The sequence below is a fragment of the Mirounga angustirostris genome, unplaced genomic scaffold (assembly GCF_029215605.1).
Source record: "Mirounga angustirostris isolate CCGP_5_RB_7025 unplaced genomic scaffold, mMirAng1.0.hap1 SCAF_5, whole genome shotgun sequence".
NCBI classification, from domain to species: Eukaryota; Metazoa; Chordata; class Mammalia; order Carnivora; family Phocidae; genus Mirounga; species Mirounga angustirostris.
In genome coordinates, this window is record NW_026991713.1 from 131,606,201 (window position 1) to 131,750,379 (window position 144,179).

At 37.8% G+C, this 144,179-nt stretch overlaps 1 pseudogene; it reads left to right on the top strand.

The window, feature by feature from the left end:
- Positions 1–13,775: 13,775 nt before the first annotated feature.
- Positions 13,776–86,623, top strand: LOC123840507 (large ribosomal subunit protein uL6-like; annotated as a pseudogene).
- The last annotated feature ends 57,556 nt before the right edge of the window (positions 86,624–144,179 follow it).

Sequence of the window (144,179 nt, forward strand, 5' to 3'; positions counted from 1 at the left end):
TGTCCCTTACAATGACGCTGTTGAGTGCATAGATACATTTCCCACTTTATGAATGTTTTGCAGTTAGCTAACTAGATTTAGTTCATTTACAGACCTACAGGAGATCCCAATGTTTCTCAGTACTTCCACACTCTGCCACACGGCTTTGCCACGGGCTCATTAGTCTGTGGGGAATTCATATGTTGAGTCTAGTTCTCTGAAACTAGAGGGAGACAGAATTTATTTATTATTTATATTTATTTATTATTTATATTTAGGTAATTTATTATCTATATATAAAGAGATGAAAAGTATATTGTATATTTATATTATATATATATACATGTCTATATATTTAAAGTCACTTGAGCCGAAATAGACTTACTTTTTTTCTCACATCAAAGGCAAGAGTAGGGCGCCTGGGTGGCTCAGTCGTTAAGCATCCGCCTTCAGCTCAGGTCATGATCTCAGGGTCCTGGGATCAAGTCCCGCATTGGGCTCTCTGCTCAGCGGGAAGCCTGCTTCTCCCTCTCCCACTCCCCCTGCTTGTGTTCCCTCTGTCGCTGTGTCTGTCTCTGTCAAGTAAATAAATAAAATCTTAAAAAAAAAAAAAAAGACAAGAGTAGATGTGCAAATGCTGATGTTCTTTCTGTGGTCTACTATATAAGACAAAATTGTTTTTTATACTCTACCACAGCCAGCATTATAAATAGAAAGATAGATACCGTCAGGAAATATTTTGAAGGACTCCAGGAACACCCTTGTTTTTGATGGGTTCTATATATTTACAACAGAGACACACATATGTAGATCACCATGGGTTGGAGACTGTCCTTCAGATCAGGTGGCCCAAAAGTCCTTGGAGCATGCAGGAAAGTACACGAAACATACAGAGCAGTTTGCAGAACCAGGCCTCAAGAAGGTCTGGAACACTGGTCAGGATATAACCATCATTTTAGCAGTCTGGCTGGATGGCTCCATTCTTCATTATACCTTTTCTCTCTGCCTGCTTCAAAAACCTAATTGCTGTTACATCTGGAAGTACTGCCTTCCCATCAGAGCTCTCATGCCAGGCACCTCAGAGGCTGATAGCTAGATTAAAGAAGGTAACTTTGGGGTCAGAGGCCAAACCCTGGACTGTTAAGGGCTGCCTGGTCACTGGACCCATGTGCACATCCAACCACTCCAGCCAGTTTGTTCTTCAGGGGACTATGTGGGTGACAAGACCTGAGAGCTTCTAGTTTTGCTCTCTAGTTAGAATTAGGTTCACTGACACAACACAGAAAACCCAAAAGAAAGATTGCTCAAAGGTCTGAATTTCCTAATCCCTTTGTTCCCAGCAATAGGGTAAAGGAAGGGGTGTTCTTCAAATACATGCCCCCACTCCTGTCCCTTTGACGGAGATATCCCTGGGTATCTTGCACACTTCTGCTTATATCCCATAAGCGGCATGGAGTCATCTTGTTGCAAAGGAGACCGAGAAACGTAGTCTTTTGCCAAGCCAAAAATGAGGATTCACCACCAAGGAAAAATGTTTAGTTCTGCAGAGAACTAGCCAATTCTGATATATTGGTATAGCCCCTTCTCTCCCCTAATTCACTTCCAGTTGGCTATTATGTTTTTCATATAATCCAGAATAAAATATTGAAGAGAACAAATTTGAAAACTCAAATTTTACTTTTCAGAGGCATTGAACTAAGCAAAATTCAAAGACATAAACCTTAACTCAATGCATCTGATTAGTTAGCCATTCTTTTAGGTATCTTCTGAAACAATAGACCCCAAGATAGATTAAAAAGTAAGGGACCTCCAGCAATTGACAATCAAGTGGAGGCTCAAAAAAGCAGGTTAACAACATCAGGGTGTCCAACAGTAGGCAACCCCCAATTGGTCTCTGAACCCTAAAATGAGGATAATTATGTCAATACCATTGTTTTTTTTTTGAAAATCAAAGTAGATAATACCTAATGTAGTATAGCACAAAGCACATTCTTATATCTGAATCTGAAACAATGCCTAAGACCAACTCTAGGCAAATTGCGGATGAAACCAATTTTGTCATCAGAATTCTAATTGCTCATGCACCATTCTCTAGTTATGCCCCTTCCTTTATCTCTTTCTTAGGTAATAGATTCCAGTGTCTCTGGCTGACCAGAAGCCCCTCCCCGATATGTGTTGCTAGGGCAGAACCCTAACTCTGGGCTTCCAATTTTCCATTCTCTCATTTCTGTACAAACAATTTTAGATCTCATGTTTTAGGGAATTTTAGCATGTTATCAAGATAAAGGAGGGATGGATAAATTACCTTATGGTAAAATTGCCATTGCAAATAAGACTTTTTTTTTCTGTAGTAGGTGTATTTATATTTTAACTTAAAAGTTATTTGAGACAAAAAAAAGTATATTTTAGGGTATAATTTCAGGCATCAATCTTTTCTGTTTTTTTTTAAAGATTTTATTTATTTATTTGATAAAGAGAGTGAGAGAGAGCACAAGCAGTGGGGAGGGGCAGAGGCAGAGGTAGAAGCAGAGTCCCTACTGAGTAAGGATCCCAACTTGGGGCTGGATTCCAGGACCCTAGGGTCATGACCTGAGCTGAAGGCAGATGTTTAACCACCTGAGCCACCCAGGTACCCCATGGGGGAGTATTTTCAATATGAAACATTTTCAACACCTTTTAAATTTCCCCATGTAGGTATAAGTTTTCTTTCAACTTTATTAAGATATATACTTAATATATAAAAAGTTGCAAATGTTTAACGTATACATTTTGATGAGTTTGGACATATGCATGCATCTATGATTCTGTGATGCCATTAGCACACACAAAGTAGACATATCCATCACCTGCAAAACATGTCTTGTGTCCCTTTGCTTCTTTTGAACTTTTATTTATTTATTATTATTATTATTTTTTATTTTAAATGTTACTATTTGCTTTCCTTTTCCTGCCCTCAATTGACTATTTAGGTATTCTTAAAAAAAAAAAAAAAATCTTTTGGAAAGGATACCAAGAGAAGGAAAAGATAAAGACTCTGTTTGACTACTTTTACTTTCTAGTTTTTACATTTCCAGACATATGTAGAAATAATTTTGGCAAACTGCCAAATCATGCCAAAGGAAGACTATTATGCTTTGTAATTTAAAAAAAAATATTGCTCATATTCAAAGTTCCATTACCTCAGTTATATCATACTCTGATTCCTCCCATCACTCCCAATCCTAGGATCACTTAGGTTCATTTAACAACTCAAGCTGCAAAAAATTAAAACTGTAAGAACATAATCTCAGGTAGAGATGTAAGGTATTTTTGGACTCAGCATTAGAGTACCAAGGAAGATCCACACCTGCACTTCTTCCTTTGGATGAAGTCTCCTAGATTTCATTACTATTTTAACAGTCATTTTACCATGACTTTTTATAAAATTAGATGAAAGTATGTTAGAAGTATAATTTCACAGGCATTTAGGTTTGTTGCAAAAATGCTAAGAATGAGGCTTACAGAACAATGTTCCTTCTAAAGTGAACTTCTCATGTGCTTCGGTGGGAAACCAGGAGCCCCCTTGCCTTTCTCCTCCACTTCCATCACTACACCCCTTTAACCTCTGTGTGGGAAACTCACACCATCTAGTCAGGCGTCAGGAGGCACCGAGGACCCGGGAAAATCACTCATAAGTTGCTAAAAGGGAATGTTTATCACATTTTTGTTCAATTCATGATATATTTATGAAAACCAATGAGTTTTACTATATTGAAACACAAAGTGCAGAGAAAACAGCATACTAGCTACTTTATAAAACATGGATTCTATTTCTTGTCCAATCATAAACTGAGGACAAAAAACAAAAAGCATAGATTTTTTTTTTCTATCTGTTGAAGTGAAATCAAAGGGAATTTTTGAAGGCAAGTTCTCATTGCTGTTTACTGGGAACCAGACTCTCGTTATACTTAATGGATGTTCTATGCCAAGTTCCCCAGCCCCTGGGGGTGAAAATTTCCCCTAAAAAACCTGGAAGGAATTCAAGGCTGCTAAAGCCTTGAATAAAACTTTACTTAATGTGTATTGTACATTTTTATTACCCTGAGATGATATGTTATAATTACCTTCTTAAATCATGTGAGAAAAACTTAAACACATTATTAACAAATGATAATATTCCCAAACAAAACCAGTTTGGTGCTGGCCTCTCCAGAGAAGAGAATAGTGGATAGAAAACAGGCCAACAAAGTGGTAAACATGATAAAAAATGGGGACAAATATCAGGTGCCCTGATTCTACCAAATACCACAAGACTTAAGTTAGGAAACAAATTAGCATCTGTTGGAGCTCTACAGTGCAAAGACAGAAATCCTTTTGAACGCTGCAAGAAATTATACCATATGATTTTTGGATGTACCATAAGTAATTAGCCAAAACAGAAATATATGTTTCCTGGAATAAAGTAAATAGAGGAAATTCTTCTGGGAAGAATACTTACATCAGCTTCTTAGAAAACAAGCACAACCACTAACATAGTTGAAATGGGCAGAATCAATTTCTTGAGATGTTTGGAAATGAAAGAAATGCAAGTTCATTTGCATCCTTTCCTTCACCTTACCTGAGTTCAACTACACTTACATATTAGAAATCACTCGAAGAAGGAACTGCCTAAAGAATTCTTATGTTCAGATACGCATTATGAGGTCTTTCAAAGTGAGGCAACTTTTGAAAATCGTGGAGCTAGAAATCAAGCTAAGTAGCCAGAAATGCGTTGTTGCTATCCGTTTTGGAGGGCAGGAATGACGACTACTGTCTTCTTTCCTGGCATCCTGAAGGCTAGTAGGTACCCACGGTGCATGAGCAGGCCGAGGCAGGTTTTCCCCAGGAGCCTTCACGGGGAGTTCTGGAAAGGGCTGGCATCCACCTGGATGTGAGGGAACTGTAGGTGGAGGCTGGCTCCTCCATTGCTTGATTGAAGATCAAAACAGATTTTGTTTTGGCCAATGTCTTTTAAAAATCAAAACCTCAGAGCATTTAAAAATTATCCTTTAGCAGCATATCAGGGGAAACGGACTGGACATTCTTTTGCAGGAACTTGCAGTATTAAATTTTGGTGGGAAGAGACTGGCATGGGTGATAATACTAATTGGTTACCCAGGAACCTAGAGTGTAGGGGGAGATTTACATGAAGGCAGAAGAGAAAAAAAAGGGCTTGTACATTTCTGCCCTTGTTAAAGCTACATTGACTGTGTCTACACAAGTCTAAAGGCTGTTATGCATAGCTGAATATTAGAAATATGAATAAAATATAGCAGTCATCTCCACTTTTTTTGAGTGTCCTGTTTATCCCAACTTTTAAAGTCTGGCACAATGAAAGAGACACTGGAGCTAGGAATAATGGCTGTTGAATGGGAATGACATATCCCCAATGAGAAAGTATATTTTTATTTTAAGTACAGTATAAATACTATATGTTTCCTAATGGTTTACATATAAAAGAGGTTGATATGCAATTTATGAATCCCTTGAAAAAACATAAGTGAGAAAATTGTGTTTATAAATATTTCTGCACTATTTCAGGAGATAATAGAAAATATTCCCTCTTCCTAATCTTTTCCTTTATTCTTTGAAACTTGTGATCAATTCAAGTTGGTCAGAATTAGCCCCTAAGGTCATCAAAAGAGATAATATCTGATGCATATCTCTTCAGGAAAGTCAGTACTTTAATCTCTCAGAAATAGGCAATAAAATATGCTATTATCATAAACTCACATCTAAACTGTCAATAATTCAGAGGCTTGGGCAATCATCTGGACAGCCTAGAAAGTCAATTTAGACAATTCTACAATCACATTTTGTACTGAATTTATTAGATGGCTCTGCTTTGCCAATGTAGACATGATCCAAGTTCATCTAAAAGTTCTCGAGGGAGAATTAAATACCTAAAGCCAGCTCCAAACTGTGACCATCAGGAACTTGCATAAATTTACTGAAAACAAATTATAAAAAATTTCATTTTTAGGTGACAGTACTAGAAGAGTTCATCAGGGAAATGGCATTACCTTCTCAAACTTAAGGTTTGTCAAAATTTTAGTCAGTGTCTTTCAAAGTCATGAGGCAATCGGACATAGTAAAAGTGGAAATAAGTGAACAGGATTCTAGTTTGAGTTCTTCCTCAGATAAGATATGTAGATGCAAAAATCAGGTCACCAGGTCTTAGATAGAGTGATAAATCAAACACATGTGGGAACATTTCCCGCTATTCCAATCACATGAAAATGCATGCAGTTTTATGAATTCATACTAATATGAATAAATATAAAATTATATGCACTCATATTTAAAACAAATACTTTGGTTTGGAAGCAGGAAAGGAAATATATCATTAAATAGGGGCTCAAGTTTTGTGGCCCCACAGGGTGGCTGAGACAATGGGGTGGAAATTTTTGAAACTATAGCCATAGATTCAAGATGAGATATGGTACTGAACAACATGAGTCTAGGATCCAGCAACTCACTGTTATTGTTTACAAACTGAAATTCAGAATATCCCAAGCAGTGTTCCTAGATCACAGCCAATGCAAAGAACCCACCACTGACCATGAGTAGAAATCATGCCCAAACCACTTCAAAGCCAAGAATATGTGTCATTATAGTGTGAAGGACTGAGATCCATTCTATTCAATTCATCAAATTCTTGTTGTAGTATCATGACTCTATGTTGAAATATAACATTAAAACCTAGTTTGAGGCCTGTGAATTTTGCAGGTCTTCAACGGAGATAACTATGAAACTACTCCCAAAGCAAGTCTATATAAATTGTGTCCAGTGGAAAATAGTTACCATGGAAGTTGAGCTCACAAAGAGCCATTAGAAAACATGGGAGCTTTTGGGTTCCTGGACCCAAGTTTGATGTGTGTGGAGGGAAAGTGATTCCCCAACCAACAAGCAATGCTTTGGACACCTACTGGGTGTCCTGCAGTTCAACTTAACCCTGATACTACCTACCTGAAGACAGCATCAGATCCCACAGATTAAAGGGCTCAGTCCCACAGTACTTCCCCTCCCCAGCTTCAGACGCCAACCAGCCACAAGCTTGGGTTACCTGAACTTCCTACTGACTATAAATCAGTTTCCCACAACCTCCTTCCTTGGGTTCACTTAATTTGCTAGAGCATCTCACAGAACTCCGAGAAACATTTTACATACTACATTACCAGTTTATTATGAAAAGATATAAGTCAGGAACAGCCAGATGGAAGAAATGCATAGGGCCAGGTATGGAGAAAGGGCATGGAGGTTCCATTTCCTCTCCAGGCCCACTACTCTCTCCAAATCCCCAGGTGTTCCAACAATCCTGAAGCTCTCCAAACCTTCCTTTTGGGTTTTTATAGGGACATTCTTACAGAGGCATTATTGATTAAATCATTGGCCATTGGTGATTGAACTCCATCTACCAGCCCCTCTCCCCCGACCAGAGGTGGGAATGGGGAAGGGAGTAAGGACTGAAAGTTCTAACCTTCTAGTCACAGCATTGGTTCTCCTGACAACCAGCCCCAGCCTTAGGCAGGGCCCAAAAATCACCTCATTAACATAACAATAAACACATTTCTTGCTCTCTTCATTTGGGAAATTCCTAGGGTTTTAGGAGTTCCCTGCCAGGAACAATGACAAAGACAAGTATGTATTTGTTATAAGTCACAATATCACAGGAAGCTTCTGGCATTTTTGGTTTGCTTAAGGTATCAGTCTCTGAGAAAAATCTATAAAAATATCTTACTGTGACTGTTTTTTTTAAATTTCTCCTTTTAATTCTTCCCATTTTTACTTCATGTATATTGATACTTTGTTACTAGATTCATGAAACTGTTGGATTATTTTGTTATTAAAAAGGTATTCCTTTGCTAATTAATAATTACTTCATCTTACTCAAATTATGCTTTTAACAAAAAATACTTCATTCATTGTTACAAGTGCATCACTTTTCTGTGGGTTATATCTTTATTAATCTCTTTACCTTCACCTGTTCAATGCCCCTTTATTAGGATAGTATTTATACAGATCATTCAACCAAACTTTGCTTTTTAATCCAGTATTATAATCTTTGTCTCTCCACTGGAGAATTTATCTTATGTTTATGTGCATGTCTATTACTAACATATATTATTAATTCTACCATAATTTGTATTTTCAACCAGTCTGGTTATTTTTTACTCCAACTTCCCATTTGTTGAATTAATATTTTTTTCTTCATTTTATTTTCCTTCTTTTTTAGAAATACTTGAGCTGTGTCATTTTGTTTGTTTCCTGTTGATGATTATTCTTTGTACTCTACTATGAAAATATCTCAAAGATCTAATTAATTCACCCATCTCTGATGATTAATTTTATTGCATCTACCTAGCCAGCTAAGGTAAGGAGATACCCAAATAACTGATAAAACATTTGTAGCAGTGCTTGTGTGGTGTTTCTGGAAAAGATTAGCATTTGAATCAATAGACTAAGGAAAGAAGATCCACCCTCACCAACATGGGTGGGCATCATCCAATCCATTGAGAGCCCTAATAGAAAAAAAATGGAGGGAGGGAAATTTCCTTTCTCTTTGAGCTGAGAATCCATCTTCTCCTGTCTTGGGGTATCAAAGCTCCTGGTTCTCAGGACTTCAGACTATCAGCTTTTCTGGATCTCCAGCTTGTAGAAGGCATAAGTGGGGCTTCTTGGCTCCATAATCATGATGAGACAACTCCCATAATAAATTTCCTCTTATCTATCTATCTATGTCCTATTGGTGCTGTTTCTCTAGAGAACCCTGACTCATTCATTATCTGTCACTTTTCTCGTATTTGAAATTAGAAGTTCTAAAATCCCCTTCATCTATAGATCTCCTCTTTTTCAATGAATGGGAGAGAAATAGGCTAGATCAGTGGTGTTAAAATAGCTTTATCCAGAGTTTTTTGAGTTTCATAATCTCCTTGAGCACTTCAGGAGATAGAGGAGAGCCCAGAGAATGGACAGTGGTCCTCCCTCGCTTTTAGAGCAGTTCCACATTCAGTCTTCATTAGTGGGGTTCTGTGTTAGAGTTCACTTAGAGAGGTTCTTCAAAAACTAAAAAAGTAAACAAAAGAAATAAAATGAAATTTGAAATCCGTTAAAAAGATTAATTAGAGGGGCACTGGGTGGCTCAGTCAGTTAAGCATCTGCCTTTGGCTCAGGTCATGATCCCAGGGTCTTGGAATCGAGCCTGGTGTCAGGCTCCCTGCTCAGCCAGGAGCCTGCTTCTCCCTCTCCTCTGCTGCTGCCCCTGCTTATGTGCTCTTTCTCTCTCTCTCTGTCAAATAAATAAAATCTTAAAAAAAAAAAGATTAATTAGAAAAAAAATCCTTTAGGAAAATTAAGATAATTCACTGATTGTTGACTAACTGTACTCAAGATGGTCCAACAGTAAGATCTATAGTATTCTACAGACCTTTGCAGGTATCTCTGATTTTTCATCATTTTTATTATTTTACTCAGTGGAAGTATATAAATGGTGCTTTGGTGTTTTGTTTGTTAGGGCTGGATAAAATATTGAATAAAAAACTAAAAAAAATAAATAAATAAAAAGAGGGGGGAAGCCAGTATCTTCAACAACAATTTTCATGAATATGCAGTATTATAGGACATTTTCTTATAGAACTACTAAGAAAGAATGGGATTAATTGAAATAAAAAAACTCAGGAAATATGTGATAGATGTTTCCAAAAATCTGAAAAGTTATCATATTTATAAGGAATTAATTAGTGTGGCTTCAGAAAATAATACTAAAACAAATGAATAACCTACTCTAGGTTATGAGTAGGAGGAACTTTCTAGCAATCACCACTGTTCAAAAATGTAATAGGTTCTCATTTATAGTAGTTTTATTTCTCACTAGAATCATTGAGCATCAGAACTGCTGGGCTCCTCTGGACAGGATGCCCATCATCAGGGATAGACTAGAATAGATGGAGTGAAAAATCACCTCTAGTTCTGCAATGCTAGATATTGAAATTAAACATCTGGAGACCATATGTATTGTATTAATTCAGTTCACAAATTTAAGTCATTTTAAGAATGAGGCACAAACCTGATAAACTCTCCTCCCCAAGATTCACACATAACTTTGCCCACTACAAAGGAGCTCTTATAGCTCCAGAGCAGCTAAAACCAAATTTTATTAAGTTTTCTTCTGGAAGTCTTTATCTGAAAAAGTTAATACTATCTTTTCTTTATAAAGCTAGGTTTCTCATGTTTCTCTCTCTTTTTTCCCCCAATTTAACATATTATTGTTTCACTATATTATAAATAGATGGTAAAATTTTAAAGAAGAGCAGGGGAATTCAGAAGAACAAATTAGTGATCTACAAACCAATTGATAGAAAAGAAGGAAAAAGAGGAGGCCAGGGAGAAACAACTCAAAATCCATGAAAACAGAATCAGAAATAAGTGACACCATGAAATGTTCCAATGTCAGAATTATTGGGATCCCTGAGGAAGTGGAGAGAGGACTAGAAGATATATTTGAGCAAATCATAGCTGAGAACTTCCCTAATCTGGGGAATGAAACAAACATTAGTGTCCTAGAGGCAAAAAGGAGCCCTCCCAAAATCAAGGAAAACAGACCAACACCACAGCATGTAACAGTAAAACTTGCAAATCTTAAAACCAAGGAAACCATCTTAAGGGCAGTTAGGGGGAAGAGATTCCTTACATACAGAGGGAGGAACATCAGAATAACGTCAGACCTATCCACAGAGACCTGGCAAGCCAGAAAGGGCTGGCAAGAAATATTCAGGGTACAAAACGAGAAGAACATGCAGCCAAGAATACTTTATCCGGGAAGGCTGTCATTTAGAATGGATGGAGAGATGCAGAGCTTCCAAGACCAGCAGAAACTGAAAGAATATGTGATCACTAAGCCGGCCCTGCAAGAAATTTTTTTTTTTTAAGATTTTATTTATTTATTTGGGACAGAGAGAATGAGAGACAGAGAGCATGAGAGGGAGGAGGGTCAGAAGGAGAAGCAGACTCCCCGCCGAGCAGGGGGAGCCCGATGCAGGACTCGATCCCGGGACTCCAGGATCATGACCTGAGCCGAAGGCAGTCGCTCAACCAACTGAGCTACCCAGGCACCCGCCTGCAAGAAATATTAAGGGGGCTTCTATAAAAGGAGAAAGCCCCCAAGAGTGATATAGAACAGACATTTACAGAGACAATCTATAGAAACAAAGACTTCACAGGCAACATGATAACAATAAATTCATATCTTTCAATAATCACTCTCAACGTGAATGGCCTAAAAGCTCCCATAAAATGGCACAGGGTTGCAGATTGGATAAAAAGACAGGACCCATCCATATACTGTCTACAAGAGACTCTACAAGAGAACTTAAAGATACATCCAGACTGAAAGTGAAGGGATGGAGATCTATCGTCGATGCCAGCGGACCTCAAAAGAAAGCTGGGGTAGCAATTCTTAACTAAAGACTGTAGTTACAGACACAGAAGGACACTATATCATTCTTAAAGGGTCTATCCAATAAGAAGATCTAACAATTGTAAATATCTACACCCCCAACATGGGAGCAGCCATCTACATAAGCCAACTGTTAACCAAAATAAAGATTCATATTGATAATAATACGTTAATTATAGGAGACCTCAGTTCTCCACTCCCAGCAATAGACAGCTCATCTAAGTGAAAAACAACAAAGAAACAAGAGTCTTTAATGACACACTGGACCAGATAGACCTCATAGATATATACAGAACATTCCACCCTAAAACAACAGAATACTCATTCTTCTCGTATGCACATGGAACTTTCTCCAGAATAGACAACATACTGGGTCACAGATCAGGTCACAATCGATACCAAAAGATTGAGATTATTCCCTGCATATTCTCAAACCATACTGCTTTAAAACTGGAACCAATCACAAGAAAAAATATGGAAGAAATATGAACACTTGGAAGCTAAAGACCACTTTGCTCAATAATGTTTGGGTCAACCAAGAAATCAAAGAAGAACTTAAAAAATGCATGGAAACCAATGAGAATGAAAACACATTGGTCCAAAATCTCTGGGATACTGGAAAAGCAGTCCTAAGGGGGGAATACATAGCTATCCAAGCCTCACTCAAAAAAATAGAAAAATCCCAAATTCACCAACTAAATTTATGCCTTAAAGAACTAGAGAAAAAGCAATCAAATGATGACTAACCCACGCATCAGAAGAGAAATAATTAAGATTAGAGCAGAGATAAATGAATTAGAAACCAGAAACACAGTAGATCAGATCAATGAAACTAGAAGTTGGTTCTTTGAAAGAATTAATAAGATTAATAAACCACTGTCCAGACTTATCCAGAAGAAAAGAGAAAGGACCCAAATTAATAAAATTATGAATGAAAGGGGAGAGATCACGACTAATACCAAGGAAATAGAAACAATTATTAGAAATTATTATCAACAACTATATGCCAATAAATTAAGTAACCTGGAAGAAATGGATGCCTTCCTGGAAACCTATAAACTACCAAGACGAAACAGGAAGAAACTGACAATCTGAATAGGCCAATAACCAGTAACGAGATTGAAGCAGTTATCAAAAACCTCCCAGAAAACAAGAGTCCAGGGCCTGATGGATTCCCTGGGGAATTCTACCAAACATTCAAAGAAGAAATAATACCTATTCTCCTGAATCTGTTTCAAAAAATAGAAAAAGAAGGAAAGCTTCCAGACTCATTCTATGAGGCCAGCGTTACCTTGATCCCCAAACCAGGCAAAGACCCCCTCAAAAAGGAGAAAGTCAGACCAATATCCCTGATGAATATGGATGCCAAAATTCTAAACAAGCTCCTAGCTAATAGGATCCAACAACACATTAAAAGGATCATCCATTAAAAGGATCATCCACCACGACCAAGTGGGATTTATCCCTGGGATGCAAGGGTGGTTCAACATTCGCAAATCAATCAATGTGATCGAACACATTAATAAGAGGAGAGAGAAGAACCATATGGTCCTCTCAAATGATGTAGAAAAAGCATTTGACAAAATACAGCATCCTTTCCTGATTAAAATTCTTCAGAGTATAGGGATAGAGGGAACAACATTCCTCAAGTTCATAAAATCCATCTATGAAAAACCCACAGCAAATATCCTCCTCAAAGCTGAGAGCCTTTCCCTTAAGATCAAGAACACGTCAAGGATGCCTACTCTCACCACTATTGTTCAACATAGTACTAAGAGTCCTAGCAACAGCAATCAGACAACAAAAAGAAATAAAAGGTATTCAAATTTGCAAAGAAGAAGTCAAACTCTCTCTCTTCACAGATGAGATGATACTTTATGTGGAAAATCGAAAAGACTCCACCCCCAAATTACTAGAACTCATATAGCAATTCAGTGATGTGGCAGGATACAAAATCAATGCACAGAAATCAGTTGCTTTTTTATACATTAACAATGCAACTGTAGAAAGAGAAATTAGAGAAACGATTCCATTTACAATAGCACCAAAAACCATAAGATACCTCAGAATAAACCTAACCAAAGAGATGAATGATCTATACTCTAGGAAGTACAGAACACTCATGAAAGAAATTGAAGAAGACACAAAAAGATGGAAAAACATTCCCTGCTCATGGATTGGAAGAATAAACATTGTTAAAATGTCTATGCTACCCAGAGCAATCTATACCTTCAACGCCATCCCAATCAAAATTCCAATGACATTTTTCAAAGTGCTGGAACAAACAATTCTAAAATTTGTATGGAATCAGAAAAGATCCCGAATGGCCAAGGAAATGTTGAAAAAGAAAAACAAAGCTGGGGTCATCATGTTGCCCAATTTCAAGCGATATTACAAAGCATTGATCACCAAGACAGCATGGTACTGGCACAAAAACAGACATAGACCAATGGAACAGAATAGAGCCCAGATATGGACCCTCAACTCTATGGTCAAATAATCTTTGACAAAGCAGGAAAAAAAATATGCAATGGAAAAAAGACAGTCTCTTCAATAAATCGTACTGGGAAAATTGGACAGCTATATACAGAAGAATGAAACTCAACCATTCTCTAACACCCTACACAAAGATAAACTCAAAATGGATGAAAGATATCAGTGTGAGACAGGAATCCATCAAAATCCTAGAGGAGAACATAGGCAGTAACCTCTTTGACATCGGCCACAGCAACTTCTTTCAAGATACATCTCCAAAGGCAAGTGAAACAAAAGCAAAAATGAACTTTTGGGACTTCATCAAAATAAAAAGCTTCTGCACAGCAAAGGAAACAGTCAACAAAACAAAGAGGCAACCCACAGAATGGGAGAAGATATTTGCAAATGACACTACAGATAAAGGGCTGGTATCCAAAATCTATAAAGAACTTCTCAAACTCAATACCCAAAAAACAAATAATCAAGTCAAAAAATGGGCAGAAGACATGAACAGACACTTCTCTGAAGAAGACATACAAATGGCTAACAGACACATGAAAAAATGTTCATCATCATTAGCCATCAGGGAAATCCAAATCAAAACCACACTGAGATACCACCTTACACCAGTTAGAATGGCAAAAATAGACAAGGAAAGAAACAACAAATGTTGGAGAGGTTGTGGAGGAAGGGGAACCCTCTTACACTTTGTGGGAATGCAAGTTGGTACAGCCACTTTGGAAAACAGTGTGGAGGTTCCTCAAAAAATTAAAAATAGAGCTACCCTATGACCCAGCAATTGCCATTTGGTATTTAAATTTGTTATTTACCCCCAAAGACACAGATGTAGTGAAAGGAAGGGCCATATGCAGCCCAATGTTCATAGCAGCAATGTTCCCAATAGCCAAACTGTGGAAAGAGCCGAGATGCCCTTCAAGAAATGAATGGATAAAGAAGATGTGGTCCATATATACAATGGAATATTACTCAGCCATCAGAAAGGATGAACACCCAACTTTTACATCAACATGGATGGGACTGGAGGAGATTATGCTGAGTGAAATAAGTCAGGCATCGAAAGTCATTTATCATATGGTTTCACTTATTTGTGGAACATAAGGAATAGCATGGAGGACATTAGGAGAAGGAAGAGAAAAATGAAGGTGGGGAAATCGGAGGGGGAGACGAACCATGAGAGACTATGGACTCGGAGAAACAAACTGAGGGTTTTATGTGGGGGGATGGGTTAGCCTGGTGATGGATATTAAAGAGGGCACGTATGGCATGGAGCACTGGGTGTTATAAGAAAACAATGAATCAGGGAACACTACATCAAAAACTAATGATGTATGGTATGGTGACTCACGTATGATAACATAATTAAATTAAATAGAAAAAAAAAAAAAAAAAAAGAAGAGCCAGGGAATAATAAGCACACCATGCAAGCCAGTGGTACTCTTGACATTGGAAGCAGCACATACTGTGGAGAAGCGGAGAGATTCCTAAGGTGCTGGCAATGTTCTAATTCTCAATCTGGACAGTATATACATAACTTTGCTTTATAATTTTTTTAAACTCTACACATAAAAGTTATATGCTTTTATATATTATCCTACATCTCCTAATTTTTTAAAAAGTGATTCAAGTAAGATGGTCAAAAGGCCAGATCCCCTCAGCAAAGCAAACTGGGAAAATCTCTACAATCCCAAATGTTTAGACAGTTTCCAAGAATCGCAGGTCACACAAAATTAGGTTACTTCACATACTCAAATTTAATTCTTACCTCTTGATTCGTGCCACCTTAGTGTTGTTAAAATGTTGACCAATTTATTTTTTAGTAACCAGCTGTATTGATGATACACTAATATGCAATATGGAAAGTTCAATTTGGTCACTAAAATCCTTTTGATTTAACTGCATGGAATATGGTGGAGAACTTAAATTTGGAGAATAAAGTAATTATTATTTATGGCTTATGTGTTGGAATCAGCCTATAGCTATAGACAGGATTAACTAATTAAGTTTTGGAAAGGCAGCTGCAAAGATATTTTAAATATTCATAATTCAAGAATCCTTACATTATAATTGAAGGTTTGGTATAACAATCTGAAATTATTTTCATGTCTGGGTAAAGAACATGCAATCAAAAGTTTAATTAGCAAAAATGCTGTGGATAAGAAGATAACAGAAACAAACTTTGGGAAAATATAATCATGTCTTCTAAATGCATATTTAAGACACCATGAAGAATAGTAATTAAATTAAGAATAATCAAAGCACATTGTTATAGAAATATATTAATATGATAATAATTTAATTTCAGTTATTTTAAAACATTATATCCAAGGATCTTAATGTATTTTTCTATTACCAATTAGCTCATAATAAAACATTTCCTTTTATTTCTGTTATAAACCTGCTAAACTGAGTCAAAGAGGAGAAAATTGTCATATATTTCACAGAACAGTGGTTAAAATTGGAACAGTTTATGTAACTACACTAGCATGTGGCATGAAGTATATATGTAGATAGTTTTGATGAGTCCCCAAAATACCAAATGCAATAATGCATAAAAAAACAGAAAGCTATATTGAGGTGCTGATATTGGGTATTTCCCAATGCAAGTTCAATAAATTATCTAAGTGATTCACTCTTGCTTTGTCGGGTAACTGGTACATTCCAACTCACAGCTATGCAAAATTACAAATAAAAATAAAAATTTATAATTTCAAATGCCAAGGGTTTACTGCATTTTTCTCAGGTGTAAATTTTAAGCTTAAAACTGTTTTCCAAACTAGTCTAATCGTACTATTGCTATGGATGCTCCTTGGGAAGGCTAAATGTATCAAATTGAATTATTAATCTTTATTGAAAGTTTACTATAGTCAAGAACTCTACTTAGAGCTTTATGGTATCACCTTTGTTTAATGTGGAAAATAATTCAGTAGGTTAGGTTCTCTTGCTCTCCCTGCATCCAGAAGGTTGTAATTCTTAGTAACTAGTCCAACTTTATCCAGTGGGTGAGTATTAAGCAGTCAATGGCTTGAGAGGAACAAAAGGACATTTTTAAATTCCAAAAGTTTGCTTTTCATTTGAAATGTTAAATATTGAAAGACTCAGATTATAAAGTTTATATCATAAACCAAAATGTGAGGAGAATGCACAAGGGGAAAAGAGTATCTTTCCCACCCAGAGAGGATGTAACATTATCTGGCCTGTGGGAAGGAAACTAGAGAAATCTCAAATTGGAGAAAAGAGGGTCAAGGGCTAATAGAGGACATCTCTCCTCTGCTGTGAATGAACATCTGAAAATTTCACATGTGTGCCCAGGAGGTGGCCAAGAGCACCATCCAACTGAAAGAGGCTTCAAGATTATAACAAAGGAATCTAAATAGTGTACACAGTATGAAGCACACAGTGTGGAGAACACATTGCAACTGGAGACATCAGAGGTGGGTGCAGTCAGAGGATGTGACATTCAATCCAAGGCCTGGACATCAAACAGAACCATCACCAACTCCTGATGCCAGGAAAATAGCATCCTCTCTTCCCTCCCAGAGGTAACCAAGAAGAGTCAGAAATTAGGGAACTTAACGGGGGAAGGGATGCATCCTCATGTGATTAGTTACTCATAAGATAAATATTTAAATACAAGGTGACTGAATCACTACCATGAAGATTGTATGTTTCTGTTTCTGAGTGGAAATGAAGTTCTGTAATAGGAAACATCTGTGGCCTAAAACTATGTTTACTCATTAAAAAAAAAAAAGACCTAAGTTTATCTCTTTCCTTCTTATCAAAATTCTTACTATTTTCTATTATATTTTCCGTGTATACAATTTTATTTGCAATAACGGATCTCCTTACTCCTGCTATTGGGTCTTCTACATTCTCTCTCATCCACTATAAATTAGCATTTACAAGGACAGAAAATTATCTACTTACTATTTTCTCTGGAGCTTTGTCACAGACAATATGAGCAGAGGCCCCACATTCCCCTTATAAATGGGAGATTTAGAATTTCTGCAACGTTATTCAGTATCTTCTTTCTTATGTATAAAAGGAAGTAAAATAATATTTTTGAAGTCTCTTATTATTAAAAAAGGATCAGAAAATGCCAGAATCTATTTATGGAATGGATACAGATCTATAAACAATGACCTCTAAAACATGTCCAGTCAGACCAGGGATAGGGCCCAGTATTAAAATAAGCTTAATAAAATAGTCTTTTCAAAGACCAGGAATACATAGGACTCATATAGGCATCTTAATGTCTAAGAATAAACTGCAACTGATCATCTCTGGGTGGACATGGTTTATGAGATTGGAAATCACACAAATACTGCCTGTTTGATTAAGAGGATTTAAGCCAAAAAGACTGAAAAGGAAAAAAAAAAAAAAGATGAGAACCAATACTATTAAGAATATCAGCTAGAAGATAGAAAAAGACAACCAAATTGGAGAAATTCCCTAGTAATCGAAAGGAGAAATACCTAGGGAAAAGTATGGAAAGAATACCTGGTCCAGTGCTGAATAAGTGGTCCAGGGCTCAGAGGTCTAGCTATTTAATGCAGAGACTATGAATATAAAAGAACTAAGCTTGAGCTTTTATCTTGTGAGCCATACAGGACTGAAACTGTGATGTTAGACAGTAGACACCATCAGTATCCTGTAGGGTAGTTAGAAGGAAGTTCTCCAAAGGCAATAGAAAATGATGGGAAGGGCATAAAGAAAGTCAGACCTGGACCCCAGCCCTAATGTCCTTTGGAAATGGGAGGGGAGTTAAGGAAAGACCAAGTGTGAGCTTAGGGAGAGAAGAAGAATATTAAAACCATGTGAGGAGTCTAAAGGATGAACCCAAGAGCAGATACGACAGGATTCTAGAATCAGATATATGGCTAGCGAACAATGCCTAGGCCCAGTCTCCATTCACCATTTATCCCAGAATCTTACAGAGATAATTTTCCTAGAGTTAAAAATGATATCGGGGGGGGGCGGAACAAGATGGCGGAGGAGTAGGAGACCTGGATTTCGTCTCCTCTCAGGAATTCAGCTGGATAGGGATCAAACCATTCTGAACACCTACAAACTCAACAGGAAATCGAAGAAAAGAAGAGCAACAACTCTCTCATCAGAAAAGCGACCACTTTCTGGAAGGTAGGACGTGTGCGGTGAAGTGAATCCGAGGCGATATTCGGGAGGATAGACGGCGGGGGAGGGGCCTCCGTCGGCCGCTTCTGGCAAGTGATAGAGCCGCGGAGCACAAAATCGGAACTTTTAGAAGTCTGCTCCGCTGAGGGACGTCACTCCGGTGGCTAAGCGGGGGGTGGAACCCTCCGGGACAGTGTGGTCTCAGGACCCTCGGGGTCACAGAAAGACCGGGGGTGCCTGAGTGTGGCAGAGCTCCCAGGTAACGGAGCAGGGAAGCCGGCTGCAGAGGCGGAGCCCAGGCGCGGGCTCTCAGCTCGGGGTGGCCATAGACCGTGATCCGCCGCACAGTCGGGCCCCTGCTCCTCCAGCAGGGACCCAACAAGCGGCAGATCCGGGGAGACTCACCTTCCTCCCCCAGGAGGAGCCGCGCGGGAGGGCACCGCAGGGATCTGCTGGGTTTGGAGACTCCGCCCAGGGTCGGGTGCCAGAGATAGAAACGTGCGGTCACAGGCCGGGTGAGCACGGAGTGCGGCCGGAGACCGGGGAGACGGGAGTGACTGACGGCTTTTCTCTGGGGGCGCACTGAGGAGCGGGGCCCCAAGTTCTCGACTCCTCCGGAGCGGAGATTGGGAGGCCGCCATTTTCACTCTCCGCCTCCAAAACTGTACGGAAAGCTCGCAGGGAACAAAAGCCCAGAGAGCAAACCCGAGCAGATTACTTAGCCGGGAGGGGGCAAGGGCAGGGCAAGTCCGCCTCCGGCAGAGACGTTTGGAAACCACGGCAACAGGCCCCTCCCCAGAAGACCAGCGAGAACAGCCAGCCAAGACCAAGTTTACCGATCAATGAGAACGGCAGAACTCCAGTGCTAGGGGAATACTGCACATAGAATTCACGGCTTTTTTACCATGATTCCTTAGTCTTTTAAACTTAATTTTTTTTAACTGTCTTTTTTGTCTTTTTATTTCTTTTTGAATTTTTCTTTTTCCCTTTTTCAACCAACATCTTATCAATCTCTTTTTTAAAAAAAAACATTTTTATTTTTCATTTTTAGAGTCATATTCTATCCCTTCATAGTAGTTACCCATATTTTTGGCTTATATATATAAGTTGTTCTCTCTTTAAAATTTTGAGATAGTTTCTTCTAACAGATTAAAAAATACCCTAAATCTCTAGTATATGGTGTTTTCTATTCCCCTGCCTGATCACATCCTCTCCCTTTTTTTTTCTTTTTCTTTTTTCTTTTTTTAAATCCTCCTCTTTCTTTTTTCAAACAACTTCTTATCAATTCCTTTTATAAAATTTTTTATAATTTCCATTTTTACAGTCATATTCCATCCCTTCATCATATCAACCCTTATTTTTGTACATATATAAGTTTTTCTTTCTTTAAAATTTTGGGAGGCACTTTCTTCTAAAGACCAAAATACACCACAAATCTAGTGTGTGGCACTGATCTATATACCATATAGATCATATTTGATCACATTCTGGTTTTTCTTTTGTTGTTGTTGTTTTGTTTTGTTTGTTTTTGATTTTATCTTTATCTTTTTCTTTTTCTTTTTCTTTTTTTCTTTTTTCTCTCTTTCCCTTTCTTATCCCACTGCTTCAGGTCTTTTCTGATTTGTTTAAAGTATATTTTCTGGGGAGGTGGTTACTCTGCTAGCATTTTGTTCTCTCATTAATCTATTCTCCTCTGCACAAAATGACAAGACGGAAAAAAATCACCTCAACAAAAAGAACAAGAGGTAGTACCGACTGCCAGGGACCTACTCAATACGGACATTAGTACGATGTCAGATCTAGAATTCAGAATCATCACCTTAAAGATACTAGCTGGGCTTCAAAAAAATATGGAAGTTATTAGAGAAACCCTTTCTGGAGAAGTAAAAGAGCTAAAATCCAACCAAGTAGAAATCAAAAAGGCTGTTAATGAGATGCAATCAAAAATGGGGGCGCTAAGTGCTAGAATAAATGAGGCAGAAGAGAGAATCAGTAATATAGAAGATGAAATGATGGAAAATAAAGAAGCTGAGAAAAAGAGAGATAAACAACTACTGGATCAGGAGGGCAGAATTCGAGAGATAAGCGATACCATAAGACGAAACAACATTAGAATAATTGGGATCCCAGAAGAAGAAGAAAGAGAGAGAGGGCCAGAAGGTATAATGGAGCAAATTATAGCAGAGAACCTCCCTAATTTGGGGAAAGAAACAGGCATCAAAATCCAGGAAGCACAGAGAACCCCTCTCAAAATAAATAAAAATAGGTCAACTCCCCGACATCTAATAGTAAAACTTACGAGTCTCATAGACAAAGAGAAAATCCTGAAAGCAGCTCGGGAGAAGAGATATGTAACCTACAAGGGTAGAAACATTAGATTGGCAACAGACCTATCCACAGAGACCTGGCAGGCCAGAAAGGACTGGCAGGATATATTCAGAGCACTAAATGAGAAAAATATGCAGCCAAGAATACTCTATCCAGCTAGGCTGTCATTGAAAATTGAAGGAGAGATAAAAAGCTTCCAGGACAAACAAAAACTAAAGGAATTTGCAAACACAAAATCAGCCCTACAGGAAATCTTGAAAGGGGTCCTCTAAGCAAAGAGAGAGCCTAAAAGCAACATAGACCAGAAAGGAACACAGACAATATACGGTAACAGTCACCTCACAGGCAATACAATGGCACTAAATTCCTATCTTTCAATAGTTACCCTGAATGTAAATGGGCTAAATGCCCCAATCAAAAGACACAGGCTATCAGACTGGATTAAAAAACAAGACCCATTGATATGCTGTCTGCAAGAGACTCATTTTAGAACCAAAGACACCCCCAGATTGAAAGTGAGGGCGTGGAAAACCATTTACCATGCTAATGGACACCAAAAGAAAGCTGGGGTGGCAATCCTTATATCAGACAAATTAGATTTTAAACCAAAGACTGTAATAAGAGATGAGGAAGGACACTATATCATACTTAAAGGATCTATCCAACAAGAAGATTTAACAATTGTAAATATCTATGCCCCTAACATGGGAGCAGCCAATTATATAAGGCAATTAATAACAAAAGCAAAGAAACACATCGACAACAATACAATAATAGTGGGGGACTTTAACATCCCCCTCACTGAAATGGACAGATCGTCTAAGCAAAAGATCAACAAGGAAATAAAGACTTTAAATGACACACTGGATCAAATGGACTTCACAGACATATTCAGAACATTCCACCCCAAAGCAACGGAATACACATTCTTCTCTAGTGCCCATGGAACATTCTCCAGAATAGATCACATCCTAGGTCACAAATCAGGTCTCAACCGGTACCAAAAGATTGGAATCATTCCCTGCCTATTTTCAGACCACAATGCTTTGAAACTAGAACTCAATCACAAGAGGAAAGTCAGAAAGAACTCAAATACATGCAGGCTAAAGAGCATCCTACTGAAGAATGAATGGGTCAACCAGGAAATTAAAGAAGAATTAAAAAAATACATGGAAACCAATGAAAATGAAAACACAACTCTTCAAAATCTTTGGGATGCAGCAAAGGCAGTCCTAAGAGGAAAGTATATAGCAATACAAGCCTTTCTCAAGAAACAAGAAAGGTCTCAAGTACACAACCTAACCCTCCACCTAAAGGAGCTGGAGAAAGAACAGCAAATAAAGCCTAAACCCAGCAGGAGAAGAGAAATCATAAAGATCAGAGCAGAAATCAATGAAATAGAAACTAAAAGAACAGTAGAACAGATCAACGAAACTAGGAGCTGGTTCTTTGAAAGAATTAACAAGAATGATAAACCCCTGGCCAGACTTATCAAAAAGAGAAGAGAAATGACCCAAATCAACAAAATCATGAATGAAAGAGGAGAGATCACAACCAACACCAAAGAAATACAAACAATTATAAGAACATATTATGAGCAACTCTATGGCAGCAAATTAGATAACCTGGAAGAGATGGATGCATTCCTAGAGATGTATCAACTACCAAAACTGAACCAGGATGAAATAGAAAACCTGAACAGACCTATAACCACTAAGGAAATTGAAGCAGTCATCAAAAATCTCCCAAAAAACAAAAGCCCAGGGCCAGATGGCTTCCCAGGGGAATTCTACCAAACATTTCAGGAAGAATTAATACCTATTCTTCTGAAAGTGTTCCAAAAAATAGAAACGGAAGGAAAACTTCCAAACTCATTTTATGAGGCCAGCATTACCTTGATCCCCAAACCAGACAAAGACCCCATCAAAAAGGAGAATTACAGACCAATATCCCTGATGAACATGGATGCAAAAATTCTCACCAAAATACTAGCCAATAGGATCCAACAGTCCATTAAAAGGATTATTCACCACGACCAAGTGGGATTTATCCCTGGGCTGCAAGGTAGGTTCAACATCCGCATATCAATCAATGTGATACAATACATTAACAAAAGAAAGAACAAGAATCATATGATCCTCTCAATAGATGCAGAAAAAGCTTTTGACAAAGTACAGCATCCTTTCTTGATCAAAACTCTTCAGAGTATAGGGATCGAGGGTACATACCTCAATATCATAAAAGCCATCTATGAAAAACCTACAGCAAATATTATTCTCAATGGAGAAAAACTGAGAGCTTTCCCCCTAAGGTCAGGAACGCGGCAGGGATATCCACTATCACCACTGCTATTCAACATAGTATTGGAAGTCCTAGCCACAGCAATCAGACAACAAAAAGAAATCAAAGGCATCCAAATTGGCAAGGAAGAAGTCAAACTCTCACTCTTTGCAGATGATATGATACTTTATGTGGAAAACCCAAAAGACTCCACCCCAAAACTGCTAGAACTCATACAAGAATTCAGTCAAGTGGCAGGATATAAAATCAATGCACAGAAGTCAGTGGCATTCCTATACACCAACAACAAGACAGAAGAAAGAGAAATTAAGGAGTCGATCCCATTTACAATTGCACCCAAAACCATAAGATACCTAGGAATAAATCTAACCAAAGAGACAAAGGATCGGTACTCAGAAAAGTATAAAATACTCATGAAAGAATTTGAGGAAGACACAAAGAAATGGAAAAACGTTCCATGCTCATGGATTGGAAGAACAAATATTGTGAAGATGTCAATGCTACCTAGAGCAATCTACATATTCAATGCAATCCGCATCAAAATACCATCCACTTTTTTCAAAGAAATGGAACAAATAATCCTAAAATTTGTATGGAACCAGAAAAGACCCCTCATAGCCAGAGAATATTGAAAAAGAAAAGCAAAGCCGGCGGCATCACAATTCCGGACTTCAAGCTCTATTACAAAGCTGTCATCATCAAGACAGCATGGTACTGGCACAAAAACAGACACATAGATCAATGGAACAGAATAGGGAGCCCAGAAATGGACCCTCAACTCTATGGTCAACTCATCTTCGACAAAGCAGGAAAGAATGTCCAATGGAACAAAGACAGTCTCTTCAACAAATGGTGTTGGGAAAATTGGATAGCCACATGCAGAAGATTGAAACTGGACCATTTCCTTACACCACACACAAAAATAGACTCCAAATGGTTGAAAGACCTCAATGTGAGACAGGAGTCCATCAAAATCCTAAAGGAGAACATAGGCAGCAACCTCTTTGACCTCAGCCGAAGCAACTTCTTCCTAGAAACATCGCCAAAGGCAAGGGAAGCAAGGGCCAAAATGAACTATTGGGACTTCATCAAGATAAAAAGCTTTTGCAAAGCAAAGGAAACAGTCAACAAAACCAAAAGACAACCGACAGAATGGGAGAAGATATTTGCAAAGGACATATCAGATAAAGGGCTAGTATCCAAAATCTATAAAGAACTCATCAAACTCAACACCCAAAGAACAAAGAATCCAATCAAGAAATGGGCAGAAGACATGAACAGACATTTTTCCAAAGAAGACATCCAAATGGCCAACAGACACATGAAAAAGTGCTCAATATCGCTCGGCATCAGGGAAATCCAAATCAAAACCTCAATGAGATACCACCTCACACCAGTCAGAATGGGTAAAATTAACAAGTCAGGAAACAACAGATGTTGGCGGGGATGCGGAGAAAGGGGAACCCTCCTACACTGTTGGTGGGAATGCAAGCTGGTGCAGCCACTCTGTAAAACTGTATGGAGGTTCCTCAAAAAGTTGAAATTAGAGCTCCCATATGATCCAGCAATTGCACTACTGGCTATTTACTCCAAAGATACAAAAGTAGGGATCCGAAGGGCTACGTGCACCCCGGTGTTTATAGCAGCAATGTGCACAATAGCCAAACTGTGGAAAGAGCCAAGATGTCCATCGACAGATGAATGGATAAAGAAGAAGTGGTATATATATACAATGGAATATTATGCAGCCATCAAAAGGAATGAGATCTTGCCATTTGCAACGACGTGGATGGAACTGGAGGGTATCATGTTGAGTGAAATAAGTCAAACAGAGAAGACATGTATAATATGATCTCACTGATATGAGGAATTCTTAATCATAGGAAACAAACTGAGTGTTGTTGGAGTGGGGGGTGGGGTGGGAGGGATGGGGTGACTGGGTGATGGACACTGGGGAGGGTGTGTGCTCTGGTAAGCGCTGTGAATTGTGCAAGACTGTTGAATCTCAGATCTGTACCTCTGAAACAAATAATGCAATATATGTTAAGAAAAAAAAACAAAGAAGAAGAAGGTAGTGGGAGGGGAAGAATGAAGCGGGGGAAATCAGAGGGGTAGACGAACCATGAGAGACGATAGACTCTGAAAAACAAACTGAGGGTTCTAGAGGGGAGGGGGGTTGGAGGATGGGTTAGCCTGGTGGTGGGTATTGAGGAGGGCACATTCTGCATGGAGCACTGGGTGTTGTGCACAAACAATGAATCATTGAACACTTCATCTAAAACTAATGATGTAATGTATGGGGATTAACATAAGAATACAATTTAAAAAAATGATATCATGTCATAGCTTGTTTCTTACTTGGAAATACACTGATGTTTCTAGGAAGGAGATGCCATGAAAAATAGAGAAGAATTAGAGGTAATATTTCAAAATATTACCCCACTTTATCTGCTAATCCTAAATCTAATTTAGCCTGAAATTCCATAATTAGATATTTTTAAAAAACCTTCTAAATACATGTGTATGAGATGATACTATTTTCTGTTTCTGAGTATCTTTAGCTCTTACTAAACGCTTATACATGCATCATCTCATTTTCACCAATGGTTTACAAATTAAATAAGATAGTATTAAAAGCTCTAGTGCATAGTTAGGAATGCTAAGACCAGGCAGTTTAAGTTATTATCTCAAGGTTGCACAGCTAGAAATAGAGCTGAGACCATACACCATTTCCGTACTTTAAATCTATTTTTTCATACTACATCTCACTGATGAGAGTTTATTACTAGAAGTAGGTTGTTGCTATTCTGGAGGCAGGGAGGTATCTGGGTATAGAATTTGAGTCCTCATATTGCTCCATAAGAGAGAGAGAGAGACCTTTCGATGGTCAACTAAAGGAACTCAATGGATGACACCAACATCTCTATTTATCCAACTGTGGGTCTGTATCTCCTTAGATACTTGGATTACTACCCACAGAAACTACAGATTACCACCCATAGAAAATAAATCTAAGGTGACTTCCAAGGATGAAGACAAAGCCCTGAATGAGTGGGTTCTGCCACTTTAAGATTAACAGGGTCTACTTTGAGAGTAGTGTAGATCTTGTGAATCTAAACAAACTTCAGATGAAATAGCCTGTTTAACTTTGGCCAAAGCCACTAGTTTATTTTGGAGCTATCCAAGGTGCTCATCTCAGATCACAGCGGTCAGCTGACCAAGCCTACCTAGGAACTTTCCTGGTCCTACCTATTCTACTGAAGCAAATGGATTTTTATTTTTCTTCTTGGTAGAATCATGATATATTATTTCACATTTGGTTGAATTACTGAAGGTCTAACTTTCCTTAAGAATATAGCATCCTTGGGCACCTGGGTGGTTCAGTCGGTTAAGCATCCTACTCTTGATTTCAGCTCAGGTAGTGAATGGAGCCCTGCATGGGGCTCCATGGTCAGTGCAGAATCTGCTTGTCCCTTTATCTCTGCTCCTCCCCCCACCCCTGCTCTAGCACTCTCTCTCTCCAAATAAATAAATAAATAAATAAATAAATAAAATATTTTTAAAAAAGAATATAGCATCCCTACTTTCAGAAGCAGTCACTGGGAACATTAATAAGACCCCATAAGAAACCTTTGAACAAATATTATTGAGTGATTGACTGTGGTTTATACAAACTCAATATTTGAACACATCGAGAGTCATACTTCAGCCAAAATGTTGTTTCATACTCCTGTGCCTTTAAGACCTGGCATTATGAAGAGTAATGAAACTAAGAATGTTCTCAATATTTTTATTTATTTATTTTACAACACTCTGTGGTAACTGAAATAATAAACACACACATAACTAGAATGAAAAATCAACCCCATGATATTTTCTGTTCTCTTTCCTTTACTGGAAAGAACAAGTTCTGGTTATAACCAACTAATTTGATTTCATGATCCACAGTGTGGGGGAAAAAAAAAAAGAAACTGGAAAGGACTATTAATGACCAAAATCCTAGGCTGTATTTCTCCACATCTTACTCATCATACCTTTCTCCAATGTCCTGTCCTGTTCATGTGTTCAGTTCTGCTTCACTTGTCACATCATTTGAAACCATGCTCACTCTGATTTGGCCTCACTCCTCCACTAACCTAACCATTGCTTCTTTCCATCCAAAGACTGATAATGAGGTTAGAGCACTGGCAGGAGAAAAGAACTGAGATCGGAATTAGGGGTGCTCCTCCAAAAAAGAAAACCTGATGAAGGAAAACCAAAGGCACCAAACCCAGCTAACTACTTGCATCATTTTGCTCTTTTTCTCCTTTATGTTTTCCTTCACCTTTAGCAACATGCGAGCAAACTTTTATTGTAAACTACTCTGTTGCCTATGACTAACTTTTATCTACTGAGAATTTTACAAATGCCCCCTACTTAATTTAAACTTCACAATAACTATAAGGTCTGTCTCATCATCCTCATTTCTGTAGATGTGGATACTTGGCATCTGGGAGGTTAAATAACTTTTCATTGATGAAATAGACAGGATGTTATGGAAGCTATTAACCTGGATATTAATGGACAAACAAGGATTGTTTAGAAGTTCATTACATAACGCGCAGTTCAAGAACATGAGCAGTACAGAAAGAACATTATAAACTAGCAAGTAAACAATAATGAAGCATCCATCGTTACTTTAAAAAGCTATTAGACCCTTAATCCTTGTGCTATTGCACAGTTTAATCACTGCGTGACGTTATTTTAACAACCCAAGGTACAAGATAAATAATCTTAAATAATCTCCTAATGAGCACATGTCTATTTTAACTATGGTACAAGGATTTGAAGTAATGACTGTTTATTTCAAGCATAGCAATGACCAACTTAAACTTAATTTTAGTCATTCTTAATAAGATGAACTGATAAGGAGGGGAGAAATACCCAGTTTTACCCCTGGCCTCTTGTTCTTCCTTTGAGCTTTCAGAAATGCTAATGGATATTTAAACAATTGATAATATGGGCAGCAAAAACATCAAGAACTAGAAAAGAATCCAAGGTGATGTAAAGACTATGAAGGAACCTAAGGAATATTAAAGCAAGGCAGGAGGATGTATTCTTATGTGGATCTGTAAATGAGATATTTTTTAAAATAATCAAACAATAAAATATAGAATTAACAGTAATTATGAGAGCTGCTCAGTCAAAGTCATGCACTCAGCCCTTTTTCAAGGGGAAGCACTTTCTAGATGTAGTGACATTTGAGGAAACCTAACAGATCCCTCCAGTGACAAATGAGAGTATAGAAACAGGGACCATGAGAAGAGGATCATAAGTAGAGCTGTTTGGGCAAATGAAATGAAAGCAAATGGTTGCTGAGAAAGTCTCCAAATCAATTCGTGTGTATTGTCAGGAGGAGGCTGGCGAGTTTTCATTTGCACTTTTAAAAATACCTTAATTGCCTTAAGATAATTTTCATTTGACCTATGTAAAGAACGTCATGCAGTAGCCTGAGCATTAGCAATGACCACACGAAGAGAAAAAGCTCTTGAGCCCTGAAATTCCCAATTAGTATATAAATGTAAATAGAACTAAAGGGAAGTAGGTGTTATAACTGATTTTCTTGGTGAAGTTTTCTTCTGGTGACAGTGGGCGAAACAGTGCAATTCCCTTTATTTTCTAGCATTTGAGATTTCTAGAATTATATTTCCACATGATTGAAATTCCCCACACTGTTGTGATTATGACTTATAATTTCTTATGGAGTTTGTCTTTAGCTATATATGTTTCATGCCTGATACAGTGACCTAAGGTGGGTAGAATATCCTCGGGAAAATAGACATTCATCTGAATTTCAGAAACGTGGTTTTAGAACTGCCAAAGTACTGAAGGCTGTGCCTTGAAACTGTTCCCACAGAAAAATTCAGTTACCTACCTTTGTGTATGTGTTTCACTGAGACAAACAAAAACACTCAAAAATCAAACCAAAACATTACAGAGGGGCTGAAGAAAGGATATATTGAGACTATGGATAAACCTACCCCCTGAAATAATGATCATTAAAGAAATTATATAAGTGATTCATTTTTCAAACTCTCTAACATTATTTTCACACACCAAAAAAGATAATGAGGGCAAACTGGTTTTCTGACCATGCCATTTAATACATTTTCTAGTTCAGATATTTTCTGGCTCTGCTTCAAAGGAACGTCTGTGTTTAACCCGTTGGACTGAGACAATCTGCCCAGAGTGACAGCACCTTCTAATTATTGTTAAAAAAAAAAAAAAAAAGGAAGGAAGGAAGAAAAGAAAGAAAGAAAGAAAGAAAGAAAGAAAGAAAGAAAGAAAGAAAGAAAGAAAGAAAGAAAGAAAGAAAAGAAAAGAAAAGAAAAGAAAAGAAAAGAAAAGAAAAGAAAGAATAAGATCATGATATGATTTTCCAATTTTCAGATTATTTTTTTCTCACAGGTTTATCTTCAACCTTTGGCAGTACGTATACACCAGACTCTAGTATGTGACTCTGTCTTAATGCAAGTTATACATTTAGTTATTTTAAATTAATTGTGTCAATATTTCAATCTCCTCTCCCCAAAGCACGAGGGTCTAGATAACACACTTTGGGTGAGAGGTAGAGCAGGCAGTAAAATCACCAAATTCAGCTCTTTCCATAGCCTTTTATCCTTCAAGTCTAAATGCCTTAGTAAAATTTTTGAGACACTAAGAAGAAAGTATTTCACAGTATTTCTAAGATTATCAATGAAAAAATGCATAGATCGAAACAGAAATTAGATTAAATAAGGCTTTTTACCATCCAAAATACTGAAAATCTTAGGTTGGAATTCTTTTTTAAGGTTCTGAAGTTAATCACACAAAATAAAAGACAAAATGAGTGAAACAGTCAACAAAGATTCTCCCAAAAAAGGGTTTTTATTGAAGTCCTTATCTCGATTAAGTTTACGAAGTTTATTATTTAGGCAGAAAACCAGAGAGGGGCTAATATAGCAAGGGAAATCAAGCCACCTAGGAGTTTAGAATGAACTTTCATTTCCACAGATTAATAATTCTTAAGGAGTGATTATTTCTCTACCTATTTTCTTTTAAATAAACTTTTTTTAACCTAGAAATTTACCTTCTGTGAGTCCTTAGCCTATAATTTCCCATCACTTTCATATGAAGACAAAAATTGAAAAATCCTAATATTTAAGGCAAATCATAAGACAGCTTGTGGCAGGATATGGTCATCCAGGGCTCCTGATGCCTCCATCTATGTATGGAGGAGGATAAATGGATCAACACCAGGGCATACCTGCAAACAGGTGAGTCATGGCACATAGCTGGAAAGACTCTCCCCTTAGACCATCTTAGTAAAGAAAATCATTCTCTTATTGATACTAACGATTGCTGGAATAATTGTGTTTAGTACCTGCCTTATGTGCATGACTTCAACCCATCCTTTAACCAAACTTGTGAGATGAGTTGTATTATTAAACCAATTTTTCGGCTAGCAAAATGACAAAACTAGAATTCTACCACAGGTCTCTTACATTAGCTTCTAAAACACTGTGCTTTGCTACATCTCTTTTGAGACAGAAATCTAAACAAACATTTAAAAATAATATAAATAGTGCAAGGTAAATAATTTGATAAACCAATCTTTAAACCCTGGGAAATATATTAGGACTAATGAAAGTTCATGGATTTAAAAAAAAAAAAAAAGAGGCCAGTGAAAATCTATGAGTATTTTATCAGAGGAGGAAATGTAATAAGTATTTCTCACCTCACATTCTCTAATACTAGAATAGTTATTTAAATGTCTTTCTGGAAAAGGGCCCTTACATTTTCAATTGGTACAGTTATCCAAGTAGTATTTTCTAGGAATGTCAACCCAAATAGAAGAGAACATAAGCATCCTGACTCCTTAGCATAACTTTGAAATAAAATAAGTATAAAATATATTTTAAAGGCCTGGGTTACATATGATTTTATAAGAAACTCTATGTCATCAGTGTTTCTAAATACATTACCAAATATGCAAGAGATTTTAGATAATTTTCGGTTCACAGTACAATTCTTTGAAATTAACCCACAAATTGGTTGTACCTCTTATTTATATTTTATCAAACCCATCTTTCTGACGTAGGCATTTCTTTTCTTGGGATTCTTACAAAGATAGTTATCATGCACAGAGTGTGCTCTAGCCTTTGGTGGTTTTAATCTCAGTGTAACATCTTTGTGTTTAGTACATTTCTTCTCTTTCATCTGATCATGTACATGCTAAGATGTCAAAACTGAAGTCTTCTGACACATCAGTCTTAGGTTCTAGCCAGTGTGTCAAATCCTTCAAGGTTTAGCATTCAGTTTTAACAAGAAAATTTTAAAATGATAAAATAACGTATCAAATCTCAATGAGTGAAACTTATAGTCGGGTCCACGGCAAAATACACTTTCTAAAAATTATAGTTGAAATTGAATGTATTGTCTACTGAGAAGCAGGAAAGAGACAGGAGTTTTATTACAGATTGTCCTGTAAATTTAAAGTACAATTCATACTTCATTTTAAATGCCATCCAAGTACGACATTTCTCGGTTATTGGGCTCTCTCAAGAAGGATTTTGGATTAACATCTCTGTAAGCAATGAAATTTACTTAGAGTACGGTCTTCTGGAAAATGGTCTAGTTCATTTATTTTTGAGTGAGGCTAACTCTCGTCTTATATTTGCTCTCTTCACAACGCATTTCTCTTGAGAACTGGCAAAGTTTTCCATATTGATGAGAATTTCACTTAGCTTAAAAACACCAGTCAAGGCAGCAAATTTACAGAGCTAAAACTTCTGAGGTGCTTAAAGACAGCAACTGTGTAATTCATGGGAGATTCACCTCTTTGAAGAAACTATAACAGAGTTCCAGACCTTCTTAACAGGCAGCTCATTACTACAGACTGTCTACGCAAATTGTAAACTTACTATAGGCCCTCAGGGGAGGGTTTTTCTGTTTTCTGTCTCTGGTACTAACCTAGTCTAACTTGCCATATAACTGCCCTCTTGCCAGTAATGTTAATGATGGTGATTATTAGTAATAACTCTGAGTAATGAGGTTTTCTTCCTTGTACTCAAAATAATTGCTCCATGTAAATCCACAGCAATTTTTACGGTACGTTAAAGATTAGTAACATTAGAAACTTGGCAAATCTTACTTTATAGAGGCATTTTACCTAATGATCTAATCCATCAGTTCCCAGGGTTTAACAGTCTTGAGACTCACTTAGTACTGAAGGATCTCCCTTCTTTTCACGGGGGCACTAAGAAATAATGTAGTCACTACACTACATTTTTAGGAGCTTCGCAAGAGTACCTTGAAAAACTTTAGCTCTGGTTTATGCAAAGAAGGCTGTGAGTGCAAGGATATATACAATTTGCTGGAGATTTGTCCCATAGGCTGAGGGATAACTTAATTAATCATTAATTAAACATTGGTTTCAGAAAGAAGTTTCTTATTGTTTGATTTTTAAAGCAACACAAGAATAATTTTTAGCCATGAGGAACTTGCAGTCAGTTTATCGATCATGTGAACTAGAGTAAGAGAGTGTCAACAGGAGTTAGAAATACTAGCTATGCTCTTGCTTTTCTCAATCTCATCACTTCTATGACTCAGAACCTCCAAAAGGAAGAACACACATAGGGAGAAAGTTACTCGCTCATTATGATACTGGTCTTTATATCAAATTTTTCTCATTTGACAGTCAGTTCATCCTGAGGAAGATATAGGACCACTGATTTCAATGAAGAGGGAAAAGAAGAGGGTGGTTATACAATTGGGTTCACTTGTCTTTCTTTTACATTATGCTATTTACAAATAAGGACCAGGCTGACCGGAGATAAGAAGTCAAGTTTACATCCTTCTAGGTTTCTTCTTTGTTCAAAGGGAAGTTTCCATCACTGTCATTCTCTCTAGAGCCTTAGGTCAATCAGAACTTTTTAAAACATGGGAAGGTAGAGTGGGTAGTCGTGCATGAGTTTTCCTACCTCATTAAGGCATCCTCAGAACAAACAAGAGTATAAAGAGAGATCAGTAATCCACTGCTAATTCTAATCTGTTGCATATGGATTTTCCACACATACTGAGTCTTATTTCTAGGTGTTTATACTTGTTTGTCTATTCTTATTACAACATTATCTCATTTTGTTCATTTTAGTATTATAGCAAGTCTTGATATTTAGGAGAGAAAGTCATCCTTAATTTTTATTCTTCTCCTTGAAGGGTGTCCTAGCCATTTACCATATGCATTCAGTCACCTCATTAAATGTCATGGAACCTTCTGGTTGGTGGTTTTACTTATCTTATAGATTAATTTGTTTGGACTATCCTTCTTTGTGATTGGAGTTTTCTCATTAGTGAACATGGTATGTATTTATTTATTTCCAGTATATATTTAATGCAAAAAAAAGTTTGATTTGCTTGAAATATTCTAATATTATTTTGTTGTCTACTTTATGCATTTCTAGTCTTATTTTTTTAATTCCCTATACTCTACGTTCTTTATATTCAATTAGGTGAATTTCTCTGATTGAACATACTCATTTTCAATCTTTTAGATCTATTTAAAGTTATATAACTACCTTTAAAAGGACAGGTAACTTTAACTGCATGCAGTGAGTTCTGTTAAGTAGTGCTTCCTTAGTCATTTAAGAAAAGCTATTTTATAAATTCTATTAAAATGTTCCTTTGAGCTCGTGGGTTATGCAGGAATGCATTATTTGGCTCCAAAATATCCAAGGTTATCTTCTCTTTTTGTTGTTAATTTCACATTTATTTTCATTATAATCAGGTAGATTCAGTGTCTTGATGTAAGAATATATGTGTTCCTCTCTCTTTCTAGACCAACAACCTCACATACTCTGCATATGGGGGCAGCAGTGTTTTTCAACTTTCATTAAGCAAGGAAAGCTACCCCAGCACCTCACTTTAAACCTAGAAACTGGCTTCTGTCCTCTTTCTTCTACAGAGACCTCTTAGTTTTTATCATAGAGATCTCTTAGTTTTTATCATCCCATGGGAGTGGTGCTTAAAAGTAGCACAGTACACTGGAACGATAAAAACCAATTTGGTAAGCCTTGGCCTCAGCCCCACTCATCATTTTGTATTTTAGTTCCACTTATGGTCTGGGGAAATAATTAACTTTTTAGTCATCTGGTTATGACATTTATAATTTCTTTCTTTTAAAAAATACTTTAGCTATAATCACTAGGTATTTGGAGTATAAATAGGTACATCAAATTATGAATGTAGCATGTTGCCTGGCAATCCTAGGTATTAGTCCTTGCTGCACCAACCATCTGAGGTAGAGGCTGTTATTCCTTTGAGTAGAGAAACAATCCCACAGAAGTTAAGAAACCTGCCATTCAGACTTAATTAAACCCATTAAAGAGAAGATGCACTCACTCACAAAAACATTTTCACGTAAATGTTTGAAAAAATGTTTGATTTTGACAGTTAAAAAAATCTTTTTTTTTTTTTTTTTAGATTTTATTTATTTATTTGACAGAGAGAGAGACAGCCAGAGAGGAAACACAAGCAGGGGGAGTGGGAGAGGGAGAAGCAGGCTTCCTGCTGAGCAAGGAGCCTGATGCGGGGTTCGATCCCAGGACCCTGGGATTATGACCTGAGCTGAAGGCAGCCGCTTAACCGACTGAGCCACCCAGGCGCCCCTAAAAAATCTTTTTTTTTTAAACTACTTTTTGCAATTCTGAAACTCTTTAACTTGGCACAGCCAGTGAAACACCAAGATTAAAAGTCTGTTTCTAGCCTCTGAACCTTTCCTAGGCTTGAGTTAACATTTACAAACATACATATGTAGTGCTAATTTTTTTTTAATTTTTATTTTTTTAAAGATTGGTTTATTAATTTGAGAGAGAGAGAGAGCACAAATGGGAGGGGCAAAGGGAGAGAGAGAGAGAATTTGAGGCAGACTCCATGCTGAGTGTAGAGCCCAGAATCAGACATGGGGCTCAATCCCATGACCCTGAAATCATGACCTGAGCCAAAAACAAGACGCCCAACAACTGTGCCACCCAGGCGCCCCTGTAGTGCTCATTTTTGAAAAATGGATCTTAATTTATGTAATGTACTACAACCTGTTTTTCTTAAGATGTTATGAATATTCTTTGGGGCACATTGATCTAATGTACTTCTTTTCACTAGCTGCATGACATTCCATAGAATGGATCTGGAAAATGTCATAAATCATTTTGTTGATGGATATGTGGGATTTTATAAGGCTTTAGGAAATTATAGTTAATATTATTAAATTCTTCCAATAAAATCTATGTAGCCAACTCATTGCCTCCAACTTGATCTTCAGTTGCTTTCTTTACAATTTTATGCCATTTCTAGTCTTCATTATAGCACATATCTTCATGAGAGATCAAGGCAAATAATAAAAACATCACGCCTCAAAATAATTTATGATTTTTTTTCTCAAAATCTTTCAACCTAGAACTGAAGAAGCTTCCTGAATTCTAATTTCTGAAAGAATTGGTTTTTAGTTGTATTATGAATTGTATTTCAGTTCAGGGAAGTTTTCTAGGAATGATTATTTTTCATGACTTGTCAAATTTGACCATTGTAAATTTATTAGGAAATGCTGTAAGGTCTCTGGGTCATGCAGTCCAAATTTCCCATTTCATTTCACAAGGCAATATATGCTCTGGAGGCAGGGTAGCAGAAGATTCCAACTACTGATCTGAAGTGAGGGGAAGTTATCTCACATGAACATAAAATTAAAAACATCTTTCTGAAGGCTAAATGTGGTTAAAAACTGATTAACTGAAAAATAATGTCTTAGATATGAATTCCTTGTGCCTTTGACCTTCATTACTTAACGTTACCATTTTCTTGACTCCCTTTGTAAGATTCACCGAAATTATTGCTTCTAGAAGCCTGCACAGAAAATGATTTCAGATTCGAAAAATAATTTTTATACAACAAAGGCAATGTTTCATGAAGAGCCACCCTAAGTTTTGTATGTGACTTTTAGCTCACAAACACAATGTGAGCCCCAAAACAGAAGGGTGTCAGAATGAGAAAATAAATGCTAGATACCCAGCTTCACCAATGCAAGCAATAAGATACATCATTAATGCTGAACTTAAAAAAGCAATAATATAAAATCAGAGAAGGTATCAATCCTTTAATTTTGTTGAGCTATAATTATATAATGAGAACATTGGCTCTTTTGAAACAATTTGAAAACAGTGCTGGACTCTCTGTCGCTTAGACCAATGGATCTATTCATTCCAAGACTTGATTTCCTGTTCAGTTTAGCATACCATTTGTTGAAGGTAATTGTTGAGAGGATACTCTGTTACAAAAGCTACAGAACTCTCAATCATTTCAGTGCGGGATAGGTGCCCTGAATAAAGGATCCTATTTCCCTAGTGTCCCTCATTATGTTTGTCTCTTCACACAATTGTATGATTGTATACTGCAAAATAGTTATTTGGTGGTAATGGTGCATTTCAAATTGGTGACTCAAATAACAAGAATGGAGGAAAAAAGAGGAGAGAGTATGATCTTTGCCGAGCTATACACCTGCAAGTTTCAACTGAGTCAACCTGGGAACAGAATCCCATAGTAATAATTTCAAGACATTTTGCAATGACTGAGTGAAACAATTCTGTGAGGAAAATGTTTGAAAAAATACTTAGATTCTATAAAACCTAAACTCTATTTACCTAGAACGCAGCTGCTGTCTTCCTAGCTATGCCACCTTGTTTCTTATTCCTTTTCTACACTTTCAGTTCTTTGAAATTGTGAAAGCAAGCAAGAGCCCCATCAGCCTTTTCTTTTCAAAGAGGGAGTGTGATCTCCTGGATTGACATCCTTTAAATTGTGTCTTCCAGTTTAAATAGAAAGGAAAGGACGTTTTCCCACAATAATGTTCGATAGATGCAGAAATCTTTCCCCTTTCCGTATATGAACTCCAACACATTGCAGGGATGTAGCAGAAGGAAATGTATGCTTCTTACGTTTGCTCTTTTTTAAAAACTTACCCTGCATTTAATTATGTAGATTGTTCTATAATTAGCAGACATTATTCAATTTGGTAAATAGCATGAATTAAATATTGCCTTAAACAAGTGGGTCTTGAGTATTGAAATATTTTTCATATCCTTCGGTGAAATTTTATCTGAACTCTATATGAATGAATACCTATGAGGAAAGCAGCTAAAGTTAAAAGCATTAAGTATGTAGTTTATAGTTTACAGAGTCACCTAGCAACCAAAGGATTGAAAACAGAACATGTTTCCTTTAGCCCTCCAATATCTTGAAAATACCAATATGAATATGAGATCCAGGAAAGAAAAGGTGAAACTTTAAAAATTTTTCAGACGGGTTGTTGAATGACATGAATAAACATCCTGCTTGAGAATGGAAGGGTAACTCCAAAAAAAACACCTCTTCCTTTATAGAAAGCAAGACATGGATGTAATTTCATCAAATAGAGTTGATTGATTCATTATCTTTGACCAGCATCATGATAAATGTGTCTGTCAATCAAATCTCAAACCTCCCAAGCCTCAGTTCAACTTAATAGCACTCACCTGTCTGACAGATAAGTAGCATTGACTTCACTAGCTTTGACGTTAGGAACCATTTTGTAAAGTATCAAATAGTCTATACCTGTTAATATGTGAACATGGCACTCCAATTATTCATTTGATTTAACCTATTCCCATTTAAATCGAAGGTTGAAATGACTTTCTGTGTATTAACAAGCTGCTCTGCAAGAAAAGAATTACCAAAATGCAGAGTTTTTATTTCCTCTCCTCGGTCTGTCTGCAAAGATATGACAGTGAGTCATGCATAGGAAGCTTATTTATACTTGCGTGTTACACAGAGTTTCCCAAAATGTACTCATCTGCAAATGTTTTTCCCAGCATTGCAAACAATTACCTTGGCCAGAACAATGGTGCATCTGTGTCCTAAAGTTCAGTCACCTGAAGAAGTAATAATGTTATAAATTGCCCAGTGATGAACTTATTGACTGAAAATTAAGAAACTTAATAAAAAATATCACGGTGTTTCAAGAGCAGTTAGAAGAGAGAAAATTTATATGAAATCCAGACTGAAGTCAGATTTTTCTACCTGAACATATATTTTTTTCACCAGCAAAATCAATAATTCAAACTAAAATAGTAAAAGGGTAGAGAAGTTTATGCAAAACATGGCAGAGAGTCAGCCTGCCATCTCTCAGGTGAGCTGCTATGTGTCATAATTCTCTAGGGTCAAGCATCTGTGAATAAGAATTGCATCAAAATAGCTAAGTGATGAGCCGATGTTTAGTTAAGGAAGAGTAAAGGGAAAAAGATGTACTCTGAAGATGTGCTGTGTTAATTTTCAGGAATATAATAAAACTGTGGACATTCCTTAAGTATAAGAGTAGAACACACGAAGACAACCAGAAATTATAAATAGGATGTCGGGAGTGATGAGCCTCTACATCTACTCCTAGGTCACCTTGGGAAAAACAGCAACTTAGAGCCTTTCTACTTGAAACATAAGGGGCTGGGCTAGGTGGCCTCTAATACCCCTAAATCATTAAGATTATCATTCTGTAAAGCACCAGAGTAAGATACTAAAAAATACCAAATTATATGAATAGCAAAACTACCTTTTAAAAAAGTACAGAATATAAGAAATTACTATTCATTAAATATTTTATCCATTTACCCTTTACAAAGAATGCAGCTAGTTGCTAATATTCTTTCCATTGGGGAAAAAAAAGCTGCAAATTACCTGATTTATTTTATGCTTGGACTTAATTTTATTTATAACCTGTGGTCTTTAAAATAAGAGACAGAGAAAGGGAGAGAGGGGAAAGAGACAGAGAGAGGGCCCAAAGAAGAGAAATCCAAGACACTGACCCTCTTTAGGTATCATTATGTCATGTAAGTTCTGGATGAATTTATAACATAGACCATAAGAAACACACACGAAGACTGATCATCTTTTCAGAAAAGGCAATTTTTAAGACTCATCTTCCTTACACAGAGAAATTGTCTACTGCAACTACCGGCTAAGACCATAGGGTTAAAACGAACAGAACTGATTTCAGTGCAATTTTTCAAATTGCTTTAAGGACATAGCAATATTTCATCAATTTGAAAGCACTTTTTTCCTGAATTAGGGGATGACAAAAATATAATTTTCTGTAAAAATGCTACATGCCATTCATGCTACTGAAAAGTGCGCAGGGTCACCATTACTCTGTATTACGAGTCAGGTCCCAAGTGAAACAGCTTCCAAGGTGGTCTCTGTGCTTCTACCAGGAGTCCATTTTAAAGGGAACCTTCAGACAAAAACACCTTTAGCTAATTGTGTTTAAATAAGAATCAAATTTGTTCCTAAGAGGGTGCTCTACCTTTGTCAGAATTCAAGGAAAGGCCAACTGTGGACCAGGTTTGAGATGCAGGATTAGAGAATCTTTCACTCGGTTCTGTGATCTGATGGTTCCAGGATTTGTCTCTTTCCCTTAACTGTGATCCATTCAGCAGAGCTGAGCTTGCACATAAACATCATTGTTCCCACCTTCACGCAACCTGCCATAACTATATCATTAGTGGAACTACCTTAAAGTGACAAAAGGCCTTTTCCATCTTTAAGCAGACAGCCCTAAAGGAAGAGGCTTTTTTTCCCCCAGCAATGCAATCTACATGCACAGAAAAGCATGGTATCTATTTAGGCCACTGGCCAAAGGGCTATCATGAGCTCTCATTTTACTTATTTTTTTTTAAGATTTTATTTATTTATTTGACAGAGATAGAGACAGCGAAAGCAGGAACACAAGCAGTGGGAGTGGGAGAGGGAGAGCAGGCTTCCCTCTGAGGAGGGAGCGCAATGTGGGACTCGATCCCAGGACCCTGTGATCATGACCTGAGAGCCAAAGGCAGACGCTTAAGGACTGAGCCAGGCGCCCTCATTTTACTTATTTTCAATGGGCCATTTAGAATTAATCGAAACAAACCCTGGAAAAGTTGTGGAAACATAAAAATTGTATTTCTGGCATTTTTGAAATCATATTTAAAAATATTATGCACAATACCCCACGATAATGAATCAGTATTCTCTCCCAAACTCCAGCAGAAACTAAATTAAAATGGTGAATATCTGTATCCAAAATAAATGGTAGCAACCCAGTACCTTTCAGAAATGTTTACAACTGACCTTCCTTTTGGACTCTTTAGTGATTGATTTGAGATTCAACAGTAGGTAAACACTGTGCTATTAACAGACCTGGTCTGCATTTAGACACGCACCAGCGTCTGCACAGTTACAGCTAGAGGGATATAGTGTCTTTAAAAGTTACCCGAGAACCTCATGAAGTTGAAGAGAAAACTCACTCAAAAGGATCTGATGGTGAGAGCCCGGGTCTACGAAATAGGTTCTTCCAAGGAGATGCCTCAACACTGTTGATAAACGAGAGGCACATTTCTAGACATTTGAAACACAACACAGTTGTGATAAGTTGACAGTAAGTTGCTAAATAGTCATTGCTATAACCAAAAAGATAGAAATTACAAGTATTTATGATTTCGTTGCTTTCCTGGTAGAACACTACGATCACCATGACCACGTGATGAGTTAAATGAGGTCTCTGCAATTTGATCTGTGCTGGATAGAATGCCCTTCCCCCAACTCCGCTGCAGAATTATCATCATCATAGTCCTCTTTACAGCAACATATAAACACATCATGTGTCTGTAGCATTTTATAGTTTATTTTATTTTATCCTCAGAATCGTCCTGGGAGCAAAACAGGCTAGGTGGAGTGGAAAAAAGAAACAAGGTTGGGGTGAAATGCATAAGGCCTGGATTTGAGTCCATTATTATCTTTGTAAATTTGGAGAAATTACCTAGCCTCTGTAAACATTCATATCCTAATATTTAAACTGTAATAAATACTATTCACCTTGGAGAGTTGCTATGGCCATTGGTGTGTAGGAAATGGAAATTTGTAATTGTTCACGTTTTGTGGATGACGAAGTTCAAATTGAGAAAAGTTACATGACTTGTGTAAGGTCACGTGACTGAATGACGGAACTAGACAAGAATGAAGAATCCAAGAATTCCACCTTTCATGTTCATGTCAATTCTCGTTAGAGCTCTCGGACCCAAATAACGTCTGCTCTGACACCTCTGAGAGTAAGAGTTAGTCTTCCAACCTCCAGCAGCTTCTCCTTTCTCCTAACTCCTAAAGTACAATCTGTGTACCTTTTGGGGACCTATTGCTTCATTTCTGATAAGTGATAGGTGAATTGATAAACATTCATATAGGTAGATATATGGATGGATATCTAGACAGTGTGAAAGAGATTTTCTTTCCTTCAATATACAGTAAATCCCTCAAAGACAAGGAACCGTACTTATATTTATAATGTATCTGCTCAATATTTTTGCGATGCTTTCCTTCGGAGGAATTTTTCTATCTATAGAGGGTAATTTAAAATTGGATTTTGACATATGTTTTTTTCCTTATTTTTAAGATGAGAATGATAGACATATGGCCAACAAGTGACATAAAATTGTCTATTCAGTATTGCCAAGGAAATAGAAATTAGAGTGCATTTCACTATGAATTGTGATGACTCAGACTCCCCAACATAGAGTCCCCCTCCCAGTGGCTGATGTATCTTTCCATATTAATGCACACCAACCAGGATGAATAATGGCTTCTGAAAAGAAAAGCACTCACACTCATGATAAACCTTTTACTGTCATGTCTTTGGATTGATTTAAATTCTTCAGGCCCAGAGACCAGTATTAACCCTAAGCATGATGTTGAGCCTGAACATCTTACTAAAATCTTCTTAATGTTTTAGATTTTTCAACAGCTCTTGGTTCCCATGAAGTTCAATAACTGGACTTGTCCTATTTTTTTTTTTTTTTGCATAAGTAAATATTGAAGAGTTTCATAGACATTTTGTCCATATGTAAATCATTCAGAGTAAATTTTACAGATGATTTACACATCATTATGTGATGCATATAATAGAGATATATAAATATAATAGAGATAAATACCTAAGTTCCTTTGCAGGGAACTTTTCAAATGGTAGAAGAATAACAACCCAGCCTCAACCAGGCTTTGCTGTCCTAGATCCAACATAAACCAACTCATTTAACCAGTTTATCAGAATTCAGTACATCTGAATATACCTTCAGTGCCCAGCAAAATGGCAGCATGTGAATAAATTATGGTGAAAAGAGGGAGTATAGGGATAGATGAACTGACAAAATATAGAGAAAGTTGTACGATTGTTATTTTACATTGTTGACGACTTTACACTCTAGAGAATGGCCATGCATGTGTACATGCAAGACAAATCAGAATCCCAGTCTTAATCAAGCAAAGCAAAATGTTTACAAGTTTTGGTGATTCTAGACAGTCTGGAGTTTAAGGCTCTTTTGCAACCTCTTATATCTGTAATACATTTTAAAACCTACATATAAAAGGCACACAATTTAGATAAAACTGAAAATTTCTTGAAGAGGCTAGGCTTCAATTTGGCATTTGATTAGTAATGCCAGGGTAAAACTACTTTGATACGTGAAAGGGTTTTAGTTTTCACTAAGAATGCTTATTTCCTGTGTTTTTCTCTCTTTTATTCTACCAATCCATAAAATGTTAAATAGCAGGGGTGCCTTGGGTGGCTCAGTCGGTTAAGCATCTGTCTTCAGCTCAGGTCATGATCTTGAGGTCCTGGGATCGAGCCCCACATCGGGCTCCCTGCTCAGAGGAGAGCCTGCTTCTCCCTCTCCCTCTGCCTCTTCCCTCTGCTTGTGCTCGCTCTCTCTCAAATAAATAAAATCATTTTTTAGAGATGCTAAATAGCTATCTTTTTCACATAGTGTAGGGTTTTTGCCTTGCCTTTAACTTTAAGTCTGCACCTCCCTTTTTCCAATATTTAGATTGGCTTCTGGGCTCTCATCATTGTTCCCACAGTATGTTGGTCTCACACTCCTTTCCATGTCTTTGCTCCTGGTGAAATCTATGCATAGAGCACAGTCTCCTTTTCACCAGGACCCCTGTGAAATCACCCTATTCCATCCCTTAGCACAACACAGAATTTATCATTCTATTCTTTTTTATGTCTTAGTCTTTAGTCTTTGTGATCGTTTCATGTGTTTTCCTGGTCCCTCCAACTATATCATAAGAATCTGCAAGTGAGAACCTTGATTTTATTTCATCTATGTCCCTCAGAGGGTCTAACACATGCTAAACATGTAATACATGTCTGATAAACAGAGTATTTCATGCCTCAGGGGAGGATTCAACAAGAACAATAGCAGGATTATTCACAACACCCTGTTTTACTTAGAAACAGTGCTGCGGAAAACCATGTAAATCCATAATGTGCCTGATTTTATATCTTACATATGTATTGACATGAAAACATTTTTACATATGTAAAAAGAGGGAAGAAATATTGGAGTTTGTTTACGTAAAAAATAGAAGTGTGGGAACAATATTTGCTATAATTTTCCAGACTGTTCACTTGTGCTTAAGGCCATTTCTACCAAGCTTTTAAAAACAAGGCATTCTATTTCTGTTAGTGACAACAGGTCCAAACACAGCAAGGAGAAGAAAAAAAAACTATGTAACTCATATTAATGAATCAATTAGTATGTGTATGATGGATGCAGTCTCAATTTTACAGGCAGCTACTTGTCCCGTCCAGAGTCCTATCGGTCTGGTACCATCCATCATGAGTCAACAGTAAAAACAGGGAAAGGAATATTCTAGACCATCAGTCAATTTTGACTACAGTGGTTTCACATCTGTCTGGTTTATTTTGTAGTAGTTGATACTCATGTCTTTTTGTTACTGTCTGACATTAGAACGGGTCTAGCTGGAGCAGAAATGTAGCAACATCCCTGCAAATCCCACACTCTAGTATGTGACTGGGTGTGAGCAGACGTGAAGGCTAACGTTAGTGCCTACCTCAATAAAAACACTTAGTAGGTAAGCTGATTTATTCACAACACTTTATAATCTGTTGGGTGTTTATTCTGTTTTCCAAAAATGTGTGTGGATATGTGTGGGACGTAAATTCACGTTGGCAGTAATAGTGATCCACAATGTAGCGACCTGTATCATGATTCCAATTCATTTTGGGAAGAATTTCTAACCACAAGGAAAACGTGTATCAGAAAGGACAAGTAGGAGGACTACATTTTAAAGCCTGTTTCTCAGCTCTCACGACATCCTACCACAATGTTCCTTATGTCACAACTGAACTATTCTTTTCTCTCACTCCCTCATGACCTCCCTATGTTGCCACAACTTCCCAACACAACCATCTTCCCATTTCAAGTCTCCTGAACATGATAAACTTCCTGTTGGTGAAACTTGTCCTCCTACAACTACCAAAACCCAGACATTTTTAGAAAATCCAGAAGACCCAATAGTTGTGACCTTTCCCTTGCACACTCAAATCCTCTGTTATGATTAAAGCCTCAACCTTGCGGTGGCCTGGCTGACTCAGTCGTTAAGTGTCTGCCTCTGGCTCAGGTCATGATCCCAGGGTCCCACAATCGAGTCCTGCATCGGGCTCCCTGCTCAGCGGGGAGTCTACTTCTCCCTCTCCCTCTGCCACTCCCCCCTGCATGTGCTCTCTCTCTCTCTCTCTTCATCTCTCTCTCACATAAATAAATAAAATATTTTTTTAAAAACCTCAGCCTTGCCCTCCCTCTTCACATCATAGTTGTTCCAGCAAATGTGAATGCACTGTGAATACCTGGCTTGATGTGGTAAAGCTGGTTCTCTGTCCATGGGGAAAAAGGCTATCTACCTTGCCCACACTGAAGCCAAGAGGCAGCATATGTATCCCTGTGTGCCCCAGAGCCCCCCACCCCACCCCACCACCACGTCCTGCTGGTACTTTCCCCTCTAGCTCATAGTGTCTTGGGGTACTTTTGGAGAGGAACAAGTCTGCAGAACAGGCTAGTGCACCTAATACAATGAGAAGACACGTTTCAGGCTGCAGGATCCAGTGTGCCCAGCACAGGGTATCTGGAAGAATGCAATAAATGTGAAGGGAAAATCTCTCAATAGCAGTATGCAGCCTCAACATAGTTAGGGGGAAAGACGAGTGTTATCTTACCACCAACTGAGTTGCACTTGATGGGAAAAATGTTAACTAACAGCTCCCAGAAGAGCGCCTGACACAAATGTGCAGGAAAATTGTTTTGACCAAATCGGCAGTCTGATAATGTTGATTAGCTGATGCCTGCCCAGGACTGGGGCTTTGCTTTACTGGAAGACATCAAGGGGGAATAGGAGAATATGCAGTTTGGAGTTCAGGCAGCATGAATCTAGCTCTTCTGATGGATAAATATGAGCTCTTGGACAATGTACTTATTGATGCTGGTCAAAACTTACTTTTTCCTGCAACTACAAAGGGGAAGTAAAAGAATGCTTGTATCACACAGTTGATGGGAGAATCAAACGAATATATGACTCTAAAAACTACCTAGCGTAGTGCCCAACTAGATATTGCTGTGGCTACTTCCCTACCACCTCCCCTTGAGACTGCCCTCCAAGGAAGCCATCCTGACCCAGACATTGAACTTCACTGCCTGCCTTCCTGGGTATAGCAGTAACCTCTTAACCATCCTCCATTTGTGTGTGTTATCTTACTGTCAGTCCACCTGCACTCATTTTTTTATTCCAAAACTATTTATGACATGCCTTCTATGCAAAGGAATGGACTGTCCTCATGGACTATTTCCTTTCAAGGTCCTGGAAACCCTGATATGAACTTCTGCTGGCTGGTCATTTCTTCAGGTTATGGTTCTGGCCACTACCTGAAGTTCCTGTCACCTGCCAGACCACATCCCACTCCACCCTATCTGTCCTACCCAGAGCCTGTCTGAGCCCGAGTGGTGTGTGTGTGGCTTACAGTGGTGTCCTTGTTCTCTCCTTGTGTGGTGCACGTGATGGGACTCCATAGCATCCATCCTTCAGGCACTCAGTACACTTTTTTCACCTAACAATCTCAACATATGCTTTATTTTTTGTAATTCTAAGATGGTTCTCCAAGATTTTTCTGCCTTAGTCTCCAGGACTGTGACTATAAGGAGATATATCATTCCCACGATCACATTACATGATATGGCAAAGGAATTTGCAGAAGCTTTGAGGCTACTAATCAGCTGACTTTGAGTTGAGCAAAAGGGAAATTATCTGGATGAGTCTAACGTAATCATAGGAACCATTTAAAAGTGGAATGTTCCCACCCCCAAAATAAATAAATAAATATATTTCTAAAATATTTTTATTCATTTATTTTAGAGAGAGATGAGAAAGAGTGCAAGCAGGGGGAGACACAGAAGGAGAGGAGAGAGAGAATCTCAAGAAGACTCCCCACTGAGCTCAGAGCCTGACACGGGGCTCCATCCCACAACCATGAGATCTTGACTTGAGCGGAAATCAAGAGTCAGATGCACATCTGACTGAGCCACCCAGGTGCCCCAGTAAATAAATAAATCTTTTAAAATAATGAAAAGCAAAAAGGGGTGCCTGTGTGGTTCAGTGGGTTAAGCATCAGACTCTTGATTTTGGCTCAAGTCATGATCTCATGGTCTTGGGATGAGCCTTGTGTCAGTCTCTGAGCTCAGTGGGGAGTCTGCTTGGGATTCTCTCTCTCCTCTCTCTCTCTCTCTACCCCTCCCCCCACTCAAGCTCGCAAGTGTGCACTCTCTCTCTCAAATAAATAAACAAATCTTACAAAAAAATTAAAAAAGAAAGAACAAGTGGGAAGTTTTTTTAAGCTGCTGATAGAAATCACAGATTTTAAGGATGAGAAGAAATGAAACTGACCCTAGGAGTAGAAAACAGGCCTGCTGGTAGCCAGCAAGAAAACAGGGACTTCAGTCCTACAACCACAAGGAATTAAATCCAACCAACAACCTGAATGAGCTTGAAAGAGGACCCTTCCCCAGAGCTTTCAGGTTAGAGATCAGGCTGCCATCTTGAATTTATCCTGTGAGACCCTAAGCAGAGATTCCCTCTGAGCCTGACTGGATTTCTGACCTACATAACCGTGAGACCATAAGTGGGTTTGTTTTAAGATACTGAGTTTGTGGTGATTTGTTACACAGCATTAGAAACCTAACAGAGAAGTGTCCCTTCCCCTCCTCATTTAAGATAGACTGTTTATCACTGGTTTTCAACAATTGGATGATTATGTCTCTTGGCACAATTTCTTCATTTTTTTTCTGTTTGTAGTTCACTGAGCTTCTTTTATCTCTGCATGTATAGTTTTTTTAATCAGATTTGAATTTTTTTTCCATCATTTCTTCAAATATTTTTTCTATCCCTTTATTTCTTTCTTCTTTTGAGACTCTAACTATACATGTATTTTGGCTACTTGATGCTACCCAAAACTCACTGATGTGTTATTTTTCAGTCCATTTTTTCTTCCTGTAGTGCATTTAGAATAAAACTTAAAATAAAACTGGATGGTATATATTACTATGTCATCAAGGTGACTGATTTCTTCTGTAGTGTCTATCCTGCTAGCAATCCCATCTAGTTTTATTTTCATTTCAGATATTTTATTTTTCATCTTAGGTATTAAATATGCATCCTTTTTATATCTTCTTGTCTCTTCATTATATTCTTTCCTTCCTCCACCTTCTGAACATGTGAGGTACATTTATAATTGCTGTTTTAGCAACCTGGTCTACTGTCTTTTATTTGTCTCTTATTTTTGGCTCTGTTTCTATTAACTGGCTTTTTTCTCTTGGTTATGGGTTATGTTTTCTACTTTTATGCAGGCTTGTTAATTTTTTATCGGATACTAGAAATTATGAGTCTTACATTGTTGGATGCTGGATATTTTTCAATTATTTTTGGCCTTCTTGCTGTGTGCAGTTATGTTACTTGGAATTAGTTTGATTCTTTGCAAGATCGCCTTTAAACTGTGCTAAGATTTGTCCAGTACAACCTTTAGTCTGGGGCTCATTTGGCTCCACTCCTAAGGCAGGACTTTTCTGAGGACCCTATGCAATCTTCCCATGTATTAGGAGACCTTCTTATCCTGTCTCGCAGGAATACAAAATACTAACAGCTCTGTCTCCAGTGATTGTCTCAACGATTTATTCCCAGTGATTCTTTCCCTATTCTATCTCCTTACACATGTGATTAGATGAACCCAGAGCCAAAGACCCAAGAGACACTCTCTGCAGTTTTCTGAAGCTTACTCTCCTTATTCAAGCATCAACCTTCTCTCGGTACTATGTCCTGCAAATTCTCCCCTTAACTCTGAGCTCTATCTCCTCAACTTAGTGAGACCGCCAGATGCTCTTTGGGTTTCCCCTCCCTGATCTGCATGCTGGAAACTCTCACCCTGCTGTGCGTTGAAGCACTTGTAGGGCTCATCTTGTTCATTCTCCTTCTTCTGAGAATCAGTATTCTGTGCTGCTTGTTTTCCAATAAATGAAACTCATCGTTCTGTCTGGTTTTCTGCTTATGTAATGCATAAGGGTAAATTCAAGTCCTGTTATCTGATTATAGAACCAAGTGGTAGTTGTAGGCACCCAGTATTCATAAATTCAAGGAACACATACTAAAAAACCTACAAAGGTCAGGCAAGTAATGCAAATGACTTAAGGGAAGTCAGCAGAAAAGAGCAGGGCTTTGGCCCATAATTTGTACTTAAAATACAAAGTACGGGGCAAAAAAATTATGTCTTGCAATGTAGTAGGCCACCATATTGTGCATTCAGTTCTGTACCCTCTCTTTCCATCCCTCCTTTGAGTGCAAATCAAAACTATCAGAAACTTCTCACTTGCAAACCTCTCATAGGATATGGATGTTTGTAGGGTGCATTTAATTCAGTACATTAACTTTTAAGGATGTTTGCATTTTCCACCTCAACTATAATTATGTAGTCTTTCTTTTCAGAAAAATTGAGAATTTCAGCCAAAATTTGAGGGAGGTCTTTATGGGAAATGGCTTATGAGAGTGTAATGGGGGATGAGAAGAAAGCAGAGTTGAAAATGGACAAAACTCCAATACAAACTCTGAAAATCACATTTATTTTATCCTGAACAATAGAATCAGAAGTACAATGACTCAATGCTAAACATTATAACATGAGCAGTGATAGTTATAATTATTTTTCAGAAGATCACTGCAGTCTTCCAGCTAACTGGTGCATCTAATCAAGTCTCAAGAACTAAAATAGAAATGTGCATTCACAGTTTCAAAGTACATGTTTATAGTTATTCATACCTTTGTTTAAATTCACTGCATACAAGATACTTTCAGTAATATGTCAAATGGTGATATAAAAACCCTGTATCTTGAAAAAAGTAGTAATTAAAAAAACACAAGGAAGTGGGTAGCTAATGTTCACAGGCATCCTTAAAATTTGGTCTAATATTTTTATCTCTACTTAACACGCATATAGTAACTAAACCACAAAATGATGATCTGGGTGCATATTATATAACTGCCTATTCCTGCCTAAGAATACAATAATAGCAACAACAAAGCCTGGACCAAATGTAGGACCTCATGCTTAGTGGAGTCTCCAACTCACTCAACTTCTGGAGGAATAAAAAGACACCCGGTAAAATCATCTGAGAAACATACCTAGAATGGTAGATTTGATCAATCAAATTCTGTGAACTGGAAAGGTATTTTTACATCTCAGGAATTTTGTGGGGGATTTTGAGGAAATAATACTGTCCAGTTTCCCCACCACCACCCTGGAAAATGAAAAACTTGATGTTTTGCATACTTCAACCTAAAAGAATAAATTGGTGAGAGAAATGCAGTTTTCAAATAAGAATACCTGAGGAGACATATAATCCAACAGATAAATGATCAGTAACCACTGAATTCTCACTATGAGAACCTATTTATCTAATAAGTGCTGTATGTCCCATTGTTTCCACATAAAGGTTGCTCGATGCAAATGGCAAAAAAAAATCATTCATTTCAATAACTCTATGCAAATTATTTTTTAAAACCACCAAGTGAAAATGAAGCCTAAGCCTTCTCAGACAAAAAACAAATTTAATTGTATACCAATAGTCATTATTTTAACCTAGTCAAGACCTTCCCCAGGGCTCATCTTAGGAAAAGTTGAGAGTACTTGGTATGACTTAAGAGCAATCAAATACCACCAACCATTCTAACAAATTCTTAACAAGCTAGTCATATAATTTCCTACAATCCACCAATTGGAAAATCATGTTAATTAGCTAGTGTGATGTTAATTTTAAAGATGAGGTATTTATTGATAGTGTTAAAGACTGGAGAATGATGCAGGGCTTACTATGAATTATTTTAATTAGATTTTAGGGATATCCCCATTTCCCTCATCTATTCAGTAATGAAGCTCTGTTGATCCCTTTGTGAATTCTTTCTTTTTTTTTTTTTTTCTTTTATGGCTCCATTCCCATCCCAGATGCTCTAGTTCAGAAATTCATCATTTCTCATCTCGATTACTACAACAATTTGCTAAAGCCTTACTGCACCCCAGTCCTGTTTTGTCCTAGCAGTGTATTATAATATGATGTTTCTTCACTTAAAATCTTTTAATGACTGCCTAATACAAATGGATAAATTGCAGATCTTTAATGAAGATTCTAAGACCCTTAATATCAGGTGACTGACTACCTTTCTCAACTCATCTCTCACCATTAGCCAAATGCTCCAGCCAAAACCCAACTAACTAGAATCCCAGGAATAGCTCCTGTGAGCAAAGCTCCTTAGTTATGTACATGCCATTTCCCTATGAAAAATTCCCCATCTAGCTCCCCACATACCACACTTGACCCTGGCCATTGAGTCCATTGACGGAGTAGTTAACTCCTACTTACCTTTCAGGACCCATTATGGATCTCACCTCTTTGAATCCTCCCCAGGAATGTCCCAGGGCACCCCAATGTTATGGGAAATTATCTTCTTACGCCCATAGTCTTTGGCACATAATCCCATAATAGTAAACATAGTAATCGTGTCTCACAACAGAACCCTTGAGTAGTATAAGCTTTTTGAGGGTGGGATTTGTGTATTTATCTTTGTCTTTCCTAGGGACTCATATTGTGCCTTCTGATTGATAAATTTTTTGACTGGATGAATGCAAATGTTGGAGTAATAATTTGACAATTTAAAAATGCAACACTTTTAGAGACTACTATGTGCCAAGTACTTTGGTAAATTATATTTGTTTTATCCTACCACAAGCTTTCCTACAGATCCATTCATTCATTCATTCATTCATTTTTCAAATAGTTACTGAGAACCTATCGTGTATCAGGCAAAATCTGGGGGTTCAGTAATGTATTCATCAGGATCTGGCAGGAAGTTGAAAGTAAATTCAATTCAATTCAATTGGGTTATCTGGAGAGAATTTAATATACGTAGTAATTTACCAAAGTGTGAGCAAAGTGAAGGTACAAAATAAGGGGTGGTAGAATGTCCCTATCCCTACAACTCTGTAAATGATCCCCTTGTTAATAGATTCTGCTTGAGTTATTCAGATTTGGGTGTACCATCTGTTTCTTACTGAGACTAACTGATGTAAGCATATATCCAGAATTCAATCACTTCCCACCATCTCCAAGACTAGCTCTCTCATCCAGGCCACTGTCATCCCTCACTTCAGCTATGGCCACTCTCTCCTCTCCCTGCTTCTTGTTTTTAAAGATTTATTTATTGAGGGGGGGGGAAGGGCAGAGAGAGAGAGTCTCAAGCAGACTGCGTGCTGAGCAGGAAGCCCATCATGGGGCTCAATCTCACCACCTGAGTTCATGACCTTAGTGGAAACCAAGAGCTGGAGGCTTAACGGACTGAACCACTGAGGCACCCCTATCATCTCCCTGTTTCTTTCCTTCTCCACTCAGTTACCCACAGAGTCACAGAGAGGCGTGTTTCAAATGCTGATCAGATCATGCCATTTTTTCTGATTAAAACTCCCTAAGGGATCACCATCCCTTTTGGAGCAAATTTCAAATGACTCCAGCGACCTGACAAGGCTGGGCCCACGCCTTTCTCTCTTCCTTTGTCTCTGTCACTCTCTATCCTAGCCTTCCTGATGTTGGTGTGAAGATGCTGAGCCCCCTGCAGCTCCCAGGCTTTTCACGGAAGGATTACCCCCAGTTTTTCACACAACTCATTACCTCCATCCCTTGGGGTCTCTGCTCTTGTGTCACCTCGGACAAGCCTTCCCCTACCACTCTCTGGAATAACTGCTCTGTCCATCCTTCTCTTTTTCCTTGACTTGTTGAGTTACTTATTTTATTTTATTATTTATTATCAGTTGTGGCACTTAACTACTCTCTTTTTTATGTATTTATTTACTTGGTTTGTATTGATTTCTAGTCTCTCTGATCAAAATGCCATTTCCCAGAGAGTAGGATCTGTACCAGAACTATTCACGGCTATAACCAAAGTAACAAAGCTCTTGGCACATAGTAGGCATCCTATTTGAAATACTGTTAGAGAAGAGCATTTGCAGGTATCATTAATAAGGTATATAGGATGCCAAGTATGAGACTTAACATAACAGGTTTTCAATAAATGATAACTTTTATTATGTACGAAACTAAAGATAAAGGCAAAATAACATCCTAGAACATGCTCTTTTTTAGTTCTTCCTTATATATAAGAATAAGACCTAATATAACTCTCAAATTTTTATTTTGAAACCCATACCTAAGATTTAAAATAAATTTTACCAACTGTAACTGAAAATCAACAGTATTTTTATTGATATATCTGTGTGTGTATGTACACGCACACACATATTCTCACAGCATTTGTAATTTAGTAGATACTCAATAAATTATAATCATTTCTCTAGTTAAACTTAGGGAATATTAGCATTATGACAGTAAATATAAATATTATCAGCGCAAATTTTATGAGTTAATGAAAAAGCTAAGTGCTACTATTAACTGAATATTTACTACATTTTTATTCCTAGGAATAATGAGATATTAACCATTTTAAAATGCTAATAATACTAGTTTTACTTTTTGTTATTTTTTTGCTAAAACACAAAGAATAGTGGCTTGGCATTCTTATTTAATTCTTATGGACTCAATGATAAGTTTTAAGGTTTAAACAACATATCTGAATTTTTTAACAGGCTCCATTTGCCAAATTTGGGATGATTTGACCTGCTTGTAATAAATAGGGTATCTTATTTATTGAAAAAAAATATATGTGTTGTGTTTAAAGACTATAGTTGGGCTTATACCTACTAGCATTAACAGTAAATAATAAAATACCCAATCAGGGGGGTGCCTGGATGGCTCAGTCAGTTGAGTGTCTGCCTTCGGCTCAGCTCATGATCGCAGGGTCCTGGGATCGAGCCCCAAGTTGGGCTCCCTGCTCAGTGAGAAGCCTGTTTCTCCCTCTCCCTCTGCCCCACCTTGTGCTCCCTCTCTCTCTCTCTCTTTCTCTGTCTAATAAATAAATTTAAAAAACATTTTTAAAAACCTAACCATATATTAAATAGGTTTATATTTTTAAGACTCTGTACAACTTATAAGAAATGTTTTCTCTCATGTGTTCCAGTTAAATATGATCATTCATTCATTCATAACCATAAGCACATCAAGTGATAAATCCACCCCTTTTAAAAAAGCATTTTCTTCTCGAAAATTTTGAAATGTAAAAAATGATCTTTTCTTTTTTCCAGACAATTTAAACAAGGCAATAAATTAAAAAATCAATATAAGTCAATTTGCTGCATATGTCCTAGGAAGAGGTAGGTAGGAATATAAATCAAATAAATATAAGTCAATTAAATTCAATATTATTAAAAGGGTACTACAAATATAACTGTTATACTCATCTGCTAAGGAAATCTCTCTAAGTGCATGGATATTTTTATAGCCAATAAAAATCCATTTTACCAAATAGAAAAGGGAACCCTTCTATCGCCGTGTACACTTTCACAATCCTATGCCCATATTTTCGTCAATGGTCATTTAATTTTATACTACTATTGTTGAAAAATTATGTGTAGTACACTGCAGATTCTCCCGTCTGCCTTTAGAAATGCTCCAGAGTATCTTTAAAAGATTGATAAATTATTCATTTCCTGAAGTTGTGCACCAGAGCTTTGCAGTCCGTAAGTCGTCTGTAATAAATTATGCAAGGTGCACCTTACAGACACGGGGTCTGTAAAGAGACCCTGCATGTGCTACATTCCTCATACAGAAGAGGTGGTTTCATTCACTGGCATGTTTTGATATCCTTCCAGGTGATTACAAACCTTTACACAATCTAGAAATTTACTTTGCATCCAAATCGCTGCAATTTCGTTATGCCAAAAACTGTCCTCCAGCAGCATTTAATCTTCCCTTTGGAAAAGGCCAGTATATAGGAATCATTTTGCTTTGCACCATTTTCTGATGAGGCCCCAGGTCCACCATTTATTTATCCATTTGATAGCAGAGGTTTACCCTTAGCTCTTCTGTTTTGTTTTTTTTTGTGTTTTTTTTTTTTCATGTAAATTGAAATTCTCTTTCCGAAATGACATTAGGGGTTGTTTTTAGATTTAATTTGACTATAACCATATCATGATTCTCCTGGAATATTTCAACAAAATTCAATATTCTTCTGGAATATTCCATCTGAGGGCCACCCTACCTCCTTTTCTGTCCCCAAAGCTGGGAAGGTTTTTCTAGAGACTCCTTGATCTGTCCTGGCTAACTTTCAACAGTGAAAATATATACATACTTGCAATGAGACTTCAACTATCAACTATCAAATTTAAGTCTATCAAAAGCTGTCTTCTGGCAACATTTCATTGCACTGTAGATAGTGATTTCAGGAACGCAACTGGTTTCTAGAATAGTGTGAGAAACACCAGGATATGATGGTGGGAACACCTGGGCTCCTTAATTTGACACCCATGTAAAGCATAAACTCACAAACCTGCTATAAAGCAAAACCTGACCTTCACTTTATATCCATGTTTAATTCCTGCATTTGAGTCAATGTGAGATGTACCTTTCATTCCTCTGGATTCCAAGGAGGAAAATCAGTGTCAATATTTCCTACAGCACATCATTCATTTAACCTATGTCCCAGAAATTCTGATCCTCAGGATGTGCCAAAACAAGATATATATATATATTCACCAAAAGACATGTAAAAAAATATTTGTAAGGGTACTATTAGTAACAGCCAAAAATAAGAAAAAAATCCAATGTCTTTCATTAGTAAAATGAATAAATAAACTGTGGTATGTTCATGCAATGGAATATTATCCAGCAGTGAGAATTAACACAATAATATGGATTACTCACAATTATATTAAGCAAAAGAAACCAGACACAAGATATATATACTATATAACTCATTTATATATGAAGTTCAGACACAAATATACAGTATCAGAAATCAGATCATGATTATCCTGTGAAGGGAACAGTGACTGGAAAGAAGCAGGAGGAGTCTTCCAGAATTCTAGTAAATTCCATTTCTTCATCTGGGTGCAGGTCACACAACTTGTTCATGTTATGAAAATTCATGGCGCTGTGCCCTTATGATTTGTCCACTTGTCTGTATGTATGTCACACCTCAATAACAGGTAGTAAAAACAAAACCTCAAAAAAGATCCAAATGCAAGCAAAACATATCAACTAGGAGAATGAATGTTTCCCCAAGTTATCAGCTCATTGGCAATGCAGGAACTAAAACTCCATGAATTCTTAGAAAAATAGCATGTCTACCTTTTACGTCACCAGTTTAAAACTGCCAGTAAAGATTGATTACATCTGAGGTTCCACGCATTTTATTCAAAACAGATTAGAGTTCTGATTTAGTCGTGTCAGTTCCTACGGTGCTTTGTCAGTGGGCTTGGGACACGGAATAATTGTGCAGACTGTCATCTCGAGATGGACCAAGATCGTTTGGAGGAAACTTCACCGACCCAACTTCTACATGCTGCTGCTGGCTGTTGCGCCCTCATAACTCAAACCAGAAAAAAAGAATCAAAGAGACTAGAATTCCACCCTACGCTTCCTTCACTAAAGGTCACTCTTCGATGTTGATGAGATCTGTACCGTGATGAGACGCACCACCACGGAGGGATTTCCCATTCCTGTGATCTTCACAGACCTCATCCCTCGTTTCCAGTGATGTTATCAGCCTGGGCTCCGTCAGCGTTATTCATACCAATCAGTAGCTGAGAAAATTGCACGGCCACCAAAATGCAGAGTCATTGTTCCGACGGGTCTGCTGGTGGCTTTTTGATCCCCCCCGAATGGTTTTGAAGGAGCAGACTCAGTGATGATTCTCCTTCTGATTGAATTAGTGCCCCATAGAAGTCTGATTCTTTCATCTTCCCTCCACTGTCTACCCTCCACTCACATGAGGATTTCAATTTAAAGGTGATCAAGAAAGCAACATCTAGTTTCAAGGAATAATTGTCTCTTTTGATGTGATCTGTTTGACATAAAAATGAATAAAGATGCACATTTATGGAGAAGCAATTGCCATTTGAAAGCGTTTTACAATCAGCAAGCAGTTTTGCTCTGAGCTTCTATGGAAGGAAAATTAGTCTTCCTCCACCACCACCTCCTTCATCCCCCTACCCCCGCTTTTTTTTTTTTTTTTTTTTTGTAGAAAAGACTAAATCCAAATGACCTAGACAAAACTTGAATAGTAAGTTGCTCATAGGGCTGTCTAGGACCAGGGGCCGGTTTTTTCGAGCTCTTTGAGTTGAGGGGGTTTTTGTCTTATGATATACTTAAAAAGACAACATAACACAGCACTGTGTGGTAATATATATGACTGCATCTTTATCTATCCCTCTCTCCTTATGATTTCTTTGGCATACTAAGTCTATTTGCATCAACCCATAACACTTTCACTCCAATTATTGTGGGGGCAGACACAAAATTTCATACAAAACTTAGTACATCTTTGTCCATCAAGCTGTATGTCCTGAACATTACCAAAAGACATACATTTATCTTTTCAACTTTTTTGCCATTTCCCCATACCAAGGAGATCGGGAGCAGGAAAAAGCTTGGTGTATCAAATAGAGAAATGCATTACACACTGAAAGGGCTCTACTTTAAATATCATACTTTATCAAATGGAAAATCTACACAGTACAAATAGAAGAAGATACATTTTGAAAGTTTATTAAATAGAACAAGGGGTGCCTGGGTGGCTCAGTCAGTTAAGGGTTAAACATCTGGCTCTTGATTTCAGCTCAGCTCATGATCTCAGTGTTATGAGATCCAGCCCCATCTCACCTCCGTGCTCAGTGGGGAATCTCTTCTCTCCCTTTCCCTCTACCCCATCCCCCATCTCTCTCATAAATAAATAAATAAATCCTTAAAAAAAAAAAAAGAAAAGAAAAGAACAAGCAATCCAGATCTTCTAATGCTGATATTTCTGCTCAATGCTTTCATCTTCTTTGACTTTTTTACATGATGTTGGATTCGAGATCAACATGCAGTGAGTTTTTATTATTTTTGAAAAGTAGAAAACAATGGTAGTCCCTCCTAGTTAACCCCGAACTTGAAAATAGATACATAGCAATTGAAGACAACAATAACAAACTCCTCCAACTTTCATTGGCACCTTTTCTACTAGGGTGGCAGCTGATGTTGAAAATGACATAAAAGGTGGAAACCCCCATCACACTCCCTGTCTATGCAGGCAGCTTTGCCTTCTGTTTCAGGTCTGTCTTTCAGTCCTTGAAAGTTACAATGTAAAGACTTGAAAACTAAAACTGAAAAAAAGAAAAGCAAGATGTGTAGAAATAAAAATGAATGACTTTTACACCCATAAACAGAAAATATTGTCATCCTTTAAATATTGGAAGTTGTCTACTAATTTAAATCATCTTCTAATTGGATTTTTTTTCCTAATTTGGGAAAGATAGCTGCCACATATTGGAATTATGTTCCTCTGAACACTAGACTCAACATGTGCTTCTCAGTCAATGGTTTCTGTGTTGAAATGAGTTTGGAAGACAAAGTCTATATAGTTGCCTCAGGTATTATGGGCACAATTGCATAATAAAGACCAAGACATCATGCTCTAAAAGTGCCTGTTTAACTTTTTTTAACCCAGCCTCTTTCCAATATGTCCAATTACAAAACCTATTTCTTGAGAAACACTTATATAAGAAGTATTCTTCAGAATACCCTTTGGAAACTCTGGTGTAAAACATGGTGAGTCAAATGAGTAAATTGTAATAAAAATAGACATAATTTAATCCTATTTTATATGTCTTTGAGTCAGTCATCTAACAATCCTGAATATAAAAATGATATAAATCCAGGGGCGCCTGGGTGGTTTAGTTGGTTAAGCATCTGACTCTTGGTTTCGGCTCAGGTCATGATCTCAGGGTTGTGGGATTGAGCCCCGCATTGGGCTCTGTGCTGGGCATGGAGCCTGCTTGGGATTCTCTCTCTCCCTCTCCCTCTCCCTCTGACCCTCCTACCCCTGCTCTCTCTCTCTTAAAAAAAAAAAAAAGAAAAGATACAAATCCTTTGAAAATAACAATCATGTCTTAAATCCCCACTGCCTGCCACAGGATTTGATATCTAATAGATTTTTAAATAAATGATTTGGGTGGATATGTATATAATTACTATGATAGACCCTGAACTTCTCACTGCCTAGAATACTCTGCTCCCCACCTCTCTCGGCCTATCTGAATATTAGTCAGAATTCAAATGTTGTACTAAGAATCATTTCTTTAGTGAAGCCTTTTGCACCCCCACTTTGGAGTAGATCTCACTCCCTGTGCTTCCACAGAACTCTGGGATATCCTCCATTTTGTACATACAATATTCTATTACCATGGCCCATTTACCTCTTTGTCTCCACCATTAGAAGTATAAGTTCTCCAAAGACTGATTGATGGTATGCCCTTTATTTTCCATGTGGTGCCCTCATGACCACCTTCCATTTCTTTTGGCCCCACTCTAAGCCCAAGAGGCTCACCTTCACAGACTGAATGCTGGGTCCTCGAGCTTGGAATTAGCACATGGGAAGCACAAACAGGAAGTAAGAAAGAGAGGAGAAGTTATAGCCAGTGTAGTTTTGCTCTATTGTCACTGTGCTTTGGGCCTTGGTTCTGGTAACTACAGTTCCTGCAGGGCAGCCTGTTCTCCACAGAGCTATTTTCAAGGAGCTCTGGTAACTGTTTCCTCCCCTTGTTCCTCTAAGCCTTGGGTGGTAATGCTTTTCCTTGTTACCAGTCACAGTGCCCTCAACATCCTCTCTTAAATCTGCTCACCAATATAAATAGTCCCTTAAGTCTCTGTGGTTGAACGATCCAAGTGGCGTTCTATTTCTTGTTGCAGACCAGTCTCATACACCTGTCTTATTCATCGGAACGCAGTTTCTAGAACAGTACCTAGCATATAATACATATGCTTCCAAACAACAGAAAAAAACTCTATGCTGAATTAAATGAGAATGAATTCTTTTACTGTTGTTATTAAATAAATTAAATCAAATAACAAAAATTAAAGTGCCAAATAACAAAGGTCAAAACATTGGGGGCATTTGAAATACACACACACACACACACACAGAGTATACATTATTCATGATTCTTTGTGTTTAGACATGAGATGTATTATAAATGATAGTTTTATTAAGCCTCCTGAAGCTGGTTAAACAATTACTATCACTGCTTTTATCTCCGAATTGTGCCAGGGATCAACATGTAAATTAATCAATACTTAAAACAGGAAAGAGGTTATAGTCACGAGCTAGAACCTAAAACAAGTTCCTTAAAGTTTCCTAGATTCATCAAGCACCTAGGAGAAATCAGTCTAGCGGATTTTAGCAAATTTAATATTGTCTTAGCATAGAGATGATTTTCTCTAGTGATTCTCAACACTATGACTTCAATACCCCTTTTTATAATAGATGCCTCACAATTCTTTCTTTACTAAATAGAATTTATATATGATATAATGTATCCACATGCCAATTCCAAAGATCTATATAATAAGCTGACTATAACATTAAAGTTACATAAAGAAAAATAATGTTTAATAAAATATATTTCAACATATAAATGCTAGAGAACACCACCATAGAGGACATACAGAATTCTTGGATCTTTATGTAGAATCATATGCAAGACTCATGCAGATGTGCTGTAATAGAACTCAAATACAGAAGCGGCATTGCCTTTGGTAATATGATTTTCTTATATGGGAAACAGTTCATCTTGTTAACAGCATTAGCTTTATTACTTTCCCTTTGTGTGCCTTGTCCTTCAAAACAGGAATTTGAAATGTTCACCTTAGTAGACTTAGTACCTGGTAAGAACCCACTGTTTCATTTTATCTGTTGCTGTCTAACAAATTACCCCCAATGGGTGAAAAAGAGTGGAAGATATGGATAAGTGATGGAATGGATAAGTCCTAGGAATAAAAGGCACAGAATAAGGAATATACTCAATGATACTGTAATAGTGATATATGGGGATAGATGGTAGCTACCCTTGTGGTGAGCACGGCATAATGTATAAACTAGTCAAATCACTATGTTGTACACCTGAAACTAATGTAACATTGTGTGTCAACTATACTCAAATTAAAAAAAAATAATAACCAAAAGATAAAAATGAAAATAAAAAAAGAATTACTCCCAAATCTAGTGGCTTAAAACAACAATCTTGACTTACAGAATGAGGGATCATACAATCTTCTCCACAAAAAGCAATGCTAAACTGGACAAAATTATCAAAAACAACCATACCAGTCCTTAGGAAATTAACCAGAGATATACAACAAATTGAGAAGTATTTATTCAAGAAAAATGACTCAATCTCAGGTAAAACTAGTGAGTATCTCTAAGACCAATTTTGTCTCTTCCCTCAGTTGGGTCAACATGTTAGATCTACTGGGGTGAGACAAGCCCTGGAAACCAGAAGCTTTGCTGCTGAAGGAGGCCAATTGGATTTGGAGCAGAATGTGTATAGATCCAGTGCCCCTGGCATTGTCAGAGTAATGATCTTGATGGCAGATGAATGAGGAATGTTTGTGTCACAGCAAGTGTGAGGTTGAGACCTGGCTGGGGAAACTGTCAGATTGACAGGATACCTAGGAATTTAACAGTGAAAGCTGGATAATAAAACAACAAAAGGCCTTGATAAGCTCCCACATATTCCTGGTGGTCTGGAAGCCTGCACACATGCATAAATGTGCATACACACTAAGGAGAGAATGGAGAGGATCCTAGACATCCACATGAATCAAGTAGAGAGAAGGAAATAATGAAGACTAAAGTGAAAAGAAATAAATGGGAAGGAGAACAATTGAGATAATCAATGAAACCAAAAGTTAATTTTTTTTTAAAGATGAGCAAAATTAACAAAGGTTCAGCTTGACAGGCCAAGCACAAAGGAAGAAGACTCACATGAACAAAATCAGGAATGAAAGAGAAGAAATCTAGACTAACATAACAGAAATTAAAAGCTTTATAATATAATACTATGAGCAACTGTGTGTCAACAAATGTATTATTTAGGTGAAATGACTAAATTCCTAGAAAGATAAAAATTAATAAAACTGACTCAAGAGGACAGCAAAGGAAACAGTCAACAAAACAAAGAGGCAACCCAGAGAATGGGAGAAGATATTTGCAAATGACACTACAGATAAAGGGTTGGTATTCAAAATCTATAAAGAACTTCTCAAACTCAACACCCAAAAAACAAATAATCAAGCCAAAAAGTGGGCAGAAGACATGAACAGACACTTCTCTGAAGAAGACATACAAATGGCTAACAGACACATGAAAAAATGTTCATCATCATTAGCCATCAGGGAAATCCAAATCAAAACCACACTGAGATACCACCTTACACCAGTTTGAATGGCCAAAATGGACAGGGAAAGAAACAACAAATGTTGGAGAGGTTGTGGAGAAAGGGGAACCCTCTTACACTCTTGGTGGGAATGCAAGTTGGTACAGCCACTTTGGAAAACAGTGTAGAGGTTCCTCAAAAATTTAAAAATAGAGCTACCCTATGACCCAGCAATTGCACTCCTGGGTATTTACCCCAAAGACACAGATGTAGTGAAAAGAAGGGCCATATGCACCCCAATGTTCACAGCAGCAATGTCCGCAATAGCCAAGCTGTGGAAAGAGCCGAGATGCCCTTCAAGAAATGAATGGATAAAGATGTGGTCCATATATACAATGGAATATTACTCAGCCATCAGAAAAGATGAATACCCAACTCTTACATCAACATGGATGGGACTGGAGGAGATTATGCTAAGTGAAATAAGTCAAGCAGAGAAAGTCAATTATCCTATGGTTTCACTTATTTGTGGAACATAAGGAATAACATGGAGGACATTAGGAGAAGGAAGGGAAAAATGGGTAGGGGGAATTGGAGGGAGAGATGAGCCATGAGAGACTATGGACCTGAGAAACAAATAGGGTTTTAGAGGGGAGGAGGGAGGGGGGATTAGTTAGCGCGGTGATGGGTATTAAGGAGGGCATGTACTGCATGGAGCCCTGGGTGTTATACGAAAACAATGGATCATGGATCACTACATCAAAAACTAATGATGTATTGTATGGTGACTAACATAACATAATAAAATTAAAAACTACAAAAAAAAAAAAAAAAACTGACTCAAGAGGAAATAGATAATCTGAATAAACCAACAAGGGGTAAAAAAAATAAATTAGAATGGAAAACCTACCCACAAGAAAAGCCCAGGCCTGGATGACTTCATTGGTGAATTCTACCAATTTAAAGAACAATCTTGATATTTCAGAAACCCTTTCAGAAAAGTAGAATATGTTAGATCACATCCCAACTCATTCTATGTGGCAAGTGTTACCCCTGATACTAAAACCAGATAGAGACACACAAAAAAATGAAGATTACAGAACAATAATCCATCATGAATACAGATGTAAAAACTCATCGACAAAATTTTAGCTAATGGAACATATAGAAAGCAATATATATAAAGCACTATAATCTATGGGCAGGTGGGATTTATCCCAGGAATGCAAGGCTGATTTAACATGCAAAAATTAAATTAGTGTAAGTTACAACTCATTGATAAAATAAAGAACAGATATCACAATCATCTCAACAGACAAAGAAAAATTCTTTGACAGATTCCAACACCAGTTCCTGGAAAAACAACCACAACCACAACCACCACCACAACAATACCCAAATCTAAAAATCTAGCGATATAAAGAAACTTCTTCAATCTCCTAAAAAAAGGAATGTATGAGACACCTACAGCTAACATCATACTTAATAGTGTATTAGAGTTTTCTAGAGAAACAAAACCAACAGGATACACACACACACACACACACAGATTCAGATTTATTTTAAGGAATTGGCTGATATAATTGGCAAGTGAAAATCTGTAGGGCAGGTCAGCAGGCTGGAAACTCAGGCAAGATTTCTGTTATAGTTTGGGGAAGAATTCATTCTTTGGGCCACCTCAGTTTTGGCTCCTCAGGATTACATGAGTGTTGCTCCAATATTCCCTGCTACAGCATGGATGGACCTAAAAACATTCTTCGAAGTAAAATAACCCATAGGCAAAAGACTATACTTTGTATGATTTCTTTAATATGAAATGTACAGAAAATGTAAATCTGTAAAGACAGAAAATAGATTATTGGTTGCCTTTGGCTGAAAATTGCATGAGCGATCTTTATGAGGTGAAGGAAATGTGCTAAAATAGGATTGTGGCGATGGAGGCACAACTCTCAATTGTGTTGAATTGTATACTTTAAATGGATAAATATGGCATAAAAATTATACCCCAATAAAGCTATTTTAGGGGGATTTTAAGAGAAAACATTTTATTTACTCATCACATAGTGAGTGGTAATTGCTTGGGGTCTGTCTCTCAGGCAGTTGTACCCAGATGTCTGCTGGGGCTGCAGGACTCTGAAGACCCAATGGAACCAAATGACCAAGATGGAATCCTAACCCGGCTGGTAATGGATGCCAGTTGTTCACCTGGAGCTGTGACCCTGAGCATCTCCATATGGCTTGCGCTTCTCAAAGCATAGCAGCCAGGTTCTGAGGGGGGCGTATCTCAAGGGGTCCAGACAGAAGCCATCAGACAAGCTCTAACCTAGCCTCTGAAGTCACGCAGCATTCCTTCTACCTACTCTATTGATTACGAGAGAATCCCAACAGGTACCTCAGATTCCAGGGAAGAAAGAATTTGTGGCCATCTCTAACCTTCCACCTAGTCAGTCACTCTTGAGCAAATTGGCAGCCTTTACTGAAAGAATAGTTAAACCCCAATTTAAAAAACAAATGAGCATATTTGAAGCACAAGCAGAGCAACTCCCTCAAAATTCTTGCTCAGAGGGTCTCTCAGAGAACCCTTCTGATCATGGTCAGAGTAGTCAACAGTGGTAAATACCTACTTATATATTCATCATTTCTTTTCTTCAAACTGCAACACTTTTCATTCTTTAAATGCTCCTATCAAGCTTCCATACCCACGATGAACTGTTTAGGGGATAAATATAAGATAAGGAGAAACTAAAGTAAGAGGGGAAAACATCTAGGTTGCCTCCTCAAAATTGGTGGTGGAAAAGATGCAATTAAACATGTGTTTCCCTGAGAAGAATGCCCTGAAGTTTCAGCAATGCGCACATTTCATAATGGAAATTTTCCATTTGAGAAATGAAGGTGTGGTACTGAAGGGTGTGGTCAGTCATTGTGGGAATAAGTCTGAGTCTCCAAAATATTGAGCTTCAAAGTTATAGGGCTGCCACTGGTTCACACCCCTCTCTCCACCTGATCATAAAACATTCCCTCAGATGACAGAAAGAATTAGAGCAATGATTATGTGCTTCCTAAATACCGTTTTCAACCTTAACTAATGTTTTACAGTCTTGGTCAAGATTGAACTTACTCTTGCCCTTAATGCAGTTCGTTCCCATAACTAGGTAGTGTCTCCTTACAGGTTAATGTTGAATCCGTGTCCTAGGAATGGAAACGGAGAGAGAGAAGTCATTTGGAGATGAAGAGTGGGTGCCCCCATAAAAATAGGCTCACAGTAACACAATCTGCATTAGAATAGAATGGATAGGGGTTCCTGGGTGGATCAGTCTGTTAAGTGTTTGCCTTCGGGCTCAGGTCATGATCCCAAGGTCCTGAGATCGAGCCCCACATTGTGCTCCCTGCTCCACAGGCAGCCTGCTTCTACCTCTCCTGCTCCCCCTGCTTGTGCTCTTTCTTTCTCTGTCTGCCAAATAAATAAAATCTTAAAAAAAAAAAAAGACTGGATAGTCAATGATTATTTGATGCTTCCTATGTACCAGACACTTTGCTACTTCCTACCTGTGTTGTGCTCTTCAGTGTTTGCAACATCTCCTTAGGGTCTTTCTATTCCCATTTTACAGATGAATTAGTAGAGTCCTAAGCAGACCAAGTTGTGAAACGCCCCATATGACATAGAGAGAAGAGCTGAGATCTGAGTCCAGTGTATTGAATTTTAGAATTTAACTCTGAGATGGAAAGTTATGTTGCTACTCTTAGACCAACTGAGAATCCCCAAACCTCCCTGCACTATTTTCTCATCTCGACCATCCATTTGCTCATCCCTTTCCTTCATCCTTGGAAGAATTCTTGATAGGAGGTCATGATAAAAGTGAATACAACTAGACTCCAGAAGTAAGAAGTAGAGAGGAATCTCTAAAATCACTAAGAGAAGCTTCCTTGAGTTATATAAAGCAGTTGTAACTCTGAAAAATTCAAGCTCTAAATATGTTTAATAATAAAAGCCATCTACAGAATTTTTCTAAGATTGCTGAGATTAGAGTGATCATCCTCTTCATTTCTGATTATTTTTATACTGGAATCTGTGCTACAAAGCCTTCTATAAAAACAGTCTCTTTGGTATCATCAACTATATAACTGAATAAGGAAACATATCTCATAGTTAAAAAACCATATAGTCCGTATACTTCCCAGACTAACTTTAAGCTCAGTATGGTAGTCAAAGAACTTGTCTCTCAATGACCTTATGTCCCCATATAGTATTTATGGAATCACAATGAATATAATTATAATATAAAACTTCAACCACATGAAGCCAAATGCTTGATCTCTGAAAGAGATACGGACAAGGATTGCATTTTAAGAGAGGCTTATTTTCTTAGGACACCTAGGCTTCAAGCAAGGGTGTGTAGGGTGGGCTTTTCCCCGGGATAACAAAGATCAAACAGATCCTGCTTTTTTTGCCTGGCCCTTTACAGGTGTGTCATACCATAGTCCTCACTGTTCTGTGGCATTCTTTAAAGGTATCATCATCCCAGTAAAGGAAGCAGTATTTTACTCATTCCCAAGCCTATATACTGCTGAAGATTTACTGCCAACTTGATTTATGAACTTCCTTTGCTCCATTCTAATATCAGTAGAATGCATGACCCTATTTTCTTTCCATTCAAACTCCTCGTGAACATAGAAGTAAACTGTGTAAGATAAAAATGTATGTAATATTCTCTTTGAATTGAAAGGTAGGTTACCAGAGTTGGGGAGAGAGGATCACCACATGAAAAACTGCAGTTCTAAGAGGGAAAGTAATTCTACCCTGAACTGTATCACTTGCTAGTTGTATTACCTTGGATAAGTCATTGAACTTTGGGGGTCCTCAGTTTCCTAAGGGTAACACTAGAAGAATGCTTCCTGCCTGGCCATTTCTACATGTAGTTAATAATATATGTTAAAGTGCTTTGGAAAGAATAAAATATTACACAAAAATATAGTAAACCTTGGAGTACTTTAGTAACCTTGTTAAAGACTATAGACAAATTTGTCAAACGGGTTTCCTCTTCTTACCTTCTTACTTTCCATCTTTCTGCATACAGGAAGGCAGAGACAGCCCTGAAAGATATGCATCTCTGCTTCCCTTTCTTGACCATCCCCCACATCTTATAAACACTTCCCCCCAACTCCCTGGTTACCTGTATCCTCATAATACTTCAGCCCTGACTGCACAGCTATTCTATTTTAAAGATCACTGACATCGAAATAAAAACTCCCTGTAAACTGGGAACTATAATTTGAGGTCTCTGAGACAGGGGTTCTCAAAGAGCTAACCGTTAATATAAAGTTGTGTATTCTTTTATATGTTTAATTCATTCTTATCTATCAGCATTATATGGAACTGTTTTATATATTTGAAAAATTACTTAATTGATATCATACTCTCCAAATCATTCTAGAATATTTACTGCCTAAATTTTGTTTCCCCCAGTTTATCTATATTCAGGTATGAACTCTAGTTTCATAATTTTAACTGATACACAATTGTATGATGATGCCAATTTTTTTAATTAATTAATTTATTTATTCTTATGTTAATCCCCATACATTACATCATTAGTTTTAGATGAAGTGTTCCATGATTCATTGTTTGTGCATAACACCCAGTGCTCCATGCAGAATGTGCACTCCTCAATACTCACCACCAGGCTAACCCATCCTCCCACCCCCCTCCCCTCTAGAACTCTGTTTGTTTTTCAGAGTCCATCGTCTCTCATGGTTCGTCTACCCCTCCGATTTCCCCCGCTTCATTCTTCCCCTCCCGCTACCTTCTTCTTTTTTTTTCTTAACATATATTGCATTATTTGTTTCAGAGGTACAGATTTGAGATTCAACAGTCTTGAACAATTCACAGTGCTTACCAGAGCACATACCCTCCCCAGTGTCTATCACCCAGTCACCCCATCCCTCCCACCCCACCCCCCACTCCAGCAACCCTCAGTTTGTTTCCTGCAATTAAGAATTCCTCATATCAGTGAGATCATATGATACATGTCTTTCTCTGTTTGACTTATTTCACTCAACATAATACCCTCCAGTTCCATCCACGTCGTTGCAAATGGCAAGATCTCATTCCTTTTGATGGCTGCATAATATTCCATTGTACATATATACCACTTCTTCCTTATCCATTCATCTGTCGATGGACATCTTGGCTCTTTCCACGGTTTGCCTATTGTGGACATTGCTGCTATAAACTACGGGGTGCATGTACCCCTTCGGATCCCTACTTGTGTATCTTTGGGGTAAATACCCAGTAGTGCAATTGCTGGATCATATGGTAGCTCTATTTTCAACTTTTTGAGGAACCTCCATACAGTTTTCCAGAGTGGCTGCACCAGCTTGAATTCCCACCAACAGTGTAGGAGGGTTCCCCTTTCTCCGCATCCCCGCCAAGATCTGTCGTTTCCTGACTTGTTAATTTAGCCATTCTGACTGGGGTGAGGTGGTATCTCATTGAGGTTTTGATTTGGATTTCCCTGATGCTGAGCGATATTGAGCACTTTTTCATGTGTCTGTTGGCCATGGATGTCTTCTTTGGAAAAATGTCTGTTCATGTCTTCTGCCAATTTCTTGATTGGATTCTTTGTTCTTTGGGTGTTGAGTTTGATGAGTTCTTTATAGATTTTGGATACTAGCCCTTTATCTGATATGTCCTTTGCAAATATCTTCTCCCATTCTGTCAGTTGTCTTTTGGTTTTGTTGACTGTTTCCCTTGCTTTGCAAAAGCTTTTTATCTTGATGAAGTCCCAATAGCTCATTTTTGCCCTTGCTTCCCTTGCCTTTGGCGATGTTTCTAGGAAGAAGTTGCTTCGGCTGAGGTCGAAGAGGTTGCTGCCTATGTTCTCCTTTAGGATTTTGATGGACTCCTGTCTCACATTGAGGTCTTTCAACCATTTGGAGTCTATTTTTGTGTGTGGTGTAAGGAAATGGTCCAGTTTCAATCTTCTGTATGTGGCTATCCAATTTTCCCAACACCATTTGTTGAAGAGACTGTCTTTGTTCCATTGGACATTCTTTCCTGCTTTGTCGAAGATGAGTTGACCATAGAGTTGAGGGTCCATTTCTGGGCTCTCTATTCTGTTCCATTGATCTATGTGTCTGTTTTTATGCCAGTACCATGCTGTCTTGATGATGACAGCTTTGTAATAGAGCTTGAAATCCGGAATTGTGATGCCGCCGGCTTTGCTTTTCTTTTTCAATATTCCTCTGGCTATGCGGGGTCTTTTCTGGTTCCATACAAATTTTAGGATGATTTGTTCCATTTCTTTGAAAAAAGTGGATGGTATTTTGATGGGGATTGCATTGAATGTGTAGATTGCTCTAGGTAGCATTGACATCTTCACAATATTTGTTCTTCCAATCCATGAGCATGAAACGTTTTTCCATTTCTTTATGTCTTCCTCAATTTCTTTCATGAGTATTTTATAGTTTTCTGAGTAAAGATCCTTTGTCTCTTTGGTTAGATTTATTCCTAGGTATCTTATGGTTTTGGGTGCACTTGTAAATGGGATTGACTCCTTAATTTCTCTTTCTTCTGTCTTGTTGTTGGTGTATAGGAATGCCACTGACTTCTGTGCATTGATTTTATATCCTGCCACTTTACTGAATTCCTGGATGAGTTCTAGCAGTTTTGGGGTGGAGTCTTTGGGGTTTTCCACATAAAGTATCATATCATCTGCAAAGTCTGAGACTTTGACTTCTTCTTTGCCAATTTGGATTCCTTTGATTTCTTTTTGTTGTCTGATTGCTGTGGCTAGGACTTCCAATACTATGTTGAATAGCAGTGGTGATAGTGGACATCCCTGCCGCATTCCTGACCTTAGGGGGAAAGCTCTCAGTTTTTCCCCATTGAGAATGATATTCGCTGTAGGTTTTTCATAGATGGCTTTTATGATATTGAGGTATGTACCCTCTATGCCTATACTCTGAAGAGTTTTGATCAAGAAAGGATGCTGTACTTTGTCAAATGCTTTTTCTGCATCTATTGAGAGGATCATATGATTCTTGTTCTTTCTTTTGTTAATGTATTGTATCACATTGATTGATTTGCGGATGTTGAACCAACCTTGCAGCCCAGGGATAAATCCCACCTGGTCGTGGTGAATAATCCTTTTAATGTACTGTTGGATCCTATTGGCTAGTATTTTGGTGAGAATTTTGGCATCCATGTTCATCAGGGATATTGGTCTGTAATTCTCCTTTTTGATGGGGTCTTTGTCTGGTTTTGGGATCAAGGTAATGGTGGCCTCATAAAATGAGTTTGGAAGTTTTCCTTCCGTTTCTATTTTTTGGAACAGTTTCAGAAGACTAGGTATTAATTCTTCTTGAAATGTTTGGTAGAATTCCCCTGGGAAGCCATCTGGCCCTGGGCTTTTGTTTGTTGGGAGATTTTTGATGACTGCTTCAATACCTTAGTGGTTATAGGTCTGTTCAGGTTTTCTATTTCATCCTGGTTCAGTTTTGGTAGTTGATACACCTCTAGGAATGCATCCATCTCTTCCAGGTTATCTAATTTGCTGGCATAGAGTTGATCTTAATATGTTCTTATAATTGTTTGTATTTCTTTGGTGTTGGTTGTGATCTCTCCTCTTTCATTCATGATTTTGTTGATTTGGGTCATTTCTCTTCTCTTTTTGATAAGTCTGGCCAGGGGTTTATCAATCTTGTTAATTCTTTCAAAGAACCAGCTCCTAGTTTGGTTGATCTGTTCTACTGTTCTTTTAGTTTCTATTTCATTGATTTCCGCTCTGATCTTTATGATTTCTCTTCTCCTGCTGGGTTTAGGCTTTATTTGCTGTTTTTTCTCCAGCTCCTTTAGGTGTAGGGTTAGGTTGTGTACTTGAGACCTCTCTTGTTTCTTGAGAAAGGCTTGTATTGCTATATACTTTCCTCTTAGGACTGCCTTTGCTGCATCCCAAAGATTTTGAAGAGTTGTGTTTTCATTTTCATTGGTTTCCATGTATTTTTTTAATTCTTCTTTAATTTCCTGGTTGACCCATTCATTCTTCAGTAGGATGCTCTTTAGCCTCCATGTATTTGAGTTCTTTCTGACTTTCCTCTTGTGATTGAGTTCTAGTTTCAAAGCATTGTGGTCTGAAAATAGGCAGGGAGTGATCCCAATCTTTTGGTACCGGTTGAGACCTGATTTATGACCTAGGATGTGATCTATTCTGGAGAATGTTCCATGGGAACTAGAGAAGAATGTGTATTCCATTGCTTTGGGGTGGAATGTTCTGAATATGTCTGTGAAGTCCATTTGGTCCAGTGTGTCATAGAAAATCTTTATTTCCTTGTTGATCTTTTGCTTAGACGATCTGTCCATTTCAGTGAGGGGGATGTTAAAGTCCCCCACTATTATTGTATTGTTGTCGATGTGTTTCTTTGCTTTTGTTATTAATTGCCTTATACAATTGGCTGCTCCCATGTTAGGGGCATAGGTATTTATAATTGTTAGATCTTCTTGTTGGATAGATCCTTTAAGTAGGATATAGTGTCCTTCCTCATCTCTTATTACAGTCTTTGGTTTAAAATCTAATTTGTCTGATATAAGGATTGCCACCCCAGCTTTCTTTTGGTGTCCATTAGCATGGTAAATGGTTTTCCACGCCCTCACTTTCAATCTGGGGGTGTCTTTGGTTCTAAAATGAGTCTCTTGCAGACAGCATGTCGATGGGTCTTGTTTTTTAATCCAGTCTGATAGCCTGTGTCTTTTGATTGGGGCATTTAGCCCATTTACATTCAGGATAACTATTGAAAGATAGGAATTTAGTGCCATTGTATTGCCTGTAAGGTGACTGTTACCGTATATTGTCTGTGTTCCTTTCTGCTCTATGGTGCTTTTAGGCTCTCTCTTTGCTTAGAGGACCCCTTTCAAGATTTCCTGTAGGGCTGATTTTGTGTTTGCAAATTCCTTTAGGTTTTGTTTGTCCTGGAAGCTTTTTATCTCTCCTTCAATTTTCAATGAAAGCCTAGCTGGATAGAGTATTCTTGGCTGCATATTTTTCTCATTTAGTGCTCTGAATATATCCTGCCAGTCCTTTCTGGCCTGCCAGGTCTCTGTGGATAGGTCTGTTGCCAATCTAATGTTTCTACCCTTGTAGGTTACATATCTCTTCTCCCGAGCTGCTTTCAGGATTTTCTCTTTGTCTATGAGACTCGTAAGTTTTACTATTAGATGTCGGGGTGTTGACCTATTTTTATTTATTTTGAGAGGGGTTCTCTGTGCTTCCTGGATTTTCATGCCTGTTTCCTTTCCCAAATTAGGGAAGTTCTCTGCTATAATTTGCTCCATTATATCTTCTGCCCCTCTCTCTCTTTCTTCTTCTTCTGGGATCCCAATTATTCTAATGTTGTTTTGTCTTATGGTATCACTTATCTCTCGAATTCTGCCCTCGTGATCCAGTAGTTGTTTATCTCTCTTTTTCTCAGCTTCTTTATTTTCCATCATTTGGTCTTCTATTACTGATTCTCTCTTCTGCCTCATTTATCATTGCAGTTAGTGCCCCCATTTTTGATTGCACCTCATTAATAGCCTTTTTGATTTCTACTTGGCTGGATTTTAGTTCTTTTACTTCTCCAGAAAGGGTTTCTCTAATAACTTCCATATTTTTTTCAAGCCCAGCTAGTATCTTTAAAGTGATGATTCTGAACTCTAGATCTGACATCGTACTAATGTCCATATTGAGTAGGTCCCTGGCAGTCGGTACTACCTCTTGTTCTTTTTGTTGAGGTGATTTTTTCCGTCTTGTCATTTTGTGCAGAGGAGAATAGATTAATGAGAGAAGAAAATGCTAGCAGAGTAATAACGTCCCCAGAAAATATACTCTAAACAAATCAGAAAAGACCTGAAGCAGTCGAAAAAGAAAGAGAAAGAGAGAAAAAAGAAAAAGAAAAAAAAGAAAAAGAAAAAGATAAAGATAAAAACAAAAACAAACAAAACAAAACAACAACAACTAAAAAAAACCAGAATGTGATCAAATATGATCAGGCTGGTATATAGATCAGTGCCACACAATAGATTTGGGGTATATTTTGGTCTTTTAGAAGAACGTGCCTCCCAAAATTTTAAAGAAAGAAAAACTTATATATGTACAAAAATAAGGATTGATATGATGAAGGGATGGAATATGACTGTAAAGATGGAAATTATAAAAAATTTTATAAAAGGAATTGATAAGAAGTTGTTTGAAAAAAGAAAGAGGAGGATTTAAAAAAAGAAAAAAGAAAAAGAAAAAAAAAGGGAGAGGATGTGATCAGGCAGGGGAATAGAAAACACCATATACTAGAGATTTGGGTATATTTTAATCTGTTAGAAGAAACGATCTCAAAATTTTAAAGAGAGAACAACTTATATATATAAGCCAAAAATATGGGTAACTACTATGAAGGGATAGAATATGACTCTAAAAATGAAAAATAAAAATGTTTTTTTTAAAAAAATGGATTGACAAGATGTTGGTTGAAAAAGGGAAAAAGAAAAATTCAAAAAGAAATAAAAAGACAAAAAGACAGTTAAAAAAAAATTAACTTTGGAAGACTAAAGAATCATGGTAAAAAAGCCGTGAATTCTATGTGCAGTAGTCCCCTAGCGCTGGAATTCTGCCGTTCTCATTGATGGGTAAACTTGGTCTTGGCTGGCTGTCTCACTGATCTTCTGGGGAGGGGCCTGTTGCCGTGGTTTCCAAATGTCTCTGCCTGAGGCAGAATTGCCCCGCCCTTGCCCCCTCCCGGCTAAGTAATCTGCTCGGGTTTGCTCTCCGGGGCTTTTGTTCCCTGCAAGCTTTCCCTACAGCTTTGGAGGCAGAGAGTGAAATGGCGGCCTCCCAATCTCCGCCCCCGAGGAGCCGAGAACTCGGGGCCCCGCTCCTCAGTGAGCCCCCAGAGAAAAGCCGTCAGTCACTCCCGTCTCCCCGGTCTCCGGCTGCACTCCGTGCTCACCCGGCCTGTGACCGCGCGTTTCTATCTCCGGCACCCGACCCCGGGTGGAGTCTCCAAACCCAGCAGATCCCTGCGGTGCACTCCCGCGCGGCTCCCCCCGGGGGAGGAAGGTGAGTCTCCCCGGATCTGCCGCTTGTTGGGTCCCTGCTGGAGGAGCAGGGGCCCGACTGTGCCGCGGATCACGGTCTATGGCAACCCCGAGCTGAGAGCCCGCGCCTGGGCTCCGCCTCTGCAGCCGGCTTCCCCGCTCCGTTACCTGGGAGCTCTGCCACACTCCGGCACCCCCGGTCTTTCTGTGACCCCGAGGGTCCTGAGACCACACTGTCCCGGAGGGTTCCACCCCCCGCTTAGCCACCAGAGTGACGTCCCTCGGCGGAGCAGACTTTTAAAAGTTCCGATTTTGTGCTCCGCGGCTCTATCACTTGCCAGAAGCGGCCGTCGGAGGCCCCTCCCCCGCCGTCTATCCTCCCGAATATCGCCTCGGATTCACTTCTCCGCACGTCCTACCTTCCAGAAAGTGGTCGCTTTTCTGATGAGAGAGTTGTTGCTATTCTTTTCTTCGATCTCCTGTTGAGTTTGTAGGTGTTCAGAATGGTTTGATCCCTATCCAGCTGAATTCCTGAGAGGAGACGAAATCCAGGTCTCCTACTCCTCCGCCATCTTGCTCTGCTCCCCATGATGATGCCAATTTTTAAAATCCACTTCCCTTCTAATTGGGATTTTAGTATTATAAACAATGCTGCGATAAACACCATTGTTTATGTGTCCTTTACACTAGAGTGAGAGATTCTCTGCTAAATTTCAGCATCAGAGTCAATTTGCAGGGTTAACTACACTAAATATTAATAAATTGTTCTGAAATAGGATGACACCATCTTCCACTTTCACCAGAACTGTCTGAGTGTCTCTCTGTTCCCCATGTCCACCCAAAACTTGGTGGTTTTATACCTTAATTTTATCTTTTCCCTTTACTGAAATATATGCTATGTACAACAGGATGCATAAAACATACATGGAATTTTTTTTTTCATTTTTCAAATTTTTATTTAAATTCTACTTAGTTAACATATAGTGTAATATTGTTTTCAGGAGTAGAATTGAGTGATTCATCACTTACATGTAACACCCAGTGTTCATCACAAGTGCCCTCCTTAATCCCCATCACCCAGGGACGCCTGGGTGGCTCAGTCGGGTAAGCAGCTGCCTTAGGCCGGGGTCCCCGCTCAGTGGGAAGCCTGCTTCTCCCTCTCTCCCCCTCTGCTTGTGCTCTCTCTGTCAAATAAATAAAATCTTAAAAAAAAAAAAATCCCCATCACCCATTTAGCCTATCCCCCACCCACCTCCCTTCAACTCTATCATTAAGAGTCTCTTATTGTTTGCTTCCCTCTCTCCTTTTTTTCTTCCCTTATGTTCATCTGTTTTGTTTCTTAAATTCCACATATGATATTTGTCTTTCTCTGACTTATTTCACTTAGCATGAGACTCTCTAGCTCCATCCACATTGTTGCAAATGGCAAGATTTCATTCTTTTTTGATGGTGGAGTAATAGTCCATTGTGTGTGTGTATACATATACACACACACCTCTTCTTTAACGATTCATCAGTTGATGGACCTTTGGACTCTTTCCATAATTTGGCTATTGTTGATAATGCTGCTATAACATTGGGATGTGTGTTCCCTTCAAATTTGTATTTTTGTATCCTTTGGGTGAATACCTAGTAAGGCAATTTCTGGGTTTTAGGGTAGTTCTATTTTTAACTTTTTGAGGAACCTCCATACTGTTCTCCAGAGTGGCTGCACCAGTTTGTATTCCCACCAGCAGTGTAAGAGGGTTCCCTTTTCTCCACATCCTCACCAACATCTGTTGTTTCCTGTGTTGTTAATTTTAGCCATTCTGACAGGTGTGAGGTGGTATCTCATCATGGTTTTGATTTGTATTTCCCTGATGATGAGTGATGTTGAGCATCTTTTTATGTGCCTGTTAGCCATCTGTATGTCTTCTTTGGAAAAATATCTATACATGTCTTCTGTCCATTTCTTAACTGTATTATTTGTTTTTTGGGTGTTGAGGTTGATAAGTTCTGTATAGATTTTGGATCCTAGCCCTTTATCAGATATGTCATTTACAAATATCTTCTCCTATTCCATAGGCTGCCTTTTAAGTTTTGTTGGTTGTTTCCTTTGCTGTGCAGAAGCTTTTTATCTAGATTAAGTCCCAATGTTCATGTTTGCTTTTGTTTCCCTTGCCTCTGATGTGTGTAGTAAGAGTTGCTGTGGCTGAGGTCAAAGAGGTTTCTGCCTGTGTTCTCCTCGAAGATTTTGATGGTTTCCTGTCTCACATTTTGGTCTTTCATCCATTTTGAATTTATTTTTATGTATGGTGTAAGAAAGTGATCCAGTTTCATTCTTCTGCATGTTGCTGTCACATATATGCAATTTTAAATAATAATAATAACAAAAACATGAAATAAACATTTATATGCCCACACACCAATTAAGCAACTGAACTTCACATTTCTCTCTTTCCCACCCTGCTGCACTATTCTGCCATTTGGCTTAATCAGTCTCTTACATTTTTTATAATTTCACCATATATATTTACAAACAAATAATACATTGTTTTATTAGGTTGTTTTTGAACTGCATATAAAGGTAGATAACAGTTTGCATTATTTTATACCTGGCTTCTTTTGCTCAATATTGTATTTTAAATTTGTCCATGTTGTTGAATATAGCTTTAGGTTATTTCTTTTCACTGCTCTTTGATATTTCACTCATAAATAGTATTGAACCACTTACTCTTCATTGATATTGGTTTAGGTCTAGTTTTTTATATTCATGTTTTTTGCTCATTTTTTCTTGTAATTTGTCATTGTCATAATGATCCTAAGGAATTCTTTACATTGTGGAAGATAGCCTCTAAAGAGGACTACCACCAGTGCTATCCTTACCTATTTCAAATGCTGTTGCATGCATCAAGAGGTGGAGTCTGTTTTCCCTCTCCTAGAATCTATGCTGGCCTGTGACTTACTTTGATCAGTAGCATGCAATGGAAATAATACTGAGACTGTCCCAGGTCTAGGTTTTAAGAGGCCTGGCAGCTTCCACTTTCCATCTTGACTTTATTTCATTCTTAGTCTTGAAAGATAGTTTAGCTGGGTATAGAAATCTAAGCTTAAATTTATTTTCTTTCAAGACTTTGAGGATACTATTTCACTATCTTTTGGCTTCATTGTTACTATGAGAAGTAAGCTGTTCCTCTAACTACCAGTCCTTAATATAATCCCTTTCCTAGCCTCAGTCCTGGATGCAATTTCACTATGCTATGTTTAGGTGAGAATTTCTTGTATTTATTTCATTTTATGTGTTTGCCATGTATGAATTTATTTATGTAACTATTTATATGTGATTTTATATATGCATGCATGTATGTATTGGGATTTGCTTGACTTCTTTAAACTGTGACTCATTCCTCTCATCATTTATGGAAGATTCTTACCATTATCTAAGAAAAAAAAAAATCATCTTCCTTAGTGTCTCTCTGCTTTCCTTCTAGGACTCCAATTAAATATATTGTAGAACTTTTCTCCTTATGCTTCATGTCTCATAATCTCTCACTACATTTTTTCTTTTTGTCTCTCCATGCTGCATTTGAATAACATCTTCTTAATATATCTTTGGCTATGTTTAATAGGGCATTAATCCCATCCATTGTTTTTAATTTCGGTTATTAAATTTTTATTTCTAGAAAATCGATTTGGTCGTTTTTCAAATATGCTGTCATTTTATAGTTGTTTATTACCTACAGATATTTTCAGTGCTGTCTTAGTTTTTCTAGACATAATAAGAATAGTTGTTTTGCAATCTTTATTTGATATTTCCAACATTTGACATCTTTACAGGTCCATTAGGCTCTCTTTCTTGTTCTGTTTTCTTAACCTAATGATTCATTGCTATGGGTCCAAATGTCCTTGTATACTTATTTATTGATTGTGTGCTCTCATTGTCCTTGAAAAATTATTTGTGAGGTCTCTATGAAGCCTACAATGACAGTAAATGCCTTCCTCCATAGATGGCTTGCATTTCCTTTGGTCAGTTACCTAGGAACTTTACCAATCAAAGAAAAATGTATTTTATTATATATATATATAATATATTTATTCATTAGTATTAACTTTATTAATATCAATTAATTCAATAATCAATTAATTAATATATATGTATATTTAGAGAGAGCACAAGTGGGGGTAAGGGTGGGCAGAGGGAGAGGGAGAGAGAGAGACTCTTAATCAGGCTCCAAGCTCAGCACAGAGCCCAGTACAGGGCTAAATCTCATGACTCTGAGATCATCACCTGAGCTGAAATCAAGAGTCAGTCACTTAACTGACTGAGCCACCAGGCACCCCAACCAATCAGGGAACAATTTAAACTAAATTTATAGTTAAATTTTTGTGGACTGCTCAGATGATGCAAATTTGGTTTGAAAATGCACACAAGGATTAGGAGGCATTATTTTTTTTCCTTCCATTATGTTCAATGCAAAAATGACTTTCTTTGTGACCCTGAGATTAGAAGATTTATTTCTGACTCATCCTTTCTCTAAATTTGTAGCTATATGGGGGTTTCCAGGATTATGACGAGAATCTCCTATTAGTTCTGGGCTTTAACTTATTCATTCCATACCCATAAGGTCCATCTGAAATGAAGTCCATCTTTTCTGAAATTATCAAATGATTTAAGGAGTGAGGCAACTTGAGTGCTCTGTTTACATCTCTGGTTCCCCTAGATTTTGATCCAGTAATTTCTTGCTACATAGATTTTAAGATTTAAAAAATATTTTAATTACCATTTGAAATTATTTTCAGTGGCAAGATTGGTCAAAATAATTTAGTCTGCCATATTTTAGGAAACAGAAATCCATTCATCAATTTTTAAAATTTCATTTAATATATTTTTCATATCCATATATTCAATTTGATATCTTTTCAGATCTGTTTGGAAAAAGGTTAGGTCTCTTGTTTATTATGTTTTATTTTCAAACCTTTCTTTTATTTCTTTATTAAACTAAAAAGATATTTATATTCTATATATTATCATTTGAATGTCTGAAATTATTGCAGATCTGATAGTTAAGATTGTTGTTCCTACTGACACTCACAAAATCTTATTTTCATGTGTACTTAATAATTTTTTCAATAGGAACTAATTTCCTTGGAATTTTATCAGAAGTAACTTGAGGTCTAGTTTAAAATATATTTCACTGGAGAGACTTGTGTTTACTTCTTCCAGGCCCTTTGGGATGCTTCCAACCTGGCATGACTAAATTGAATTTTCAGCTTGCTATTTTGTGGGTCATGCAAATAGTGTGAATTTCACCCACAGCTATGAGTATGGGCTTATAATTGGCAAATTTCAGGGGAGGATCTTTTTCTACTCTTGTCTGGGTAGTGGTTAATCCACATAGCTCTTCCTTAATGGGTGCATTTTTCTTGTTTGCCTTGTGAGCTTGTCATACATTACAGGTCCTTACTTAATGGAGGGGCCTCTGACTTCAATTCTCACCTTGTCTGGGACTCAAGCTTTCTCTCCTGTTCTCCCCTAAAACTCAGCCCAAAGCCCACCAGAAATTGGCACATCTTTCAAGCCAAACCCAACTCACACTACTTTAACTTTGGAGAACTGTACTTTCCCTTTTTATCTATGATTATCTGTCTTACTTCCTTCTTCCTCATTCATGCTATAAGAAAAGATTTTTCACATATTTTATCTTTCATTTTTATACGTGTTATGTTAGAAGGTATTTCTCTACACATTGGGGGGATGTATTCTGGAAAACAGAACTCATCATACCTTTTTAACCTCCCTGTCCAATTCCTTCCTTACTCTGCCTGATCCTCCTCAATGCTCATTTTTATATCCCATTCATCATGCTTACATAGATTCCATACTCAAGAAATGTTTAATGAAGGAAATTATTGCTGAATGGTAAAAGAAAATATGTTATTTCTTTTTTCCAAATGGATAACACTACCAGCAAAAGATTAATATTTGAAAAATAACTTCCTTGACTAGTTTTTAATTTTTAACTTTATATATATTATTTCATTTGCAAAATGACAAGTATCTCAATTTATGAATTATACAACATATTCTATTGTTTTGTGTGTGTTAACATGAAGTTGCATATGACCTTAAAATTTAATCTGTAAAATTCATAAATATATATCTAGGTTCCTTAATTTATTATAATCTTACCAGTCTTCCCTTTATCAACATAGTTACTGGATAGTATTGTGGTTTTAAGCAAGAGCTGCTTACAAAATCTAAATGAGTTTTTTGGCGACAAATGGTAGAAAATTTGGTGTGATCCACTGACTTAACACTATTAATCTCAGGTTAAGATTTAAAAAATATTTTAATTACCATGTGAAATTATTTTCAGTGGCAAGATTGGTCAAAATAATTTAGGCTGCCATATTTTAGGAAACAGAAATCCATTCATCAATTTTTAAAATTTCATTTAATATATTTTTAATATCCATATGAAATAGCCTTCAAATATTAGTAGAAATGTACCTTATGCTCAGTATTATTTTACTAAGTATTATTTTACTATTCAGTATTATTTTACTATTTTACTATTATGCCAGTATTATTTTACTAAGACCTAAGTATGCATGAAGATTTTCCAATAAGATGCCTACATCTCAGACAAAATTCTGAGTGGGTGGTAGGTTTTTAAGAGGTGAGAGTAATGTATAATGACATACTTCTTTTCGCTCAGAAACCTAAAGGAACCATGATCAATGCCTTCAACTCCCAGGAGTAAGTGAGGAATAATAGAATGTCCACCTTGGAAAATTGGATAGGCTGTATAATACAGAAGACATTATGGAGCCATTACAGAGGTTCCTGAAGTCATTATTCCCAGAAAATGATGAGGATCTAAAGCAAGGTCCTTGGGAATTACTGTCAGAGATACCCTTTCCAAGGTTATCAAAACTCTTGAATCCGTGTATCTTAATTCAACACTCACAATCTATATTTACACAAACTAGGGATCTTTTTTCAAGTAATTAGAATTTAAAAATAAAACTTTCAATGTATTTGTTTGAAAAGGACAAGTTAAGCAGAATTATGTTATAACAGAAGCTTCTAAATGGAAATTAGATGAGCCAGGGTGACTTTAGCTAATTATTATGTTTCCCCACTCTTAGTTGGGACATGGGTGCTGCCTTGCTAGCCATTTTCTAAAATAAGAAACACATAACTCTTTCTAGAGCCCTACGATCTGATGAGTATGAATTCAGTGCTAAGCAGAACATTTCAAGTTCGTACAATTTGCATTAGTGGGGACACTACTTGATGACAGTCTAATGGGAATTAGCTCAAGATCTGGCTTGTCATTTCACTAAACCTTAATCTTTCAGGCAGATGTGTTTGTCTCTCTGTATTAAAAAAAAAAAAAAAAAAAAAAGAACTTCTACACCATCATCTCCTTCAGAAGCAAAAAAAAAAGCTTATAAAAACAAGGATATTTTAAGACAGCGGTACTTGACTTTTCCTGCCTAAGTGAGAATTTCCTGTCGAGAGAGTTGACAAAGTGGGTTTGAGACAGCTTTCCTGTAATTAATTTTCTTTGTGTGTGAATTTAATACTGATGCAAAGGTGTTACTCATTTGACAACTCCAAGGTTTAATGTCTAACCATCCAACGGGAAAGGAAGAACACGACTACCCAGAATTCCTCATTAATTAGCTTCAATCCTCACTCCATGATACTCATCCACTCATCTAAAACTGCTAATTGTTATCAATTGGATGATTTTCAGAATGCATTCAATACCTCAGAAAATGTAACTCATTTTACATTGCTTGTTGAACATCTCAGTGACAAGAAATGTTCTTATTTATGACTCTGGGCCAGATTTGAACTTCTAGTTAAACAGAATGGTAGCATCATGTAGCACAGAAAGCATTGAACTTGAAATAACAATGACTGGATTCTTGTTCTACCTGATTGTGGATAAAATAAATAACCTGAGGGCTATGAGTCTTAATTTCTTCAATGACAAAATACAGATAAAGTCAAAGTCTTTCCTAGTGCCAAGAAAGAAAGAAAGAAAGAAAGAAAGAAAGAAAGAAAGAAAGAAAGAAAGAAAGAAAAACAGACACTGTGATTTCCAAGGCACCAAAATCTACGGTTTGAGGTGATAGTCTAAGATTGAAAGCTATGTATTTTGGAATATCAGAAACATTGTGTGAAATATCTCTCCACTTTAGTTTTTAAGAGTCGAAGAGAAAATAAAAACTTGGAAATACCTACATTTATTTTCTCCTTCTACTCAATGCTTGGCTTTTACAGTGAAATGGACTGAGATATTTGAGAATATAAAGGGTTTTGGATGAGTGAACGTTGAGTGACTGAAGCTCTCAGGAAAGAATTTAAAAGATCTCAAAGCCATGCAGCCATGTTATATAAACATTATTTGAACTGGACCATCCTGTCCATACCACTGGCACCACGATTGAGTTAAGTGAAATTTTATCCCCAAATTGGGAAGGTGTTCTGAGTCTGTTCGTCTGTTCTTCTGTTCTTTCTCAAAAACCTTATGGGAAAATCAAGGTACTGTAGATAATTGTGTCAAGTGTTAAGAAAAGCCTAACTAGACCATAAAGACTTTAATTTCAGTCAATTTTATCAAAACTGCAGCCCTAACCTCAAAGTGATTCCTAAGGAAAACACCAGTTACATTAATTTTTCCAGATGTTCATCCCTTTGGACTCCAGGGAAATGTATTCTTCTTTCATTTTTCCCTTCCTTTTTATTTATTATTTTTTATTAAGATTTTCTTTATTTATTTGACAGAGAGAGACACAGCGAGAGAGGGAACACAAGCAGGGGGAGTGGGAGAGGGAGAAGCAGGCTTCCCGCAGAGCAGGGAGCCCAATGTGGGGTTCCATCCCAGGACTCCAGGATCATGACCTGAGCAGAAGGCAGACGCTTAATGACTGAGCCACCCCAGGCACCCCATTTTTCCCTTCCTTTTTAAAGAAAAGATGGTAGGTAAAAGGAAAGGGGCATAGTTACATCTCTTTCTAACTTCTGAAATCCCAAAGACTCTCTGCCAGCCTATTGTAGTTGTCATGAAAATGCATTTACTTATCTTTTATGCATGCCTCCCCTGCCCCACCAACTAAAATAAAGTGTGTATTTATTTTTCTGGAAATATCCAGAGTGGCCCTGGCTAAGCTTCAAATCTATTTTTCTATATGCCGTGGCTTTAAATTTTGCTGTCTGTACTTGGCAAAAAGAGATAACTCGGGTAAGCTCAACAATAACTGAACTTGAAAAAAATGCAAGGGCAACTGACGGTCTAAAAGTCAAATTATGATTCTTATTTGATGAATTGTAAAACCCTGTGATGGTGCTCATCCATTCCAGCATTTCTATTTCTCATAGTTTGAAATAATTGCTCTGAATGAGTTGTTTGTACGCCAGCCTTAAACAAGAAAAGTACATCATTTCCATTGGCATGCTGTGCTGTACCAAATGTTAAGAGCTCATCCTTTCATTTTAAGTATTTCTGAAACATTATTGTTTCATACTGGTTTTACTGACACCACCGTCCTTGGGTGGAAAAATAGATGTGTCTTCACCTGTGTTTTAATGAAACCATTTGCTATGAATATTCGCGATTCAACATATCTGCCCAGAAGAGGCCTTGGGAAGTCATCTTCTGCATTCATCATCTTTGAAACAGTCATTTACACTACCTCGGAAAAATGTCTTTAAGTCATCTTTTCTTTAAGGAATTTAGCTGCTTCTCTGAGCACCAGTCCAACCTCTCAAATCGTCTTCCTACATCAAACTTGAATCCTTGCCGCCATCTTTATACTCATTTCTTCTTATATGAAAGAAAGTCATCCAAGTTTTTATTCATCCATATGGCTACTTTAATTTTAATTTTAAAAGATATATAGATAGATATATAGATAGATAGATAGATAGATCCCAATTACAAGGAAAATCATGTACCCATATCTCAAATAGAATTGTTTAGTAAAAGCAAACACACAAACAGGCATGTGTAATCACAATATTTGACTTCTCTTTTCAACTTTAGCACACTTCAGCAGGGTTGCTTCGGGCAAGTTGTCCGATGCCTCTGGACCCACACCATTTGACAGCTGATTTGGCTTTTTTCTCTAGGGCTTCACATATAAAGGTTTTCCTTTTTGGAATAAAAACATTGATCCCTGAAATTAAAACACTCATGTCTGTTTTTAACTAGCTGTACTGTAGTACAGATTTGGTTCTTCAGTCCTGGTCATTACATTGTCCCTTTTTAGTCCCTATTAAGTTATGAAAATACTGTTTCCATCCATGCATGTTCCTTCTTCACGTTGCCTGGACAAGGGTGAGAGTTGAAAGGAATCGTGAAACAAAAACTGAAACAGCAGTGGCCTGCAGCAGTGAGAAAACTCTAGGAAGTTGCTTGGACTCTAGTTGAAATGACTTCTGTTTGTGAGAGGTCATGGAGAGGTCTGTGTGAATCACCAGGCTGAGGAATAAAAAGTGATTGCTGATACCTTCACCAAATGAATTGCTGACTTCCTGGCACCCACCCCAGTCTTCACTAGAAGAACCAAACTGACTAGAAAAGGAACTTTGACATAAATACTGTCAGAATGTCTACTCCAGTATGCTTCGGTCACAGGCTTCTAAGCAAATATCCAGGCTGATTAGCCCTTCCGGGTTTAAAGTAATACTGGGATCCAACACGTCTCTGGCATTTAAAGCATGCATCCTGAAACTTAAGGGACAAAGCTAGCACATGGCTCCAAATGCCCCCTCACACATTGTCTGCTCCAAAATAAGTCTTTAGTTTGGAGGTAGAGGCAGACAGCTGTGTTGTCTGCTTGCACATGGGCCCAGCCCACACCCATTTTATAGTGTAGGACAGGCTTCTTCTTTTTTTTAAATTTTATTATTTTTTAATTTTTAAATTAATTAATATTTATTTATTTATTTATTTATTTATTTATTTGGACAGGCTTCTTATGAGCCTCTGACACCGAGACTCTTGAACATTACCACCACCACCACCACCACCCCCAAAACGCACATCCATGCCCAATTTTGCCTTCCCAAGGTCCTCTGACCCACAGAAGGGGGTCCTAAGCTGTCCTAAGCTGTCCAGAAAAATTTTTGTACCACCTTACTCTACAGAAATGTTTATTAGTGAGTAGGACTAGAGGTACACAGATCTCTTCCCCTGTCCCTGTTAAAATTGCACTGGATTTCTGGTGTATCTGAAGTATGGTACCCTGGCCTTGGTTCAGTGTTGGATTTGATGCTCGCCCCAGGTCTTCTCGCAGCTGAATCTGATTTCCGAAATTAAGCCAAAAATTGCCTCTCCCTGCTCTTTGCCGCATCTCCTGTGAGAAGGAAGACCATTCTCAGCAATCAGACTGTCGACATGTCGACATTCCAGAAAATGTCGACATCACTCTGAAGGGACGCGCAGTTATTGTGAAAGGCCTCAGAGGAACACTGCGAAGGGACTTCAATCACATCAATGTAGAATTCAGTCTTCTTGGAAAGAAAAAGAAGAGGCTCCGAGTTGACAAATGGTGGGGAAATAGAAAAGAGCTGTCTACTGTTCGCACTGTCTATAGTCACGTACAGAACATGATCAAGGGCGTTGCACCGGGCTTCCGTTACAAGATGAGGTGTATGCTCACTTCCCCATCAACGTTGTTATTCAGGAGAATGGTTCTCTTGTTGAAAGCCAAAATTTCTTGGATGAAAAATGTATCCGCAGAGTTCTGATGAGGCCAGGTGTTGCTTATTCTGTATCTCAAGCCCATAAAGATGAGTTAATTCTTGAAGGAAATGACATTGAACTTGTATGAAACTTAGCTGCTTTGATTCAGCAAGCCACAACTGTTAAAAACAAGGATATCAGAAAATTCTTGGTTGGTATCTATGTTTCTGAAAAAGGAACAGTTCAGCAGGCTGATGAATAAGATCTGAGTTGTCCATCTACAGAAACAGCAAGATGCCAGATGATTTTTCAGACTTATTTGTGACATTTTAAAGATGCAATAAAAGCTATACTAATTTGGGAAAAAAAATTTTCTCTCCCTCTCAGTTCTGATCTCACTGGATATTGGCATCCACCTTCCACAACTGACCCGTGGTCATGGATGGCTTAGTTAAGCATGCTTCCCTTAGTTAGGGTGTTTCTCTCTGTTATTTTTTTAGCTTTTTGTGCTTAAAGTCCCAAGAGGGCTTTACAGAGTAGCTTTTTCTGAAAATCTACAGGCTAGAGAGAAAGTTCGACTCTAAGTTAGCCATCGGTCTGAGTTTTCTCATTCCACCGTGGATGAAAATGTAAAGGCACCTTCGTTATTAGTTTGGGGGAAGAAGAGTTTCAATCCAGTCAATGTTAAGCAGCTAGTGTTCTGGAAAATGAACCTTAGGAAACTTTTCTCACCATCATGAGCTGAGCCAACCTGATATGCTGTGGGAAAGGACAGCATATTACTCTGGGTAAATGAGAAGCACACAGAAAATAAAATTGTTAGGTTTTGCTTGGAATTGAAAATTGTTGAAGGTTGAAGACTTTAATGTAGGGAGTTTATCAACAGTGGCAGAATCAGTGGTTTTATCAGACTAGCAGTAAGGTCTGCAAAAAGGCACTTCCTGCTGATGAAATTATATAGCTAGAGATTTGGATCCAGATTTTATACTCAGGAAGTCCTTAAAAACTTGTTTGCTGTTGTCATGCTGAGGGAATTAATAGATGAGACATTAACCACTAAAATTTTTGAAGGAACTCCCCAATATAACATTTACTAAAAGAGCAGAGTGTCCCTCTATTTCATAATAAAATATGGAACACCTCATTTTCTACCAAGGCCATTTGCAACAGTTTCTGAAGCAATGTTTCACATGAAGGAGATGTCTAGTAAATGTGTGAACTATGCCTTTATATTAAACTTGATTTATTACCTGTAAAAGGAAAAGAGAACAAGTGACTATAAGTCAAACTCAGGTTGGAAAAAATTATTCCTGTTACATATATTTGGTATTTGTTAATATAGTATAGAATCATGTAGACTTCCATACTGAGATACCGTTCGAATTGTTTCGTATTTGTTAAAGGGAACAAATAAGAGATCATCTAGAGATTTACATTTTACCCTTCAGAGGATTAATTTGGTTTTTACATTTTTTGTTGATTCTCATGAAAATATTTATTACACAATCATCAAATATTTATCGAGAAATTGTTGCATATTGAAATTAGGGGGGAAACAGGAAGAGAATTGGTAAAAGTATAAACTTTCACATATAATCGTCTGAGGATCTAATGCATAACATGGTGACTATAGTTGATAACACTTGAAAAAAGACAAAATTGTATAAGGTGGGAAAAAATAAAATGATCAGACTTGTTTTAATGGATTCATTAAATTCAGTGGTCTATTCTTGTGGCTACTGGACATTTGTGCTATATATTAAGCATTTGAGAAATTATGGAGTTGAGCACATTTCTCATACTTCAATTAATACCAGAACTAAGTCCCAGCCCTCAAAAATGTCAGAATATTCTAGAAGAGAGAGAGAGATAAAACAATAAGCATAATGTTGCATGATACATTTATATTACAAATATGCCCAAAATGTTAAGAAATGTCAGACGAAATGCTCAGAAGAGGACAGTTAACTCAGCCAAAGAACTTCCCCAAAGGAGATGATTCTTCAAATAGATCTTAAAGGAATCACAATGGGAAATAAGTTTATCCCAGACAAAGGGAAGGCAGAGAGACCAAGACATTCAAAACTACAAACTAGAGGAGTTGGACTGGACAGTTTGTACAAATACAGTGAGAAATTTGGTTAGAATGGTGTGCTGACACCAGAATATTAAGGACTCCTTGTAAGTCTAAACTTTATGCTCATATCAGTTAGGAACATAAAGGATTTAAAACAAAAGCACAAGAATTTAATAGAAATTTTGGCTGAAAACAGTATGGAGGACAAACTGAAAGAAGCTAAACTGGGGCTAGGAGAATAGATAAAATGAGACACTCAGAAGAATTTGGTAACTTTTAACCATTTATTCTTATTGCTATATAATACCTACAAGACAAGAAAATTCATGAACCAGAATCTAACTTTAGCTATGTGCTAGCTTAAGTCCTTTGCTGGCTTGAGTAGTTGGTGGGGATTGACTGTGTATGCAATTTGCCCCAAAGACCTGAGGACTATCCTTATGTCTCTGCCATGAATTGCTAAATAAATTCATTTCAGATGCATTTTGGGAAATTTTAAGAATCATTATAAAAAAATCATCATTTATCTCTAGAAAATAATAACTGGAAGAAAAATACTTCATTCTCATTAAAATATTCATTTTGGCAAGATGAATTCACAAATTTTTCTTCCTTGCTAAGGAATATCCATTGTCCTACCTTCAGATGTTCTACGAACATTAAATTACTTATTGCAAAAGTGTTTCTGTGATTACATAAGATAGTTAGAATAATCTCTAATAGAACTACAGCCAAGCACATCTCTAATGTCATTCTATACATGGTTATATTGATTTAACTTTACACTGTCGAGTCAGACCAACAGGTTAAAATCTGTTTTTCTATGCATTAGCTGTATAATCTTCAGCCAGTTATTAACCTCTCAATGCCTTTGTTTACTTAACACTAAAATTAATGCAACAAATGACCAGTAAATTTTATGTAAGTATTCACTAAGATACCCTATGTCAGGTACTTAGTACAGTACCAAATAAATACTCAGTAAGCACCCAATAATAAGTCTTAATTTTTATTAGCATTGGAGGGTAGAATTTTGCTTGGAAAAAATTCATTAAAAATAGAAAGAAGAGAGAGGAAAAAAGATGGAGGAGTAGGGGACCCTATTTCAACTGGTCCCGGAATTGAGCTGGATATCTACCAGACCACTCTGAGCACCCACAAAACCAGCCTGAGATGTAAGAAGATCTGGATCTCTACAAACAATATCGCAGGCGGTTGGTTTTGAGGTACGAAGTGGAGAGCCATGATTCTGTGGGCAGATATTGGAGGATAAACGGCAGCGGGAGGGAGGCTGGCTGTGGGGCTCCTACACGCCCGGTGAGTGACAGCCTCACACACTGCGGACGGCACAGACTCGCAGATCGGTAGCTTCGGGAAAGGACTTTAGGGCAGCCCCCGGGGTGGAGGACCAGACCGGCGGGGTCGCGCGCGCGAACTGCAGCCCCCTGGACAGAAATCGGAGTGGCGGTCACGTGCACGTGAACTGCAGCCTCCGAGCTGGAAACCCGGTGCACCGGGGTCGTGCTGGTGAACTGCAACCCCCGGGAGTGGAAACCCTAATCGGCGGAGTCACCCGTGCGCGAATTGGGAGCGGCTGGCGGTTTTAGAAGCACAAAGGGCAGAGACATGCCCCAACCTGGAGGCAGGACTGGGAGCGCTGCGGAGGGGCGCACAACCCAGGACGCTGCAGTTTATAGCAGCACGGACAGAAATGGAGACGGTGTGGTCTGGAGAGCTCACTGAAGAACAGACTGAGTGAGGTCTCTCTGCTCTGAGGCAGAGGGCTGGAAACGGTCTCTTCTGCTCTGACTCGCAGAACAGACACGGAAAGGCGCCAGGGAAAGGCGCCAGAGAACAAAAGCCCCAAAGACTGATTCCCACTGAGCCCATCCCCCGCCACAGGGGCGCAGGGCAACTCCGCCCAAACAGGGTTGCCTGAGTAACTGCGCGGCAGGCCCCTCCCGCAAAAGACAGGCTGGGAAAACAAGAAGCCAGCAACCCTAAGGTCCCAAGAAAACAGGTGCATCTTGCTTGGGTTCGGGTCAATAATTTGGACTCTATACATTCCCTCAAACACCCATCAACAGAATGACTCGGAGGAGGAGCCCCCAAAACAGAAAAGACTCAGAGATTATGACTTATGCTGCAGATTTACAAATGGATGCAGATATAACCAAGATGTCAGAGATGGAATTCAGGCTAGCAATTGTGAAGACAATGGCTAGAATGGAGAAATCAATTAATGGCAACATAGAGTCTCTAAGGGCAGAAATAAAAGGTGAATTGGCAGAACTTAAAAATGCTATCAATGAGATCCAATCCAATCTAGATAATCTAACAGCTAGGGTAACTGAGACAGAAGAGAGAATAAGCGATCTGGAAGACAGTATAATAGATAAAAAGGGAAAAGAGGAAGCTAGGGAAAAACAACTCAGAATCCATGAAAATAGAATCAGAGAAATAAGTGACACCATGAGGCATTCCAATGTCAGAATCATTGGAATCCTGGAGGGAGTGGAGAGAGAGAGAGGGCTAGAAGATGTATTCGAGCAAATCATAGCTGAGAACTTCCCTAATCTGGGGAATGAAACAAACATTCGAGTCCTAGAGGCAGAGGACCCCTCCCAAGATCAAGGAAAACAGGCCAACACCCTGGCATGTAATAGTAAAACTCGCAAATCTTAGAACCAAGGAAACCATCTTAAGGGCAGTTAGGGGGAAGAGAGTCCTTACGTACAGAGGGAGGAACATCAGAATAACGTCAGACCTATCCACAGAGACCTGGCAAGCCAGAAAGGCCTGGCAAGACATATTCAGGGTACTAAATGAGAAGAACATGCAGCCAAGAATACTTTATCCGGGAAGGCTTTCATTTAGAATGGATGGAGAGATGCAGAGCTTCCACGACCGGCAGAAGTTGAAAGAATATGTGACCACTAAGCCGGCCCTGCAAGAAATATTAAGGGGGGTTCTATAAAAGGAGAAAGACCCCAAGAGTGATCTACAACAGAAATTTACAGGGACAATCTATAAACACAACGTCTTCACAGGCAACATGATGACAATTAATTCGTATCTTTCAATAATCACTCTCAACGTGATGGCCTAAATGTTCCCATAAAATGGCACAGGGTTGCAGATTGGATTAAAAGACAGGACCCATCCATATGCTGTCTACAAGAGACTCATTTTTAACGTAAAGATACATCCAGACTGAAAGTGAAGGGATGGAGATCTATCTTCCATGCCAGCGGACCTCAAAAGAAAGCTGGGGTAGCAATTCTTCTATCAGACAAATTAGATTTTAAACTAAAGTCTGTAATAAGAGACACAGAAGGACACTATATCATTCTTAAAGGGTCTATCCAACAAGAAGATCTAACAATTGTAAATATCTACACCCCCAACATGGGAGCAGCCATCTACATAAGCCAACTGTTAACCAAAATAAAGAGTCATATTGATAACAATACGTTAATTGTAGGAGACCTCAATACTCCACTCTCAGCAATGGACAGATCATCTAAGCAGAAAATCAACAAGGAAACAAGAGCTTTGAATGATACTTTGGACCAGATGGACCTCATAGATATTTACAGAACATTCCATCCTAAAACAACAGAATACTCATTCTTCTCGAGCGCACATGGAACTTTCTCCAGAATAGACCACATACTGGGTCACAAATCAGGTCTCAACCAATACCAAAAGATTGAGATTATTCCCTGCATATTCTCAGACCACAATGCTCTAAAACTGGAACTCAATCACAAGAAAAAAATTGGCAGAAATTCAAACACTTGGAAGCTAAAGACCACTCTGCTCAAGAATGTTTGGGTCAACCAAGAAATCAAAGAAGAACTTAAACAATTCATGGAAATCAATGAGAATGAAAACACATCGGTCCAAAACCTATGGGATACTGCAAAGGCAGTCCTAAGGGGGAAATACATAGCCATCCAAGCCTCACTCAAAAAAAAAAAAAATAGAAAAATCCCGAATTCACCAACTAACTCTACACCTTAAAGAACTAGAGAAAAAGCAACAAACGACGCCTAAGCCATGCATTAGAAGAGAAATAATTAAAATTAGAGCAGAAATCAATAAATTAGAAACCAGAAACACAGTAGATCAGAGCAACGAAACTAGAAGTTGGTTATTTGAAAGAATTAATAAGATTGATAAACCACTGGCCAGACTTATCCAAAAGACGAGAGAAAGGACCCAAATTAATAAAATTATGAATGAAAGGGGAGAGATCACAACTAACACCAAGGAAATAGAAACAATTATTAGAAATTATTATCAACAACTATATGCCAATAAACTGAGCAATCTGGATGAAATGGAGGCCTTCCTGGAAACCTATAAGCTGCCAAGACTGAAACAGGAAGAAATTGACAATCTGAATAGGCCAATAACCAGTAACGAGATTGAAGCAGTGATCAAAAACCTCCCAAAAAACAAGAGTCCACGGCCTGATGGATTCCCTGGGGAATTCTACCAAACATTCAAAGAAGAAATAATACCTATTCTCCTGAATCTGTTTCAAAAAATAAAAACAGAAGGAAAACTTCCAAACTCATTCTCAGAGGCCAGCATTACCTAATCCCCAAACCAGGCAAAGACCCCATCAAAAAGGAGAATTTCAGACCGATATCCCTGATGAATATGGATTCCAAAATCCTCAACAAAATCCTAGCTAATAGGATCCTACAATACATTAAAAAGATCATCCACCATGACCAAGTGGGATTTATCCCTGGGATGCAACGGTGGTTCAACATTCGCAAATCAATCAATGTGATAGAACACATTAATAAGAGGAGGGAGAAGAACCATATGGTCCTCTCAATTGATGCAGAAAAAGCATTTGACAAAATACAACATCCTTTCCTGATTAAAACTCTCCAGAGTATAGGGATAGAGGGAACATTCCTCAAGCTCATAAAATCCATCTATGAAAAACCCACAACGAATATCATCCTCAGTGGGGAAAAGCTGAGAGCATTTCCCTTAAGATCAGGAACACGTCAAGGATGCCCACTCTCACCACTATTGTTCAACATAGTACTAGAAGTCCTAGCAACAGCAATCAGACAACAAAAAGAAATAAAAGGTATTCAAATTGGCAAAGAAGAAGTCAAACTCTCTCTTTTCGCAGATGACATGATACTGTATGTGGAAAACCCAAAAGACTCCACCCCCAAATTACTAGAACCCATCCAGCAATTCAGTAATGTGGCAGGATACAAAATGCACAGAAATCAGTTGCTTTCTTATACACTAACAACGCAACTGTAGAAAGAGAAATTGAAGAAACGATTCCATTTACAATAGCACCAGAAACCATAAGATACCTCAGAATAAACCTAACCAAAGAGGTAAAGGATCTATACTCTAGGAACTACAAAACACTCATGAAAGAAATTGAAGAAGACACAAAAAGATGGAAAAATATTCCATGCTCATGGATCGGAAGAATAAACATTGTTAAAATGTCTATGCTACCCAGAGCAATCTATACCTTCAATGCCATCCCGATCAAAATTCCAATGACATTTTTCAAAGTGCTGGAACAAACAATCCTAAAATTTGTATGGAACCAGAAAAGACCCCAAATTGCCAAGGAGATGTTGAAAAAGAAAAACAAAGCTGGGGGCATCATGTTGCCCGATTTCAAGCTATATTACAAAGCAGTGATCACCAAGACAGCATGGTACTGGCACAAAACAGACATACAGACTAATGGAACAGAATAGAGAACCCAGATATGGACCCTCAACTCTATGGTCAAATAATCTTTGACAAAGAAGCAAAAAATATGCAATGGAAAAAAAGACAGTCTCTTCAATAAATGGTGCTGGGAAAATTGGACAGCCACATGCAGAAGAATGAAACTTGACCATTCTCTAACACCACTCACAAAGATAAACTCAAAGTGGTTGAAAGACCTCAATGTGAGACAGGAATCCATCAAAATCCTAGAGGAGAACATAGGCAGTAACCTCTTTGACATCGGCCACAGCAACTTCTTTCAAGATACATCTCCAAAGGTAAGTGAAACAAAAGCAAAAATGAACTTTTGGGACTTCATCAAGATAAAAAGCTTCTGCACAGCAAAGGAAACAGTCAACAAAACAAAGAGGCAACCCAGAGAATGGGAGAAGATATTTGCAAATGACACTACAGATAAAGGGCTGGTATCCAAAATCTATAAAGAACTTCTCAAACTCAACACCCAAAAAACAAATAATCAAGCCAAAAAGTGGGCAGAAGACATGAACAGACACTTCTCTGAAGAAGACATACAAATGGCTAACAGACACATGAAAAAATGTTCATCATCATTAGCCATCAGGGAAATCCAAATCAAAACCACACTGAGATACCACCTTACACCAGTTTGAATGGCCAAAATGGACAGGGAAAGAAACAACAAATGTTGGAGAGGTTGTGGAGAAAGGGGAACCCTCTTACACTCTTGGTGGGAATGCAAGTTGGTACAACCACTTTGGAAAACAGTGTAGAGGTTCCTCAAAAATTTAAAAATAGAGCTACCCTATGACCCAGCAATTGCACTGCTGGGTATTTACCCCAAAGACACAGATGTAGTGAAAAGAAGGGCCATATGCACCCCAATGTTCACAGCAGCAATGTCCGCAATAGCCAAGCTGTGGAAAGAGCCGAGATGCCCTTCAAGAAATGAATGGATAAAGAAGATGTGGTCCATATATACAATGGAATATTACTCAGCCATCAGAAAAGATGAATACCCAACTCTTACATCAACATGGATGGGACTGGAGGAGATTATGCTAAGTGAAATAAGTCAAGCAGAGAAAGTCAATTATCCTATGGTTTCACTTATTTGTGGAACATAAGGAATAACATGGAGGACATTAGGAGAAGGAAGGGAAAAATGGGTGGGGGGAATTGGAGGGAGAGATGAGCCATGAGAGACTATGGACCTGAGAAACAAACAGGGTTTTAGAGGGGACGGGGGAGGGGGTATTGGTTAGCCTGGTGATGGGGATTAAGGAGGGCATGTACTGCATGGAGCCCTGGGTGTTATACGAAAACAATGGATCATGGATCACTACATCAAAAACTAATGATGTATTGTATGGTGACTAACATAACATAATAAAATTAAAAACTACAAAAAAAATAAAAATAAAAATAGAAAAAAAAGCTGTGTTTTTACAGCAAGGAATTGACCAAGCATTAGAGCCCACTGAGAAATATTGACTTAGAGAAAAATTAGAAATCTTACCTACAGTTAGCTTCACACATGTTTTACCATTGAAGAAATTACCTCATTGTAGAAAAAACAACAGTCAAATCCCTAAAGATAAAAATATCTGAATTCACATTATTTTTGAAATGTTAAGACCACAACTATTAATCAAGGAATATGAACATCTTCTTCAATATTTCTAAGAAGTAGTAAGAATATTACAATTCAATCTAAGAAAGACAAAATAAATAAAAAGAAAAATAGAAATAATTCTCCAGTGTTATAGTTGAGCTCCTCGACAGAAATCATTTAAAGAATTTAATTCTACACTCGGTTATTTTTTTAAAACATTTCTATACCTATGATATTTCAATTACTATTTAATGAAAATGTATATAAACCATGAATTCATAATACAGTTAATACAAAAATGCTTATATTTTCACCATTTAAATGTAAGGAATTCTGTAAACATAAACAGCTATACAAAAATGTATTTATTTACTTTCTGTTTAATTATGAAAATTCTCTAGCAAACATGGTAGAATAAATCTAATCAACATAAACAATTTCTTTATAGGAGAAAAAGATTGTCGTTTTGCAACATTAGCACCTTTTTAGTTTCCTTGGTCCTGGAGTTCTAAATTATAATTATTGCATCATATACAGTACACGGGATTAATTTTTATAACTGTTTCGTGCTTCACAGGCAAGACATGCAAATAAATAACAGTGGCCTTCTCAGCAGCAAAGGGCCGCATAGTTAACAAAGTTCCAGACTTGAAAGAAAAGCTTCCTAACATGAAACTTAATATAATAGGGAATTGCATTTTAATAAATGTGCAGAACAGTCTCCTGTGGAAGCAGATTTATTTGTGTACCTGCACAGGATCACTTATTTACGATAGTTTACAGTACATTTGCCAAAAGCTACATCATAGTAATGCGATTCTACTTCACACTTATATACGAGTTTTTGAAGTGATATTCAAACAGGGTTGTTATTCCTGTCCCAATACACACTAAATGACGCCTACACACAAAAATAAACAGGAGTGACTTTCCCTCAGTTGCAAACTTCTCCAAGCTGCCCCGAAAACACGGACGTGTTAACTCCTTTTGCCCAGTGGAAGGACCACAGTGGTTTCGCTGTATCTGAGACCATCTGAGAGTCATATTAATAGGATTTTTTTGCAGGCAGGGATCCAGAATCATTCAGAAGCTGCCATTCTCCACCTTGGCAACCGCAACGTCAATTGCAGGTAATTGTCATATGGCTCTTCCCAATCTCTCCTAAATCATGAGAATGCCTTCTGTTATCACTAAGCTGTTGTTGCTTGTTGCATAAAGCACTTTCTCTTGGGGCGCCTGGGTGGCTCAGTCGGTTAAGCATCTGACACCTGATTTCGGCTCAGGTCATGATCTCAGGGTTGTGGGATCCTGCAGGCATGGGGCTCTGCACTCAGCGGGGAGTCTGCTTGAGATTCTTGAGATTCTTTCCCTCTGCCCCCCCACCCCAACTCTCTGTCTCTCTGTCAAATAAAAATATAAATTAAAAAAAAAAGCACTTCCTCTTGAAAATAAAAATTCACTTGAGCAAAGAAGACGTTACGAGCAATCTCTCTATCCGGAGTCAGGTGGAGAGCAGGAATCCTGCTTTGTGGTGACTGTAGCACAAACGGGTCTGGATACTTCCCAAGCCCAAATACGTGGGAAGGAGCCTGCTTCCATTGTTCAGAGAGACCGACATTTTGAGGACAGCTGAAGGTTTTGAAACATGTTTGCATTTTCAAGATGTGGGAATCAGCTCCTCACTTACTTACAGTTTGTAGAGAAGTGAAATCTGGTATTATCACTTTTATTGGGTGGCTCTCCCAATGGGCTAAGACCAAGTCTATGTAAAAATCAAGCTTTGTTCATAACAGCCTCAGTAGTTGGGATCAGATTGTGAAAGTGTTAGAAATCTATCACTGACTTCATTAACGAAGATTCCAGCAAGACAGCATTTAATTCTTTTTTTTTTTAGGTTTTTTTTGTTTGTTTGTTTTTTAATTTACTTATTTGACAGAGAGGGAACACAAGCAGGGGGAGTGGGAGAGGGAGAAGCCGGCTTCCCACTGAGCAGGGAGCCCGATGCAGGGCCTGATCCCAGGACCCTGGGATCATGACCTGAGCTAAAGACAGATGCTTAACAACTGAGCCACCCAGGCACCCCGACAGCATTTAATTTTTATTTTAACTTAAAAAAAAAAAAAATCCCATAAGCAAATAAGTAATGCTATTTCTTCAATGTCTGAGATTAAATTATTATTTTGGAGAGAATTTTCACTACATGATTATCATGGAAGGTGGGGTGGGAGGTGCATTTTTATGTTTTGGAAAGAGCGTGGTGCTTTTCATTGTGGACACACCTCTGTCTCATCTGTTTGCACATTGTGGGCTTCTGTTCCCGAGCTGTTCATCCAACATAACATTACATAGTGGATACAGGCAAAAATTACAAATTCTCCTTTGTACAGATAGAGTCTTTTTTTTTTTACTCAGATTATGAGAAATTCTGAATATGTTAAAATTGGCATAAAGAATTTCATAGCTAAAGAAGACCTATTTTCCATGGTATGTACCTTTTCTGTTGCAACTTAAAAACTGGAAAAGGTGAACACAATTCTTACTCCTAAATATTAATCATTATATTTTCCTGTGATTTATACTGTCTTGTGAAATAGACATGCTACTGACTACAAAATCCCATAACCCTTCTCGGAGTTATCATTTTCATAAAGCACAAAGGAGAGCTAGGTAAAAAAGAAATTACCGTGTAGTGACCAAAAAAAAAAAAAAAAAGATTCTTTTTTTTTTTTTTCCCCTCCTTCTGGAAACAGCTGATTTTAGAGCTATCCATTTTCCTATTCTGGAGTTGATGAGGTCACTATCACCTCACCAGCAAAGGAAGTTAAATTCCTTTCAATGGTTTTGTTGCTTTGGAAGCTATTCAGTGGAGCAAGAAGCACATTAAATTTGATTCCTGACAGATAAGGAAAGGACAACTTTGTAAATACGACTTAAAAACACATTTATTTACAGACACATTCTCTCAGGTATTTGGGGTCAAAAATACATGTTTATTCACTTAGTACATTTGGTATAATATGGTTAACTACTATATACATCTTGCAATTTGTAAGGTTAAACCAAATTGTATCCCTTTTTATGTGATACATTTGTTCTTTCCCAAGGTCTAATTTCCTATTTCTAATAAACAAGAGATTTATTTTACTACCCTTGCACTTAGCTCTGAACATGTATTTTGGTCAAGATCTAATAAAAAAATTTTTTCTTAAAATACATGGTTTTTTTCCAACTAAAAAACACATCTAATGAATTTGTGTCTATTAGAAGCAACATCACTGAAAATGTAGCTTAATTTAAAAATGTAGTATAATGCCAAAACAGCATGCCACAAAAAATTACAACTCCCTAAATTATTTTTTAATACATATCCATATTTATATCTGAAATAACTGGATTATAGGTTTTATGTTGTTGGGTTTTTGATATATCTATTATAAAGTGAGTGGAGTTTACTGAGAGATTAGAAAAATGCACAGTTGCAAATGTTTACTATTTTACATCATGTTTATCAGTCCTGCTCTATTAGTGGTTTGAGAATTTACTAGCAAAGTACAACCAGTTTAGAATATTGAGTATAATTTTGTACTCGTCCACACCATAATTTCATTTCAACTCATGAAACCTTATTTCAATTCTGCAATTGTGAGACTGTGCTAATTTGTAAACTTAGTTTAAGAAGTTTAGCTAACTGAACATAATAAAAAAAAGAAGTTTTAGGACTATAAACATCATCAGCTGTTGCATTGTAAGTAGAAGACAATTTAATAAAATAAGATTAAATACTCTAATAAAAAAACTCTTTGAAAGTGAAACTATATAAGAACAACAGCATTTCTGGAAGTTTGACTTTAACTGTAAGTTTTCTCTGTGCCTCTCTTTTCTACCATCCACACTGTTAGAAATAAGACAATACTGAAATAACAGCAGTATTATTAACTGTTCAGTAGTGAACTGTTGTATAAGCTAGGCGCTACTCTAGGTGCTCTAAACGTATTTCCTAGTTCAAAGGGAAAGCCAAGGCCTTTCACACACATATCATTTGGTTCCAAAGTTTTAGAAGGAAGGAGAAATAGCCACAAAGCTTATCTAAGCTTATTCACATCACTGAAAAAAATCCATCTGACAGATTGAGCTTGGAACATCTGGAAAAGTAAAACACCAAGTAAAAGGAGCAGTTACTTGGTCATATTTTTACCCTAACTGTATGGATGTGCTGATAGCCAGCCTCTTAGAGGTCCTTCTTCAATTCTGGACTTTTCCATTTACATGGTTGATTTTGATTTCTGATCTCCTATAAACCAACCTTATGCTAAAGTGCTTCCTTTATTGAAATAGGTTGTTTGTTTGTTTGTTTGTTTTGAGCCAATCTTAAGATATACAATTATGTGACAACAAAAAGGATATAGAGGCATCTAGAACAAGTTCGGTTTGACATTTATATACCGTGTTCTCCATGTAAGTGTTGCAATGTGCATTCTAGAAATTATTAACTTTTAATTTAATTGTAAAATTATAAATAATTCACATTATGGCCTCTGCAAATATGTGAAGGGTAGTGCCAACCTATCATATGGTCATCTTTCTTTTATGCTATGTATGAAAATTTGAATGTGTGCAGATTACAGAGTATGTTTCATGACTTATCAGCTCCTTGGATCAATTACAACAAAATCTCATCTCTCTTCTTATTCCCGGAGATTTGCTTATGAGCAAACTGAGGTAAGGAAGCCAGTCTTTCAGGTTCATAAAGTTTCATCAAAGTGAGTGTTCTGTGTAGTTTCTTGCCAGGTGATCACAGCTTTTTTTTTTTTTTTCTTTTAACCTCTGTAGAAATTTAACAGTTACGACTATTCCTTTAGAGATTTTATTTTCCTAAATTGAGAATTTGGGAGATGTTTTTTTAAAGCAAAAGCAGTGCCTAAAGCAAAAACATTGAGGATACATTTCATAACATAAAAGTATATGCAAGCATTATTTTGTTAACACTTTAGATTTTAGCTACATCCTTGAGGTATGGTCTATGTGAGAGCTAACAACTCCAGTAGGACAAGATGTTCACTTCATTGAAATAAATAAAAATTGATAGATATTTTAATACATATTTACATACTTCTGTGAATTTCTACAAGCGCATGAAATTTGTGCACTGGAAACAATATATTAATTCAGATTTCCTAAATGTTACCTATTACAACAAATCATTTTGGATTTATATGACAGGATAAGCTCTTTCTCTTTAAAACCATTTTGGAAACATTTTGTGTTATATAACCATGCATTGCTTTCATGTAAATGGATAACCAGTCTATATTTGTGAAAATGAGAAAAATGGGAAAACCAACGATATGTCTCCATCTCTCAAAAGAGAAATCCCACCAGACCTTAAGGACTACTTCATTTACTAACTCAACACATGCTACTCATTCACTTTTCTGTGTAAGATAAGTAGGTGGCCCATCTCCCCCTGTGTGCACACACCACCACAAGAACACATCTGTAATGTATGTATGTGGCACTGGACTTATGATTCCTGACTCTGCTTTATAAACATTGATTGTGAGCAGAAGGCTCATCTGAATCTTGCTCTATGTATGACCTTGGGCATGTCATTGTTCTCCTCTGGGTCCAAATTTCCCCACATTATGAATAATCCAGCTGGTTGGGAATCCCAAGTGTCACATTGGTGGCTGGTGGACTGAAGCAAACAACAAAGATGCTCTCCATGGTGGAACTTAAAGAGTGTCACTGGGCTTGAACTCCTACTGAGCTCTTCCTATTTTCTCACCTGCCACCTACACGTGTACAGTTCCCAGCCAATCCAGCATTGGCTTTGTCATCCCTGTTCCAGAATGACGTCTCTGGACCTCCCCAGCCCTAACACTCCAAGATTTTTAGGGCCTCAAGCTAATTTCCAGGGTAGAATATTATCCTACATGATTATGTGAGAAAGAGCTTCTATGTAGATTGAACACATGGACTTAGGGCACTTCAAAAATTCATTCCCAATATTAGGAAAGCAAAGAATTCTGTATCCAATTAAATGAAAGAAATTATACGAAAGATGGAAATCATTGCTAACCTACAATTGCTAAAAAGTTGGACTTTCTGTGGTGGTGAAACTGTTCATTAATTTGAGAAATAGAAAGCATTTGCAAATATCAACAAATATATCTGACTTTAAGGGAAAACAAACCTACAGTAAGCTTAGTTCAAAGCAGAATTTTCCCAGTGATGGGAAAATTATAACGACGACTGATTTCAGCCTCTAAAGAGGGGATAAACAAGTTTTCTACCACAGTTTGTAATCCATTGAGTCTCATTTCAGAAAAATTGTCTTTCAGTGAACATTTTATTATGAATAGAAATTTGAAGGAGTCAGTTATATCATGGAAGAAAGCAAAATAAAATCCTTCATGTTAATTTTATAACAAATGGTGGAGGTGACTGATAGGTTATACTGGCTTTAAAAGTGATATAATTTATCTTCGGTGAATGTTGACAAAACAGCTTCAAAATCACATCACATGAAGGCACGTCATGCAAGCATTAGCTAGGAATTTCCTGACTTTGGCCCCTAGATGACCTCACACCTAAATGGTTAAAACAAACTAGAAAGAACTTAAATCTTATGTGTGTATGGTGCCATTCCCACTTTATTTATTTATTTTTTTCATTAGCTAGGATTAATAAAATAAGAATCAGGTACTATATTGAGGGGCAATTGCAACACTTTAAATGTTACATTGGAAAAAGCAGATACTCTTTTCAGTTTTTATTCTTTTTTTATATGCTATTTTTGTCCATTTAAAGTGTGACAGAATTAACTGATTAAGACAGAGCCGCAGTTTTAAAAATATCACAAATGGGTTTTTTCCTAAAGTCAGATGAGCATTGTCAGTTGAACTTCATATCATAAGAGAATTCCTTATCCTCTTATGTTAAAGAATTATTTAAAATTAGAGAAAAAAATCAAGTGAAAATATACATACATTTTTTTCATTTGCTTTTATAAGGATGGTCATGGTAATGTAATTCTTAGTCATCAACATTTTGTCAGAGCTCGGGTAACACAAAAGCAGGTATTACTTGATGTATCTGGTATATAAAAAATGAAAAAAAAAAGTCTTCCATGTGATAGCATCTCTTGCATCTGGAGGTTTATAAATCTCTTGGCAACATTCTCACCCATTTAGAATGACAATACTAACAATATTAGGATTCAATAGAAAAAAATACAACATTCTATTTACTAGTCCTTAATGAAATATTCATTGAATTTCACATAGAAAAAAGAGAATATGATCTTTCAACAACTTCATCTGAAACCATTTGAAAATCGAGGCTGCTGAGAAATGATTTTCTTGAAAGCATATTTATATAGTTCTAAGTTCCCTTGAGCCTTATTTTAAGAAAATACCAGATTCATCTTACCAAAGAGGAACTATTCCAAGACTTAGGAAAGTCAAGTTTACATCATTGCAACCTGTAAGGTACCCTTTATCATTCCATTTGCATTTCAAACCTGCTCAGTCTCAAAGGAAAAAAAAAAAAAAAAAAGTAAACACATCTTGTTTATACCTTCCTGCTGTTTTCAATTTCAGTGTATCTAGTCACACACACACACAAAAAAATCATCATTTTTAGCATTAACATTTATGGTTAAGGACCTAAGGCCATCCATCCGCATACATTGACATTCGGAAGGCCCACAGCCAATCTTTAATACATGAACAGTAACTTCAGGACCAAGTCTAAAGTACTAAACAGATGAAGCCCAAGATACCAGCTGCCCTAATTTCAGAGCAGCTGCAATTTGTTTATAAATCATTTTCAGAGAACCCTGCCGGTTTCCACCGGCTAAAGAGGAACTCCGGGCATGTCACAATGCTGCGGATCTGCACCATGGCAAAAACACAAAGGGGCCCGATTCAAATCTGGGCTAGTGTGATGGCAAAATATGCTTATGTCTCTACTTTAGCCTTTAGTTGGATGCTCTGTGTGGAAAGAGGAGTTCATAAATTTTAAAGGTATTACAACTTTAAACTTTCATTTTTGATACATAAGAAAGAGACTCAACCACGCTCTTTCTTGAGTTTCTAGGGTGGATAAAAGGAGAATTCGACAAAATCTTTTCTATTCTATCCTCTGTGGAACAGCACTGTATAAGTGACTCTCAAATATATAACCTCACGTAATTTTCCCAACTGTTCTCAGAGGTGGGCATGGCTCTTAGCTCCAATTTGGAACAAAAAACTGAGACAGGTGGTTGATTCTCTTAGGGCCATAGAACAGAGGTTAACTCAAGCCAAACCAGATATTTGGGTACTAAGCTCTTTGCAAAACACAACACTGGCTTTCTGTAATAAATGGCCCACCCTGATTAATTCTAAGAATAAAAGGTCATGTAAATCAAATACTAGAATATTGAAAATTCTGTTTTCACTGATTGATTATATGCTTTTTTTGTACATAAATAAACTTACCTCCATCTACTCTCTATCTTCTAGACTGAGCAGAACTCTCTCTTCTATTCATTTTTCACATTCTTGAGATTTCTCAGTATTTCTATGTATCTTATGTATATATTCATTTCTCCTGAGGTTTCACTTCTCCTATGTCAGTGATTTCAAAATGGGTATCATAGAGCTCTCTTCAATTCCAGTGTATCTACTCACACACAAAAAAATATTTTTCAAAATTACTTGAGGGACCACCATGGAAGGTCAGTTGTGGGGGGCTGACCAGGGGAGACTGAACATTCCAACTTTTCTTTTACATATTGAGATGCATACATACTATATCAGTTTAAAGAAGGATTTGTGAAAAGAAAGCAAGAAAAAGAGAAAGAGAAAAGGGGGGAGGGGTGGGAGGAGAAGAAGGGCAAGGAGACAATGATAACAGTGGGTCAGGAACAGGGAAACACAGAAGGAAGAGTGGGAGGGAGGGAAGAAGGCTAGAAGGCAGGGAGGAAGGGAGGAAAACTAAGACAAACAAACAAAAATAAAAAACACTGTCCTAGACCATGAGAGTGTTAATATAAATGAGAAATTTGAATTTGGAATCAGGACGCATTAGTCCTGAAGTCTTCACGAGATGTAAGATATTGGTCAGAAAATGAAATAAAGGGGCGCCTGGGTGGCTCAGTCAGTTAAGCGGCTGCCTTCGGCTCAGGTCATAATCCCAGGGTCCTGGGATCGAACCCCGCATCGGACTCCCTGCTCAGCAGGAAGCCTGCTTCTCCCTCTCCCATTCCCCCTGCTTGTGTTCCTGCTCTCTCTATCTCTCTCTCTGTCAAATAAATAAATAAAATCTTAAAAAAAAAAGAGAGATTCTGAAAAAAAAATTAAAAAAAATAAAAGGAAATAAAATGGTCATAGTACTGGATCCTGTCCCATGCAGTTCTGATGACTTGTCTGACACTTTAGGAATACAGATAAGCTCTGAAAATGTTTTTTTTTTTTTTTTTTTTTTTTTTTTAGAGAGATACAGAGAATGTGTATGCAGAAGTAGGGGGTGGGGAAGGAGGAAGGGTTTGTTGGGAAGGAGCAGAGGGGAAGGGAGAGGGACAAGCAGGTGCCACACTCAGCATGGAGCCCCACGCGGGGCTTGATCTCAGGACCCTGAAATCATGACCTCAGCCAAAATCAAGAGTTGGAGGCTTAACAGGCTGAGCCACCGAGGCACAACCCCCCCCCCTTTTCCCCCTGAATATCTTAAAGGTACACCGAGTAAGCTTTTCTTCCTCAGGTGACCAGGCTTTACTAAAGGAAAAGTCTGTACAGGACTTCAAAGACTGTCCAACTTCTTGGAAGCCCTCCAAAGCTTTCTATAATGCAAATGTTGCTAACACAAGCCTTTCCCATACCCCTATCTCTGGCATGCTTAGAGAAACTCCAAAGAATGCTCATTTTTAAAATATAATCTTCTACCAGTGGTAGCTAAGGGTGGTTCTCAACCCTGGGCAATTTTTTTGCCGTCCTCCACTTGCCCAGGGACATTTAACAATGTCTGAAGATGAGGGTCTAATGGGTAGAGGCCAGAAATACTGCTGATAAATATCCTACTTGTACAGAATAGTCCTCCCTAACAAAGAGTTATCCTAATACAAATATCAATAATTCTAAGATCGAGAAACTCTAAGGGCACAGAATTGTGAATTTCAGTACTTAAGTCACTTCTTAGAGTCCTTCACATAATTCTATGTTCTCCCACGTCTGAGCTTTGCATTAAATTTATAAAAGATTACTGCTTTGGTTATTATTGGTTGTAGATGGGACTAGGTGAGGCAGAATAAATTAAAAAATTAGGAAATTGAGGTGAAAGTATAGAAACAAAATGCCCTTGGTCCAGATGGCTCTAGTATTATCAATCATTTTGGAGACCATTTGAGACATCTCCCTAAGCCATGTTATTAGGTTTTGCACATTTTCTAACTTTAGTTGAATTGAAAATATTTCTTTCAACAGGCTTTTGACATTCTCTGACATTTTTTTATTATGTTATGTTAATCACCATACGTTACATCATTAGTTTTTGATGTAGGGTTCCATGATTCATTGTTTGTGTATAACACCCAGTGCTCCACGCAAAATGTGTCCTCTTTAATACCCATCACCAGGCTAACCCATCCCCCCACCCCCTCCCCTCTAGAACCCTCAGTTTCTTTCTGAGAGTCCATAGTCTCTCATGGTTCATCTCCCCCTCCAATTTCCCCCCCTTCATTCTTTTCCTTCCTGCTATCTTCTTCTTCTTCTTCTTCTTTTTTTTTTTAACATATAATGTATTATTTGTTTCAGAAGTACAGGTCTGTGATTCAACAGTCTTACACAATTCACAGTGCTCACCATAGCATTTTTTTTTTTATGTTTCTGAGATTTACCCATGTGGCTAAATTGATCTAGCTTTTCAAATTTCATTGATATATAGTAATCCATTGTATGAATATACTCCAGTTTATTTTTCTATTCTACTGCTTTGGATATTTGAGGTTTTTTCTAGTTTTCTACTGTCAAAAAGTTCTGCTATAAACTTTTGTTTGTGTCTTTCAGTCCACTTAAGAAAAAATTGGGTTATATTCAAGTTTATCAATAATGTCAAAGGATTTTTCAAAATAAATGTGTCAGTTTATATGCCCACCAACAGATCAAGCTTTCTAGTGATCCACGCCTTCACTAGAATTTGATATTGTCTGACTTTTAATTTTTTTAAAATTTAAATGGACTGATTTGGTTTTCACTGTCATTGCTTCGATTAGTAACTAGAATGAGATTTACCCCCCCTAAAATCATTAGCCATTCTTGATTTGGTTCTTTTTTCTTTTTCTTTTTTTTTCATATATTTGTTCTTATCCTCCTGGATTTTCATGTTTCCATTGGGAATCTTTTTCCTTTTCTGAAGAAAGATAGAAATATAAACTCAGATACAGGGAGAGACATACTGCAGGCTTACTGGAAATGATTTCTTTGATTCTCTTGTCCATTTCTGAAGAATATGTACACTATGTATGGAATTCTATATTAGCAGTTATTAATTTCATCATTTTAAGTATTCCATTTTCTTCTGGCTTCGGGGATTTAAGTTGAAATGTCAGTAGAAGTAGTCCTCTCAGAAGGTCCTAGGTCTTCTTCTTTATGATTTGAAGATTTTTCTCTTTCTGTTTGGTTTTGAAGCTCAGTTATCAATAATATACATACTTAGGATTATTATATCTTGACTCAGGAAAAGGTATGTCACTGGGCACAAACAGAGATATTTCATAATGATGACTACATTGTCTGCTACTAATACAGTGATTCCAGATTTTGTATGATTTGTTTTGGCATGTTGTATCTTTTTTTCCACCCTTTTGCTTTTAATATATTTTATTTTAAAGATTTTTAAAATTTACTTGAGAGAGAGTGAGCATGGCAGGGAGGGGCGGAAGGAGAGGGAGAGAGAAACTCAAGCAGACTCTGCACTGAGCACAAACCCACCCCAGGGCTCCATCTCACCACCCTGAGATCAGACCTGAGTGGAAACCAAGAGTTAGAGCTTGACTGACTGTGCCCCTCAGATGCCCTATTTTTATTTATTTATTTATTTTTATTTTTATTTTTATTTTTTTAATTTTTTTTATTTTTTAAAGATTTTATTTATTTATTTGACAGAGACAGTGAGAGCAGGAACACAAGCAGGGGGAGTGGGAGAAAGAGAAGCAGGCTTCCCGCTGAGCAGGGAGCCCGATGTGGGACTTGATCCCAGGACTCTGGGATCATGACCTGAGCCTAAGGCAGCCACTTAACGACTGAGCCACCCGGGCGCCCACCCTATTTTTATTTAAATTTTGTTTCTTGCACCCAGGATATGATTGAGTCTTGCTTTTTTATCCAATCTGATATTCTCTGCCCTACATTTGGAGAGTCTAGACCATTTTCTGGTAACATGATTACAGAAATCTTTGGCTTGGAGGCTATATTTTTCTATTCATCTCATCTATTCTTCCCTCCTTCCCTGCCTTTCATACTGAGTACTTCTTAGTATTTAATTTTATCTCCTGTGGTATAATGAACAAAGGCACTCCAAAGATGGCCACGTCCTAATCCCCAGGATCCATTAATATGCTACATGACATTGTAAAGAAGACTTTACAGATGTGAGCAAGTTAAGGGAATTAAGATGGGGAGATATTCTTGGATTCTCCCGATGGGTCCAATATAGTCCCAATGTTTCTTATGAGAGGGATACCAGTAGTAGGAGATGTGATGCTAGAATCAAGATGTTGGATGGATGAGAGGAAGGCACCCAAGCCAAGGAGAGCAGTCAGTCACCAGAAGCTGAAAAGGCAAGGAGACAGATTTTCCCCTCAGAGCCTTTCAGATGAACCAGTCCTGCCAGAATCTTGACTTTGCCTCAGCAATACTCATTTTGCACTTCAGACCCCAGAACAAAAAGAGAATACATTTGTGTTGGTTTAAATCACTATGTCTGTAGTCACGTGTTACAGAAGCGAAAGGAAATGAATAGAGATTTGGGTACCTGGAAGTGGGACAGTGCCGTAACACATACCTAAACATTTGGAAGTGTCTTTGGAATTGGATAATGGGCAAAGGTGGAAGGAATTTGGAGGCACATGATATAGAAGAAGAAGCCTAGATTGACTTGAACAGACTATTGGTAGAAATATGGATGTTTGGGGTGCCTGGGTGGCTCAGTCGGTTAAGTGTCTGCCTTTGGCTCTGGTCATGACTCCAGGGTTCTGGGATCAAGCCCCATGTCAGGATCCTTGCTCCGTGGGGAGCCTGCTTCTTCCTCTCCCTCTGCCTGCCACTCCCCCTGCTTGTGCTCACTCGCTCTTACGTGCTCTTTCTCTCTGTCAAATAAATAAATAAAATCTTAAAAGAAATATATGGATGCTCAAGACTCTGTTGGTGAAGTCTCAGAAGGAAATGGGGAGCACAATGGAGAAAACCTCTATCATCTTAGAGAACACCAAATCACTGTAGACTGCTGATGTGTGTGTTAAAGCATCACTAGTGAGGGCTTAGAAGGAAATGAGAAACATGGTAAGGGAAACTGGAGTAAAGGGAGTCCTTGTTAGATAGTGTCAGAAACCTTAGCTAAATTGTGTCCTGTAATTCCATGGAAAGCTAACAATTAGTAAGCAATGAATGTTGATATTTAGCTGAAGATATTTCCAAGCATAACGTTGAAGGTGTAGACTGGTTCTTCTTGCTGCCTAAGGCAAAAATGTGAGAGGAAAGGAAAAATACATTTGAGGGAAGAAACTTTGAGCAAAAAGAAGCCAGGACTTAATGATTTGGGAAATTCTCGGCCTTCCAGTATATAAAAGATTCTAAATTAGGAGATTTACTATTTTAAAAAGAAAACCAAGAGTGTTTCTGAATAACCTTTGCTTGTGCCTTGAAACGATCAAAAGGTCAGAATATTCGGTCACACAAAAGCATGAGATTTAAGAGATTAGGCATATCTGATGGATCCCTTCAGCCATCTGAGCAAAAGCAAAAACTAGAGATGGGATTACCCAGGAAAGATCGGTGGGGGATCTTCCTATCAAATAAGAGTGAATTCCAATGACACCCACATGGGAGACCCACAAGGTTTGGCGAATGTATGTCAGAGGACACCCTCCAGCATACATTGAAAGAGACAGAAAGAAGACAAAATGACAAAGAAAAATCAGACTCCTTACATTCTACAGGCTGGAGCCAAGCTAATAAAACTACTAAGCTTCAAGAACACATTCTCTCTTTTTCAGAATTACACACAATGGGACTTTTGGATTATCTTCATATTTCTGTTGATTGATGATGGGCTAGTATATGTTGATATGGTTCTAAAGTGAGGGATGACTCCGAGGGTGGAGCTGTGGGCCCAGATCCTCAGACTACAGAAGATAATTCCCAGGCCTTGAAATCTAATAGGGTTTTCCCATTTGGATTTAAAACTGTTTGAGACCAGTGACCCCCTTTTTCCCTTAATCTGCTCCCCTTTTGAATGAGAATGTATATAACTGTTATACTGTGCCTAGCCCAGCACTGTATTTTGGGGGCAGCCAACTTATTTTCTAGTGTCACAGGTGGACAGAAGCTTTGCGCCCCCCACACCCCAAATGGATTACACCCAAAGTCTCAACCATCTCTAATCTAGATGATTTAGATGATGAGGTTTGGGACTTTTGAGCTGATGAGACCCAGATGAGTTTTGAGGCTTGAGTTAATACTGCAATAAGTTGAGAATTTTAGGGAATTTTTGGATTAGGTGGTTGTATTTTGCTTGTGGGATGGATTGAATTTGGAGGAGCAAAGGAAGTGTGGACTCTGGTAAACTGAACAACATAATGTATTAGAGCAGCAAAAATAGTAAATGGTTTCTACTCATTGGATTATTGACTATAAATAACTCCTCATTTTAGGGTTTAAATGGTTGTTGTCAAATTTACAATATGTATCTTCCAAAAATATGTTGTTACTTCACATCAAACATAAGAACATCAAAACAGTATACTTCCCTTCTTCCTGCTGGTCTTTGTGCTTTTGTTGTATTACATTTTACTTGTAAATGCTATAAATCCCATAATAAATATTATGGTTTTGCTTTAAATAGTCAAACATCTTTTAAACAAATTTTGAAAATGAGAAAAAGTGTATTTTATATGTATCCATATGTATGCCATTTACCATGCTATTTATCTCTTTGTTTAGCCCAAAAGTGAGGGACTAATAATTTCAAAATCATCATAATTGATGATTTCAGTTCAGGTCATGATCTCAGGGTTGTGAGATCAAGCCCCACGTCATGGAGCCTGCTTGAGATTCTCTCCCTCTCCCTCTGCCCCTCCCCACCACCTGTCTGTCTGTCTGTCTCTCTCTCTAATTATCTCTTTGTTTAGTATCCTTTTTCTTCTGCCTGAAGAACTTGCTGGAACATTTCTTACAGTACAGAAACACTAGTGTCCAATTCTCTCAAACTTAGTTTTTTCTTTTTTGGAAAATGGTTTTGTTGCATCTTTATTTAGAAATTCATTTTGATCAATAATTCTTGGTGGACAGTTTCTTTCAATTGGTTTCAACACTTTAAAGAAGTTGTTCTAGTGCTCTCTTGCTCATGGATTTCAGGTAAGAAAGCTGCAGTCATTTTATCTGGGTTCCACTGAGTGTAACATGGCCAAGTAGACATCTTTACCCTCAATCAGCCTCTTTACCCTCCTTCCAAAATTTTAAATACCTGCGCTTTCTCCAATATCTAGCATTCCTTATGAATATGATAGAGCTATTGTGTATTTTAATACTGTTATCTGTACTATTTTTACTCCTCATGCCATTAGTATTATTGTTTTATGAAGTCAGTATCTAGACTTACCTGGACATTTCTTATTTTATTTGCTTTTTATTCCTTCTTGCACCACAGAGCTTCCATTTGGGATCATTTTCCTTCTGCTAGAGATACACGGGAATTGTCTCTAGTGAGGTTTGTTTGTGGCAATGTCTCTCACTTTTTATTTGTTTTAAAAGTTTTAGTTCGTCCTTTTTCCTGGAATATATTCCCAATTTTCAGTTATTTACTCTCAGAACATTGAGTATCAAATTTGCTTTCTTCTGTCTTTCTCTATTTCTTTTGAGAAATCACTTGTTATTGCAATTGTCACTTCTCTAAACTAGTCTATCATTTGTCCCTGGCTGATTTTAAGATTTTTTTTCTATGTCTTGAGTGTCTGGAATCTTACTTTGATGCATCTGGCTGTGTTTTTATTCTTGAATCTGGCCTTGGATTCAATGGTATATTTGTCCCAGTGCTCTAGTAAAAGAGTCTAAGCCTGAAACACACCTGTATTAAGTAGTCATGCTTTAGTTGGGAGACAGTACCCCAGAATAGAAAAAGTAAGGGAAAAACCAGGTGAGGCTGGGAATGATGGGAAACAATGCAAGGTGATGCATCACTATTCCGGGGATGAATTCATATGACATCGCAATGTGAGACAGCCAGTCCTTCAGCAGGTATGTCTGCTGAACTACTCAGGACATCTCCAGAACAGCTATTTTTTTTTCCCCAAACAGTGCCTCAGAGAAGTCCATGGAGGGAAGAGGAGACGAAGCATAATTGTAAAGATTGCTCCTGTTTCTCATAACCGATTAGTCTGAGTTTGCAGGTTAAATCATCCAGCTCCTTTGATAATAGCTTAAAAAGCCAGCTCTCCTGGGGCACCTGGGGGGGCTCAGTCGATTAAGCCTCTGACTCTTGATTTCAGTTCAGGTCATGATCTCAGGGTTGTGAGATCAAGCCCCACGTCAGGGAGCCTGCTTGAGATTCTCTCCCTCTCCCTCGGCCCCTCCCCACCACCTCTCTGTCTCTCTGTCTCTCTCTCTCTCTCTAAAAAAAAAAAAAAAAAAAAAATCATTCTGGTTATGCAGTGTCAATCAAAAGTGAGGGGCTAATAATTTCAAGCAAGCGACCAGTGATGCAGGTGGAGACCTGGGTCCACCCAGTGTCCATCCGCTGTGCAGTGGCTAAGGCAGAACAGAGGCTGGGCACAACGAGATAGATAAGGCTGAGAGTATCCAGGGAAATACATAAGGTGTTTCTGATATAATTGGAGTTCTGCTATAAGTGGTGTCATGCCTTAACTCTAGAAAATTCTCAACCATTATGACTTCAAATATTGCCTCTGTCTCATTTATCTTTTTCTCTCTTCCCCTTCTGGAATGCCAATAAAACGTTGTTATTTTCCTCTTTTCTAAGTGCTGCAGTCTGGATAATCTCCCTTCATTCTGACACACTGGTCACTGTTTTTCTTTTTGCTAAAATAATTTTCTATCAAATATTTTCATTGAGTTTTTTGTATCAATTATTATATTTTTTCATTTCTTGAAGTCCCACTTGGTTCTTTGTAAGGTCTGCTAGGTCATTGTTCATATTCCTGATTTTTACTAATGCTAGTTAGCACTAATACAGCCAATCCCCTTTTGATTTTTTAATTACATTATATGCATTTAGTTTATATTATGGAGTTCTCATATTCTGACATCTTTCTGTATATAATTTTTCTCTTTGTTTTATTGTTGCCTCTCACTTATGATGCACTGGTGGGGGCGGCAGTAGAGGGAGGTCATAGTTTTTGCCTAAAAGCTCATGTTTCTTAGAATTTATAAATTCTTTGAGGCTTGAGATGAAATTGTGTGTTTTTATAGAGAGGATTGTACTTACTTCTCTAAGGAACCCGGGACAGTGTAAACCCAAGACTCTGAAGTTTTTTGTTTCTTGGCGTGGGGGGGGGGGGGTGGACCAACAAACTTCTACAGATTTGTGTTGCAAACCTGTGGTGTGGGTGGGTGATGCCTTGTAGTAATAAATTCTTAAGGAAGATTTTTTTTTTCCTCCTAGCCCAAGTTTTGATACAGTGCTCTTCATTTCAGAACTGTTGGTGAAGGAGTATTAGGTTTACTTCTAGCTTATTAAATTGAGAGTATACACTTTGAGTGCCAACTTTAGGAGGATTCTTTTTAACTTTTCCCCATTGTAAGGGCCCTGAGTTTTGTCTGATGTCCCTCAAGCCAACAAACAACCATAAAAACTAAAACTTGCTTACCTGTGCCCTTAAGGTATAAGCCATCTTCTGTGTTTATCTTTTGACTGGAGCGTTCTGTACTTCCTTGTCAAACGATTGAGACACTTCAGAAAATTCTTCTAATTTTTCTTCAGCATATTTAGCTGTTTTCAGCAAGAAAGCAAGCAAGTCAGGGCTCCAAGAACATTTCATCCCAGGAACTGGAAATAAATATATATATTTAAATATTTATATGTAAATATAAAATATAAATATAAATTAATATAATATATAATACAAAATATAAATATAAATATTTATATATATTTACATATAGAGAGAGAGAGTAAGGTTATACCATTTCAAGTGATAGAGTAAGGCTATCTCTTAGATTCTGCAAGAGGAATTTCTCTTCCAGTGTTTCTTTTCTTTTTTTTTTTTAAGATTTTATTTATTTATTTGACACAGAGAGAAAGCACAAGCAGGAGGAGTGGCAGGGAGAGGGAGAAGGAGAAGCAGGCTTCCTGCTGAGCAGGGAGCTGGACATGGGGTTCAATCCCAGGACCCTGAGATCATGACCTGAGCCGAAGGCAGCCGCTTCACTGACTGAGCCACCCAGGCGCCCCTCTAGTCCAGTGTTTCTACCACTTAGGTCATCATGGTATTTAGGAAACATTTTTTTTTCTTTCTTAACTCAATATAGAACAATGAGGCTTGAAAAGGGCAAGTCACTTTTTTAAAGGTGAATAAAAAGAACATGTTGGAAAAAACCAAGGTGATAAAATGGAAAATCCCAGGGTAACCTCCAGACACACTCATATCCACCCAATGAGAAACAATTGTTCACCTGCAAATTACATTTTTTCGACTTGCTTAATGATTTCCTATGAACGAACTACCACAACCTAATTTTGCAATGGCACAATTGACTCCTGCATTGCATCCAGGTGAGTCATTCCTGCGTAATGCAGGCAAAGGGTTTGAAGTTAAAACACCATGACCAACAACAGCTCGAAACAAGTTTAATTACAAGAATCTATTTACCCTAAAGATTCTGCCCCAATGTCCTTAAAGTAAATGAAGTTCTTTTCTCTCTATGTATCTGTACCTAGGAAAGTTGACAGAGTATTTGAGATGGCACTTTATAACCAATGCTTATCAAAGAAGATATTGCAAAGTTATCCAAATACAACCTATTAACTCTTAGTAAGCTCTGTGTTTTGTATGTTTCATGAAAATGTAAACCCACAAGTAATAATGTGTAAAATGCCATTTAAATAATTTTATTGTCAGTACTAATGTAACTTAAGCCTAAATATACTGTACCTCAGTAGAAAATGAAGTTCCCCAGATTAATTAGGTTCTTTTGTTATGATGTACAGACCTCGAATTTCACGGATACAATAAAAATCAATAAATTTCATAAATACAATAAAATCATTGCTCAGAAGTAGGACTCAAACACTTCCCATGAGACATTAACAATTTTAGCTCAGCTGACATGGACTGGTGTGTCGAGGCTACATAGAGCTCACTTTGCTTGCTAAATTTATATCTTGGGGAAACCATCCCAAGCCCTTCAGAATGTTCCCCACTTTTGTCATCTTTGTGGTTGAGTGCTTTTATTTGGTGCTCACAAAATACTAGTTATTTGGATCAGAATTTTTATTTCAAATGACAACAGAGAAAATATTTCCAAACTTACAATTAAATTGAAATGGAACATAGTATTGGAGCTGAAGAGACAAAGATGAATGGATTCAGGTTCCTCATTTTACCAAGAAGTAAATAAAAGTCCTGGTTTCAAAGTTAGTAAGGGCCAGAATTAGAACCTAAGATTTTTTTGTTCTCAGAGCTCATTATTCCATAAACCACATCATGTCATCCCATATTCAAAATCACATCGTCTAGGGGCACCTGGGAGGCTCAGTCGTTAAGCATCTGCCTTCAGCTTAGGTCATGATCCCAGGGTCCTGGGATCGAGCCCTACATCGGGCTCCCTGCTCCACGGGAAACCTGCTTCTCCCTCTCCCACTCTCCCTGCTTGTATTCCCTCTCTCGCTGTGTCTCTCTCTGTCAAATAAATAAAATCTTTAAAAAAGAAAAAAAAATCACATCGTCTAAACCTACTGTCAATTTCACCTGTGCTGATGAATTAAGATTTTCCCACAGAGATACAGAGAAAGTTTAAGCCTAAAAGTGAGGCATGACTATCAGAGCTCTTTGCATTAAGCTTACCCTGAATTCTGTACAGCCTGAGGACTTAAAGTGTTCACCTTAAATATCTACTTTATATTTTTGCTGAAACAAACCACTACAGGCTTTGTGAATTTATAGGCAGAAAATGGCCTGAGTGGAGAATGAATTCATTCTCTAGGTACCCACCTTCATTGCTTTGAATGTTGACTGAAAACCCCCTTCCATACATTTTCACATGAATCAAACAGAAAGAGAGCACTAACCCTTATCCAGAAACCACTCTGGGAAAATTACTATTTCTATGAAAATTCATGGAATCAAAGAACATTGAAAGGACTTTGAGATGATCTAACAAACCTACTTACTTCACTTTATAGATGAGGAGACAAAGGGGCAAAGAGGTTAAGGTTGTTGCCCAGACTCATGAAGTTAGTTATTAATAGTACTGGAATGAAGTTCAAATTCTCTATCTTGCCACTTGCTATTCATTCTTTTGTTTTCAGAGACAGTGAAGGCATCCAATCATGTTGATTTTACATCCCCTTCAGTCATTCTTTGGAATGCTGTGTGTCCTTCCTGCTTCAAATGATGAGATGATTGTCCTGCTTTTTCATTCCAGTACCTAGTTAACATGAGTGTTATGCTTAGGGCCTCAGATTCTTCTTTCATTTCTTTTCCTTCTCTAGTGCCAATATCTATAAGCAAAGAGTTACATTTATAACATTACAAAACTGAGGAGTACGCTTCAATCTGCATATCCCCAAGAAAAGAAGCTAAGGTGGTGCCACTTCAGCTTATAAACATGAAATAAAACACATCCAGAGGGGCACCTGGGTAGCTCAGTCAGTTAATCTGCCTTCGGCTCAGGTCATGATCCCAGGATCCTGGGATCGAGTCCTCCATAGGGCTCCCTGCTCAGTGGGGAACCTGCTTCTCCCTCTTCCCCTGCTGCTCCCCCTGCTTGCTCTCTCTCTCTGTCAAATGAATAAATAAAATCTTTAAAAAGAAATACATCCAGAAATTTTCTTTATATTATATAAAAATGCTTGCAAAGTGTTTTCCCCTTCCTACCATGTCTATCCTGCCTGACTTTAAATCTTTGACTCAGGGCGCCTGGGTGGCTCAGTTGGTTAAGCGAATGCCTTCGGCTCAGGTCATAATCCTGGAGTCCCGGGATCGAGTCCCGCATCGGGCTCCCTGCTCGGCAGGGAGTCTGCTTCTTCCTCTGACCCTCCTCCCTCTCATGCTCTCTGTCTCTCATTCTCTCTCTCAAATAAATAAATAAAATCTTTAAATCTTTGACTCAACTGAGCAAATTCCCATATTCTTAGATTCAGCTTGTGCTGAAGTTTTAATTGCCTTGTCAATACATAATACTAGTATATTAGTTGATTTTACACTCTGCTTTTGAATACACTGAACTACAAAATAGGAGAATATCTTTAAATTTCCTTGTGAGTAATGATTAGAAAAATTAACAAAATTTAAGCGTACACTGACAATTATAGTAGTGACATTCTCATAACCACAGTTGTTATGTTAGTTGTCTTCTATCCAACTTCCTTTCTTAAACATTATGGAAAGTCAATAAAGGTTTCTTTAAGTATAATTGAATATATAATTTTATATTGCATGCAATCATTCAGAAACATGTCAGGTAAGGAAAGTTGAGTAAAACAATTTAGACCCAACGAATAAAAAGTCAGAATAACTAGAAAAAACTAAAGCATTACAATGATCATGAAATTTTAGGGCAAAGACCATTATTTGGTCCTAGAATTTTGACTCTGGAAGCAATAGTTCAGGGGTTTGTATGAGTTTCCCAGGGCTGTTAAACCCAGCCAATGAATTTATCTTTCTAAATTTTCTACTTTTCACTTTTCGAATTTTTATTTAATTCTTTAATAGTTTTTATGTTTCTATGAGAGTCCTCATCTGCTCATTCATTGTGATTATTTTTTTCTTTAATTCCTTAAAAATCCTATATGCTAAACCTAATATCTTGGTCTTCTCAAGTCTATTTCTGACTGATTTTCTCTTGAATATGGATTGTATTTTCCTGTTTCTCTGTGTGTCTAATAATTTTAATTTTATGCTGGAAATTGTGGATGATACTTTTTAGGAACTCTAAACTGTAGGGAGACTGGAAATTCCTCAGAAAAGTATTGATTGTTGATCTAGCAGGCAATAAAATCTCTGACTGATCACTATGTACTTGTGGAAGAATGGCTTCCCCTTTGCTCTTATGACTCTGTATGGTTTTGCTCATCTTCCAACGTGAATTTCTTAGTCCTGAGACAGTCTTAATTTTTAAGACATAGTTCTTTTAGAATTTCAATGCTTCCTGAGGTATTTACCAAGCCATTCTAACTTGGCAGGACTCAAATTTCAAGCTTGGTTTTCCCTGTGATGGGCAGGAGCTGAAATCTCTGTTCAGTGCTTTCAGTCTTTCCCATTGCTGTCCTTCATTGGCGTCCTTGCATTCCCTCATGAATACACAGTGCTGGCCAAAGTTTTGCTGAGGATTTTAATGCATATTTTGGAGCTCCTGTCCTCTGTGTTTCTCCTCTATTTAGATTTCCTCCCTTTAGACATTTATAGATGGCTTGCACTCTACCCTCTAGACATCTCAAATCAATAAGACAGCACTTGCTGATTGAGTTTTAGGAGCTGCAGCTTAAGGATTAGAGAACACCTTCAAGAAAAAAGCTATATAAATATGTTCTATCCCATGGCTTTACTCTTTCAAGAGTTGAATCTCCTCCAATTTCTGCCTGCTTTTGGTCTCTTTCCAGTACCTACAAATGGTTATTTTTCTTCTATTTTTTTTAAGAGTTTTAAATTGCTATCTATAGAATGGTTACTTCTTTGCAAGAATTTACACCGTTACCTTTTCTGGACTGCTCTTGAATAAGAAATAAACTTTAATGTGTTTTAATCCATTATCCTTGAGTCTCTGTTACTATGGAGCCAAACCTAATCTAAACAGACACAGCTAGGGTCAGAATGCCCACCCTAGGATATGGAATATCAGTCTCATGATGAATTTGAGATAGGAGGCAGAGTGGGTTCCATGGGAAAACAGGTGCTTCAGATGCCAGTTGCTGGAACTGCAAAAATCCAACAGCAGACAGAGGAAAAAAACAAAAGGCAGTTTTGCCAGCTTTGGCAGTAAAGGCTCTATTAATTTATCCCATAAATTTGAAACAGAAAAAAAAATCTAAATGGGACACTACGGAAAGCTCTCCTTTTTTACACATTCAATGATCATAAATTCCAAATTGAAAAGACTTTCAAAACATAAAATATGATGTTCCAAAGTTATATGACCTATTCTGACTGTCCATGCCACCTAATTGTTGGCTAGAAAACCATGCTCACTATCCGTCCACACCATTCAGAATGCAAGATGAATTTTCTGTTATATTTCTTTATTTCCTTTTAGATTGGATTGATTTTTGTTTTCACTTCCTGTAGTGGAATGATGACACACAGTGACTTGGTCTCAATTATCTGTGCAGATCCACGGAGAGATACTCATACACAGACTATCCTTACATAGGATTCCCACCTAAGACCAGAAACAGAAGCCCGGGCATAGAAAATGATCAAAAACCATTGGCTGGCACTACATTTCTGACACAAGGATAGAGCACTCTCAAAGCTTTCACCTCTTTTTTTTTTTTTAAAGATTTTATTTATTTATTTGAGAGAGAGAGAATGAGAGAGAGCACATGAGAGGGGGGAGGGTCAGAGGGAGAAGCAGACTCCCTGCCGAGCAGGGAGCCCGATGCGGGACTCGATCCCGGGACTCCAGGATCATGACCTGAGCCGAAGGCAGTCGCTTAACCAACTGAGCCACCCAGGCGCCCAAAGCTTTCACCTCTTAATTAACTTCCCCTTCTGGCCAGACATCAGAAGATAGGGAAACAGGAGGCAACTGCAGTGAACTGGATGATGTTGTCATGGATGGAAAACTATCCAGGTGGTGAAAGAGAAAACATGACACAGTTGTTTTCATCTCCTCAGTTGTTTTTCTAATCTATTACTAAGTAAGAAAGTAGTTTGAGCTGATTATATGCAATTTAATTTGTTTTCTGAATAGCTTCAGTCCCTGTTACGAGTTTGGGAAAGCTCTCTTTATCGAATTGGAATCTCCTCATGGAAGAATAATGTTATTTGTTGTTGTTGTTGTTACCCGTCCCCAAGAAATTGAGAGATGAGGGAATGCATTTCCTATTACACAATATTTTCCCTAGTTTAATTTCTCACATATCTTATTGCTCTGTGGTCCTCTAACCTTCTGCCACTATGACCACTTTGGACTAAGGAAAGCCACTGACAGAATTGTGTACGGGTAGTATTTATTGACATCTTGCTACCCACCCATAAGAGAGTCACCTTGTAGCCAGAACATTCCTCTCTCTCTTTCTCCCTCTCTCTCTCTCCTCCCACACATACACTCCACATGCATACACACTCCACACACACAGACACACATTCACACACACACACACTATACACACACACACAAACACCAAGAGGCCTTTTAATTTTTGTTATTTCTGTCAATAGAATTGGAAAACAAAGTCCTTGGTTTATCAGGTTGTATAAAATATTTCCAAAACCATTATAATGTGTACATGTTATCATCAACTCCATAATTCTTCTCTCTGCCCACACTTTCTGCAGCCTGACAGGTTATCACCTCTGCATGTTCTATGCTTCAGATTCAGTTACCTCTGAATCATAAGCAAAGTTGGCAATAACCTGGCAGGCCAGTCCTTCAATCCGTATGCAAGAGTTGATTGCTATCCCACTCCTTGAAGTACTTCCACAATTCCCTGCTTCATTGAAAAGCCTTTGACATCAACCTACTGCTCTTGGAAGGATTACAACTTGTATATTTGGATGGTTCTGGTGAGGGTGTACAATACCACCAGGTATGAAAGCAAAATTGCTTTCCGTGCAGGTTGTGAATGCCACACTTCTCCATTCTCATGTTGGGTGTGCTATAATCTAAGGAGCGTGCTTGTCTCTGAAATGTGGATCTTCACTTAGAGTTTCAATGCAAGTTTTCAATCCTGGAGAATAAATGTCTTGCACGTCATCTGCAACTTGCTGAGGCGCTATGATCTTTATACATGGAAGCTATCAACTCCAACAGTAGGATATGATATTTGAAACATTTTGACTATTTAGGATATGATCTTTGAGAAAAATGGAAGTCATCTGAGAGGGATGTCTGAAGAGTCTGAAGAGTTTTTTTTCTGTTGCATGTGGACATCAAACCGGCCAACTTAGGGTCTTTCAGAAATATGTCAAGGGTGAATAAGAAATATAAGAAAATATGAAAATGTCTTCACATGGTTAAAACATCTGTCTCTGCAGGTTTAAAGGAATTTAAATTATTTTTAATTGCTTGGAAATTTTAAGGGATAAAAAAAGACCTTTTTCTAGAACAATTCCCTTCTTAAAATCTCTTTACCATTTGACTGAAAACCAGTTGTAATCATCACATTGTCTTTCTTAAACATTAATACCTCAACCAAATGAAGCCAACAAGCACATTGGGATGGCAATGGAAGCTACACAGTTGCTTTGGTAGTTGACGTTCAGATGTGTGTTTAGGGCATTATTTCTTAGAATCCTCCAAGATCTTTCTTTTTCAGTGGATTACTGGGCTATTTTTCAGAGCTACTAAATCAGAATCTTTGAGTTAGGAGCTCTGAAATCTGTATTTTTAAAAAATAATCAGATAATTCCTATGAAACACCAAACTTTAAGTGTCAGGTCAAGAGACATGGCAAAAAGGGAGGCTTGCCTATAAAATTATACACACACACACACATACACGAAGTGGAAGCAAAGTGAAATTTAGCTGGGATTTTCCAGATAAATGCATGTATAATAAAAGTTGACTATAATACATTTTTAAGGTACCCAAGTTCTTCTGTCTCTCTTTGGTATGCCTATTAAATTCATATGGAAAGTAAAATAAAAATAAAACAAACAGGCAAACTGAAGCACAATATATCCTTGCATTCTCATGTTCAAAGCTAGTGATTAGTGATTGCTTTTTTTTCCCCTTAACACCACAGAGAACAGGGAGTGAGCCTGGAAATATCAATATTCTTTGGGATTTTATACTTCTTTTCATCTTCAAAGTGCCTTACAAAATTCTCTAATTAGGCTTACACGCTCTGGCTCCTAGTTGTATCTCTAATCATAAGACAGCATACCTGCTCTTCACTGCTTAGCTCTGAGCAACATGCCATTCTTAATCATTACTAAATTAAAGAAAAAAGAGTTTGTAATAATTTCTACTTAATTAAAACAAATCTGGACATTTCTTTAAATGCAAGTCCAATTGCTTGGGCCCTAATCTATATTAGCAAAGTTTGGCCATTATTTATTTGGAGCAAAGATAAGTTTTAATTGTAAAATTATCTGTAATTAAATGTAATGGTTAAAATAGTTGCATTTCTGACCAACCTAAAATATTATTTGAAAGGATTTCATTTTATTCCCTTGGAAAATTTTTAGTTTTACACATCTTTACTATTTTACTTTACTAAATCACTTTTGATCTGACCGTGCTTTTTAATAAACTTTTAGGTATCTGTGAGATAGGTTAGTCTTTAAACTGAGAACTCAAAATGAAAATTAGGATATCTATATTTTATTTTCATTTCTGGCACTAGCTAGTTATGACTTCAGGCAAGTCACTTACTGTTTCCGGATTTTGGTTTCCTCCTTTGTAATTAGAGAAGTGTCTTCCAGCTCTGTGATCCTAAGAGTAATCGTGTGCCTCTCAGCATGTCTTGCATGCATGGCTGTGCAAGAAACCCCTCTAGCATGTTCTATTAACATCAGATGTATGTAGAGCTTGAAAGTCAGAAGATGCTTTGTGGTCATTGGGCATGTCATCCCTCAACCATAATATGGCCAATTACATAACAATAGAACAGGTCAGAAATATAAGCATCTGAACATAAGTCTTTACTAAAGCATGTCTTTGGTTTGCACCCATGTTGTGTGGAGAAAGACTATGGAGTCATCTAAAAAATGTCTACTGAGTCATTGGAAGATGTTACCTTCCCTTCCCACCCTCTGCCTCTCACCGAAGCCTTCTTCAGAATTAGAGTTTCTTTCTGTGTTATTCTTGTTATGGAAAAGTATTAAAATAAATTGCTATTTTAAACTTTATCGAGGACTCACACCTTTGAGTGAAGGGGATGTCCTATCTTTCTCTGAGAACATGTGTTGAGACGGGGAGGAAGATGAAGGCATTAGGGAAGGGACATGATCACCATCAACTGGAAGAATGAGAAATGAATTGTGAGAAGAGAAGATGCAGAAAAACACACTTCACACATCACCATTCAGGAAACAGAAAGGCCTGCCTGCCCACATGGTGCAACAAACAGTAGCTATGGTCTGGTCAGGAGGACCTATAATTGTAAACAGGATTCCCTGCGTTTGCAACCTCCTGGAGGCATATTCATTTCAGGTCTAGACTGCATACCAAAAAACTAAAACCAATAAAAGTGTATTCCAACAAGTCAGCATTCCCCACAAGCTCTGTGACTGTGTGAATGTGTATATGCATGCTGATGGCATGAGACAAGGAGGAGGAAACAGAACACGAACTGCTAGAACAGTCTCATTTCAAAGTGAACTTGTTACTGAGTGAAAAGGCAAAGGATAGAAGGATCGAATCTTCCTCTTAATAAACATACAACATAATACCTGAATAGATAGTTGCGGATGCTGTGAATTCTCCCTTTGATATGATCTATTTCCTTGGGTATCTTGGGTTGGAGATGGTCCAAAGAAATACCGGTAGTAACCTCAGAAGCAAAATAGGAATCCAAAAGATTCTGGTTTGATGTTTTACTTATAGTAGAATCTTTTGAGAAGGGAAACCAGTGGGATGGATTCACGTCTTAGTAAGTTGATTAAAGTGCTGCACTTGTCTTTCAGGGGAATATTCGTGTAGGAATTAGTGCTGGTGCTCTGGCCAAATGCTTCTCCACAGCGGTTCTATCATCATGAAACCCAGTCTGAGCAATGATGACTTCAGGGTAACCATATCATATTCAACAAAGAAAGACCCAGGATGCCCACTCTAATTTGAATTTAAGATAAAGTACAAACATTTTTTTTAAAGATTTTATTTATTTGACAGAGAGAGAGACAACAAGAGAGGGAACACAAGCAGGTGGAGTGGGAGAGGGAGAAGCAGCCTTCCTGCCAAGAGGGAGCCCGATGCAGGGCTCGATCACAGGACCCTGGGATCATGACCTGAGCCAAAGGCAGACTCTTAATGACTGAGCCAACCAGGTGCCTCCAAGAACAAACATATTTTTAGTGTAAGTATGTGTCATGCAATATTTGGGCCATACTTCCACTTGGTTTATCTAAAATTCACATTTAGCTAAGTGTCTTGAATTTCATCTGCATTTCAGCAGAAATATTTTTGGCTACTCTTGACAGCTTGAACTGAAATACAAAGAGAAACTTTGTTCCTATGACACTTTTTCACATCATCTTGTTATCAAAAAGAACAGGAGACCAATGCATTCCTGTAGGTTTGTAGTGAAAGTACTGAGTGTGTGACCATGTGTGGACATGGCCTCTGACCCAATTTTATCATTTTCAATAACTACTTCTAAACAAAGGGGTGGTGCTTGCAAATTGCAGGAAAGTTGCATAATCCCCATAACATCAGGACTGAATCCAGATTAAGTAAGTGGAAATGAATGATTCAGCAGTGCTTTGTTAATCACTGTGCAAGTCTAATTGTGTAACACCTTCTCTGTATTTTTCACTCCTGCCCGTCTTGAGGAGACACAATGCATTCTTTTCCCTCTGTGACATGCTCTCCGCTGCAAGCCTGCTTCAGACCCAGTCACAGCACCGGCTGCTCTCAGAGGCCCTGAGAACCCCACCTGGAATCCTGAGAGCCGCCACATGCTAGTCACCTAAATTTCAGTTGACCCTTGAACAACTTGGGTTTGAACTGCACAGGTCCACTTATGCACAGTACAGTTCTGTAAATGTATTTTTTACAGTTTTTTACAGTACAGTTCAGTAAATGTATTTTCTCTTCCTTATGATCTTCTTCATAACACCTTTTCTTTTACATACTGTATAAAGTATATATACATATAACATACAGAATATGTGTCACCCAACCGTTTATGTGATCGGTAAGGCTTCTGGTCAACAATAGGCTTTCAGTAATTAAGTTCTGGGGGAGTCAAAAGTTATATGTGGATTTTCAACTGTGCAGGGGTTGATGGCCCTACCCCACCCCCCGCATTGTCCAAGAGTCAACTGTACTTCACTCTGAGTTTGCACCATCAGTAGAGCCTTTTAATGGATTCAACTGACTCATTCAAAGGTTGTAGAAAGGTCTAGTTAAATAAGGAATGTCCTTTCACACATGTCCCCTGGGATCCTCTCTCTTCAGACCTCCCACTCTTTTATCTGTCTCCTGCCTCTTCAGTCTCTCTCTCTCTTCTGTCTCTTCCTCTCCCATTGGTATCCATTCTCAAGTTTCTCCTCTATTAGAAAAATGGAAGTAAAAATCTTGACCTTGGCCCCTGTCGTTTCCAGTGGTCTCTCTTTTCCTTCCATTAAAAGGAATCTTTGTCCTCATCAAACATTTGTAATGGAAGGAAAAGAGGAAGGAGCCCTGCTACAAACATTGGCTTCTATCCCTACTTCTCTCCCAGAATTTCCTGATGATCACCTCATTGTTCAATCCAGTAGATGTTTTTTTCATTCCTTATTTAACTAACCCTTTCTGCAACCTTTGACACTCATTTTTGGGGGGTTCATGACACTGCTTTCTCCTTACTTTTGTTGGCTTATCTTCCACCAAGTTTGTCTTAAATGTGTATATTTCCAAGTGTTTCCTTCTGAACCCCCATCTCATAGTAATGGGCACCTTATCCTTAGTGATTTCAATTTTTCCCATTGTATAAACCACCATGTATGTTTGAGGGTGGAAACTATGAACTCGGGCTGGGTGGAAAACCTAGCTCTGTTCCTCATAAGCAGTGTTGTGTAAGAAAAATCACAAAATCTTCTAATCAGAACCCAAAGATATTGTCAGTACCCTGTAGCCACAGACTCCTGAGAACAACACTACAGTTTGTTGTAGCAAACACACAGACTATGAGGAAGAACAGGGTGCCTGAGTAAGAGGATGCTAGGAAGAACCTACTATAGGATCTGGGTATTGGTTGGGTCATTGAGGGAGGACATATTGTCTAGATTGGGTGTTGTGGACAATAAACAAACAAATAAGTGTAAATGTTTGTCATTCAGTTTAACTTGAACAGCATCACATGGTCTATGTTTTTTGGAAGTGTTGTGCAGTTGAAAACGGGAAGTGGTTGGAGTGGTAGTAAAGAACATAATTCTCATATACTTGCTCTGGAGAAAATCAGACAGAGAGATGGGCAAGCTGCCAAAATTGTTGGTCTTTCAGATAAAGTGCAGATGTTTCTCTTAAGTTTACCTGAATTCATCTGAACAATCCAAGTCTAGAAATCAGGTCGCAAATCTACCACAGTCATTTCTCCATCGAGAGTTCCGGTATCTCCCTGTGGAGTCTTTCTCACAGCATCTTACTCCCTTTGCATCCTTGTTTTCCCATAAAATGAAAAATCACAACAGTGCCGTTAAGACATACTCAATGGAAACAAACTTCAGAAAGGGTTCGCAATGTTAACTAGAATGTAATTTCGAATTTCCCCAATACCTGATCTATGCTCTATTCAGATAAGTTAGTTTCAGATTAGGTGAAGATGTCTCTGCCTTAAATTTTTGGATCAATCTCAGTAAGAAATTTAAGCAAGGAATCAGGTATCTAATTTGAATGCCATTATAAATACATATTTTGTAATTAAAGAATTAATACTCTGTAGAATTTAAATGTTAGCTTCTTCATGATTATTGAATCCAAAACCCTCTTATCACAATTGAGAATATAGGGTTTTTTTTATAGGATTTTAATAAAAAGAGTCTGTTCTTATGCACCTGGGTGGCTCAGTCAGTTGAGCATCTGCCTTTGGCTCAGGTTAGGATCCCAGGGTCCTGGGGTCAAGCCCCACATCAGGCTCCCTACTAGCCTCCCTCACCCTCTCCCCACTGCTCGTACTCTCTCTCACTATCTCTCTCTCAAATAAATAAATAAAATCTTTTTTAAAAAAATCCTGTTTATGATGATTTATTTAATTATAACATTTTGCATTTTTGTAGTCTTTATTTGGTCTAAATTTGTAAATGGTCAGTCCAATCTAGTAAAGAGGACTTCAGTGACAGTCTTGATCATTTGCTTATCAAACATCCAGTTATAATAGAAATAATATTTATTGTTTGCTTACTAGGTGCTAAGTACTATGTTAAGCATTTCACATAAATTATCACATTTAATCCCAACAGCAACTCCATGATATAGGTAATATTATTTTTTAGGTTTTATATAGATGAGGAAACTGGATTTAGCAAGTTTAAGGAACTTGCCCAAGGTCACACGTAGCTTGTAAAATTTGCACTTGCTTCAATTATTCCAGGGCCTGAGCTTTCGAAGGGAAAATTCTATCACTGAGAACCTGCAAGTCCTGAGGCTGCATCAACATGAATATTTTTAAGTAGCCCTGAATTACTTCCTCAGGTACTTTTCTCACAATCTCAATTCAGTTCAACACATATGCTGGGCCATCTGTTGCCCCTAAGACCCTGTACCAAGTGATTGTGAGCAGGCATCACCTAGAGAAGTGAAACTGGGTGGCCGTTCTCAAGTTCTCAGCTCAGGGCTCGAAGCTAAGGCAGAAAGAGGGCTGTGCTGTGTTCTCCTTCTGAGAGTCGGGTATCTCAGTAACAAGGGGAAATAGTCCAAGCCAGCAATGCACTTTATACTCCATGAGCAGGTAACCCAACCGGCTAAATGCTGTTTGACAGTATTACTTACAGAAGGAAGATCAGAATGAATTTGTGGCTGGAGCTAAATGCAATGGTAAAATATTTCAAGGAGTTCTCTGACTACTTCACAAAATAATCATCACGTTTAGTTATTTTTTGGAAGAGTCCATCAGTATGTTTTTTTTCTTTGGGCACGAAGAAAATTGGAACTGAATTTCATTCCCTGTTGAAATATGGATCAAGTCTTTGTGCTCCTGGACAATTGTTTTTTTTTTCTTTCTGTTTTTTTTCAAAATGGTTTCCAAACTCCATTTTCCACGTACTAAAATCTGTCCTGTTGTTTTCCATATACTTCATGTTGAGCAATATGACAAAGCCCTTTTTTAGTCCCACATAATTTCTTTTTTTTTTTTTAATTTATTTGAGAGAGAGAATGAGAGAGAGCAAGCACATGAGAGGGGGGTAGGGTTAGAGGGAGAAACAGACTCCCCGCCGAGCAGGGAGCCCAATGCGGGATTCGATCCGGGGACTCCAGGATCATGACCTGAGCCGAAGGCAGTCGCTTAACCAACTGAGCCACCCAGGCACCCAGTCCCACATAATTTCTAAATAAACAGCCAACTGTGGATGTCATCAACAGACCATATTTATTTCCCTCTGTTTGTCCTTCATTTTTTAAAAATTGTGAAAATCAGAATAATAGTATGTTCAGTTACAGAGAAACTTCTAGATTAGATCCAGATAGAGTATCCATTATCCCCAATTAAAGAATTTAATTTCTGAGTACAAGGGGTGAATGGAAAAAAAATCACTATTTACTCAATGTTGACAGTAACGAGTACCATTTATCATCTACCTACCCTCTACCAGAAATAAAGATACTTTGCTTTATCTCACAATTCCTTACAACATTATAAAAGTAAATATTACTCCCATTTTACAGATGAGAAACTAAAGCCCAGAGATGCTACACAAAGTGAATGACAAAGGTTATTCACTAGTAAAAAGTCAGATTACATCCCAATATTACTTTAACAAACTTTTTTTTTTTTTAATAGAGAGAGAGAGCTTGAAATCTGGGGAAGGGGAAGAGGGAGGGGGAGAGAGAGAATCTCAAGCAAGACTCTGCACTGAGCTCAGAGCCGGACACGGGGCTCAATCTCAGGACCCTGAGGGCATGACCTGAGCTGAAATCAAGAGTCAGATGCTTAACTGACTGAGCCACCCAAGCGCCCCACTTTAACAAACATAACTGATACTTTAAATTGCAGACGTCCCCATTGTTTCTAAGCCCTACTAAAAAATAAGCACCATAAAATTGGCCACAGAGAGCACTAGTCATAGAATGTAAACTAAATCATTAATTTAACCATACAGATATTTTAGTTTTGCTAAATAGCTATTGCTCTAAAAAGAATCACAGATGCCCCCAGGGTGTGGGGGGGGAGGGAGAGTTCTTGCCACTTTTCATTTCTGCTACTGCTGGGTTGCCAGGCAGAAGTGTCTCTTAAAACTCTGACTTGGGGATAAGATATCCCCCCTCAACTCTTATGCTCTACTTCTCCACAGTAAGACATTGCAAATGGCAGGTACAAAATCCAGCTTCAATGGGAGCCATTTGGAGTCACTGGCAGGCAAGTTACAGGGACATATGAGGATATCATAGGAAACAGAATCCATATCAGTCATTTCTGAAATAAAATTAGATGTGTACTTGAGGCAATATGTCATCCCCACCCCCCAAGTTTAACTCTTTTCAACCTCGATCTCCTTTTGTTGACTGGCTTCTTAAGTCCCCCTCTAAATCAAGCCCAGAGTCCCCCTCTCAAACTCTCTTGGGCGATGAAGAAGAAAGATTTTTCCTGCCTAGTTTCCTTAGGACGTTCCTCAAGTGAAGAATGGAAGAGTCTCACATTTTCCAGTTCCCTGACACCTGAGGAATCATGCTCCCTGGAGATCTCCTCAGAAATGTTTGTTAGTTCTATTCACTAGCAGTTACTAGTACTCTGCCTGCTCCTGGACTTAGTTAATTCAGTTTTTAAAACCCTTTTCTGGGGCACCTGGGTGGCTCAGTCGGTGAAGTGTCTGCTTTCTGCTCAGGTCATGATCCTGGAGTCCAGGAATGGAGCCCCACATTGGGCTCCCTGCTCAGAGGGGAGCCTGCTTCTCCCTCTCCCTCTGCCACTCCCCCGCCCCATGCTCCTTCTCTCTCACTCACTGTCTCTGTCTCTCAAGTAAATAAAATAAAATAAAATAAAATAAAATAAAATAAAATAAAATAAAATAAAATAAAACTCAAACCCTTTGCTGATTCATTTTCATTTCTTTTTTAGTGCCTCACATTTCTGCCCCAGGTGCTGAATTAAATCTGTCTTAAACCTGAATTAAATGTCTTATTCTACCTACCATACCTTCCGACAAGCCATGCTATGCCCACAACCAATTGACATTCAAAACACAGAGTGTACACACACACACACACACACACACACCCCTATCCATTGAATATCCAGGAGACAAGAGCTACAGCTGTTAACTATAAAGTGAAATTCATGGTACACACGAATTTATTTATTTGTGTTATTTTAGAGCATTTTCTGACAGAATACGAGAATTCTTTAATACACTATAATGCTTCAAGAATAAATATTCATTTCTGGGAAAATGCCTTTCTTGAGTTATTTATTTGAGAATAATAATAATAGATCATTGGAAACCTGTAAACCTGGAAAATGACTCAGAATAGCAGCAGGAACCTGCCTAAATTGTCCTATTTCTCTCCTTTCAAACCTCTGCATGTGTCTCCACTTAATCCCAGTAAGTCAATTTTTTATTTCAAATGAAATGCCCTCTAATGATAATGTATGACCAAATAATTAAAATAAAGCTAGTCTTTCCTTCCTTCCTTCCCTCCTTCTTTCCCTCTTTTCTTTCTTTTTTCCTTCTTCATTTCTATTATTGAAAATTCATAGTAGAAAGATGCTTTAAAATTTACCAGAAGAATTGAATTGGTCATTCTAATCATCCGCTTAGTACCTGTGAATTTGTAAAAAATGATCATAGGCATTAACTGTACTCATTTGTGTAGCAATAAAAAAAAGTAATTCTAGGATAATTCAAAACTGTATCTATCAATTCCACTTAAAATAAATAGAGAATTTTCCTTCTTCAAGTTGCCTTCTTGGTAAGTCAATGCAAGCTGCCACATAATCAACTGAACTATTGTAATGATAGTCAAAATTAAGAAATTTGCTATCGCTCATTTCTTTTTTTCTAAAATGCTGTAGCCTCTGAAGAATGAAGATAAGCAATTCATCTTTACCACTGAGATTGTCAGAATATGTATTCTTGGAACATAAAGTCACACTTTTCATGCTATAATAAAACACACATACTTTGATGTTGTTCCTAAGCCAAAATGATGCTGCCCACAGGTAGTAAAATTCTCTGGGGGTTCATCTGTGAGAAACTGAGGTCAACCTTTGACCCCAGTTGCATCCAAATAACAACCACCAAAATGTAACTTACTACACATTGTCAAGTGTGGTGATACAACATCAGCAGCACATGTAGAAATGTCAAATAGGTATGTGGGAAATGAAATACAGGTATATCAGTTTGTAGAAACAGCAAATTATCTCTAATTCCCCTTATTTAAAGCAGATTGCTTTGAAACTGTAATTGACTTTGCGATTTTGCACATTTGAACTTTATCGCCCTGCTTACCATTTAAGTAAAAATATCTATAACTTTTTACACTAGCAATTAGCTTCCCACATGAACAAATATCCCTCCTTTGGCCAATCGAATATAAACATAAATATTTGACATGATTTGACTGAAATCACGCTACGTGGAAAGTCCTTGAAACACCCACAAATGTGTAGAAAATAAAAATAGTATGGATTTGGAGAGATTACAATTTAAATATTTTCCAATAGGATGCAAACCAAACTTTTCACTTTTGCGAGAGCATTGGGAGGCTATTTTTCACCTCGTTGGCTTCCTCAATAGTGTGAGCTTCTTGTAAGTCACCTGTGAAACAGTAAAAGGGAGGTTGTAATCTCTGTGTCCACTCCCAAGCGTGTTTACAATCATACTCACATGTCCTCAAAAGGGGGACTCGTTTTTTTAATCTCACTACTTGCACAGGTATTTACTTTAAAAAAACACTGTAAAAACCTAAGACATAATAGTAAAACACAAAAATTAAACAGCAAAACAAAAACATCAGCACAATCAAGAAACAAAAATACCCCCAAAACCTTATCTTTTATTTTTAAAAGTTATTCTTGAAAAGTTTTAGAATTTGAAAGCCACTGAAACAGGGGCACTGGTCAGATCCAATATATTAATTTCCAAAAAGGTGTTTAATGGGCCTCTCAAGAAACATTTCTTAAATCCTAAACATAACCATAATAGGGATGACTCTCATTAATAGATCATGACTAATGTTTTAAGCCATGCAAACTATTTCTAGTGTTCACCACGACTCTGTGAGGTGATAGGATTTATCTCCCTTTTCTAGACAAAGGAGCCAAGACCCACTAAATTTAAATGTCTTGCTCAAAATCATACCACTAGTAAAGGGCAGAGCATTGGTCTGAAGCCTGCTCGGCGTAGCTCCAAAGCTCTTTACACGTTCCATGTTGTTTCCAGTTGCCCTCAGGCAAAGCATTCCTGGTCATCACAGATTAATAATGATTATCTGCAAGTGAGCAAGCTAGAAAAGGGAAAACTGAAATTTCTGGCTTGTATGCTTGGTTGCCACCATTTTAATTTCTTTTATTTCCCTACTCCAAAGACCATATTATTTCCTAACAAAACGGGGAGAACTGTAATCTATTTTGTGAGTTCACCCCCTGTTTGGTTAATAAAATGCCTAACTTGAATTGATGAATTTATCCCTTTAGGCATGTCAAAACTCTATATTTGAAAAGTATAAAATGTACAAAGGGGCCATTTTTGTCGTCTTTTAAAATAATCAAAACTTGCCTCACTACTTAGAATTTAAACTTTCAATCATTGGTTGATAGAGTCTTTATGTCAATTAGATACAGATACCTAACCTCTGACTCTGTTGGAACCTATTTGACATCACAAGTTCCACGTCTCTCAAAGGAATACTCAACACCCTCACCCAAACCGTAAGGGAAGTTTTTAATTTTGATTATTAAATTCCTTTGGTTACAAGAGATGAGACACACTGCTAAAGAAAACGAGAATAAAAGTATGTGCTTTCCAAGAAAGGACAATGAACATATTTCCACAAATACCCAAAGAGTGGGTCAGACACTAAATTCCTGCCTTGGCTACCATCTTGGTGATCCTCCAAAACTTGCAGGGTAGGTATAGATTCTTGCTAAATGTAGCTCCTGGTCAATAAAGTTTAAAGACTTGCTCCAGATCTTCCCACTCTCCAACACACTCAAATACCCACCCATGTATTACATTTTGTCTTAAGAATCATGAAGACATAAACTATAAGGACATAATATGGGGAAATTTTGATCTAGGTTCTCTATTTTTGGCAGAACCAATACATAATTATTGGGTGGATGCCCTATGAAAAAGTTGTTCAAGCTCATGTTTTGGTGGTAGAATGGAAGTGATTATCACAGCACCTGGTAACAGTAAGAAAGAAAATGAAGACACATAGTTATTTCTTTCCCTGTTGTCTTCTTTGGTGAGGAACACTGTCGCCTATCCTACAGTTTAAAGAACAACACTAAACAGTGACACTCCAGCCAAATTCAAGTTATCTGTGTGTTTTAATTGGCTAACGTAATGTCATATAAAATTTTGAATTCGCTGCCAATATTTCTCAAGAAAGAATATCTAACAGAAAAATCCATATTCTAATTCTTTTGAAAAATCAAACATCTGTATGTTGTCAACCAGAAATTCTTCTTGGATCAAAGTGAGAGATTCATTCATTTATTTATTTTTTAAAGATTTTATTTATTTGACAGAGAGAGACACAGCTAGAGAGGGAACGCAAGCAGGGGAGTGGGAGAGGGAGAAGCAGGCTTCCTGCTGAGCAAGGACCCCGATGCGGGGCTTGATCCCAGGACACTGGGATCATGACCTGAGCTGAAGGCAGTAGCTTAACGACTGAGCCACCCAGGTGCCCCAAGAGATTCATTCATTTATACAAATGTTGAAATGTACCTAGCATTCTTAGAAGAGATGAGTAAAATACTTAAGGAAGACCAAGATGAGATCATTTTCTAATTTCTTTTTTTGTGCTTTTTTTATTTCTTTCTAATTTGAGATTGGGGGAAAGATGGGTAAGGGAAGTTGAAAGCAAGGCAGGAGAAGAGGTACCAGCAAGTTTAGCTTGATTGCTCTCTTCTTCATAAGAATGTATTTTGAAGCAATTATACACATTACATTTTATTTGTATTTATTTACTTATTAAGATTTTATTTATTTATTTGACAGAGAGAGAGAGCACAAGCATGGGGAGTGGGAAAGGGAGAAGATGTGAGGCTCGATCTCAGAACTCTGAGATCATGACCTGAGCAAGAGTCAGATGCTTAACCGACTGAGCCACCGAAGCACCCCCATTACATTTGGTATGTATGCCTAGTGATATTCCAATATATCCATTACACAGAAAGTTCCTTACCTTCTACAGAGTCTCACATGGTGAGAATGCAAGCTTACTTCCCAATTAGAAAATAATCTTTCAGTGCATCTACCACTATGTATTGCCATATAAATGCTCAAAACTAACAACAAGAAAATTAATGCAGAAAGGGATAAAGAAGTGTTTCGGGTTGTATGGAAGATTGTGTGTGTACCTGTGTTAAACTGCTTTCACTGCATAACGGTGCTTTAACTTTTAGGAAACAGGTGCCTTTGGTTAAATGTCCTGTAATAAATCATCTCTATGAAATCAAAGTAGGACTGCAGTTAAAGCAAAATTTTCCAGTTTGTTAGATGATGGTAATTGTACCCATGTCAAAATCCTGTGATGCTCTGGAGAAAGAGACTAAGTATTAAGGTAGATAAAAATCAATATAAATTGATTACTTATGTTTAAGTGAGAATAATTGTCAAAAACTAAGTTATTAAAAACGGAGCTATATGGACAGGAAAATCTATCTACAGGTACTTGTCCCAGGGTCCCAAGTTCAAGTTCCCCTGGCCTTTAATTGAGTGGTTGTTTACCTGTGGTTCATGGACCCCTAGGCATTCACAGGAGAGCTTTAGGAGGTCAGACCATGAAGCCCAAAGATTGAAAACAAAACATGGTATGTATTCCGTTTTGATTTTTTTTGTTTTTAGGAAGAGGACCTATAATTTTAATCCATTGCACAAACCTTATTATAATTCACTCATAAACCTTGAGAGGAATATAACAACTATAATTTGGCTCATTTATTTAATAAGGTTAACCAACGAGTCAGTTATAACTTGGATCATTATTCACTTATGTCAAAGGGCCAAATGACAGCCAACATTTAATCGGGCTGCTACAAGAGTGACGAGTTTCCACCTGCAGCTCGGCATCCACTGCTCAGCTGCCTACATGTTCATAGCTGCGATATCAAATGACCTCGCATTTCATAACTGTGAAAATAGACCTGGGGTTTTCTGAAAAAGCAGAAAATCTGCTTTTTCTCCCAAGCTTGAGGGGCATCAGAATGGAAGGGGTATCGGTGGAGGGAAGACTGTTGATGAGAAAGAGCAGGAGACAGCTCTTGTGGGGATATTTTACATGTTATAAAACTCTCGGTGAGAGTTGATTTATAGAAAAAATCTCTGCAATAAAAAGTGCATTTTATACAGAACAATCTTTCCTTAACAAATTCATAGTCTTAAAAAATTCGATGAATTGTATACACTACTTCAGGGACGAAAACTTTAATGATTCAGAGAAAACAATACCCTTTCCCTTTACCGTCTAAAAAGTACATTTTGTAGATTCTCTACTATCTGCTCTTAGATTGATTGCATATCCTGTGGTTTTCTTTTTCTTCTTAAGGCAAGGAATGGAAAGGGGGGGGAAACATTTACAATGAGGCTTTTCCTTCGAATTGTCAGCTGATAAATATAATTTCTCTGTATTTTTGCTTCACTGATCGGAAAGGCTGGTCGTTAATGGCCTTTTATTACAAACTTCCTTTAGTACGCAGCCCAGCAATTAGGCATGGGCACGCTCTGTGACCCCTCACTGCCTTGCCACCAGCTTTGATCACAACTTTGCTCAGCGACACACATCTAATAACCAGGAGTGGCATGAACTGAACCATCAACACCTCGATTTATTCCTCAACCCATATCCTTGGCCAAATAGGGGTGTAATTAGCTATTATGCCAACTGCCAATATGACCCGATCTTGTGTTCAGGTTAGGGCAAAAAAAAAAAAAAAAACAGAACAAAAAAACAAAAAAGCCATGCCTCAATACAAACAAAATCATGAAGACAGCACAGCAGGAATTTCAGCCTCTGTGAGGAGCTGGTACAGCAGCTTGGAGGCAAAGTAACGTTGCAATCAGTTTTGTTGCTTTGCATTGCCTTCTGTGAAGTGTTTTAAATCCAGTAGAGTAGAACTTAAAAGAGAAAGGACACTTGGGAAGGAATGCGATCAATGACAAGCCAGATTCTTCTCCAGTAACAGTCCAAGCTGTAGAATCCAAAATTATGAACGTTCAGCCGGGCATAGCTCTTAACATAGAAAAGAATTGAGAAACGATCACCAAACTTTTTTGGGTTTTTTTTTTCATCTTCACTCACGAAATGGCTTTGACTTAACAGTGCCTGCCCCAAAAATGCAACCCCAAGGGCAACATAAAACAAACCAACTAAAATTCCCGTAACCAAAAGTTCTACATCAGTGGTCTCAGACTGTAATGTTTCCTGAATCACCTGGGGATCTTGTTAAAAATGCAGATTCTAATTTGGTGGGTCTAAGGTGGGACCAGGGTTTGAGCATTTCTAACAGCGCTCCCTACCCCCACCCCTGCCCTGAGGTGAAGCCAATGCCACTGGTCCTTGAACCCCACTTTGAGTAGCAGTGCTAGGTAAATCAGAGAGTAACCATTTTTAGCCAGATTAATCCTCAGCATGGTCTGTTTGTCACTTCATTTTGCATTTAAAGATATTCTGGACTTGTCCTGCTGCCTCCTCCACACAGGATTCGAAGTATCACACGGCATTTAGAATGAGCTCTGAAGAAGATCATGAAATACTCTTCCTTAGAGACACTAAAACTTCATGACATAATTCATAAAGATTTGTTTTCTTATTATTGTGGTAAATGTGGAATATATAAAAACATTGTAATCAGGAAAACAACAATCACCCATAATCTCGTTTTTCAGAGATGGGCTCCTAACATATTGATATATATTTCTCATTAGAATCAAAGGTACTTATGGGGCTCCTGGGTGGCTCAGTGAGTTGAGCAACTGACGCTTGATTTCAGCTCACGTCTTTATCTCAGGGTTGTGAGATCGAGCCTTGTGGAGGGCTCTGCACTCAGCACAGAGTCTGCTTGTCCCTCTCCCTTTCCTTCTGCCCCTACTGTGTCCTCTCTCTATCTCAAATAAATAAATACAATCTTTAAAAAAAAAAAGAATCAAAGGTACTTACACATTTTGGACCTAATTCTTTTCACTTAACATGTTATTAAGTACTGTTGCTGTTTCATTCAGTTTTCTTCTGAAAAATGAGATTTAGTATTCTGGTACTTTGGTTGTACTATAATTTATGGAATGGTTTCCTTTCTTACAATTGTTATGTTGCTTCCAAAATTTCCTTATTTAAAATAACACAGAAATAGGGTAATAAAATTTTTCAAATACCTATCACGGGGCGCCTGGGTGGCTCAGTTGGTTAAGTGTCTGCCTTCAGCTCAGGGCATGATCCCAGGGTCCTGGGATCAAGCCCCACGTTGGGGTCTCTCCTCAGTGGGGAATCTGCTTCTCTCTCTCTCTCTCTGTCCTCCTGCCCCTCTACCCCACTCCTGCTCTCTCTCACTTACTCTCTCTCAAATTAATAAATAAAATATTAAAAAAAATACCTGTCACTGTTATAACTTATTTTCTACAGGTCTTTTATTTTTTTTAAGATTTTATTTGAGAGAGAGAGACAGAGACAGAGATAGTAAGAGAGTACATGAGTGGGGAGGAGAGGGAGAAGCAGGCTCCCCGCTAAGCAGAGAGCCCCATACGGGGCTCAATCCCAGGACCCTGAGATCATGACCTGAGCTGAAGGCAGATGCTTAACCGACTGAGCCACTCAGGTGCCCCTACAGGTCTTTTGATGGGGAAGGTTGGTCTTCACCCACAAGGAACTCCTCTCATGCACTTTGTTCTCCACTCTCTGAGAATGCTTTCTGGAAGCCAAACCCACTGCTTTACTCTTCTGGTAGTTGAGTCGAAAAAACTCATAACCGTTTCCCACCTTCAGTAACCTAGGTACATCTTAACTGAAAACCACTAATAGCACTTCCGTTTCTTCTCCTTGTTATCGATTACATTCCTTTCCTTTTGGAGGATATCTTTTTAGCTGTTATTTTTCCCTAATTTACGTTTCAAAAACACCCCATTCTCAATTTAAACACATGGTACTGCATTATTGAACCCTTTTTTTAGAATGAAATTAGGATAATGAAAGTGTAAATTTTATCACTTACCCTTCCTGTGACTCAGAGGACTGTCACATAATTGAGTTTATCATCTCTCCCATCTACTCCTCCCCAAACACACGTAGCCTTGCCTTCTCACCTCCTCCAACCTAGGGGAAGGGTATAATAGTTTTGCCATAGATACAAACTAAGTGGCCTGATTATTTTAATAGGAAATACAATAGACTCTTGAACAACTTGGGGACTAGGAGTGCCCACCCCTGTGCAGTTGAATACCCACATGTAATTTCTGACTCCCCCAAAACTTAACTATTGATAGCCTACTATTGACTGGAAGCCTTACTGATCATGTAAACAGTAGGTGAACACATATTTTGTGTGTTATGTGTATTATAAACTGTATTCTTACACTAAAGTAAGTTAGAGAAAAGGTCATTAAGAAAATTTTAAGGAAGAGAACATACATTTACAATACTATACTGTATTTATTTTAAAAATCCTAGTATACATGGACCTGGACAGTTCAAACCCATGTTGTTCAAGGATCAGCTGTACATCAAAATAGTTGACATTAGACAGGATTCTGTTGGCCTCAAATCATTAAAATACGATTCAAACTAGCTTTAAAAGGAGTAGTGGTGGGATTTACTGACTCCCATAACTGGGATAATAATGTGTATATATCCCTGTGAGTAACATGATTTTCATTTAGATCAAATAACTATTTTTCTAAATTAATTTTGCTTATTTTGAATTCCACCTTTTCTTGTACGCATCCAAACGTGATAGCCACTAATATTTTGGCTCTGTTTGCAAAAAACTAAAAAGACATCTGAAAAAGTTAAACGACAAAAGTTTTCTGTCAATGTCATCATGTGTTTTAAATAAAAGTTATTTCCAAAAGTGTTTTAAGTTTTCCTCCCACTTATAGAGGGAAGTTTATTTAATTTATGGAACAAAATCAGATATTATTATAAGTGATATCCTAAGTTCAGTTGAAAATTTCAACACTGAAGATCAAGTTTTTGTTTTTAAGGTGATTATAATACAAATACAGATTTGGGTGGAGTGTAGAATCATGGTAACGTAATGCCCTCACTAATAAGAAATCTATAGACCAATGACATCTACCAAATGAAATGTAAGCTATTTTCCTTAAGATGTACAAGTACCTTTATCATATAGCATTTTTTTTCTGATGAAGCCCATGTTGAACACACACACACAATTTAGGATGGGTGTGAACCTTTGATCTTTTTTGTTGCCCCCATCATAGGATTCTCAAAATGTTTAATTCTTTGAAGAACCACTTTACAAATCAACACAAGTGTTCGACAATTACATTGAACTTTTTGTAAATGAGTCATCTAAATTTTGGTTGCATTTTGTTCAAAATCAATTGGAAAATCTTTAAGTAGCGGAGCCACAAACCAATTCACCTTCTGAAGATTTTAGCAAACTACAACTATTGATAACAACTTTTGTAAACAGGTGGGGATGATTAAGTGAGTTGATTTGGGAACTAAATTGTGTGCGCTCCTTACCTTTGAAGTTTTATGATTGTGCTTTGTAATGCCTCAATGTGAAGATTATATCTTCAGGTGATTTTCCTTTTTTTGTACTGAAGAAGTATATATTTTATACCAGGACAGAATGAAATTGAGAAGTCCTAGTATTGTGTAGCATCTAATTTAGTGAAACATTCAAATGTAAATAAGGACAACTTATTTGATGGGTTTTGACTTATAAAAAATGATCCTATTTATGTGTGTGGTGTTTGTGCGTGTGAGAGAGAAGGAGAGAGAGAAAAAGAAAGAGAAAGAAGCAGAAATCTTTATTTCTTCAAAGAACCACAAAATGTTAACCTTGGCTGCCTCCAGGTAGTGGGACAATGGAGTCTGAGAAGTAAGGAACATAAGTTTCATTTTGCATCTTACTATTTGAAAATTTTATCTTGAGCATATATTGCTTTTATAATGATAAAACTTTTTGTGAGTCTAAAGGCATAGATTAATATAATATTTTGAAAAATAGTATTCCACCACTCTTCATGGGTATTAGAGGGAACTTTAGAAATCTTTAAAAATCCAAGTTCATTATTCTAATGGTGACAATTTTGAGAACTGTGCCTGGCCAGAGAAAGAGATGTCTAGACATTGGCCCAGGTTTTAGGTATTGTCAAGGCCACCATTCTAGTTAACAAAGACAAACACATCTTGTTCAGAGGGCTGGGATTTTAGTTGATAATTTGTTTTGTTTCCGTGTCAGCCAGACCCAGTCACAAAATCCAAGTTCTTTTCCATTGAAAAAAAGAAACGTATTAATCTTGGAAGTAGGTAATTGACTATTTTAAGGCTGGAGAATTAATAGATGTTACCTTCATATATTTTACCACCAGTGTAATCTCAAAGGAAAGAATGAGCAGAGTAGTTACATTTGTTGAACTTACCTTGGCAGCAAAGAGCACTTTTTCTGGCAGTGATCATGTACTTAGCTGATAAAGGAAAAAATATGTTTGGGAGACCACATGTGAGCATTAGGAGCCATTATTTTCCTTGAAATCTTCTCGGCCCCAAATAAACTGCTAGTTGCCATCCAAACGGCAACCCAAGCAATGCTTTTCTACAAGACATTTTAGATCTTTTGATAGATACAGATGTAAATAAAGATACTGTGCAATATTTAGGCATTTGGTACTAGGTAAATAAAATATTCAACAGACAAGTGCCTGATTATCTTTTTTTCCTCACACCAGATGGCTTAGCATCAGGACACAACCATAATTTCTTTCAGGATACCAACAGTTTTGAATCTGCAAGTGCATAATTCTAGATAAAGTGTTTGGTCTCAGAAGAAAGTTAAAATTAATCTCATCTATCCATACACTCAATTCGAAGAGAATGTATTGTTTTCCCAGCTTTAAGAGGTATCAGGTCTCTCTGTGACACCATCCCAAACCATTTTAGTCAGAAACAGGTGAAGCAGAGAATGTTATAAAATAGCCATACTGGATGAATTTTATGAGCCATTGACAACCATGACACAATCCAAAACTATTTTACAAAACATTTACATTTCTCAAGAATTAGTTTCATGAGTTCAGGAGGTTTCTACTGGGAAACTTGCTGAGGATCGGTCATGAACTTTGAATAATGTCAAGAGCTTGACCTCCAAATGTGGTTACCAGGTCGACATTCTGACATGCTCTCATTTGCTTAGTCGCTAGGAAAAGGAACAAATAAAGGTAAAATGTAATGACAACTAAACTCAATGCAATCATCCATGGGAAATAAAACAAGATCATATGCAAAATTATTTTATCCTTTAGCGTGCCTGGACTCAAGCTAAAAGTTCCTTTTTCCCTTTTGAAGTCTAAATCGGGCATTTAGCTAAATACGATCTTTTCTCTATTCTCAAGAACAGGTGTCCCCAAATGACGTGAAGTACTTTTTCTCATTTTGTCACAGTTCTCCAGGACAGGGAATATACATGACCAAGAGAAGAATCAGCTTACAACTTATGTGTCCTCCAAGGGGGAGTTCTTTATACAGCTGCTTTTGCTGAGCCAAGGGAGAGGTACATATGGAAGAGAGGAAAATGGGGTACAGAGCTAATACACCACCAGGAAGGATAGGACTTAGGATGGTGTGGTAAGCAAAATTTTAAGACAGCCTTCAAGATTTCTGCCCCTATAAATCACACACCCTATACACATCCTATAAATCTCCTCCCCTGGAACATGGGCAGGACCTGTGAATATGATGAGAGATAACTCCTGCATTAGAGCATCCAGAGAAACATAACCAAAAGGATAGATTATAGATAGATAAATAATGTAGATATAGATATAGATATAGATGGTTGGAATTGGCTCACAGGGTTATGGATGAGACTGAGAAGCCCCACAACCTTCCAGCTACAAGCTGGAAAACGAGGAAAGCCAGGATCGTTCAGTCTAAATCTGAAAGCCTGAGAACCAAGGATGCCAATGATCTAAGTCCCAGAATCCAAAGGCCTGAGAGCCAGGAATTCTGATGTCCAGGGCAGGAGAAGATGGACATCCCAGCTCTAGAAAGAGAGAATTTCACCTTTCCTTGCCTTTTTGTTCTATTTAAGCTCTCTATGGATTGGATGATGCCCATCCATATTGGTGAAGGCAGATATTCTTTAATTAGTCTACCAGTTCCAATGCTAATCTCTTCCAGAAACACTCTCAAGGTCACATCCAGAAATAATGTTTTACCAGCTATCTGGGCATCCCTTGGCCCAGTCAAATTGACACATAAAATTAACCATCATAACTTTCACAATCAGTGTGTTATATGGCAAAGGGAAAGGGCCTTTTTAGGTATAATTAAAGCCCCTAAACTGTTGAGTTTGTGTTAATCAAAGGGGAGATTATCCTGGGTGGGCCTGACCTAATCAGGGGAGCCGTTTAAGAGAGGATCTAAAGGGCAGAGATAGAACGAGTCAGAAAGATATGAAGCAGCAGAGATCTGAAGAAGCAAGCTGCCATACAGCTAGGATGATAGGTGAACTCTAATTGCTGAGAGTCTCAGTCTTACAGCCACAAGGAATTGAATTTTGCCAGCAGTCACTGGGCATGGAAGAGGACTCCAACCTCCAAATACTCCACAGCTCAGGCTGCTACCTTGATTTCGCCCTTGTGGGACACTGTGGAAAGGATTCAGCTAAGCTGAACCCAGACTCCTAGCCAATGGAAACAGCGAAATAATACATTTCTGTTGTTTCAAGCTGCTGCATTTGTGGTGCTTTGTTATACAATAGAAATACAGCAGTGGAAAACAAATCCGGAGAGAATACAGGACAAGGGAGGTAGGCAAAAAGTTGATCAACCTGGGGTCCGAGTCCTTCCAATCCGCATCCTTCCCTGCCTTTCCCCCTGGAGACATTATATTCTTTATAGAGGAGAAGGGAGTATCTACTCTACCCATTTGTATAACACAATAAATTCCGGGAGCTAAGATTTTGAAATATGAACCAATGTATTTCTGGTCTTCCTATTCTAATCAAGGCATCCTGGACTTTCTGCCTCAGGGAAGGACAGAAGAAGAGTCAATTCTCAGCTCTTAAGTGTCGCACTGGGCATCCAAAAACTTATGGCAGGACCAATAGTTTGAGAGTAAGTATTTTGAATAAAAAAATCCTAAATTTTATTCTGTTATAAAAGCTGAAGTTTATGCTGTAAATAATAGACGTGGGAACTGTATTTGATGGTAGAAGAAGAGCCAGTTTTTCTGCCCTCGCCATGATAATTATTCCATGCTCTGAGGAGATAGAGTCAGCAAGGAGCTGTCTGGTGAAGTGCCTGAGAAAGTTCTTTGATCTGTCTCCCCCAGTCCTCAACCCAAGAGAAGCAAGCAGTAGGCTTCCCAAGAGGTTTGGGAACAGCTGAAATCCATCTGTGCTTCAATTCCTACGAGGGTCTTTGAAGGAAGAGGGTATGGAGGGGAAAATGTCTCACAGAGACTCTCCCCATCTATGTGGTGTGGCTGCAGAACAGAAACAAGCATGGCGTCTGTGAGGCTACAGAACACAGAGAGAAGCTCCAGGTTGATGGTGGAGAGCTTCCAAATTTCTCACAAAGAAAGAAAGACGGGACTGGTTGCATTCAAAGGACTTATCTACCCTTTGCACCAGGTGACCACCAATGCCTCTTCCAGGT